At 41.3% G+C, this 142,626-nt stretch overlaps 16 protein-coding genes, 1 long non-coding RNA gene and 1 other non-coding gene across 20 annotated transcripts; 6 read left to right on the forward strand and 12 right to left on the reverse strand.

Annotated features, from left to right (window-relative positions):
- Positions 1 to 5,828: 5,828 nt before the first annotated feature.
- Positions 5,829 to 8,008, reverse strand: LOC100083894 (olfactory receptor 502-like). The gene has a single exon (XM_001514400.4). The coding sequence runs from the start codon at positions 6,762 to 6,764 to the stop codon at positions 5,829 to 5,831; it is 936 nt and encodes a 311-aa protein (XP_001514450.3). The 5' UTR covers positions 6,765 to 8,008.
- A 5,314-nt stretch (positions 8,009 to 13,322) lies between these two features.
- On the reverse strand, positions 13,323 to 25,337 carry LOC100083850 (olfactory receptor 502-like). Of its 2 annotated transcripts, XM_029059165.1 has the most exons (4): positions 25,152 to 25,337; positions 22,954 to 23,073; positions 16,161 to 16,337; positions 13,323 to 15,143 (listed from the first exon to the last, which is right to left on the reverse strand). In XM_029059165.1, the coding sequence occupies exon 4, from the start codon at positions 15,059 to 15,061 to the stop codon at positions 14,126 to 14,128; it is 936 nt and encodes a 311-aa protein (XP_028914998.1). In that variant the 5' UTR covers positions 15,062 to 15,143; positions 16,161 to 16,337; positions 22,954 to 23,073; positions 25,152 to 25,337; the 3' UTR covers positions 13,323 to 14,125. The 2 variants fall into 2 exon arrangements, with proteins under 2 accessions (XP_028914998.1, XP_039767343.1); XM_039911409.1 differs by lacking the exons at positions 22,954 to 23,073; positions 25,152 to 25,337 and adding an exon at positions 21,104 to 21,198.
- Positions 22,598 to 23,139, forward strand: LOC114809994. Its single transcript, XR_003757749.2, has 2 exons — positions 22,598 to 22,699; positions 22,939 to 23,139. It is a non-coding gene; the product is annotated as an uncharacterized LOC114809994 (long non-coding RNA).
- A 2,875-nt stretch (positions 25,338 to 28,212) lies between the features above and the next one.
- On the reverse strand, positions 28,213 to 48,357 carry LOC114805404 (olfactory receptor 494-like). Its single transcript, XM_029059126.1, has 3 exons — positions 48,278 to 48,357; positions 29,967 to 30,895; positions 28,213 to 28,254 (listed from the first exon to the last, which is right to left on the reverse strand). The coding sequence occupies exons 2-3, from the start codon at positions 30,876 to 30,878 to the stop codon at positions 28,213 to 28,215; spliced, it is 954 nt and encodes a 317-aa protein (XP_028914959.1). The 5' UTR covers positions 30,879 to 30,895; positions 48,278 to 48,357.
- LOC100083813 (olfactory receptor 502-like) lies at positions 37,088 to 38,020 on the reverse strand. The gene has a single exon (XM_007666602.1). The coding sequence runs from the start codon at positions 38,018 to 38,020 to the stop codon at positions 37,088 to 37,090; it is 933 nt and encodes a 310-aa protein (XP_007664792.1).
- Positions 44,236 to 44,973, reverse strand: LOC100680941 (olfactory receptor 502-like). Its single transcript, XM_007666601.2, has one exon. The coding sequence runs from the start codon at positions 44,971 to 44,973 to the stop codon at positions 44,236 to 44,238; it is 738 nt and encodes a 245-aa protein (XP_007664791.2).
- On the reverse strand, positions 47,474 to 56,117 carry LOC103170097 (olfactory receptor 477-like). Its single transcript, XM_029059163.2, has 2 exons — positions 55,999 to 56,117; positions 47,474 to 48,448 (listed from the first exon to the last, which is right to left on the reverse strand). The coding sequence occupies exons 1-2, from the start codon at positions 56,059 to 56,061 to the stop codon at positions 47,474 to 47,476; spliced, it is 1,038 nt and encodes a 345-aa protein (XP_028914996.1). The 5' UTR covers positions 56,062 to 56,117.
- Positions 51,561 to 51,698, reverse strand: LOC114810616. The gene has a single exon (XR_003758312.1). It is a non-coding gene; the product is annotated as a small nucleolar RNA SNORA7 (small nucleolar RNA).
- Positions 56,118 to 60,467: 4,350 nt separating the features above from the next.
- LOC100083762 (olfactory receptor 491-like) lies at positions 60,468 to 61,403 on the reverse strand. Its single transcript, XM_001514275.2, has one exon. The coding sequence runs from the start codon at positions 61,401 to 61,403 to the stop codon at positions 60,468 to 60,470; it is 936 nt and encodes a 311-aa protein (XP_001514325.2).
- Positions 61,404 to 66,606: 5,203 nt separating this feature from the next.
- Positions 66,607 to 67,827, reverse strand: LOC100083737 (olfactory receptor 491-like). Its single transcript, XM_001514252.4, has one exon. It carries the CDS (start codon positions 67,814 to 67,816, stop codon positions 66,881 to 66,883), a length of 936 nt encoding a protein of 311 aa, XP_001514302.3. The 5' UTR covers positions 67,817 to 67,827; the 3' UTR covers positions 66,607 to 66,880.
- Positions 67,828 to 75,403: 7,576 nt separating this feature from the next.
- Positions 75,404 to 86,966, reverse strand: LOC100084286 (olfactory receptor 478-like). 2 transcript variants are annotated; one of them, XM_029059302.2, is made up of 3 exons: positions 86,894 to 86,966; positions 79,206 to 79,327; positions 75,404 to 76,469 (listed from the first exon to the last, which is right to left on the reverse strand). In XM_029059302.2, exon 3 carries the CDS (start codon positions 76,448 to 76,450, stop codon positions 75,521 to 75,523), a length of 930 nt encoding a protein of 309 aa, XP_028915135.1. In that variant the 5' UTR covers positions 76,451 to 76,469; positions 79,206 to 79,327; positions 86,894 to 86,966; the 3' UTR covers positions 75,404 to 75,520. The 2 variants fall into 2 exon arrangements, with proteins under 2 accessions (XP_028915135.1, XP_039767344.1); XM_039911410.1 differs by lacking the exon at positions 86,894 to 86,966 and adding an exon at positions 82,213 to 82,287.
- A 2,249-nt stretch (positions 86,967 to 89,215) lies between these two features.
- On the reverse strand, positions 89,216 to 90,154 carry LOC120638004 (olfactory receptor 478-like). Its single transcript, XM_039911301.1, has one exon. The coding sequence runs from the start codon at positions 90,152 to 90,154 to the stop codon at positions 89,216 to 89,218; it is 939 nt and encodes a 312-aa protein (XP_039767235.1).
- A 13,473-nt stretch (positions 90,155 to 103,627) lies between these two features.
- Positions 103,628 to 104,569, reverse strand: LOC100680868 (olfactory receptor 478-like). Its single transcript, XM_007666568.2, has one exon. It carries the CDS (start codon positions 104,564 to 104,566, stop codon positions 103,628 to 103,630), a length of 939 nt encoding a protein of 312 aa, XP_007664758.1. The 5' UTR covers positions 104,567 to 104,569.
- A 1,387-nt stretch (positions 104,570 to 105,956) lies between these two features.
- Positions 105,957 to 110,112, forward strand: LOC100082262 (putative olfactory receptor 8G2). Its single transcript, XM_016227213.2, has 3 exons — positions 105,957 to 105,986; positions 107,354 to 108,191; positions 110,051 to 110,112. Exons 1-3 carry the CDS (start codon positions 105,957 to 105,959, stop codon positions 110,110 to 110,112), a joined length of 930 nt encoding a protein of 309 aa, XP_016082699.2.
- Positions 110,113 to 114,815: 4,703 nt separating this feature from the next.
- On the forward strand, positions 114,816 to 119,202 carry LOC100083681 (olfactory receptor 1009-like). The gene is made up of 3 exons (XM_001514195.4): positions 114,816 to 115,739; positions 117,186 to 117,226; positions 119,184 to 119,202. Exons 1-3 carry the CDS (start codon positions 114,816 to 114,818, stop codon positions 119,200 to 119,202), a joined length of 984 nt encoding a protein of 327 aa, XP_001514245.4.
- Positions 119,203 to 122,481: 3,279 nt separating this feature from the next.
- Positions 122,482 to 123,420, forward strand: LOC100083660 (olfactory receptor 1020-like). The gene has a single exon (XM_029059156.1). It carries the CDS (start codon positions 122,482 to 122,484, stop codon positions 123,418 to 123,420), a length of 939 nt encoding a protein of 312 aa, XP_028914989.1.
- Positions 123,421 to 130,462: 7,042 nt separating this feature from the next.
- LOC103170096 (putative olfactory receptor 8G2) lies at positions 130,463 to 131,176 on the forward strand. The gene has a single exon (XM_016227212.2). It carries the CDS (start codon positions 130,463 to 130,465, stop codon positions 131,174 to 131,176), a length of 714 nt encoding a protein of 237 aa, XP_016082698.1.
- An 8,275-nt stretch (positions 131,177 to 139,451) lies between these two features.
- LOC100083641 (olfactory receptor 1030-like) lies at positions 139,452 to 140,391 on the forward strand. Its single transcript, XM_001514154.4, is given in 2 exon segments — positions 139,452 to 139,715; positions 139,717 to 140,391. Coding segments are annotated over 2 exon segments (939 nt in total).
- The last annotated feature ends 2,235 nt before the right edge of the window (positions 140,392 to 142,626 follow it).

Raw genomic sequence — 142,626 nt, forward strand, 5'->3', positions numbered from 1 at the left:
TTCTGGACTCCCAGGAGATAGGGTAGTTTTTGCCAAAAGGAGTTTCTGTCTTATTCAACACAGAAATCTAAATCTCATACACCATGGAGTTGAGTAACCAAGGTTTCTTAATCAAGGGCTACACCTCAGCCATCTCATGATGACATATGCCTGAACGAAGCAGCGTAGCCTAGTGGATTGAGCCTAGGACTGGGAGTCAGAAGGACCTAGGTTCTAATCCCAACTCTAACCATTTATCTGCTGCATGACCTTGGGCAAGTCACTTCACTTCTTTGGGCCTTAGTTACCTCATTTGTAAAATAGGGATTAAGACTGTGAACCCCATGTGGGACTTGGACTGTGCCAACTTGATTAGCTTTTATCTACCCCAGAACATGGTATATTGCCTGGCAAATAGTAAGCACTTAAATTCCCCCCAAAAAACACCATAACAAAAAACACAGCATATTTTTAGGGTCTAATTTTTCCCAGTCCAAAGCCGCTCCTAGGATAATATTACAAACCTAGGGAAGCACCAAAGTTAAAGCTAAACAGCCATTGTCATTAATGAGTAGGAAGCAAGGGATTCTGGAGTCAATTGTTCAGAGCACTGAACTAAGAACTTGGGAGAATACAATACAGCGGAGTTAATAGACACGGTCCCTGCCTCAAGGAGCTTAAGTCTGATCGCTTCTTCACAGCAGAAAGGGTGTTCTGACCTCTGTCACCCAAGAGGAGGAAAGGATAATGCCTCATCAATCTATCAATATTTTCATCGAGCTATCTATCAATATTTTTAATGAGCCGCAACTGTGAGCGACCAATGTAATAAATGCTTGAGAGAGTACAATTAAAGTAACTAGACCTGAAAGAGCATACAATCATGGGAAAGAGACAGACACTAAAATAATTTACAGATAGGAGGAAACAGGAAGGTGGATTTGTACATGAACTCTTAAGAGTTGGGTATGTATGCAAATACTCCAGTTGGTTTAGAGAACATGTCTTCTAACTCTGTTCTATTGATCTCCCCCAAGTGCTTAGTAAAGTGTTCTGCATATAGTAAATGTTCAGTAAAAACCATTAAGCGATTGACTGACTTAGAGTATATAAACATAATGTTGGTAATAATAGTAATAATGTTGGTATTTGTTAAGCACTTACTATGTGCCCAGCACTCTTCTAAGTGCTGGGGTACATACAGGGTAAATAGGTTGTCCCATGTGAGGCTCCCAATCTTCATCCCCATTTTACAGATGAGGGAACTGAGGCTCGGAGAAGTGAAGTGACTTGCCCAAAGTCACACAGCTGACAAGTGGTGGAGCCTAGATGAGAACCCATGACCTCTGACTCCTAAACCCAGGCTCTTTCCACTGAGCCACTACAAAGCCTGAGATAGTTGTGGGCGTAAAACCGGTGGGGTGGGAGGTAAATTAATTAGGGAAGTCTTCCTGGAGGAGCTGAGAGAGAGGAGAGTTCCAGGAAGAAGGAAGGACATAAGCAACATGTCAGAAGAGAGAGGGATAAGAACAATACGTAGTTTATAGGTCAGCTTGAGAATTATCCTCCTGGCAGTGATTCTGTGATTGGCAGGAATTGTGTTTGTAATGATATGTAAGAGAAATCTACATCGAAACCTATTTATTTCACCTGACATGAGGTCTACCTAAGATCCATGCATTCTGCACATTTAGGGAAAGGAATTCAGTCCCTCAGGATTGTTTTGATCTAGTTTCTTAGGCCACTAAACAAATGGATTGGAGAACCGAATCAGTTACCAGGTAACTCAATACCCTTCTCCCTCCCCTCTCAACACACAAGATACTGGCTAAATCTATGTAAGATGAAATGAAAAACAACTTGGAAATATCAAACACCGCTGTTATTAATAATTACAATTATGGTACTTGTTAAGCACTTCCTATAATTATAATAATAATGATAATAATAAAGTTGGTATTTGCTAAGCACTTACTAAGTGCTGAGCACTGTTCTAAGCGCTGACATATATAGAGGGTAATCAGGTTGTCCCACGTTAGGCTCACAGTTTGAATTCCCATTTTACAGATGAGGTAGCTGAGGCCTCGAGAAGTTAAGCGACTTGCCCAAAGTCATACAGTTGACAGGTGGCGGAGCCGGGATTAGAACCCATGACCTCTGACTCCTACACCTGTGCTCTTTCCACTGAGCCACATGTACTAAGCATTGGGGAAGATATGAGATAATCAGGTTGGACCCAATCCCTAGCCCACGTGGAAATCACATGCCAAGTAGGAGCAAGTAAGGTTTAATCCCCATTTTACAGATTAGTTAAGTGAGGCACAGAGAAATTAAGTGACTTACCCAAGGTAATTCAGCAGACAAGCAGCAGAGCTAGGATTAGTATCCACATCATCTGACTCCCAGGCTCATGGTCTTTCCTCTAGGTCATTCTGCTTTGCACTATGGTGTGCCAAGCACTATCCTAAGCACTAGGGAGAGTGTAATCGTTATAAGGAGTTTATAGAATCTTCTTGATTTTGGCTATACTTTACAAAATTCATCTCATTATCCAGCCAGCCATTGAAAAGTCTGTTTTGTTGCCATCCAAGTGCTGAAAAGCTTTAGGTTGTAATCACACTGGTAGTGTCTTTCCATAAGATCACCTTTTCATGCTTGGTAGAGGAGCCTGCCTGACAGATAGTCACTGCCTAAGGGTCCAGATGTCCTCTGTGTTGCTTTTGCCCCTCAATTGCCCTCTTGTCTGGAGGTTAGGAACGGACCCCAGGGATCCATCAAGAGGCAGGGTCTGAGGTAAGGCCTGGAGGCTGCAAAAACCTTTAACAGCATCTGTCAGTCAAGTGAAGATGCCAATGTAAAAGCTCCTCAGTTACACTCTATGCTGGGACTTGTGGCTGGAGTAATATTTGCTAATTGGAATTGGCAAATTCATCTCAGATAGGTCTGGCATTCTCTCAGATAGGTTTGGCATTAAAGTGAAGTACAGATTACCACCAGAATATTCCTTTAAAAAATTGAATTGGCCCATGAATTTCACCAATTAGTGAATATGTTTTTAAGTAGACTTGCTTTTATCACTTTCATCTAAAGGTTTTTTGATGTCTTCTGTGTCTGTTTTCCTTGGGTCTTTTACACAGAAATTTGAAGGAATTATAGGAGGCAAACTGCCATTCATTTATTCATTTAATTGTACTTATTAAGCTTTTACTCTATGCAGAGCACTGCACCAAACACTTGGGAGAGTACAATACAACAATTATCAGACATATTCCCTGACCATAACGAGCTCACAGTTTAGAGGGGGAGACAGAGATTCATAAAAAAAAAAATTACAGATATGGACATAAATGCTGTGGGGCTGGTGGGGGGGAATGAATAAAGGGACCATATCAGGGGGATGCACAAAGGAGTGGGAGAAGAGGAAAGGAGGGCTTAGTCAGGGAAGGCCTCCTGGAAGAGATGTGCCTTTACTAAAAATGCTTTGAAAAGGGGAGAGAATAATTGGCTGTTGCATTTGAAGACGGTGGACATTCCAGGCCGGAGGAAGTGCGTGGGTGAGAGATCTGTGGCAAGATAGATGAGATGAGATAAAGTGAGAAGGTTAGCATTAGAGGGTTTGTGTTGTTGTAAGAGAGTAGAGAGGTGCGTTTCTACCTCAAAAGGGCAAGCTGATTGAATGTTTTGAAACCAGTGGGGAGAAGTTTTGCTTTGATATGGAGGTGGTTGGGAAAATACTGAAGTTTCTTGAGGAGTGGAGAAACACATCCCAAATCTTTTTGTAGAAAAATGATTGAGACAGCAGATTGTAGTACGGACTGCAGTGGGGAGAGACAGGAGGCTGCTAGGTCAGCAAGGAGGGTGATACGGTAATCAAGTAGGGATAAGATAGAGAAGCAGCATGGCTCAGTGGAAAGAGCCCAGGCTTAGGAGTCAGAGGTCATGGGTTTGAATCCCAGCTCTGCCACTTGGCAGCTGTGTGACTGTGGGCAAGTCACTTCACTTCTCTGTGCCTCAGTTACCTCATCTGTAAAATGGGGATTAAGACTGTGAGCCTCATGTGGGACAACTTGATTACCCTGTATCTCCCCCAGCACTTAGAACAGTGCTCTGCACATAGTAAGCACTTAACAAATACCAACATTATTATTATTACTATTATAAGTAACTGGATTAACATGGTAGCAGTTTGGATGGAGAGGAAAGGGCGGATTTTAACAATGCTGTGAAGGTGGAACCGACAAGATTTAGTGATGGATTGAATATGGATTAAATGTGAGAGTGGGATTGATTGACTACGGATTGAATATCAGAGAGGGTGTGGCCTATTACCACAAGTAGAGAAGCAGCATGTCTTAGTGGATGGAATGTAGAACTGGGATTCAGAAGATTCTGTGTTCTTATCCCAGCTTTGCCACCTGTGGGCTGTGTGACCTTGGGCAAGTTACTTAACTTCTCTTTGATTCAGTTACTTCATCTGTATAATGGGAATTAAGGCTTTGAGCCCCATGTGGCACATGGACTGGGTCCAACTTTATAGCTTCCTCAGCCCTTTGTACAGTGCCTGGTACAAAGTAAGTGCTTAAAAAATGTAAAAAAATATCAGTACCAACAAATTATACTCTTGTGAAAACAAAATAAAGATGTCAGACATTTGTTTTCCTAAACTGTTAGCTCACTGTGAGCAGAGAATGTGCCATCAACTCTATTTTACTGTACTTTCCCCAGCACTTAATACAGTGCTTGGTACATAGTGAAGGCTCAATAAATAGCACTGATTGATTCCGTTTATATTAATTTCGCACTAACCTCAGCACACTTCAGATCAATATCAGACCCATTTCCCTCTCATTAGATACATAAATTAAAAAGAGGACTTTTGAACAGTTCCATGACCCCAGTTCCTGTGACAGTTTGTCATAGACATTATTCAGTCAGTCAATCAATCATTTTATTGAGCACTTACTCTGTGCAGAGCACTCTTGAGATTGTACAATAATAATGATAATAATGTTGGTATTTGTTAAGTGCTTACTATGTGCAGAGCACTGTCCTAAGTGCTGGGGTAGATACAGGTTAATCAGGTTGTCCCATGTGAGGCTCACAGCTAATCCCCATTTTACAGATGAGGTAACTGAGGCACAGAGAAGTTAAGTGTCCTACCCAGAGTCACACAGCTGGCACGTGGTGGAGCCGGGATTGAAACCCATTACCTTTGACTCCCAAGCCCAGGCTCTTTCCACTGAGCCACACTGCTTCTCTAATACAACACAACAGTAGATATAGTCCCTGTCCACAATGAGCTTACAGTCTAAAGGGGGAGACAGACATTCATATAAAAAAATTACAGATATGTACATAAGTGTTGTGGGGCTGGGAGGGGGGATGAATAAGGGGACCAAGTCAAGGCAAGCAGAACTATCCTTGGAAACATAGGCCCGGCTGGAAACAGCTTGATGTATAAGAAAAAACTGGCTGAGAGCTTACCTGCCAAATGAGTCAGTCAGTCAGTCATGTTGATTGAGCACTTACTATATGCAGAGCACTCTACTCAGTGCTTGGGAGTGTACAATATAACAGACACATTCCCTGCCCACAACGAGTTTATAGTGTAGCACAGCACATGCTAGAGCAAGAGTTCGCCTCAACAAAGGGTTTTGCAAGAGAATCAGAAGAGGATAGATTTAAAATGCAAAAATCCTGTTTACTGTTAAAAACTGACCAGCATGAATAAATCACATTCTAGTATGTGATTCTTGACATTTAAAATAAATCAATCAGTGGTATATATTGAACACATTCTTTGTGCAGAGCACTGAACTAAGCACTTGGGAGAGCACAATATGGCAGAATTAACCGATACGTTCCCTGACCAGAACCTTCCACAGGGCATCTTTCACCTCTTTGTTCCTCAGACTATAGATCATTGGGTTCAGCATGGGAATCAATATCATATAGCACACGGACACCAGCTTTTTCTGATCCATTGAGAAGCTAGAACTGGGCAGCAGATAAATAAACATTGTCGTACCGTAGAATAAAGTGACTGTCATTAGGTGAGAGGAGCAGGTGAAGAAGGCTTTTTGCCTTCCTCCAGAGGACTGTATTTTAAGAATAGCCGGCAGGATGTACACATAAGATATCAGTGTCGTCAGCACCGTAACCAGCATAATGACGGCCATGGTTGCAGCAGGAAGGACTTGGGCAAGCCCGGGGTCCGAACAGGACAGCTTCAACAAAGGGGGGACGTCACAGTAGAAGTGATTAATTTCAGGAGGTCCGCAGAACGTCAAACTAAATACATTAGCTGTGTAGACCACAGTATTCAGGCAGCTGGCCAGGTAGGAAGCAGTAACCAGTGAAGCACACAGCCTCTGAGGCATGCAGACTATGTATAAGAGGGGTTTACAGATGGCTACGTATCGATCATAAGCCATCACTGCCAGAAGGCAATACTCCACTACTCCAAATGTAGCCGCAACACAGAACTGCGCCACACATTCTGGGTAAGAAATGGTTTTCTTGTCCAATAAGAAATTTGCCAGCATCTTAGGGGTGACGGACGATGAATAACACGAGTCAGAGAAAGACAGGTGGCTAAGGAAAAAGTACATGGGCGTGTGAAGTTGCGAACTGACTCTAATGATTAAAACGATGAGCAGATTCCCCAGAAGAGTGACCATATAGATGAGGAGGAACAGCATGAAGAGGGGGATCCGTAACTGTGGATCACTTGTTAATCCAGACAGAATGAATTCACTCAGAACGGTGCGATTTCCGTTGGCCATTTACTGTCCTCCTGTTATGTGGGAAGAAAATGAACTACACCATCAACACTGTAGCGTTGGGAGGCCCGTAGGAGTAGAATTCCTGTAGAAACCAAAGATTGGAAAGACTGGAGAACATGAAGAGCTTTTGAAGACCCCTTTTGTCTGGAAATCCCTTCCCCATCAAATTGGCCAGATCACGTTGCCCTCTATCTTTAGAGCCCTTCTGAAATCACATCTTGTCCATAAGGACTCAGTCAGAAGATCTTTCTCTCGTCAGTTTGTCATCTACCCATATAATGATGATGATAATTATAATAATAATAATAACAATGAGAATAATAACGTTAAGCACTTACTATGTTCCCAGCAATGTGCCATCCTCCTGGCTAGATAAAGATAAGAAGAGGGAACCTAGTTCCTGGCCCACATGGGGCTCATAATTCAATAGTATTTATTGAATGCTTACTATGTGCAGAGCAGTGTACTAAAAGCTTGGAATGTACAATATAAGACTGCTCCAACTACCACTTCAATCAATTGCAGCAATCAATTACTCTTCATACCTGTTACATAGCTTGCATACACAATTATGTAAGAACTAATTTTAGATAAGCACTAACCCCTATTCACTTTTTCTACATCCTATTCATCTATCTTCCCTGCTACATTATTAGCTCCTATTGGACAGAGATCACGACTCCTAATTCTATTATACTTTCCTCAATGCTTGGTATGATGTGTTGCACATAACAGGTCCTCAGAAAAATCATTTGATTGACTGACTTTCAACCACTGCCTGAAGATGATAGAAACCAAATCACTGGTCTGGGCTTCAGGCCCTCAGCTCTTCGATTAAGCTAGGACTTACTTAATGTCCAGTCTCACAGTAATTCTTAGTTCATTTAAAGAACATTTCTGGCAAAGCACCAATACACACTACTAATTTCCTGCAGAGCTCACTCATCCTCATTGCTGGCTCTCTCCACATGACTTCATCTCCTTTATCCTTACGATTTCATTTCTCTCCATTACCCATATTACTTGTAGCAGCTCCTCCAACAAATTCTTAAATACACCTCAATGGGGAATTTCTTTGTCATACTAACTAAATTATTTCAATTTTTTCTCCATCTCCTATTTTTCTTCATCGTAAATCTCCATTTAAAATTCAGAATCTCCTCTTCTCTGTCTTCTACACATTCCATTTCGTTGAAAGCTTTCTTCTTTGTTTGAAAACCTTAGGAGGTAATGAAGGTAGTCTATTTCCAAATATTAAGGATGACGTGAGGTCTAGAAATAAACTGGAAAAAGAAAATTAACCTGAAAATCTTCTCCTTCCATGTTAGCAAACTCAGAAACTGCTTCCATAAAGTAAAAAACAAGCAGCTGTCTATTCTTTTCAACAGCTACGTCTTTGAATATTTCCCCCAGATGACTTTCTAAATGGCTATAATGATCAATCCATTAAAAAATATCTTGATTCACCATCGCTCCCGAAATTAAAACAAAGAGAAAATTATTTCCCCCCAAATTGAGCTCAGGACATTTATGAGCTATTTCAGAGACAGGAAGCATGGGAAGACCATGATTTTGTAGGAAAATATTTACTGTAAGTTAGTAGCAGAGTAGAATATCATCTCAAAAGGGCTCTGCCTTACAATTTAGTCCCTCTCTTCACTTAAACTATAGACTTTTCTGATAGAAATTAAAAATCCTAACAATGATGAATGCAGTCAGAGAAGACTGTAGCCAATGCGCACAGAGGAAACAACATCTAACTGATTTCTAAAGGAATATAGAAGATAAAATCAACAGTAATCTTCTGCAAACTCAGTTCCCCTTTTCTTTGATGAAAAGGTTTTTGGGACAACAGCTATACCTGTGGAAGTGACTGGTAAAAGCTAACATTTCTTAAACATTAATGGGAATGGACACCGTAAGCTGCTTTTAGCTTCTTGGCTGGGACCAACTCTATTGTATTGCAATGTCCCAAGACTTTAGTTCACTGCCCTGCACATAGTAAGCACACCACAGATGCCAATGATTGATTGAATGAGGAGGTGGAGGGACAAGCAATTGCTTAATACAGTGCTCTGCACACAGTAAGCACTCAATAAATACGATTGAATGAAGTCAATGAATTTTTCCAGATGATGAGGGGAAAGGGATCTTTATCCTCTTCAAGGCAAAGTAGCCCTGGGCCTAAGAATTGGCCTACATTTTCATCCCTATTCCTGTACTCTGACAGCATAAATTCAAAAAGACCTGATCTCTGTGGAGTTAAACAGTGTCATACTAACCTCCAACTAGGGAGATGGAGGAAGAGAAGTCTGAAGGAGAGTCAACTTCACAAAATTCAACATTTTTCAAGAATAAAATTCCAAGAGTTCGATGACAAGATGTTGGATATGAAAAGAGTTATCACTTAAGGCTGAAAAACTATTGCACTGGGTAACAGAAGAATGTTTATATTGGGATTAGGGGTGTTGGGGGATTCAGTTCCTCAATTCCTCTGTCACCTGTGATAATGTAAAAAGTAAAAAACATTATTTAATTGCTCTTTAGATCACCCAGGGGCTGAGAATAATTACCTGCAGGACCTCGCAATTTCTCTGGAATCCCAAGTGATAGGGGCATTTTTGCTAAACAGGAGTTTCTTTATTATTCAGCAAAGAAATATGAATTACCCCTCAGAGGAATCTCACACAGTGTGGAGTGGAGCTACCAAGATTTCTTAATCAAAGGCTCCACCTCAACCACCTCATAATGATGTGAGCCTAAATTAGGACAGGGACTGTCTCCACCTTGATTTGCTTTTATGCATCCGAGTGCTTAGAACAGTTCCTGGCACATAGTGTTTAACAAATGCCATAATAATTATTAATTATTGTCTATCTAAACAAAGTAGCATGGTATAGTGGATAGAGAACAGCCTTGAGAGTCAGAAGGATTTGGGTTCTAATCCCAACCTCACTACTTAATCAGTTGTGTGGTCTTGGGCAAGTCACTCAATATGATGATGATGTTGGTATTTGTTAAGCGCTTACTATGTGCCGAGCACTGTTCTAAGCGCTGGGGTAGACATAGGGGAATCAGGTTGTCCCACGTGGGGCTCACAGTCTTAATCCCCATTTTACAGATGAGGGAACTGAGGCACAGAGAAGTTAAGTGACTTGCCCACAGTCACACAGCCGACAAGTGGCAGAGCTGGGATTCGAACTCATGAGCCCTGACTCCAAAGTCCGTGCTCTTTCCACTGAGCCAAATATCTCTGTTCCTCAGTTGCCTAATCTGTAAAATGGGGATTAAGATTGTGAGCATCATATGAGACAATGGGTTGTGTTCAACTTGATTAGCTTTTATCAAACCCAGCAGTTAGTATAGTACCTGGCACATAATAGGCACTTAACAGATACCATTAAAAAAACAGTTAAAAAAAAAAGGCAAATTTCTAGGCTCTCAATTTTCCCACTTAAAAACCCCTCCTGGTAATTGGTTACAGACTTTGGGAAACACCTTCACTCTTTTAAGCTAAGCAACCATTTAGAACAATGTCAGTAATGATTAGGATTCAAGGGATTCTGGGAGTCAGTGGTATTTATTGAGTGCTTTTTGTGTTCAGAGCATTAAATACTTGGGAGAGAGCAAAAGAGTTGAGTTTGTGAACGTGGTCCCTGCCTCACAGAGCTTAAATCTGATTACTTCTTCACAGCAGAAAGAGTTTGCTGACTTCTGTAACCCAAAAGGAGGAAAAGAGATTGTGTTCCCTTCTCAATCTAACAGTTTGAATGAACACCAAATGTGAGCAGAATATTGTATGTCTTTTTAATAAAGAGTTACTATACGCCATCTCTGACCTGAAAGGACAAACAGTCTAAGGAAAGAGGCAACTGCTAAGATAATTTTCAGGTAGGAGGAAAGATGAAAATGGATCTGAACGTGAGTTCTTAAGAGTTGGGTGTGTATGCAAGTACTCTGGGTGGTTTAATAATGATATGATTATAACAATGTTGGTATTTGTTAAGTGCTTACTATGTGCCAAGCACTGTTCTATGAGCTGGGGTAGATACAGGGTAATCAGGTTGTCCCACATAGGGCTCACAGTCTTCACCCCCATTTTACAGAGAAGGTCACTGAGACAAGAGAAGTTAAGTGACTTGTCCAAGGTCACACAGCTGACAAGCAGCAGAGCCAGGATTAGAACCCATGACCTCTGACTCCCAAGCCCGGACTCCCAAACCACGCTGCTTCTCTAAGTTTAGAGAACATGTCTACTAACTCTGTTGTATTGATCTCTCCCAGGGACTTAGTACAGAGCTCTGCACACAGTAAGTGCTCAGTAAAAACCATTAAGCGATTGACTGATTGGTTCAGAAGCAGCGTGGCTCTGAACCTCAGTTACCTTATCTGTAAAACTGGGATTAAGACTGTGATCTCTCCGTGGGACAACCTGATGACCTTGTATCTACCCCAGCAATTGAAACAGTGCTTGGCACACAGTAAGCGCTTAACAAATGCCCAATACCATCATTATTTAGAGTATATAACTGCAAGGGTGGTACAAAGGGCTGAGATGGCAGTTGTAGGAATAGCACCGATGGTGTGGGAGGTAAATTAATCAGGGAAGCCTTCCTGGAAGAGTTGAGGGAGAAGGGAGGTCCAGGAAGAAGGAAGGACATAAGCAAATGTCAGATGAGGGAGGGGTGGGAACAATACATAGTGTGTAGGTTAGCTTGAGAATTATCCTTTTGGTAATCAATGATTTTATGATTGACAGGAATTGTGTATATTCTGAAACATAGGAGAAATCTGCCATGAAATCTATGTATTTCACATGAAATGAGGTCTCCCTAAGATCCATCTATACTGGGCATTTAGGGAAAGGAGTTCAGTCACTCAGGATCATTTCAAACTAGTTTCTCAAGCCACTAAGTAAAGGGATTGGAAAATTGAATCTACACCATACCTCCTCCGCCTTCAACAGACAATATACTGGGAAAATCTACCTGAGACAAAATGAAAAACAAATAGTCATTATCAGTCAAACAATGCTTTTACTGATCATTAAAACTGTGGAATTGGTTAGGCACTTATGGTGTGTCAAACACTGTACTAAGTCCCCAGGGGAGATACAAGATAATCGCTTTGGAACCATTCTCTGCCCCACATGGAAGTCACAGTGGTCTCAGCAAAAACGGTCCCACTGCTCTTGTGACTATGGGTAGAAAGATAGGAGGGAGAAGCAGGCTTCTGTAAACCAACATAAATTATGCCATCTTCAGATGTGTACAAAGGGATATGGGGAGGTTATACAAGTGTTTCCTCCTCTCCCCTCCTTACTCTCTCTCTCTCTCTCTCTCTCTCTCTCTCTCACACACACACACACACACACACTTTGGTAAGTGCCTTAATAGGAAGGATCGTGTCTATTGATTTTATTGAAATCCCTGAAGTGTTTAGTGCTGGGCTCGGGACCAATAAGTGCTTAATATATAGCCCGTCAAACGGCAGGGACTGTCTCTATCTGTTGCCGACTTGTTCATTCCAAGCGCTTAGTACAGTGCTCTGCACATAGTAAGCGCTCAATAAATACTATTGAATGAATGAATGAATGAATGAACAATTGATTCTTTACTCAGCTGCAATACATGTGCGTGAACCCAGTCTCCAAAGCTGGAGGTGGGGAAGGGGGAGGAGCTCAGACTTGGCCCATCTGGAATTGACATTTCAGAGGACTAGCAGTGTTATCGTTTTCTTTTAATATTTGTTAAGCGCTTAATTGTTCCAGGCGCTGAAATAGATAAAAGATAATTGGGTTGGACATAGTCCCTATCCTACATGAGGCTCAGGGTCTTAATCCCCATTTTACAAATGAGGGAACTGAGGTACAGAGAAGTCTAAGAGTCTTGCCCAAGGTCATAGAGGAGACACATCCCAGAGCAGGAATTAGAATCCAGGTCCTCTGACTCACAGGCTGGTGCTCTTTCCACTAGGCCCTGCTGCTTCTCTAAAATAATAATATAATAAACAATATAACATCAATATCTTAATGAATACTCAAGGTGATAATATTTCCTCACATTTGAGATTCGTACAGGTTTAAAATGAAGAAGTGTATGATGGCAATTTCAATCATGCTTTAAGCTCCAAGATGTATCTGAATTGAACAGCACTCTGATTTGGAATATCCACGCTGTGGGTGCCCCAGCTAGAAATGCTGTCTCAGAAGGCACAGAGACTGAGAAGCTCTGCCCAGTGGCTTAGGGCAAATCTCCCAACTTGCTCTCCAAAGTTTGCCCTACCCTATTGAAAGGTTAGCAAGAGAAAGAAAACCAGTTCAAAGATACCTAAGGAATGGAGAGGTCATGGGATTTGTCAATGGCACTAAGTAGGGCAATTGGATGAAAGATGAAGACTAGAAATGTAACAGAGATTACCTCAGGACTTGGAAACAATGACTTTCTTGACTACTGCCACTGGAGAGACAATTGACAAAGGAAATGAGAATATGCCGTGACTGGACTTTCACTAGACATGTCTTTAAGAAATGAAAAAAAACCCAAGTTGGAAACAAAGTTTCATTACAGATAATTCAAACCAGTTTATTGAAGCAAAATTCAAATGAATCAATAAATCAATTGATGGTTTTCATCCAACATACTGAGTGTTTATCACTAAACTGTCTGGGAAGGTACAACAGAAGGAAAGCAGACATTACCTGCCATCCAGGAGTTTCCTATTTCAAAGGAGAAACAGTTTGTAATTGTTTACAATGAGAGCAGGAGGAAAAAGAATGATATAAATGGTGGATGAATGATTATGTTGAGATGAAATAACGTAATATACAATGAAATGCACCACTGAATATGTCAAAGCACCTATTTCCATTAGAGCACATGATTTTTTTACATTTTTTAGCTAGAGCATTATCGGGCAATTAAGAAACAATCTCTGTAAACATGGGCCTGACTGGCAACAGCTTGATGTGGTGTCAGAAGAAATGGGCTGTGAGCATAGCCGCAGAATGAATCAGTCAATCAATCGTATTTATTGAGCATTTACTGTGTGCAGAGCACTCTACTCAGCATTTGTGGATGTACAATACAACAGACATTCCCTGCTCCCTATGAACTACCAGTATAGCACAGCATGAGTTCTCCTCAACACAGGTTTTTACAAGAATGCAACCCTCGCATTAGAAGAAGATGGATGTAAAATGCAAAAATCCCCTTTATTGCTATGAATTTACCAGCGTAAATAATTCACACTCTACTGTGTAATTCTTGACATTTGACATCAATCAATCAATGGTATCTATTAAGCACTTACTATGTGCGGAGCACTGTACTAAGCATTAGGGAGAGTACAATATGGCAGAATTAGCCGATCCATTCCCTGGCCATGACCTTCCATAGGGCATCTTTCACCTCTTTGTTCCTCAGACTATAGATTACTGGGTTCAGCATGGGGATCAGTATCATATAGCAAATGGACACCAGCTTTTTCTGATCCATTGAGAAGCTGGAACTGGGCAGCAGATAAATAAACATTGTAGTACCATAGAATAAAGTGACCGTCATTAGGTGAGAAGTGCATGTGAAGAAAGCTTTTTGTCTTCCTCCAGAAGATTGTATTTTTAAAATAGCCAGCAGGATGTACACATATGATATCAGTGTCGTCAGAACGGTAACAAGCATAATAATGGCCGTGGATGCAGCAGGAAAGACTTGGGCAAGCCCGGGGTCCGAACAGGACAGCTTCAACAACGGAGGGACGTCACAGTAGAAGTGATTAATTTCAAGAGGTCCACAGAAGGTCAAACTAAATACATTAACTGTGTAGACCACAGTATTCAGGCAGCTGGCCAGGTAGGAAGCAGTAACCAGTGAAGCACACAGCCTCTGAGGCATGCAGACTATGTATAAGAGGGGTTTACAGATGGCTACGTATCGATCATAAGCCATCACTGCCAGAAGGCAATACTCCACTACTCCAAATGTAGCCGCAACACAGAACTGCGCCACACATTCTGGGTAAGAAATGGTTTTCTTGTCCAATAAGAAATTTGCCAGCATCTTAGGGGTGACGGACGATGAATAACACGAGTCAGAGAAAGACAGATGGCTAAGGAAAAAGTACATGGGCGTGTGAAGTTGCGAACTGACTCTAATGATTAAAACAATAAGCAGATTCCCCAGAAGAGTGACCATATAGATGAGGAGAAACAGGATGAAGAGGGGGATCTGTAACTGTGGATCACTCGTTAATCCAGACAGAATGAACTCACTCAGAGCGGTACGATTTCCGTTGGCCATTTACTGTCCTCCTGTTATGTGGGAAGAAAATGAATTACACCATCAACATTGTAGCGTTGGGAGGCCCGTAGGAGTAGAATTCCTGTAGAAACCAAAGATTGGAAAGACTGGAGAACATGAAGAGCTTTTGAAGACCGCTTTTGTCTGGAAATCCCTTCCCCATCAAATTGGCCAGATCACGTTGCCCTCTATCTTTAGAGCCCTTCTGAAATCACATCTCGTCCATAAGGACTCAGTCAGAAGATCTTTCTCTTGTCAGTTTGTCATCTACCCATATAATGATGATGATAATAATGATAATAAGAACAATGGGAATAATAATGTTAAGCACTTAGTATGTTCCCAGCAATGTGCCATCCTCCTGGATAGATAAAGATAAGAAGAGGGAACCTAGTTCCTGGCCCACATGGGGCTCATAATTCAATAGTATTTATTGAATGCTTACTATGTGCAGAGCAGTGTACTAAAAGCTTGGAATGTACAATATAAGACTGCTCCAACTACCACTTCAATCAATCAATTGCAGCAATCAATTACTCTTCATACCTGTTACATAGCTTGCATACACAATTATGTAAGAACGAATTCTAGAGAAGCACTAACCCCTATCCACTTTTTCTACATCCTATTCATCTATCTTCCCTGTTACATTATTAGCTCCTATTGGACAGTGGCCATAACTACTGATTCCATTATACTCTCCTCAATGCTTGGTATAGTGTGTTGCACATAACAAGTCCTCAATAAACTCAGTTGATTGACTGACTTCCAACCACTGCCTGAAGATGATAGCCACTAAGTCACTGGTCTGAGCTTAAGGCCCTCAGCTCTCCCTTGAAGCCAGGACTTACTTAATGTCCAGTCTCACAGTAATTCTTAGTTCACTAAAAGAACATTTCTTGCAAAGCACCAATACACACTACTCCAACTCTCTACTTTGCTGCAGAGCTCACTCATCCTCATTGCTGGCCCTCTCCACATGACTTCATTTTGTTTATCCTTACGATTTCATTTCTCCCCATTACATATATTACCTATAGCAGCTCCTCTAGCAAATTCTTAAATACGCCTCAGTGGGGAATTTCTTTGTCATACTCACAAAATTATTTCAATTTTTTCTCCATCGCCCAATTTTCTTCTTCATAAGCCTCCATTTAAAATTCAGAATCTATTCTTTGTCTTCTAGACATTCCACTTCTTTGAAAGCTTTCTTCTTTGAATTGTTTAGTAGGTATTGAAGATAGTCTATTTCCACATACTAAGGATGATGTTAGGTCTAGAAATAAAATGGAAACCGAAAATTCATCTGAAACTCTTCTCCTGAAGAATTAACATTGTACCCATGTTAGCCAACTCAGAAACTGCTTCCTTAAAATATAAAAGCAAGCAGCTGTCTATTCTTTTCAACAGCTATGTCTTTGAATATTTTCCCCAGACTATTTTCTAAATAACTATAATGATCAATTCAATTAAGAAAATTCTTGATGCACCATCCCTACCACAATTAAAACAAAAAGAAAATTATTTCCCCCCAAATTGAGCTTGGCACATTTATGAGCTATTTTGAAGAAAGGAAGTTGGGGAAGACTGTGATTTTGTAGGAAAATAATTACGACGATATGTTACACAGTAGCAGAATAGAGTATCATCTCAAAAGGGCTCTGCCTTACAATTTAGTGCCTCTCTTCACTTAAACTATATACTTCTCTGATTGAAATTAAAATTCCTAAAAATGATGAGTGCAGTCAGAAAAGACTGTAGCCAATGTGCACAGAGGAAACAACGTCTGATTTCTAAATGAATCTAGAAGATAAGATCAACAGTAATCTTCCACAAACTCAGTTCCCCTTTTCTTTGATGAAAAGGTTTTTGGGACAACAGCTATACCTGTGGAAGTATCTGGAAAAAGCTAACATTTCTTAACCATTAACGGGAATGGACACCGTAAGCTGCTTTTAGCTTCTTGGCTGGGTCCCACTCTATTGTACTGCACTGTCCCAAGACTTTAGTTCACTGCTTATCACATAGTAAGCACGCCAGAAATACCAGTGACTGATTGAATGAGGAAGTGGAGGGACAAGCAATTGCTTAGTACAGTCCTCTGCACACAGTAAATGCTCAATAAATACGATTGAAGTCATTAAGTTTTTCCCGATGACAAGGGTAAAGGGACCATTATCCTCTTCAAGTCAAAGAAGCCCTGGGCCTAAGAATTAGCCTTTATTTTCATCTCTTATCCTGCACTCTGACAGCATAAATTCAAGAATAGCTGATCTCTGTGGAGTTACATAATGTCATACTAACCTCCAACCAGGAAGGCGGAGGAAGAGAAGGCTGAAGGAGAGTCGACGTCACAAAATTCAACATTTTTCAAGAATAAAATTCCAGGAGTCCAATGGCAAGATGTTGGATATGAAAAGAGTTATCACTTAAGGCTAAAAAACTATCACACTGGGTAACAGAAGAATGTTTATATTGGGATTAGGGGTGTTTGGGGATTAAGTTCCTCAATTCCTCTGTCCCCTGTGATACTGTAAAAAGTGAAAAACATTATTTAATTGCTCTTTAGATCACCCAGGGGCTGAGACTAATCACCTGCAGGACCTCACAATTTCTCTGGAATCCCAAGTGATAGGGGCATTTTTGCTAAACAGGAGTTTCTGTATTATTCAACAAAGAAATCTGAATTACCCCTCAGAGGAATCTCACACAGCATGGAGTGGAGCTACCAAGGTTTCTTAATCAAGGGCTTCACCTCAACCACCTCAAATGATGTGAGCCTAAATTAGGACAGGGACTGTGTCCACCTTAATTTGTTTCTTAGAACAGTTCCTGGTACATAGTAAGTGCTTAACAAATACCATAATAATGATTAATTATTGTCTATCTAAACAAAGTCACATGGCCTAGTGAATAGAGAACAGGCCTAAGAGTCAGAAAGATTTGGGTTCTAATCCCAACTGCTCTACTTATCATTTGGGTGACCTTGGCCAAGTCACTCAATTTCTCTGTGCCTCAGTTACCTAATCTGTAAAATGGGGATCAAGATTGTGAGCACCATATGAGACAATGCGCTGGGTTCAACTTGATTAGCTGTTATCAAACCGCAGAGGTTGGTACAGTATCTGGCACATAACAGGCACTTCACAGATACCATAAAAAACCAGCAAAGAAAAAAAAGCAAATTTCTAGGCTCCAAATTTTCCCACTTAAAAGCCCCTCCTGGTAATTGGTTACAGACTTTTGGAAACACCTTCACTCTTTTAAGCAAAACAACCATTTAAAGCAGTGCCAGTAATGATTAGGAAGGAAGGGATTCTGGGAGTCAGTGGTATTTATTGAGTGCTTTGTGTGTTTAGGGCATTAAGAGCTTGGGAGAGAGCAATAGAGTTGAGTTTGTAGACACTGTTCCTGCCTCACGGAGCTTAAATCTGATCACTTCCTCACAACAGAAAGAGTTTGCTGACTTCTGTAACCTAAAAGGAGGAAAGGAGACTGTGTTCCCTTCTCAGTCTATCAATAGTTTGAATGAACACCAACTGTGAGCAGGAAATTGTAATAAGTGTTTGAAAAAAGAGTTGCTAGACACCATCTCTTACCTGAAAGAGCATACAATCTATGGAAAGAGGCAGGTGCTAAGATAATTTGCAGGTAGGAGGAAAGAGGAAAGTGGATCCGTACATGAGTTCTAAAGAGTTGGGTATGTATGCAAGTACTCCAGGTAGTTTAATAATATTAATAATGATAATAATAATGATGTTGGTATTTGTTAAGTGCTTACTATGTGCCAAGCACTGTTCTACACGCTGGAGTAGATACATGGTAATCAGGTTGTCTCCCATAGGACTTACAGTCTTCATCCCCATTTTACAGAGGAGGTCACTGAGGCACAGAGAAGTTGTGACTTGCCCAAGGTCACACAGCTGACAGGCAGCAGAGCCAGGATTAGAACCCATAACCTCTGACTCCTGAGCCCGGGCTCTTTCCACTGAGCCATGCTGCTTCTCTAAATTTAGAGAACATGTCTACTAACTCTGTTGTACTGATCTCTCCCAGGGACTTAGTACAGAGCTCTGCACACAGTAAGTGCTCAGTAAAAACCATTAAGCGATTGACTGATTGGTTCAGAAGCAGCGTGGCTCTGAACCTCAGTTACCTTATCTGTAAAACTGGGATTAAGACTGTGATCTCTCCGTAGGACGACCTGATGACCTTGTATCTACCCCAGCAATTGAAACAGTGCTTGGCACATAGTAAGCGCTTAACAAATGCCCAATACCATCATTATTTAGAGTATATAACTGCAAGGGTGGTACAAAGGGCTGAGATGGCAGTTGTAGGAATAGCACTGATGGTGTGGGAGGTAAATTAATCAGGGAAGCCTTCCTGGAAGAGTTGAGGGAGAAGGGAGGTCCAGGAAGAAGGAAGGACATAAGCAAATGTCAGACGAGGGAGGGGTGGGAACAATACATAGTGTGTAGGTTAGCTTGAGAATTATCCTCTTGGTAATTAATGATTTTATGATTGACAGGAATTGTGTATATTCTGAAACATAGGAGAAATCTGCCATGAAATCTACGTATTTCACATGAAATGAAGTCTCCCTAAGATCCATCTATACTGGGCATTTAGGGAAAGGAGTTCAGTCACTCAGGATCATTTCAAACTAGTTTCTCAAGCCACTAAGTAAAGGGATTGGAAAATTACATCAAGACTATACCTCCTCTGCCTTCAACAGACAATTTACTGGGAAAATCTACCTGAGACAAAATGAAAAACAAATAGTCATTATCAGTCAAACAATGCTTTTACTGATCATTAAAACTGTGGAATTGGTTAGGCACTTACGGTGTGTCAAACACTGTACTAAGTCCCCAAGGGAGATACAAGATAATCGCTTTGGAACCATTCTCTGCCCCACATGGAAGTCACAGTGGTCTCAGCAAAAACGGTCCCACTGCTCTTGTGACTATGGGTAGAAAGATAGGAGGGAGAAGCAGGCTTCTGTAAACCAACATAAATTATGCCATCTTCAGATGTGTACAAAGGGATCTGGGGAGGTTATACAAGTGTTTCCTCCTCTCCCCTCCTTACACACACACACACACTTTGATAAGTGCCTTAATAGGAAGGATCGTGTCTATTGATTTTATTGAAATCCCTGAAGGGTTTAGTTCAGGGCTCGGGATCAATATATATTTAATATATATTAGCAATTGATCCTTTGCTCAGCTGCAATATATGTGAGTGAACCCAATCTCCAAATCTGGAGGCGGGGAAGGGGGAGGAGCTCAGACTTGGCCATCTGGAATTGACATTTCAGAGGACTAGCAGTGTTAGTCATTTTCTTTTAATATTTATTAAGCGCTTAATTGTTCCAGGCGCTGAAATAGATAAAAGATAATTGGGTTGGACATAGTCCCTATCCTACATGAGGCTCACGGTCTTAATCCCCATTTTACAGATGAGGGAACTGAGGTACAGAGAAATCTAAGAGACTTGCCCAAGGTCACAGAGGAGACACATCCCAGAGCAGGAATTAGAATCCAGGTCCTCTGACTCACAGGCCAGTGCTCTTTCCACTAAGCCCTGCTGCTTCTCTAAAATAATAATAATATAATAAATGATATAACATCAATATCTTAATGCATACTCAAGGTGATAATACTTCCTCACATTTGAGATTCGTACAGGTTTAAAATGAAGAAGTGTGTGATAGATTAAACAATTTCCATCATGCTTTAATCTCCAAGATGTATCTGAATTGAACAGCACTCTGATTTGGAATATCCACGCTGTGGGTGCCCCAGCTAGAAATGCTTTCTCAGAAGGCACAGAGACTGAGAAGCTCTGTCCAGTGGCTTAGGGCAAATCTTCCAACTTGCTCTCCAAAGTTTGCCCTACCCTATTGAAAGGGTAGCAAGACAAGGAAAACCAGTTTGAAGATACCTAAGGAATGGAGGGGTTGTGGGATTTGTCAGTGGCACTAAGTAGGGCAATTGGATGATACATGATACATACTAGAAATGTAACAGAGATTACCTCAGGACTTGGAAGCAATGACTTTCTTGACTACTGCCAATGGAGAGACAATTGACAAGGGAAATGAGAATATGCCGTGACCGGACTTTCATTAGACATGTCTTTAAGAAATGAAAAAAACCCAAGTTGGAAACAAAGTTTCATTACAGATAATTCAAACCAGTTTATTGAAGCAAAATTCAAATGAATCAATAAATCAATTGATGGTTTTCATCCAGACATACTGAGTTTTTATCACTAAACTGTCTGGGAAGGTACAACAGAAGCAAAGCAGACATTACCTGCCATCCAGGAGTTTCCTATTTCATAGGAGAAACAGCCTGTAATTGTTTGCAATGAGGACAGGAGGAAAAAGAATGATATAATTGGTGGATGAATAATTATGTTGAGATAAAATAACGTAATATGCAATGAAATGCACCACTGAATACGTAAAAGCACCCATTTCCATTAGAGCACATGATTTTTTCACATTTTTTAGCTAGAGCATTATTGGGCAATTAAGAAACAATCTCTGTAAACATGGGCCTGACTGGCAACAGCTTGATGTGGTGTCAGAAGAAACGGGCTGTGAACATAGCCGCAGAATGAATCAGTCAATCAATCGTATTTATTGAGCGTTTACTGTGTGCAGAGCACTCTACTCAGCATATGTGGATGTACAATACAACAGACATTCCCTGCTCCCTATGAGCTACCAGTATAGCTCAGCACAAGTTCTCCTCAACACAGGGTTTTACAAGAATTCAACCCTCGCATTAGAAGAGGATGGATGTAAAATGCAGACATCCCCTTTATTGTTATGAATTTACCAGCATAAATAATTCACACTCTACTGTGTGATTCTTGACATTTAAAATCAATCAATCAATGGTATCTATTAAGCACTTACTATGTGCGGAGCACTGTACTAAGCCCTGGGGAGAGTACAATATGGCAGAATTAGCTGATCCATTTCCTGGCCATGACCTTCAACACGGCATCTTTCACCTCTTTGTTCCTCAGACTGTAGATCATTGGGTTCAGCATGGGAATCAATATCATATAGCACACGGACACCATTTTTTTCTGATCCATTGAGAAGCTGGAACTGGGCAGCAGATAAATAAACATTGTAGTACCATAGAATAAAGTGACTGTCATTAGGTGAGAAGCGCACGTGAAGAAAGCTTTTTGCCTTCCTCCAGAGGATTGTATTTTTAAAATAGCCAGCAAGATGTATACGTATGATATCAGTGTGGTCAGAACGGTAACAAGCATAATGATGGCCATGGAAGCAGCAGGAAGAATTTGGGCAAGCCTGGGTTCCGTACAGGACAGCTTCAACAATGGGGGGACATCACAATAGAAGTGATTAATTTCAAGAGATCCACAGAAGGTCAAACTAAATACATTAGCTGTGTAGACTACAGTATTCAGGCAGCTGGTCAGGTAGGAAGCAATGACCAGTAAAGCACACAGCCTCTGAGGCATGCAGACTACATATAGAAGGGGTTTACAGATTGCTACATATCGATCATACGCCATCGCTGCCAGAAGGCAATACTCCACTACCCCAAATGTAGCCGCAGCGCAGAGCTGGGCCACACATCCTGGGTAAGAAATGGTTTTCTTGTCTGCTAAGAAATTTGCCAGCATCATAGGGGTGACGGATGATGAATAACACGAGTCGGAGAAAGACAGATGGCTCAGGAAAAAGTACATGGGTGTGTGAAGTTGCGAACTGACTCTAATGATTAAAACGATGAGCAGGTTTCCGAGGAGAGTGACTGCATAGATGAGGAGGAACAGCATGAAAAGGGGGATCTGTAACTGAGGATCACTCGTTAATCCAGACAGAATGAACTCACTCAGAGCGGTGTGATTTCTATTGGCCATTCGGTGTCCTTCTGCTGCGTGGGAAGAAAATGAACTCCTCTATCAACGTTGCAGTGGTCTGAGACTCAGGGATGTAGCTTTCCTATTCAAAGCTTAAGATAGGAAAATGGAAGAGAATAAGATTTTTGATGAAATTACAAATATTCATGTTCCATTCAGTCATTCAACGGTATTTATTTCTAAGCTCCATTTCAAAAGAGAATGTAACTACCATACTCTGTTATAATGTATTCACCCAAGTGCTTAGTTCAATGCTCTGCACACAGTAAGTGGTTAATAAATACCACTGATTGATTGATTGATTATTCAATTCAATAGTATTTACTGAGCACTTACTATGTGCAGAGTACTGTACTAAGCGCTTGGAATATACAAATCAGCAGTCATTGCAGAGCACTCAGTACAATACAAAAGAGTCAGTAGATACATTCCCTGCCAACAATTAAGTAGAAATGCATGCTGCTCATTGTGGGCAGGGATCATGTCTCCTCCAGATATTGTACACTCATTAGTATTTAGCACATTTTTCTGCACACAGTAGGTGCCCAGTAAATACCTTTTTAAAAATGTCCTATTTCCTACTGCCTTCGCAGCATTTCTAGTAGATATCCTGCTTAATATGTGCAAAACTGATTTCCTCCTTGATCCTCTCTCCTCCATCCCATTTTTCCTTCACATTTGACAACGCTACCAACCTCCTTGTGTCAGATGCCCAAGTCCTTAGCATTATCCTCAACTTTTCCCTCACTTTCAACCCCTCTGCCTGGAACTCCCACCCACCTCAATTCTGGCAAATCACAGCTCACCCCATCTCCAGAACCCTTCTGAAGCCAATTCTCATCCAGGAGACCTTTTCTGATTAATTTATCTTTACAAATTTAATAGTAACAATTATTATTGTTGTGTTATGTATTTAGCACTTACTCTAGGCCAAGAACTAGGCTAAGTGCTGCATTAAACAGAGGATAATCAAAACAGACACAATCCCTGTTCTACTTGGGACTAACTGTCTAAGAGGAGATCAACCACAACCTCAGGCCTTAATAATAATAATAATAATGATGGTATTTGTCAAGCACTTACTATGTGCCAGGCACTGTACTAAGCGCTGGGGTCGATACAAGCAAATCGAGTTGGACACAGTCCCTGTCCCATGTGGGGCTCACAGTCTCAATTCACATTTTATAGATGAGCGATCTGAAGTCCAGAAAAGAGAAGTGACTTGCCCAAGGTCACACAGCAGAGGAGTGGTGGAGCCGGGGTTAGCACCCATGACCTTCAGACTCCCAGGCCCTGCTCTATCTACTACGTCAGCTATACTTCCACCCATAACACTTCTATATATAGCATACATATCCTGTTAATTAAACAATAATTCATAGCTCCACCCATATTTTCTTTCTCCTATCTGTAATTTATTTTACTGTCTATCTGCCCTGCTATAATGTAAGCTCCTCGAAGGTAGGAATGATACCTACTAACTCCATTTTACTCTCCCAAGTGCTTGGTACAGTGTTCTGCACAAACAGATTCTCAATAAATTCAGTTGACTGATTAATCTTCACCACTGGATCACTGTTTGGACTGCAGGCCCTCAGGTCTCCCATTAAAACCACAAATTACTGAAGGGTGTCCTACAGGAAAGAGAACAAGCTGGGAGTCAAAAGTCCTGGGTCTAATCCCAGATCTGCCACTTGTCTGCTTTGTGACTTTGGGCAACTCACTTGACTTTTCTGAGCCTCAGTTCCCTCATCTGAAAAATGGAGGTTTAATCTTACGTAGACTGTGAGTCCTGTGTGGAAGGGGACTTTGTCCAATCTGATTATCTTGTATCTACTCCAACAATAGCAATAATAGCAATCATTAGATCGTAATAGTAATAATAATGATGATGATTATGATTATGATAAAAATAATGGCTTCTCATGGTAATTCTTAGTTTACTCAAGGAAGATTTCTTCCCAGGGACCAATGCGTATTACTCCAAACTTCTACTTTCCCACAGAGCCCAGTCATTCTTGCTTCTGGTCCTAAGCTTTTTGACTCCATTTCCTTCATCCTCAAGAGTACATTACCCCATTATTCATATTAATTATAACAATTCTTCCACCACATCCCTTAATGTACCTAAATAGGGAATTGCATTAGATTGTCATACTCACAAAATTACCTTAGTTCACTTTCTGAAAGCCTGCCATTTTTTTTTCACTTGAACTTCCAGTCACCTAACATTCACAGTCTTCTTTCATTTTCTTCCAAGGCACTCCATCTCTCAGAAAGATTTCTTCCTTTTAAGAACATTTAGTAGTCAGTGAGGATACAGTAAGTCGGATCATGAAGGATGATTCTAGATCTGGAAATCAAGCAGAACAAAGAATGACCTGAAAGTCTTCACCCAAAGGAGATATTTTAGCAATGAACCCACGTAAGCAGAGAAGCTGCATCTTTAAATTATAAATACAAGCAGCATTCTATACTTGAGAACCTTTCGATTCAAGTGCTTCATTTAAAACGGAGTCACTACAAAATTGTTTCACACTGTTCTGGGGTATCCCATTTCAACAAAGTGTAAAATGACAGTTTCCTGTAGGAAAGTATATACTATGAAATAAATCACTTTTCTTATCATTTACAAAATCAAGTGGAGGGTCTCTTCAACAGGGCTCTGCCTCACAACTTGGTGCCTCTCCACACTTAACTTGGTCAAGTTTCTGCTCTAAAATTAAAATTTTAATGAATGTGCCTTGCAGTCAGAAGAACCTGCAGCCAATGCATACACAGAAACAATGTCTGATAGGACAGTGTCTGATAGATTTTTAAAGGCATGCAAAAAATGAGGCCTACTGGAATGTCCAGTCAACAGGACACCTTTTTTTTTTGATCAAAAGAATATTGGAAAAACATCTATACTGTTGGAATGTTTAGAAAGCCTAACCTTCAGAAGGTACAAACAATCTTATCTATTGATAGGTAATTTCCTGGGATAACGAGGAAGGACAAAAATTGAGCTTTTTTTCCCTGTTGAAGAGAGGAAAGGAATTTCTAGCCTCAACTGAATGCAATCCTGAGCCTAAGAATGGGCCTATTCTTTCTTCCCTATGCCTGCACCCGTCGGCATGAAGGACCGATATCTGTGGATTTATTTAATCATATTCTAATTTCCAGGAAGCATAAGAGGTAGAAATGGCAGAAGAAGATTCAGTCACAAAATTCCATTTTCATTGATCCAATCCAAGATCTCGCTAACAAGTATGTTGCTGGGGAGGAAAAATGATCTGTTACTTGAGGCTCAAAAAGAAATGCCCTGGGTAACAATGTCATGTTTATATTGGGCTTAGTGGTGTTTGGGGACTGAGCTCCTGAAGCCCTCTGAGACCCTCATGATACTGCAAGCAGTGAAAGGCATCAATTAATTGTTCTTTAGATCACCTAGGTGCAGAGAATAATCACCTGCAGGACTTCAAAATTTCTCCAGACTCCCAAGAGATGGAGTCTTTTTTGTGTGACTCATATTGAATCAGAAATGAATTTCTCTCAACTCCAGAAGTCTGAATCATACTTCAGAAAAATCCCATGGGACGTTAAGGAATGGAATAGCCAAGTTTTCTTTTTCACAGAGCTACACCTCATCCTCTTGATGCAGACATCTACCTTAACAAAGCATTTTGTGGACAGGGAATGTGTCTGCTTATTGTACTCTCCCAAGTGCTTAGTACAGTTTTTCCCACACAGTAGGCATTCAATAAATACGACTGAATTAGTGTACTAAGTGCTGGGCAGATAGAAGATAATCAGGAGTCTCACAACTAAAGTAGGAGGGAGAAGAGCTATTGAATTCCCATTTTATAGCTGAGGTAACTGAGGCACAGAACAGTTAAGTGATTAGCCCAAGATCTCACAGAATGTAAGTGGCAGAACTGGGGTTGGAATCCAGGTCCTCTGGCTCTGTCCACTAGGCCAAGCTTCTTCTCTAATAATAATAATGAAGTTGAGCTCTATTTTGGGGGGCCAAACCCCCCCGATAATGTTACAGGGTTACAAAGGTACCTTACACCCTTTTAGACCATTCTGGAACCATTTAGGACATTGTCCAGTAATGATTAGTTAGCAAGGGATTCTGGGAGTCTGACCACTTTGTTTCAGGAGAGAGTTGTCAGACTTTTGGCCATCAAAGAGAATGCAGGGTGAATGTGTCTCTTAACCAATCTATCAACAGAATTTAATGAACAGAAATGTACTCTGAACTCTGTTGTAAGTACGAGTGACAGTATAATCTGCGAACCAATCGTAAGTGTTCATGACAGTACAATAGAGTGATGAGACATCCTCTCTGCCCTCATAACCTTCTCATCTAGGAAGAGACACAGGCCCTGAAATGATTTACAGATAGTTGGATGATAAAGCAGTGAATATTTAAGTCACACGATATAAGGCTGTGAGTTCTTAACTATATGGTTGGTGCAGAATACTTGGGTGGTATATGGGGGGTAAACCCGGAGGGGAGAGGAGAAATTAAACCAGGGTGGCCTCCTGAAAGAGGTGAGATTTCAAAATGGCTTTGAAGGTGGCTTAGCAGTTTGAGCAAGGATCTGGGTTCTAATCCTGGCTCCACCACTTGTTTGCTGGGTGACCTTGGGGAAGTCACTGAACTTCTCTGTGCTTCAGTTACCTCATCTGCAAAATGGAGATTAAAACTCTGAGCCCCATGTGAGACACAGACTGTGTCCAACCTGATTAGCTTATATCTGACCCAGGACTTAGTACAGGGCCTGGCACATAATAAGTGCTTAACAAGTACCATTAAAAAAAAAAAGCTCTATCATCTGCTGCTGCTTCTAAAGATTAGAAGCAGAGAGTCATGAACAAAGCACAATGAGTAGGTCAGCTAAAACTCTAAATTCCTGTGAAGGACTCTATGATTAACAGGAATTATGAGCACCTAGAAAAATAGATTTCTGAAATGAAATCTATGTATTTCACAGGAAACGAAATCTCCTTGAGATGAAAATTTTACTGCATGGAAAGAGGAGCACTCGCTCAGGATCACTTTGATTTAATTTCCAAGGCCACATTTGCACTAATTAAAGACAAAATAACTCAAGAAAATACCCTTCTCTTTCCCCAATAAATTCAAAATTTTGGCTCATTCTACACAAGACAGAATGAAAAAAGAATATGGAACTATTTACTGAATCTTCCTCTTTCTGAATATCCCTTAAAAATTTGCCTCATTATCCAGACAACCAAAGACAAGTCACCTTCATCCCCACTCTGTATCTAAGTTTTAGGCTATGATCACACATACAAGGTCTTTCAGGAAGATTGCCTCTTCATACTTTTTGGAGGAACCTGCTGGACAGACTGTCACTGTCTAGGAGTCCTGGGTCCTGCTCCTCTGTGCTCCTTTTGCCCTCAACTGTCTTCCCCAACAACAGCTTAGAGGCTAGGAAAAGCCCCAGGCCCTCATGAAGAGGCAGGGTCTGGAAGAGGTTTGGAGTCTGCAAACACCTTGAAAATTATCCATCAATCAAGAGAAGATGCTGAAGTCAAAATTCTTGTGCTAGACACTGTGTTAGGACTCGTGGCCTATGACTGGAGTAATTCTCAGGTACGTTTGGCATTAAAGTGAGGTACAGATTATCAATAAATCAATAATATTTATTAAGTGCTCAGTATTATACTAAATCTTTGGGAGAGTATAATATAACAAAATTGTTAGGTACATTCCTTGCCCACAAAGACCTCACACTCTAGGGGGGAGGCAGAAATTTAAATAAATTATAGATCTATACATAAGTGCTGAGGGGCTGAGGATGGGTTGAGTAAAGGGTACAAATTCAAGTGCAAGATTGACACAGAGAAGGAGTAGGTAAAATGAGGGCTTAGTCAGGAAACATTTCTTGGAGAAGATGTGTCTTCAAGAAGGCTTTGAAGGAAGGAAGAGTGATAATCTGTCAGATATGAAGGGGGAGGAAGTTTCAGGACAGAGGCAGAATGCGTCAAGGAGTTGGCAACAGGGTCTAAGACTTTAAAAACAATGAACAAAAGGTTTTTAATAATAATAATGATAGAATGGTATTTGTTAAGCACTTACTATGTGCCAAGAACTGTTCTAAGCACTGAGGGAGATACAAGGCAATCAGGTTGTCCCACGTGGGGCTTACAGTATTAATCCCCATTTTACAGATGAGGTAACTGAGGCACAGAAAAGTTTAGTGACTTGCTTAAAGTCACACAGCTGAAAAGTAGCGAAGTCAGGATTAGAACCCATGACCTCTGACTCCCAAGTCGATGCTATTTCCATTAAGCCACGCAACTTTTTTTCAATTCCCTGTAATTGACATTCTATGTATTCCATGTCTATATTGGTTGGGTCTTTTACAAATAAATTTAAATAAAATATTAGTTAAAGCAAACTATCAGAGAGGCTATAGTTGATTAAAGTCAATAACAACCACTTTCACTCTTGTGAAAGTAAATAAAGATGTGGGGGTTTTTTATTTATTAAACTAACAATAGGCTCCATCCTTTACTAATCAAAATCACTTCCTTTACACATTTCACTTCACTTTTCTGTACTCTTCCATTTCCTTACATGAAGATCATAGATTAAAGAAAATACATTACTTGACAATGGGTAAGGATCTTTCTGAAGAGTCCCCTAATTCAAAGCATAGCATGTGTAAATTCACATGTGTAGTTTAATTCATTCATTCAATAGTATTTATTGAGTGCTTACTGTGTGCAGAGCACTGTATTAAGTGTTTGGAGAGTACAATTCAGTCACAAGAGACAACCCCTGCCCATAACGGGCTCACAGCCTAGATGATATTATACACGATCACTAGTTCTTCCCACAGAATGCTCACACAGCTATATTCAGTATTCAATAAAATGAATTCTTACATGTTTTCCTTCATCCCATTAATTCCTACTATTGACCTGACTCTCCTTTAACATTAGGAAGCCCTTTGATCAGAACCATTCTTTTTAGGGCCTCTATCACGTCTTTGTTCCTTAAGCAATAGATCACAGGATTCAGCATGGGGATCATGACCATGTAGAATACAGACACCATTTTGTTCAAATCCACTGAGTTGTCAGAGTTGGGCATCACGTAGATAAATGTGACCGTCCCATAGAAGAGAGTAACAACTAGTAGGTGAGACGCACAGGTGGAAAAAGCTTTACGTCTTCCGCCTTTGGTAGGCATTCTCAAGATGGAAATGAGAATATATACATAAGAAGTGATGATGGTCCCAGATGTAATTATGACAGTGATCCCAGCTGAAGACGACTGAAAGATCTTTGCCAGTTGGATGTCAGAACAGGATAGTTTCAACAGAGCCGGGGTGTCACAATAGAAGTGGTTAATTTGATCAGGTCCACAGAAGAATAAGCTAAACACACCATATGTACATAACAGAGAATTCATAAAACTTGCAACGTAAGACGCAGCAACCAGTGAGGCACAAGTCTTTTCAGACATAATAAGCGTATAGATGAGAGGACTGCAAATTGCAACATATCGATCATATGCCATGACCGCCAGGAGAAAGCATTCTGAGAATCCAAAGGTCGCTGCCAACCAGAACTGAGTGGCACAGGCAGGGTAGGAAATTGTCTTCTTCTCTGCTAGGAAGTTTACCAGCATCTTGGGTGTGACAGATGAGGAAAAACATGTATCTGAGAAGGACAGGTGACTAAGAAAAAAATACATTGGAGTATGAAGTTGAGAACTGATTCTGATTAATATAATGATGACTAAATTTCCAAGCAGAGTAACAGAATACATAACTAGGAACAATAAAAAGAAGATCACTTGAAGATTAGGGTCACCTGTTAATCCTAAAAGAATGAATTCTGTCACTGCAGTATTGTTTCCATTTGCCATCATTGCTTGTTGGAAGTCCTCTAAAATAAAAACAGAGACTCAATCAACTGATTGTATTTATTGAACCTTACCTTATTGTTTGTGAGTGTGCAATAGAATTAGGAAAGGGGCTCCTGCTTCTTAAGGACTTTACAATCTAGCAAATAAAGTCAGTGAACTTCCCTGGCATCACTGTTCTTTATGAAAAAGACTAAGAAAGAATAATAATAATAATGTTAGTATTTGTTAAGCGCTTACTATGTGCAGAGCACTATTCTAAGCACTGGGGTAGATACAAGGTAATCAGGTTGTCCCAAGTGAGGCTCACAGTCTTTGTCCCCATTTTACATATGAGTGAACTGAGGCACAGAGAAGTTAAATGACTTGCCCACAGTCACACAGCTGACAAGTGGCAGAGCCGGGATTCAAATCCATGACCTCTGACTCCCAAGCCCAAGCTCTTTCCCCTGAGCCACGCTGCTTGAGTGAGTGGAAAAATAACCGAGTACCACATAATAATACAATAGAAATAGAGCGTTAGCCAAAGATTACTTGCAAGAAGAAAATGGAATGACCTGTGTAGAAATTCATATTCCCACAGATTATAGTTTTTCTTTGTATTTTGCAAAGATGTATTTTATCATCTTCATTCGGAATGGTTTAGTGAGTAGATAACAGGCTTGGGAGTCAGAAGGTCAGGGGTCCTAATCCTGGCTCCACCACTTGTCTGCTGTGTGACCTTAGACAAATCATTTCAATTCTCCGGTCCTCAATTACCTCATCTGTAAAATGGGTCTTGAGACTGTGAGCCCCATGTAGCACAGGGACTGTGTCCAACCCAATTTGCTTGTATCCATCCCTGCTCTTAGTACAGTGCCTGGCACATAGTAAGCATTTTACGAATACCATTATTATTATTATTATTATTATTATTATTATCCTGGTCACTAATCAGGAATTAGAAGGTGGAATTGTATTTGCAAAATTTCTTTACAGAGAAAAATCATAGCTTTCGCTACAGGAAATTTCAACAGAACATTTCCAAGTCTCTTCTTAAAGATCCCTCCTTCCAATGTCTACTGGCCTCTTTTTTCTTGACTCTCAAAGTGTCTCCATCTTCATTTCTATTAAACAGTCTAACAAAATGATTAGGAATTAATTTATAATCCTAGGCAGAGATCCAGTGCATACATCTGAAGGGTATTATTTTTTAGATCATAATACAGTAATATTTTAAATTTTTTTTGATTAACTGGAATCACCCAACTTACCTTGTGCAGAAACAAAGTATTGCTCTTTTAGCTTACCAAAGGAGGTAATCTTTGAGTGACAGAGGGAAGTATATATATATATATTGAGCTGTGTTATGGGACTAAATCCCTGAGGCCTACTGAAAATTTCAAAATGCTGATGGGAATGCATAATCATTAAAAGGTCTTTCATGCCTGCAGAGTATTGGAGAAAAAAACCACACATAAACTCCTAAAATTCTCAAAGGAGTCAGTATGTTTGCTGTTGTTATAGCTGCACAAAGCAAGGGAAACATTATTTGGCCAAGCAATTGGCTTCTTCTTAGTTTGGACTGTCTATAACGAGCAGAGACTGGAATAATACAGTCTGGATTTCAGGTTCTTTGGATGTAATAATAATAATGATAACTGTGGTATTTCTTAGGCACTTAATATGCGCCAGGGACTGTACTAAGCTCTAGGGTAAGTACCAGCAAATTGGGTTGGATATAGTCGCTGTCCGACCTGGGCCTCACAGTCTTCATCCCCATTTTATGGATGAAGAAACAGGCATAGAAAAGTAAAGTGATCTGCCCAAAGTCATACAGCAGACAAGTGACAGAGCTGGGATTAGAATCCAGATCCTTCTGACTCTCAGGTCTGTGCTTTATCCACTAAGCTATGCTGCTTCTCAAGGAGACCAAACACTCATTATTACATTCCTAGGTTTGAGCAATGAATCAATCTACTGTATGTAGAGCAAAATAGTAAGGACTTGGGAGATAACAATAGAGTTAGTAGAAATAACCACCCCCTGCCCTTGAGGAGCTTACTATTTTCATCTGCCACACCAGACTGGAAGGGTAGATTGTTGAGACTGGAGGGAGGAGGAGAAATGAAGAACAATAAATGTGAAATAGGAATTGTGGCAGAGCCTCCCCAAACCTACTGGGCTTGAGGGAATTGACAGAAGGAATTTGAATTTAGAATTTAGTGCCTACTGAGGAACCAAGAATGCTTGAAAATCTGTGACATTATCATACCTTTCAGAAAAAATAATAATAGAAGTCTTGCAAAGAGGAGAAATCGACAAGGTCAGTCGAGTAACAGTAAGGTTTTGAAGAGAGGGAGAGTAATTGTCTGTCAGATTTGAGGAGGGAGGGCATTCCAGGCCAGATGCAGGACATGGGCCAGGGATCAGTGGCAAAACAGGCGAGACTGAGGCACATTGAGAAGGTTAGCACTAGAGGAGCGGAGTGTGCGGGCAGGTTGTAGAAGGAGAGAAGCGAGGTGTGTGTGTGTGGAGGGGGGCAAAGTGATGGAGGGTGAAGCACACCTGTCCACTCTGTGGCCTTGGGCCAGCCACTTAACCTCACCCATGCCAGTTTCCCCACCTGTAAAATGGGGATAATAAGATCTGAACCTTACCTCACAGTGATGTTATGGGTAGTAAATTAAAAGAACTAATGTAAGATGCTTTAGCAATAAAAGCACCCAATAGAATTTTTATTTTAACATCTCTGCACCTCTAGACTGTAAGCTCATTATGGGTAGGGAAGATGTCTGCTAATTCTGTTGTATTGTACTCTCCCAAGCATTTAAAACAGTGTTTCTCACATAGTAAGCTCTCAATAAATACCATCGGTTGAATGATTGACTGCAGAAGCCTTTCCCTGTACACAGTTGCAGTGTATAGCTTATATACCCAAGGTAAGAAATTATTTTCCTCTCCTGCAATGAGATCTTTGCCATGACAATAAATAAGTCGTGATAGAAAGATGAATGGGTATGGCTGTGTAATATAAGGAGCTGATCTGAATTAATAGAATAAGATCAAGAAACTAATGCTAACAAGGTCACTTGGAGCTTGGACTCTTTTGAGAATAATGTCAGTCACATACGTCCTGCTTTCATTAGCCATCGATTTAATTTTTCTCGAAGATGAGGAAAATAGAAACACTCCCTCTATTGAATAATTATGACTACGGTCAGTAAAGTCAGTTCCAGAAATGAACGACACACAAGATGAAAGCAATGTGAGATTAAGCAACACAAAAACTGAGAAGGCTGAATAAAATACAAAAAATAAATAGAAGCTAAAGGATTCTATGTTGTAGTGGTATGTGAGGGTTAAATGGACATCGCTTTGTCATGTTTTTGTTCTGTACCACTTAGTTTCAGATTCTCTTCTACTTAGAATAGATTCCTTTGATATTTTCACTCAGTTACTGCCTTTACACTTTTAAAATCTCCATTCAGTGTGGTGTTTCAAGGATATTCAGTTGTCTTTCCAAAGAAAGAAAAGATCCATTGCTTTCAGATTTTGGTCCCTTCACATCAAATCATTTCTAAACTAAGAAATATTTCATTTTGATGTGGCAGACTTAAAAAAAGATGTATTGAAAATAAATTTTGGTTCACATAGTAAGCACCTCATACAATAGTGAATAATGAAATGCAACTATGGAATAAATGAGAAAAACATGAAATTGTTCATTACTATGCTATGGCTCTTAAATAGGAGGCAAAGTCCCAGAAATTGATGAAAAATTATAAATCCTGAAGGTGTCAGGAATTGTTTCAACAATCTATAGCATTGATTCAGCACAGTGGAATTAGTAGGCATGATTCCTGCCTTCCGAAAGTCTACACTCTAACAGTGGAGATGGACAACAAATGATAGCTTGGAGGAGGTAATAATGTATTAAAGTATGTGCAAAAATGCTCTGGTGGGTGAAGGTGGGGGTGAGCGTGAGTACCCAACTGCTTAGATGGCATAGACATGCAAATATGGAAGTTGGTTTGTTTGTTGTGGCATTTGTTAAGCATGTACTATGTACCAGGCACTGGGTAGATAACCAGATTGCACAAAGTACATGTCCCACAGGAGGCTCACAGTCTTAATGCGAAACAATGTGGCTCAGTGGCTCAGTGGAAGGAGCATGGGCTTGGGAGTCGGATGTCACGTGTTCAAATCCCGGCTCTGCCACTTGTCAGCTGTGTGACTGTGGGCAAGTCACCTAACTTCTCTGTGCCTGTTACCTCATCTGTAAAATGGGGATGAAGACTGTGAGCTTCACGTGGGACAACCTGATTACCCTGTATCTACCCCAGCACTTAGAACAGTGCTCTGCACATAATAAGTGCTTAACAAATGCCAACATCATCATTTATTATTATTAATCTTCATTTTACAAATGAGGTAACTGAGGCACAGAGAAGTAAAATGACTAGCCCAAGGTCACATGGTACCAGAAATAGACTCCTAGTCCCCTGTCTCCCAGGCTCATGCTTTTTTCATTAGGGCATACAGATTCTTAAATTAGGGTCATATAGAGTAAGGAAGATGAGAAATGAGAAAAGATTTGATGGTGGGGCATAACCAATTGTTTTATGGATACAATTTATTATATCCCTTTTTAATGATATTTTTTAAGTGCTTTCTATGTGTCCAATAGTATTCTAAGTGCTAGGGTAGATCCAAGTTTATCAGGTTGGACACAATCCTTCTCCCACGTGGGGTTGGAGGGAGGACCATTTAATCCAAATTTTACATAGGGAGTAACTGAGGCACAGAGAAGTAAAGTGGCTTGCCCAAGATCACAGCAAGCAATTGTCAGAGCCATGATTAGGTTCCAAAGCTCATGGCTGACTCCCAGGCCCATGCTCCTTCCACTAGGCTATGCTGCTTTTCTCTCCCACTCCTGCTCCACCTCTCCTTTTCCTGCCCTTCTCTCTTTTCCTTCCTCCCCATCTTTCTTTTTTTTTCCTTGAGAGCCCTTTTGAAGTTCTTATTCTCTCAGCTCAGTGTCAAATCATTTACCATCTAAGAAAGATTCCTTCGATACATGAAAAATTGGCCCACCAACCCCCTTAGTGCCTCTTCTATTTGTCCATTTCTTGATTCTGAACATTCATTCATTCAATTGTATTTGTTGAGCGCTTACTGCATGCAAAGCACTATACTAAGCACTTGGGTGAGTACAATACAACAATAAACAGACACAGTCCCTGTCCACAATGAGCTTAGACCCGAATACAAATAAATAAAATTATAAATATGTACATAATTGCTTTGGGGTTGGGAAGGGGAAAGAGCAAAGGAAATTAGGGTAACGCAGAAGGGAGTAGGAGTTGAGGAAAGGTGGGGCTTAGTCTGGGAAGGCCTCTTGGAGGATTTGTGTCTTCAGTATAGCTTTGAAGGTGGGGAGAGTGTCTGTCAGATTTGAGGAGGGAGGACATTCCAGGCTAGAGGCAGGACTTGGGCTAAGGGTGGGCCATGAGATGGGCTTGATCGAGTCACATTGAGAAGGTTAGCACTAGAGGAGCAAAGTCTGTGGGCTGGGTTGTAGAAGGAGAGAAGCAAGGTGAGGTAGGAGAGGGCAAGGAGGTGGACTGCTTTAAAGCCAGTGGTGAGGAGTCTTTGTCTGATGTGGAGGTGGATGGGCAACCACTGGAGTGTTTTGAGGAGGGGGATGATGTGTCCTGAACGTTTTTGATGGAAAATGTTACACGCGGCAGAATAGATATTGGACTGGAGCGGGGCGAGACAGGAGGCTGGGAGGTCAGCAAGGAGACTGATGCAGGAATCCAGGCTGGGATAGGATGAGTGTATTAAGGTTTTATATTCAGAGTATTTCTAGAAAGACTATATGACAAAGACTGTTTGGAAGAGTTTAGGCAACCATGAGCAAATGATAATTTCACTAGAATTTCAAAGTGGAAATTTGATGCTTAATATAAGAAATAATAGGTTTTCATGTACATTCACCAGTCATAATAATCAAATTCTCATTCTGAAGACATAGAAGGTACTCCTAGAATTAAAGGTTTTGTGATTTTTAAAGGAGCCAAACAGTATTTTAAAGGGAAATTGGAATTTACCACTTTTACATACACACACACACACACACACATTTCATAGTGTTGCTAAAGCATCTGAGCTAATGATTTGCATCCCATGAGGAAAATAATTTCCTTCACACTATACTTTATCTCATAATATCAGGAAAGACTTCTCTTGCTAACCATTCTTCTGAGGGTACCCATAATTTTCTTGTTTCTCAAGCTATAAATCAGAGGGTTCAACATGGGGATCACCACCAGGTAGAACACCGAGACCACTTTATTCTGATCCATCGAGTAGTTGGAACTGTGCCTGACGTAGATAAATGTGACGGTCCCATAGTACAGCGTGACGGTCATGAGATGAGAAGCGCAGGTCAAAAAGGCTTTGTGTCTTCCCTCAGTGGTGTGGATTCTCAGAATGGCAGTGACAATGTAGAGATAAGAGATGACTATAATCACAATTGTGATGGTCACCACGGTTCCTGAGGAGATCGATGGGAAGATCTTAGCCAGATGGGTATCAGAACAAGAAAGCTTCAAGAGGGCAGGAGAATCGCAAAAGAAATGATTGATTTCATTTGGGCCACAGAACCATAGGCTAAAAACCCAGTTGGTACACATCAGAGCGTTTATGACACTTGCTAGATAGGAAAGAGCTACCAAACCCAAGCATTTCTTTTCAGACATGAGGGCCAGGTAGATCAGTGGTTTACAGATCGCGGCATACCGATCGTATGCCATTGCTGCCAACAGGAAACACTCTGTACCTCCAAAGAGAGCCCCAATGAAGAGTTGTGCTGCACAGGCTGGGAAAGATATGGTTTTCCTCTCAGCCAAGAGATTTACCAGCATCTTGGGTGTCACTGATGAGGAAAAGCCTATGTCGGAGAGAGATAAATGACTAAGCAATAAGTACATTGGTGTGTGGAGGTGAGAGTTGATCTTGATTACCAGCGTGATGGCTAAATTCCCTAACAGAGTGAAAGAGTAGATCATAAGGAATACCACAAAGAGGACAGTCTGAACCTCGGGATCATCTGTTAGTCCAAGAAGAATGAATTCAGTCACCCTCGACTGATTTCCTTTCATAATCTACTTCCTGTCCAATTTCTGTGGAGAAAAAACAAAGAGGCCCAAGGTATCACTGTTAGAATTGCCCCATCCAAAAGACTGGCTTTCCAGAATTTGGAAGAATACATAGTCCAAAAAAAAAAAAAAACAAACCGAGAGAAAGTTTTGGGGTTCTCTTGTTAAATAAAAATCAAATATATGGGTTCTAGTCCCAGCTCTGCCACTTGTTTGCTGTGTGACCTGTGTAAGTCATATCTCTTCTCTGTGCCTCAATTCCCTCATCTGTAAACTGGGGTTTGAGACTATGAGCCCCACATGGGACAGGGGCTGTGTCCAACTCGATTTGTTTGTATCCACCCCTGCGTTTGATACAGTGCCTAGCACATAGTACTTAACATAATTATTATTATCATTATTAATAAATATAGTCTATGTCCATGGAACAGGGAGAAATCCCTTCTGGGTGTTTAGCACCCATGGAAAGAAATAGCTGGTTTTGATGGTTCCATTTCTATAAAGGCTACTAAGGGAGAGATGAGTTACTAGGCCTTCAGCAAACCCTGGTTCTGACTGCAAGTTTTGCATCTAAGCTAATCAGGGATCCTGACTTCCTTATCCTTGTCCCTGTGGAACCTCCTTTGGTTTTTCCTATCACTTATCCACTGATTCTCTCTCTCCCGTAGAAAATGAGCCCTGGGTGGACAGGCACCTTGTCCGATCTGATTGCTCAGCCTCTGCCCCAGTGCATAGCAAAGTGCCTAGAACATAGTAAGCACAGAGTATGGGCTTGGAAGTCAGGGGCCGTGGGTCCTAATTCCAGCTCTGTAACTTGTCAGCTGTGTGACTTTGGGCAAGTCACTTAACTTCTCTATGCCTCCGTTACCTCATCTGTAAAATGGGGATTAAGACTGTGAGCCCCAAGTGGGAACGACCTGATTACCTTGTATCTCCTTCAGTGCTTAGGACGGTGCTTGGCACATAGTAAGTGCTTAGCAAATACCATCATCATCATCACAGAGAGTGGCATGGTTTAGTGGAGAGAGCTCGGGCCTGGGAGTCAGAGGTCATGGGTTCTAATCCCTGCTCCACCACTTGTCTGCTGTGTGACCTTAGGAACTTCTCTCACTTCTCTGGGCCTCAGTTCCCTCATTTGTAAAATGGAGATTGAGACTGTGAGCCCCATGTGGGACAGGGACTGTGTCCAACCCAATTATCTTGATTCCACCCCAGCACTTAGTACAGTGCCTGGCACATAGTAAGCACTTAACAAATTCCATGAATCTCTCTAAGCACTTAATACATTTGACAATTATTATTTTTAATATAATCAATCAATCGATGGTCTTTATCGAGTGTTTACCATGTGAAGAGAACTGTACTAAGACACTTGGAAGAGTACAAGACAAGGGAGTCAGTAGACACGTTCCCTGCGCACAGAGAAGCAATGTGGTTTAGTAGAAAGAGCACGGGCTTGGGAGTCGGAGGACTTTGCCACTTGTCTGCTGGGAGTCGGAGGACTTTGCCACTTGTCTGCTGTGTGACCTTGGGCAAGCCTCTTACCTTCTCTGAGGTGCCTTAGTTACCTCATCTGTAAAATGAGCCCTAAGTGGGACAACCTGATTACCTTGTATCTACCCCAGTGCTTAGAACAGTGCTCGGCACATAGTAAACACTTAACAAATCCAATCATCATCATTATTATTAACTAAATCCCACTTAGACTGTGAGTCCCATGTGGGCAGGGACTGTATCCAACATAATTAACTTGTATCTAATCCAGAGCTTATAACAGTGTTAAAACTCATAGTAAGAGTTTACCAAAGGTCCATAAAACAGAGCTTACAGTCTAAAGAAATGCAATCTATCATCCAGCACAGAAATTCAAATCTCATCCTGAATGAGGCTGTCAGTTGGAGTATTCCCAGAATGAATTGAGCATCAGATTTCTGAAGAAAGTGTGAATTAGCTCCAACATCCTAACCATAACAAGTTCATGCATCGATGCTACCCTCTACCCAATATTCCCCACAACAGCTGGAGAACTCTATGTACATCCTCAGGCTTAATGTAATGCAAAGTCTCTATCTTTCTAGCTGATAGCCAGAGTGCTCTATTACAAAGTCCTGAATTATTTTAATTTGGTCTATGGTAGGATATTTCATTTAAATGTAGCAAAACGCAGCTGAGTCTAGCCGATCAACATTACCTGATGAAACAGAAGTACTTGTTCTGGTCAGCAGAAAGAGGTACAGCTCTACGACATTGTTCTGTTTATATCGGTTGAAACACGGTCAGGTACTTGATCCCTAGTGTATAGGCAATTCCCAATCCCGGGTAGAAATAAATTGAGTACATGGCCCATTATGATGCCTAGCTTCAGGGATTTATCCCTCCCTTTAGTCTAAAGAATCTACAGGTTCTCCAGAGTCCTGGGTGTTATGATAGAATTTGTCTAGATACCAGATGCTCTCTAGGTTGCATCTATGGCATAGTGGAGAATGGGCCTGGGAGCCAGAAGGTCATGGGTTTTAATCCCGGTTCTGCCCACATGTCTGTTATGTGACCTTGGGCAAGTCACTTCTCTGTGCCTTGTGAGTCCCATGTGGGTTGGGGACTGTGCCCAACCCTATTTGCTTGTAACCACCTCCAACACTTAGAAAGGTGTCTGGTAAGGGCTTAACAATACAATGATCATCATTCATTCATTTATTCATTCATTCTGTGGTATATATTGAGTGCTTACTGTATGAAGAGCACTGACTAAGCACTTGAAAGAGTTGGTAGACACGATCCCCGCCTTTGAGGAGCTTACTAGAGGGAAACGGTCTCAGAAAGAGGTCTACAAGAAGTGTAATAGAACAGGAGTAGCCAAACGGCGATTTATGAGCTACGTGGTTGCTGTCTTGCACGTTCACTTATGCTTTATTATTTATTTTGCTGACAACTTTGGAACATGAGCTCAGGCCCAGGTAAGGGACAGTGCTTGGCGCCACCCACAGCCCTTTCCCTGGATGTCTCTCATTTGCCACTTTTTGCAACCCCCAGCTGCTCCTGAATGACACCTGGCAGTTCTGGTTAAAGGACATTTTTTAAAATGTGCATCTCTAGGGAATATATATAGAGAAAAGCAGTGTGATTTAGTGGCTAGAACATGGTCCTGGTAGTCTGAAGGTCTTGGGTTCTAATCCTGGCTCCGCCACGTCTGCTGTGACCTTGGGCAAGTCACTTCACTTCGCTGGGCCTCAGTTACCTCATCTGTAAAATGGGGATTAAGCTTGTGAGCTCTATGTGGGACAGGGACTGTGTCCAACCTGCCTACCTTGCATCCACCCCAATACTTTGATTGATTGATTGATTGATTGACTGAAGAGAATTCTGATGTTTTTCTCCATGCCCCTAGAGGACCCAACAAGAAAACATGAGATTAAATTACACTTAAAGATAACTTGATTAAAATGTGATTAAACATTATTTTTAAATTCCTCAAACAAGTAGGATCAGATCTTCTATTTCTATTGTAGGTTCTCAAACTCCAAATTCAGCATACTGCACACTGTACGTGGAGTCTCCTAGAGAGAATAATGGATAAGCCTCACATAGGAAGTGCTCAGTAAATGGAACTGGTGTTGATATGGATGATGATAAAAAACATTTTAATAAACACCTGAGTATGGTCATGTTGGGGATCTTTAATAAGGGAAAATAGAGGCCACTCTGGCTTCTATGATTCAGAGATACTTTCCTGCTTGGTCCCACCTCTCCATCTCCCATAAATCAATCAACGTCTCCACTGCCGACATCTCCTTCCAGTGTAACCTGGTTTGGAATTGGAACTCTTTGCCATATGTTGTGCTCCATTCTTTAGCCTTCAGTTTTTCCAGTTGAACAGGTCTTTTGCAGAAAGTGGAGATTTCAGTACTTCTCACGCATTCACTGAGGAATGGCTCTATCTTCTCCTCATCATCTTCTCCTTGTCTTTTCTTATGTTGTCGAGTCGTCTCCGACCCATTGTGACACCATGGACACATCTCTCCCAGAATACCCCACCTCCATCTGCAATCATTCCCATAGTGTATCCATAGAATTTTCTTGGTAAAATTAAGGAAGTGATTTACCACTGCCTCCTTCTGCACAGTAAACTTGAGTCTCCACCCTCGACTCTCTCCCGTGTCGCTGCTGCCCAGCCCAGGGGAGTTTCGACTCATAGCAGATTGCCTTCCACTTACTAGCCACTGCCCAAGCTCGGGATGGAATGGGTAGGCCTCTGCTTGACTCTTCCTCCCATAGTTGAGACTGGTAGAGTACTGGAAACACTCCAGGTGTGATCCTGAGAGGGGCATCTTCCCATAACTCACTCAAAAGTCTTAGTTGGTCACCATGTTGTTTTGCAATCCAACTGCTGCCTTATTAGTGAAGTTACCATGCTGATGACATAGAGAATACATATTTCTCCTTCACCAGCAAAGAGCTGTACCTTTAGAGTAAAACTTCACCATGTCATCTTCTCCCTAGGCTCCTGGAGCCCAGACAGTTCAGGGTCTTGAACATTCATTCATTCAGTTACATTTATTGAGCGCTTACTGTGTGCAGAACACTGAACTAAGTGCTTGGAAGAGTATAACAATAAACAGACACATTCCCTGGCCACAGTGAGTTCACAGAGAAGAGGAGCATTAAAGCTAATCAATGTTTCCCTACCCAAAGTTATTTAGTTATTTTCCTTCATTCCAAGGATACAGAAAAGATCATAAAATGGAGGAAAAAGGGCAGTTCAAATGAGACAAGTGAAAAGATTTCTAATTTACTGTGCAAGTTAAAAAAATGATTTTAGTATATTTCAAAGAAAATGATGCAATGGCATGTTAACTAGCAGAATGAAAATTTTTCTTAACTCAAAAATTATACGTTTGTTCTATATGATTACGTCAGCTGAAACATCCCAAGTTCTTTCTTTCCAGTGGTTAAATAATTATTTTTCCATTTTTGTTCATGCAGCACCTCTTTTAAATGAATATTTTATGGGAATACACATGAATTTACTGACTCCACCCAACCTAGAAAGCCTAAAAAGAGTTTACCATACCAGATAAAGAAATAGTCCCTTTTGATTTGTACCACACATTTAAAGCAGTTGAAAGTATTTTTGTCATCAACATCATCTGTCCTACAAATCTTATCTGACAACACATCAAGAATTGTCTAAGTAACGCAGAGAGGTCTTCATTTTGCAAGTTGGTTTCTCTCCTGGTTCTGTCTGTTGCTTGCTGGGTGACCTTGGGCAAGTCACTTAACTTCTCTATGCCTTAGCTTTCCCATCTTTAATATTGGGATTCAGTACCTGTTCTTCCTCCTACTTTGAGTACAAGCCCCAAGTGGGACAAGACCTTTTTTTAAAAAATGCATTTGTTAAGTGCTTACTATATGCCAGACACGTTACTAAAAGCAGGAGTAGATACAAGAAAATTAGGTTGGAGACAGTCAGTGTCCCACATGGGGCTCACTGTTCTTAATTCCCATTTTACAGATGAGGTAACTGAGGCACAGAGAAGTTAAATGATTTGCCCAAGGCCACACAGCAGACAAATGGTGGAGCTAGAATTAGAACCCAAGTACTTCTAATTTGCAGGCTTGTGCTCTATGCACTAGGCCACAGAACTGTGTCTGACCTATCTTGTATCTACCCAAGTGCTTAGAACAACCAATCAATGAATCAGTGGTATTTATTGAGCACTTAATGAGTGCAGAGCACTGTATTAAGTACTTGGAGAGTATTAATCAATCAATCATTTCTGTCAGTTGAATGCGTACCTAACCCAGTGCTTCGAACAGTGCTTGACACATAATGAACACTTAACAAATACCATAAAAAATCAATAGCATCTATTGAGTACTTACTGACTGTAGAGAACTGTACCAAGCTGTACTGAGTGCTGTACTCAACACTTTGCTAAGTACTAAGAGTACATTACATCAGAGTTGGCAGACGCATTTCCTGCACTAAAAGTACAATACATCAGAGTTGGTAGACACATTCCCTGCACTAAGAGTACAATACAACAGAGTTGGTTAGACACATTCTCTGCCCACAGCGAGCTTACAATCTAGAGAACAATGCTTGGCACATCATAAATGCTAAATGATGACCATTACTATTATTATTATCATTATCATCATTAATTAACTACTCTTAAATTTGTAGACATTAAGAACGTTGTTTGCATCAGGCTTTCTTACTAGAATTGCCCATAATAAATCCCTTTGATACCAAGTGTCCTTTTCAAAGCTTCCTTCACTTCTTTGTTCCTCAGGGTGTAGATCAGTGGATTCAACATGGGGATCACAACCATGTAGAACATGGACACAACTTTCTTCTGATCCATTGAGTATTTGGATTTGGGCAGCATATAAATGAATGCTGAAGACCCATAAAATAGACTGACTGCGGTCAAATGGGAAGCACAAGTGGAGAAGGCTTTTCCTCGACCCGCGGATGATTTTATTCTGAGAATGGCCAACATAATATATAGGTAAGAAACAACTATGATCGCCAGTGTGGACAGAATTAGAAGGGTGGCAAAAGATGAAGGAATTATTTTAGCAAGTGTCGTGTCAGAACAGGAAAGCTTCAGTAGGGGAGGGAAATCACAGAAGAAATGATTGATAACATTGGGCCCACAGAAGGATAATCTGAATAAATTACTTGTAAATACGAAAGCAGTTAACAAACTTCCCAGGTATGAGTCCACTACCATAAGAAGACAGAACCTCTTAGACATAATTGCTGGGTAAGCCAGTGGTTTGCAGATGGCCACGTATCGATCATATGCCATCGCGGCCAAAAGGAGGCACTCAGCAGGTCCAAAAATACTAGCGATAAAGAACTGCACAGCACACTCCATATAGGAAATACTTGTCTTCCCCATTAGTGAGTTCTCCAGTAATTTTGGAGTGGCAGTTGAGGAGATACACATGTCTGTGAAGGATAAGTGACTAAGTAAAAAATACATGGGAGTGTGGAGGTGGGAATGAATCCTGATTAACAAGATGATGCTACAATTCCCCAACAAGGTGACAGTATAGGTTACTAGAAATAGCCCAAAGAGGATAACCTGAGCCACTGGATCACTTGTTAGTCCAAGAAGAATGAATTCCACCACAGCGGTCTGATTTCCACCAGCCATTTATCAGTCACGTCTCCTTTGAGGAGAGAATCCTGCAGACTGAATTAGTATGCAGCAGCACGGAAGGAATCCGGAGCTCATAAGGAGGCTTCCAGAATGAATAAAAACAAAAAAATGGAGACGATTCAGCAGCGAGGAAGAGAATCCAAAGCTCATAGGAATGCTTTCAGAAAAAATAAAAACAAATAGTTGGAGACAATTTGGTAGCAAGAGCAGCATTAAAAAGAAAATAAGTAGAAAAATATCAGTAAACATGATAAAATTCTAATTGATCAATCAGTGCTATGAACTGAGTTCTCACTGTGTGCAGATGATGTAATAATAATCATGGTATTCATTAAGCACTTATATATGTCAAGCACTGTTTTAAGCGCTGGGGTAGATATAAAGTAATGAGCTTGTCCTATTTGGGATTTACAGTTTTAATCCCCATTTTACAAATGAGGTAACTGAGGCACAGAGAAATTGAGTGACTCGCCCAAGGTCAATGAACTAAACATCTGGGAAAGCACAAAAGAGACACACTCCCTGCAGTTATCCACTTTGCGGAGAGTATTAGGCATTTTAAGGAGGTGTGGAATTGTGGAATTTAATTAACGATGTGTTTGTGGTTTCGGTGTGGCCCTGCCTGAAGGCAGAGAAACTAATTAAGTGAAATATTGGCTTCCTGATTTGATGAATATATTTCATTCCATAAAATCACATTAAATTATATGAAATAAATTCAATTTTTCAAAAAAAAGGTCCTAGGCTAATAATTATGGAAGCTAGCCCTAGTTTTACATCCCTGCATGCTAGTGTCCATGTCTCTCATTTTCTATACCTACTTCCCTTTTTCCTTCCAATTTCTTTGACTCCTCAAACCCCATAGCAAATTTGACTTCAGAACTGTGCCTGCAGTTGAATAGGATAATCTCAGAACTTCAATTTTCATCTCACTACAATTGGGGATGCTTTCTTTAGTGAAACAAAGAAGAAACCCCCATGAACCACCTAGGGTCCATGCTCAGGCCAAAAAGTTCAAGACAACTTGCTGAAAACACAATGGAGCATTGGCCATTGAGTAAATTTTTCATCAGATTTACCAAAAGATTCCCAACCCATCTGGAACAGAGTCAGCATTTCTGTACATCGGACCTTTTCCTGGATTAGTAATGGAGAAACTCCATCCAATGGATCAATTAGGCATCTTAAGTAATTAAAATAAGTCTAATAAATCAATTTCTGGGAAGCCTCAGAATTACTGACCCTACCTGATTTATTGAAAGGGAACCGTCATCACGAGCTCCGAGAAGATTGAAAAGGAACCACCCAGACGTGGGTATATTAAGTTCTGGGTTGCACTGGGACTGAATCCCAAAAGCATTATGGTATCCCCAATGTTATTCTCAGCATAAACAATACTATGAATACCCTTCAGGTCACAAAAGTGATGGGAATAAAGAATCCCCCAAACCCTATGATATTTTTAACTGGTAACCAAGAAGATTTTTTACAAAGGATGTGAGAGAGGAAAGGATATTTCTATTTTGGATAGAAAGTAGCACATATTGAATCACCATTAGCTCCTGGGCAGGCTGCTAGCTGTTCATATTTATGTTCGGCATGTGCCTTATTTGTTCTTATTGGGTTATTTCAGGGGGTTGCTGGGTTATTTTGCTGGCTGTTGTGAGTTGGACCTTTCTATGTGCAGGGCTTCTCCCAACCTAGATTGCAACCTCCATAGTGTTGCTTCCATTTCTGGCAATTTTCATTATATTTATCCCCAGCATTACACTGTGGGGTGGAAGGAGCACAAAAGGAGACACAGATATAAAAGATCCTGGAGAAGTTGAGGGAAGGTTGATGCAAGTAATTTATTAGGTTCATTGGCTAATTTCATTTTCCAGCCAGAACTTGGGCAGAGAATGTGGCTCTTCTTCAACTGTACTTTCCCAAGCTCTTTGTACAGAGTTCTTCATGTCTTGGACACTCAATTAAACACCTTTTACTGATTGATTTCAGAAGCAGCGTGGCTCAGTGGAAAGAGCATGGGCTTTGGAGTCATGGCTCATGAGTTCGAATCCCAGCTCTGCCACTTGTCGGCTGTGTGACTGTGGGCAAGTCACTTAACTTCTCTGGGCCTCAGTTCCCTCATCTGTAAAATGGGGATTAAGATTGTGAGCCCCACGTGGGACAACCTGATTCCCCTATGTCTAATGATTACGAATGATGAAAAAGCGCATCGGCAAAAGTCAATAAAGCAACCCTGGAAACTTGCCTGCTTACTGAATCCCTCATTATAACAGTGTCAGTGCATCATTATAGTTAAGGAAATCCTTTTCCTATCAATCATCTTTTTAAGGGCCTCCTGAACATCCTTGTTCCTCAGGCTATAGATCAGAGGATTCAACATAGGGATCACAATGGGGTAGAACACGGACACCACTTTGTCCTGCTCTATGGAGTAACTGGATTTGGGCATCACATGAATGAAAGTGATGGTCCCATAGTACAGAGTGACAGCAGTGAGATGGGAGGAGCATGTGGAGAAAGCTCTGTACCTCCCTTCCTTTGAGTTCATCCTCAGGATTTCCAAGACAATATATATGTAAGAAATGACTATGACGAGCATGGTGAACCCTATTATTGAGCCTGAGGAGACAGAAGGAATGATTGTAATCACTGAAATGTCCGAACAAGAAAGTTTCAGTAAAGGAGACAGATCACAGAAAAAATGGTTTATCTGATTAGGCCCACAGAAATTTATATTTAATAAGCAACTGGTAAAGGTCCAAGCATTCACAAAACCACCTATGTAGGAAGCAACGACCAGAAGGACGCAGAATTTGTCAGACATTTTGCTAGAGTAGAGCAGGGGGCTACACACAGCTATGTATCGGTCATAAGCCATAGCAGCCAACAGAAAGCACTCGGTCGTTCCAAAAGTCACTAAGTAAAATACCTGAACGACACAGCCAGCCAAAGTCATGGTGTAGAGATCAGTCAAGAAGCTTCCAAGCATTACCGGTGTCACACAGGAGGAATACCCAATATCGACAGCAGCCAAATGGCTGAGGAAGAAGTACATTGGGGTATAAAGTTTGGAACTGACCCTGATTAAGATGATGATGCTGAGATTCCCCATTAAGGTCACCGTATAGATCCCGAGGAATGTCACAAAGAGGACGGCCTGCAGGGTGGCATCACCGGTTAACCCCAAAAGAATGAATTCCGTAGTGGTGCTGTGGTTTCCGCCAGCCATGGAGTATTCTAGAAAAAGTTTCTGTTGAGACAAAAGGGGATTTTTTCATTAAATGAGAGATCAATGTGGTAGGTATTTGACTAATTACCTGAAAAATGTCTCTCTACTGAAAGGTGCGTTAATTAGATTCAGGGAGATTGATCCTAAGCCCCCCTTTCCTCATCTCCCGCTTCCTTCTACATCACCCTGACTTGCTCCATTTGTTCTTCCCCTCTTCCAGCCCCACATAACTTATGTACTTATCTGTAATTTATATAAATATCCGTCTCTCCACCTCTAGACTGTAAGCTCATTGTGGAAAGGAAATGTGTCTGTTTATTGTTGTATAGTACTCTCCCGAGAGCTTAATAATGTGCTCTGCACATGGTAAGCACTAAATAAATACGAATGAATGAATGCATCATATTAACTGTAGAGCAGAGTGGCGAAGTGGTTACCGCATGAGCCTGGGAGTCAGTAGGCCATGGGTTCTAATCCCGGCTCCGCCAGTTGTCTGCTGTGTGACCTTGGGCTAGTCACTTCACTTCTCTGTGCCTCAGTTGCCTCATCCATAAAGTGTTGATTAAAACTCTGAGCCCTTTGTCGGTCAGGGACTGTGACCAATCTGACTTTTTTGCATCGACCCCAGTGTTTAGAAGAGTGCCTGGCACATATTAAGCACTTAATAAATACAATAAATATTATTACTATTCTCAGTATTACTGATGCTTGAACACTAACTGTATGCAGGGTATTGAACTAAGTGCTTGGGAGAGTACAATACAACAGACACATTTCCTACTCACCACAAGCTCATACACTACAGAGAAATATGGAAAGAACCTAAGTCAGTTCCAAAATGGTCACGCATGTACTATGAAAGATGTTTGAAAACAGGATAGACTAGATTTTATAATGAGGGATGGAACCTAAAACAGACATTTATGTGCCCAGGGCCCTTTCTGGTAGCTGAAGACCCATAAGATGGAGTGACTGTGTTCAAACGAGAGGCACAGGAGTTGACAGATTTTCAACTACCACAGATGATTTTGTTCTGACTCTGGCCAAAAAGATCTATAAGAAAAAGCAATTGGGTTCCCAGTGTGGGTAGAATGATAAGGGCCTCTATAGCTGAAGGAATTATTTTAGTCAATAATGTGAGGAAGTCACAGAAATAAATGATAGCATTGGGTCTGCTGAAGATTAATATAAATGAATAAAGCCCCCAAATATGGTGTTCTGTGCATAGTAAGCACTTAATAAATATGACTGATCGATTGATTGACAAATTTCCTAAATAGGAGCCTACTAGCCTAAGGACATGTAATCTCTTAGACATAGTAACTGGATAAGCCAATGGTGGGCAGACAACTATGTACTGATTACATGCAGTCACGGTCAAAAGGGGGCACTTAGCTGGTCCAGAGATATTAATGATAAAGAATTAGACAGCACACTCCATATATGAAATGCTTTTCTTCTCCAAAAATTTATTCTCAAGTAACTTAGAAGTGGTGGTTGGGTCTTACACACATCTGTGAAGGACAAGTGGCTAAGAGAAAAATAACGTTCCCCTACAGAGTGACCATGCAGGTGACTAGAACAACCCAAAGAGGGTGATCTGGGCCAGTGGATCATTTGTCAATCCAAAAAGTATGAATTCCAAGACCGCAGTTTGATTTTCACCAACCACTTATCAGCCACTTCTTTTTTGGGAGATGAAATAGGAGACTAAATTAGAACACAGCAGTACAGAAGCGTATCCACAATTCATAGGAAAGCTTCCAGAAAGAATATAGTTTTTTAAAATAGTAGAAATTGTAGTAGAAAAGAATCATTAAAGACAAGATAAAAAATGACTTTAGAAAGTAAGATAAAGTTATAATCAATCGATTAATAAATGGTATTTATTGAGTGCAGTCCCTCTATAAGACCTGCCAGTTTCACCTTTACAATATCGCCAAGATCTGCCCTTTCCTCTCCACCCAAACGGCTACCTTACCGCTACAGGCTCTTGTTATATCCCGGCTAGACTACTTTGTCAGCCTTCTCTCTGATCTCCCTTCCTCCTCTCTTGCCCCTCTCCAGTCTATTCTTCACTCTGCTGCCCGGCTCATCTTCCTGCAGAAACGATCTGGGCATGTCACTCCCCTTCTTAAACACCTCCAGTGGTTGTCTATCAACCTCCGCTCCAAACAAAAACGCCTCACTCTAGGCTTCAAGGCTCTACATCACCTTGCCCCTTCCTACCTCTCCTCCGTTCTCTCTTTCTACTGCCCACCCCGCAGGCTCCGCTCCTCTGCCACCCGCCTCCTCACCGTCCCTCGGTCTCGCCTATCCCGCCGTCGATCCCTGGGCCACATCCTCCCGTGGTCCCAGAATGCCCTCCCTCCTCATCTCCACCAAACTAATTCTCTTCCCCTCTTCAAAACCCTACTTAAAACTCACCTCCTCCAAGAGGCCTTTCCAGACTGAGCTCCCCTTCTCCCTCTACTCCCTCTGCCGCCCCCCCTTCAGCTCTCCACAGCTTAACCCTCTTTTCCCCCAATTTCCCTCTGCTCCTCCCCCTCTACCTTCCCATCCCCTCAGCACTGCACTCGTCTGCTCAACTGTATATATTTTCATTACCCTATTTACTTTGTTAATGAAATGTACATCGCCTTGATTCTATTTAGTTGCCATTGTTTTTATGAGATGTTCTTCCCCTCGACTCTATTTATTGCCATTTTTCTCGTCTGTCCGTCTCCCCCGATTAGACCGTAAGCCCGTCAAACGGCAGGGACTGTCTCTATTTGGTGCCGACTTGTTCATTCCAAGTGCTTAGTACAGTGCTCGGCACATAGTAAGCGCTCAATAAATACTACTGAATAAATGAATGAATGCTTTGGAGAGTATAATAGAATAGGCAGACATGATCCCAAACCTCATCACTTGTCTTATGCCGTCGAGTCTTTTCCGACCCATAGCGACACCACGACTCAGCTCTCCCAGAACACCCCTCTCTCCATCTGCAATCATTCCAGTAATGTATCCATACAGTTTTCTTGGTAAAAATCTGAAAATGGTTTACCACTGCCACCTTCCATGCAGTAGACTTGCGTCTCTGCCCTTGACTCTCTCCCATGCCGCCACTGCCCAGCAAGGGTGAGTTTTGACTTGTAGCAGATTGCCTTCCACTCGCTAGCCACTGGCCAAGCTAGGAATGGAATGGGTAGGCCTCTGCTTGACTGTCCCTCCCATAGCTGAGACTGGTAGAGTTTGGAAAACTCTCCAGGTGCTCCCCTGAGAGGGGAACCTTCATCACTGGCCCCATGAAAATACCCTTCATGATTACTAGTTTCAATTTTCTGAGGGTAATAATAATAATAATGGTATTTGTTAAGCACTTACTATGTGCCAAGCACTGTTCTAAGCGCTGGTGTAGATACAAGGCAATGAGGTTGTCCCACATGGGGGTCACAGTTTTAAGCCCCATTTTACAGATGAGGGTATTTATGCATTATTTTCTGCCAGAGATAGTTTTAAGTGAGGCCCTGCCTAAAGCTAGATGAACAAATTAATATGTTCAGCTTCCTGATTCCATAAACAAATTTCTCCCATTTCAGTAACAATAAATGACATGAAATAAATTCCAGTTTTTTAAAGTGAAGTCTTAGAGGAGTAATATGACTTTGAATGTTTAAGATTCCTGCATCCCTGCATTCTAATGTCCATATCTCTTACTTCCTGTACTTTCTCCTCTTTTTCATTCCCATTTCTTTGGTTCCCAGAGGCCCTTAGCTAATGTGATTCTCACTGTGGACTTTATCAGCTTTGTCTCCTGGTTCAGTGGAATTGAATTACCTCAGCATTGCGTAATTCAACTCTATTAAATTGTAGATATTTTGTTGAAATAAATGAGAAACCCATGGACAATCATGTATACTCCCTGCTTTGGTAAACAAGATTAAGGCAACTTGCAATCAACACGATGGAAGCACTGACCTTTGAATTCATCCCCCTGACTACCCTATTTATCAATAGATTCCCAAACCTATCTGGCACCCAGTCAGCATTTCTATTCACTTGATTTATGCCAGCATTAGTTATTGGAGAAACTTCACCCAGTAGATCAATTACGCATCTTAAACAATAAAAATAAGCCTAATAGATCAATTTCTGGGAAGCCTCAGGAATACTGACTCTGACTGACTCTTTGCAAGGCAGCGTGGCATAGTGGACAGAACACAGGCCTGGAAGTCAAAAGGTCATGGGTTCTAATTCCAGCTCTGCCACTTGTCAGCTGTGTGACCTTGGGCAAGTCACTTCACTTCTCTGTGCCTTAGTTCTTTCATGTTTAAAATAGGGATTGAAACTGTGAGCCCTATATGGGACAGGGACTGTGTCCATCCCGATTTGCTTGTATCCACCCAGCGCTTAGTAAAATGCCTGGCACATATAAATGCTAAACAAAGATTCATTCATTCATTCAATCATATTTATTGAACGCTTACTGGGTGCAGAGCATTACACTAAGCACTTGGAAAATACAATTCAGGAACAAATAGAGACAATCCCTAGCCAACAATGGGCTCACAGTCAAGAAAAGGGGAGACTGAAAACACAACAAAACAAGTAGACAGGCAATATCGTAATTATTCTTAATATTATTCCAATCCGAGCTCCATCACTGATCTGTTGTGTGACCTTGGGAAGCAGCGTGGCTCAGTGGAAAGAGCCCAGACTTGGGAGTCAGAGGTCACGGGTTCTAATCCTGGCTCTGTCACTTGTCAGCTGTGTGACTACGGGCAAGTCGCTTAACCTCCCTGGGCTTCAGTTACCTTACCTGTAAAATGGGGATTAAAACTATGAGCACCATGTGGGACAACCTGATTACCTTTTATGCCCCCATGGTGCTTAGAACAGTGCTTGGCACATAATAAGCACCTAACAAATACTATCATTATTATTATTATTATTATTATTGGGTAAGTCACTTCACTTCACTTGGCTCAGTTACCTCATCTGTAAAATGGGGATTAAGACTGTGAGCCTTACATGGGACATGGACTGTGTCCAACCTGATTTTCTTGTATCCACCCCAGCACTTAGTACAGAACCTGACACATAGTAAGAGCTTAATATCATTATTATCATTAATATTTTTATTTCACCTCAAACTCTAAGAGGATTGAAAGAGAACCACCCAGACATGGGTATATTAGGTTCTGTGTTACACTGGGACTAAGTCCCAAAAGCGTAATGCTATTCCCAATGTTATTCCCAAAATTAACAATAAAATGAATACCCTTAAGGTCACAGAAGGAATGGGAATAAGCATCCTCAAAACGTTATGATATTTTTAACTGGTAACCAACAAGATTATTTGCAGAGATATGAGAGGAAAATACACCTCAATTTTGGTTAGAATGCTGGCATGTACTGAATCATTATAGCTCCTGGGCAGGCTGTCAGTTGCTTGTGCTTGTGTTTGGATCAATAAATCAATCATATTTATTGAGAGCTTTGCACCTCATTTGTTGTTATTGGTTTATTTGGTGTTATTAGGCACTTTGCTGGCTTTTGAGAGCTGGACTTTTCCATGCCGTCGACCCCTGGTTCAAGTCCTTCTGCTGTCCTGGAATGCCCTCCCTCCTCACCTCTGCCAAACTAATTCTCTTCCCCTCTTCAAAGCCCTACTTACAGCTCACCTCCTCCAAGAGACCTTTCCAGACTGAGCTTCTCCTTTTCCCTCTGCTCCCTCTGCTGCCTCTCTACCCTCCCCCTTCACCTCCCCTCAGCTAAGCCCCTTTTCCCCCCACTTCCCTCTGCTCCTCCCCTTCTCCCTTCCCCTCCCCTCAGCACTGTGCTCCTCCATTCATTTGTATATATTTTTATTACCCTATTCATTTTGTTAATGAGAGGTACATCCCCTTGATTCTATTTACTGCTATTGTTTTTGTCTGTCTGTCTCCCCCGATTAGACTGTAAGCCTTTCAATGGTCAGGGACTGTCTCTATCTGTTGCCAATTTGTATATTTCAAGCGCTTAGTACAGTGCTCTGCACATAGTAAGCACTCAATAAATACTATTGAATTAATGAATTAATGAATGTCAGTGTATTCTCCCAACCTAGATTGCAACCTCCTTTAGAAAAGCAACTGTGTCTGCTGATTTTCAGTGTCTATCCCTGGCATTTTCACTTCGAGGTGGAAGGTGGTCAGAGCAGGTACAGCTATGAGAGATATTAGAGCAGTTTTATGAAGAATATTACAAATAGTTTATTAGGTTCGATTTGAGAAATCCAATTACAAACAGCGCTCTGCATGTGGTAGCCACTCAATTAAACATCATCAATCGATTGATTGATTTCCCTTTTAAATCTTAGCTAGTCCTAAAAACCCGGGCTCTCAGACCAAGAGCAAAATGGAAATTTCTCATTATAATCAGCCAATCTACTAATAAAACCTTTCAATTTTTCTTCAAAAATATCTCATGGATCTGTCTTTTCATCTCTGCTCGTACAAAACTTTCCAAGTTATTGTCAGAGACTCTACAAAGATATAATAAACAATATTAAGGCAACAATTATATCATCCATTTTTCTGAGGACAAACCAATATATCTTTGTTGCTCAAGCTGTGAATCAAGGGGTTTAACAATGGGATCACAGCCACACAGAACAGAGACAGCATCTTGCTTTGAACTATTCAATTATCAGAATTATCAGGAAGGAGGGGGCAAGGTGATTGAGTGCTTTAAAGCCTATGGAATGGAGTTTCTGTTTGTTGCGGAAGTGGATGGACAGTCACTGGAGGTTCTTGAGAAATGGGGAAACATGGACTGAACGTTTATGTAGAAAAATGGTTTGGGGGCAGAGTGAAGGATGGACTGGAGTGAGGAGGGACAGGCAGCAGGGAGGTCAGCAAGGAGGCCGATGCAGTAATCAAGGCAGGATAGGATAAGTGCTTGGATTAACATGAAAGGAAAGGATGGATATTAGTGATGTTGTGAAGGTAGAACTGGTAGGATTTGGGGACAGATTGAATATGTGGGTTGAATGAAAGAGATGAGGTTACAGGCTTGTGAGACAGGGCAGATGGTGGTGCTAGCTACAGGGATGGGAAGGTCATGGGAAGCATAGGGATTGGTGAGAAAATAAGGATTTCTGTTGTGGACCTGTTAAGTTTGAGGAATTGGTGGAACATCCAAGTAAAGAAGTCCTGAGTGCAGGAGGACATATGAGACTGCAGAGAAGGAGAGAAATCAGGGTTTAAAAAGTAACATAATTATTACTCTGGGTAGCTCTCCCCCCTGTGAGTGTTGATTGAATAACTCTGCTCATGAGGCCAATGAAATGGAATCAATGCCATAAATCAGCAACACCTCCAATTCTAACATGGAGATTTCTTGCCATGAAAAATAAAACCACATCTTTCCTAATGGTATTTCTTATAGATTGAGAGTTGAGACATCAAGAAACTAAGAGGTTGTTCTGCAAATTCACTTTAATTTGTTTGAATCTGCTTGAGATAGGACTCCCCTATTTATCCCATTATTAGACCTCATCTATTATTTCTGACAATCAAAATCTCAATCAAACCCATACTTACCTCTGGAAAGAAGAGGAAAGAACTCCAGATGGGTTGCAACCGGCTGCAACCAGTGTGTTTCATTTGCTACATTTAGGGGTGGAATATTTGAAGCTCAGCTGTATTCCCAGGGCTGCCCAAGTCACAAGCATACAAAGTCCCTTTAGACTTTAGAAGAGCTGGGAATAATGTAATTTAAATTTTGTGTTTATTTGGCTTGCCAATATTTGATTGCACTTTGAATTAGGCCTGAAATCAAAAGTGAAGAAAATGTGAACTATTCTGAGCTTGCAAAATGTTTGGTCATCTAGAGAATTTAGTGCTGCGGTTTTTATCACATGAACATATTTATTTATTTTGAAGGTTAGATAAGGAATCAACACCTGAGTGAGCTGCCCAGGTGGATTTTGGAGAATAATATCGTTATTAATAGCTACAGCCGGCTACTGCCTTTCCAGATTACCTTATTTTCCTGTATGGAGGAGGGAGGTTAGGGAAGTACACATTTAAGTGGATAAAGGAGGCCTCCCCTTCTAATCCCCATTAACTATCAGAGTGTGGCTGCAATTAGAGTCTGGGGTAATTCCTTGCCCTGTTGGGCAACCCAGCCTTGATGGGAGAACAGAAGGAGAGAGAAGGAAACTTCTTTTCTCCTCATACCCTAGAGTTACTTTACAAACATTTCCTCTTAACTCAGGGAAGCAAAATAAACTCCACTGGATGAGGCAAATATAGAGGCCTGCTTCAGGTATAATGACAGAGTGAGTGAAAGGGGGTGGGGGGGAAGGGAAGACTATAAAACGAACTCGGTTGTGGAATGAGTATATTTTGGATATGTTCATTCATTCATTCAATCACATTTATTGAACACCAGCTGTGTCCACAGCATCGTACTAAGCTCCTGGAAAGTACAAGACAACAATAAAAAGAGGCAATCCTTGTAACGGGCTTACAGTCTAGAGGGGGAGAGACAGACATCAAAACAAGTAAACAGGCATAAATATAAATAGAATTATAGATATATACATGTATACATAATTTCTGTGGGGCGGTAAGGAGGGAAGAGCAAAGAGAGTGAATCTAGGTGATGTGGAAGGGAGGGGGAGCTGAGGAAAAGGGGGTTTAGTCTGGGAAGGCCTCTTGGAGAAGGTGAGCTTTCAGTAGAGCTTTGAAGGAGGGAAGAGTGATTGGCGGATTTGAGGAGGGAGGGTGTTTCAGGCCAGAGATAGGACTTGAACCAGGGTTCAGCAGCGAAAACAGGTGAGAAGGAGGCACAGAGAGAAGATTAGCACCAGAGGAGCAGAGTGTGTGGGCTGAGATGTAGAAGAAGAGAAAGGAGGTGAGGTAAAACGGAGGAAGGTGACGGAGAGCTTTAAAGCCAATAGTGAGCAGTTTTAGTTTGATACGGAAGTGGATAGGCAACCATTGGATATTCCTGAGGACGGGGAGTGACATGCCCTGAACCTTTCTGTAGAAAGATAATCCGGAAAGGGAAGTGAAGTATGGATTGACTTGGGGAGAGGCAGGAGGTTGGGAGGTCAGAAAGGAGGCTGATACAGTAATCCATTTGGGATAGGATGAGAGATTGTACTAACATGGTAGCAGTTTGGATGGAGAGGACAGGGCAGATCTAGGTGATATTATGAAGGTGAGACTGACAGGATTTGGTGATGGATTGGATATGTGGGGTGAATGAGAGAGTGAAGTCAAGGATGACGCCAAGGTAACAGGCTCTTGAGATGGGAAGGGTGGTTGTGTCAATCTACAGTGTAGGGAAAGTTCGGGAGAGGACTGGGTTTGGGAGGTAAAATAAGGAGCTCTGTCTTGGACAAGTTGAGTTTGAGGTGGCAGGAGGCCAACCAAGTAGAGATGTCCTGAAGGCAGGAGGAGATGTGAGCTTAGCGGGAGAGAGAGAGAAGAGGGGAAGAGATGTAGATTTGGGTGTCATCCACATAGAGATGATAGTTGAAGCCGTGGGAGTGAATGAGTTCTCCAAAGGAGTGAGTATAGATGGAGAATATGAAAGGACCAAGAACTGAAACTTGAGGGACCCCTACAGTTAGGGGACGGGAGGGGGAGGAGAAGCCCACAAAGGAGACTGAGAATGAAGGGCCAGAGAGATAAGAGGAGAACCATGAGAGGTCGGAGTCAGTGAAGCCAAGGTTGGATAACGTATTGAGGAGAAGGGGATGGTCCACAGAGTCGAAGGCAGCTGAGAGGTCAAGGAGGATTAGGATGGTATAGGAGCTAATGGATTTGTCAAGAAGGAGGTCATTGGTGAGCTTTGAGAGGGAGGTTTCAATGGAGTGAAGGGGATGGAAGTCAGATCGGCGGGGGGATCCAAGAGAGAGTTGGAAGAAAAGAATTCGAGGTAGCAAGTGTCGATGGCTTGCTTAAGGAGTTTTCAGAGGGAGGGTAGGAGGGAGATGGTGTTAGAAGGTTTCGTTTAGGTCAGGTCATTTGAGAGCTCCCCAAGCAAACCGGTGCAAAAAGACTGCTAAAATCTAAACAAAAGGCCGAGCAAGAAGAGTGGTCCCAAATTGTCACAGTCTCTCAATAAAGTGGACAGTGGAGCTAACTAAGGGAGGACTTGAGAAGGAACTGGGATCACAAGGTTCTCAGGGCCACTTCCATAAATATCGATTGGATACCATAGATTATTAATGTTGCCTCCCACAGATTCTGACTGGAAAGGCAATACTTAACGCACTTTCCTTTGGACTACGGTATCAATTTCTTATAAAAACACTTTTTTTTTAAAGGCATTGTAAATCACTACAATTGAAGAAGGAAATTAAAAAAAAATTGATACATTATAACTTTGACCATTTGCATGGTCACACCTGGAGAATTTCCAGTACTCAACCAGCCATGACTATGGTAGGGAGAGTCAAGCAGAGGCCTACCCATTCCATTCCTAGCTTGGGTGGTGGCTAACAAGTAGAAAGCAATCTGCTATAAGTAAACACTCAACAGCTGGGCCAAGCAGCAGTGGCACGGGAAAGGGTGGTGGGCGGATACTCACGTTTACTGTGTTGAAGGAGGTAGATGGTAAACCACTTCCTTATTTTTATCGAGAAAATTCTGGGGATGCACTACCAGAACAATTGCAGATGGAGGTAGAATATTCTGGGAGCGATGCATCCATTGCGCTGCTACCGGTCAGAAGTGACTCGACAGCACAAGACAAGAAATATGTGCATAAGCAAAATAACTAGAGAGATTTGACAGTCAGCTGGCAATGTAATAGCTGTATTCTCTGTGAAACACTGAAAAGATATATCTTCCCAATCAATTTTAATTATCGGTTTACACTTGGTAATCAGTCCCTTGGCAATCTTGTGGCATGCCAAGGCAAGTGAGTGCTCCTAGAGAAGCAGCGTGGCTTAGTGGAAAGAGCACTGGCTTGGGAGTCAGAGGTTATAATAATAATAATGTTGGTATTTGTTAAGCGCTTACTATGTGCAGAGCACTGTTCTAAGTGCTGGGGTAAACACAGGGGAATCAGGTTGTCCCACGCGGGGCTCACAGTCTTAATCCCCATTTTACAGATGAGGGAACTGAGGCACAGAGAAGTTAAGTGACTTGCCCACAGTCACACAGCTGACAAGTAGCAGAGCTGGGATTCGAACTCATGAGCCCTGACTCCAAAGCCCATGCTCTTTCCACTGCGCCACGCTGCTTCTCTGTCTCATCCCAGCTTTGCCACTTGTCAGCTGTGAGACTTTGGGCAAGTCACTTAACTTCTCCGTGCTACTGTTACCTCGTCTGTAAAATGGGATTAAGACATTGAGTCCCATGTGGGACAACCTGATTACCTTGTATCTACCCCAGTGCTTAGAACAGTGGTTGGCACATAGTAAGCTCTTAACAAATACCATCATCATTATTATTATTTGTGACTTAGTCCCATATGGAAACATAATCAACAGTGGTATTTATTGAGCACTTACTGTGTTCAGAGTGTTGTACTAAGTGCTTATGTGACTATAATATAACAGAATTGAAAGACACCTTCCCTGCCCAAATCAAACACAATTGTCATAGGCTCTTGTATTTCATCAATGAGCTGATCATCATAATTCTCTAGACATAAAGATACATTTGTATGGATGGTTGAAAAAAGGGTTCAATACATAGCCCAATTCTTCATCACTGATCGTTTCATCTCAAATTCAAATTGTCATGAAAACCTTTACAGTTCACTAAAATCTGTAATTAAAGCATGTTTTGTGCTCCCAGGCTACTACAAGTTATGCCATTACTCCTTCTTATTCTTCTCAGTATCGTAGCAGTGACAGTGGTGGTGAGAAAGGATTGAAGATCCATTATTTTATATAATTTTAATGTAATCAAAATATTACTTTTTCTAAAAAATGAATTCTTTCAAGATCTTGATGTTGAATAAAATTCTACACCAGGGTAATGGGAGGTTGACAAGGGATATCTGAAGGGACATTTGCATTTGTATGACTTGATTAACATCATGATTAAGAAAGCCTGTTCCTGTTAATCACCTTTCTCAGGGCCTCCTTAACGTCCTTGTTCCTCAGGCTGTAGATCAGAGGGTTCAACATGGGGATCATAATGGTGTAGAACAAAGACGCCACTTTGTTCTGATTGATCGAGTAAATGGATTTGGGCATCACATATATGAAAGTGATGGTCCCATAGAAGAGAGTGACAGCAGTGAGGTGGGAGGTACAAGTGGAGAAAGCTTTGTGTTTCCCGTCCCTTGAGTTCATCCTCATGATTTTCACGACGATGGATACGTAAGAAATTACAATGACAAGCAAGGTGACCACTATTATTGACCCCGAGGAGATAGAAGGGATGACTTTAAGAACTGAAATGTCTGAACAAGAAAGTTTCAACAGTGGAGAAAAATCACAGAAAAAGTGGTTTATCCGATTGGGCCCACAGAAATCTACATTTAATAAGCAACTGGTAAATATCCAACTATTCATACAACCCCCTATGTAGGAAATAACTACTAGCAGGATGCAGACCTTGTTGGACATTTTGACAGAGTACAGTAGTGGGCTACAGATGGCCACGTATCGGTCATAAGCCATAGCAGCCAATAAGAAGCATTCAGTCGTCCCAAAGGTCACCACGGAACACAGCTGAGCAATACAACTGACTAAAGGCACAGTGTAGAGATCAGCCAAGAAGCCTCCAAGCATTACTGGTGTTACACAGGAGGAATACCCAATATCGACAGCAGCCAAATGGCTGAGAAAAAAGTACATTGGGGTATAAAGCTTGGAACTGACCCTAATTAGCAAGATGATGCTGAGGTTTCCCATTAAAGTCACAATATAGATCCCAAGGAATGTCACAAAGAGGACGGCCCGAAAGGTGGCATCCCCAGTTAACCCCAAAAGAATGAATTCCGTTACAGTGCTCTGGTTTCTTCCAGTCATGAAGTATTCTAGAAATAGTTTCTGTTGAAACAAAAGGGGACCTTTCATTAAATGAGAGATCAAAGTGGTAATTATTGGACAAATTCCCATAAAAATATCTCTCTACTGAAAGGTGTGTTCGTTAGATTCAGATAAATCAATTAATCCATCAATCAATAGTATTGATTTAGCTCTTACTTTGTGCAGGGTATTGTACTAAGTAATTGGGAGAATAAAATAACACCAATGTAACACATATATTCCTGGTTCACAACGAGCTTACACTCTAGAGGGAAATAGGGGAAGAACCTGAATCCGTTCCAAAGGAGTGATGCATGTACTACGAAAGATGTACAGACTAGATTTCAAATGAAGGGATTGAGGCTAAAAGAGTCATTTACAAGCCCATGGCCCTTCCTAGTAGCTGAAGACCCATAGAATAGAGTGACCATGTTCAAATGAGAGGCACAGGTATTGAAGAATTTTCTTTATCCCTCATGTGATTTTATTTTGAGACTGGTCAACCAAATCTATAAGAAAAAGGAACTGGGTTCACCAGAGTGGGTTTAATTATCAGGACCCCTAAGATTGAAGGAATTATTTTAGTAAATGACTTGGGAGAGCCGGGAAGCTGCAATAAAGTGGGAAAATCACAGAAATGAATGATGATTACATTGGGTCCACTGAAGGATAATATAAATAAATCAAAATTCCCAAATATGGTATTCCATGTACAGTAAGTGCTTAATAAATATGATTGATTAATTGATTAAAGTATTTCCTAAATAGGAGCCTACTACCATTAGGGTCTCTTAGACATAGTCACTGGATAAGGGAGCAGCGACAGATGGCTAGGTATCGATTACATGCCATCACAGTTGAAAAGGGAGCACTTAGCCTGTCCAGAGATCTTAGTGATAAAGAATTAGACAGCACAGTCCATCTGTGAAATGCTTTTCTTCTCCAAAAGCTTTGTTCTCAAGTAACTTAGAAGTGGTGGTTGAGAACTTTCATATGCTTGTTGAGGGAAAAATAAAGTTTCCCAACATGATGACCATATAGGTCACTAGAAACAGCCCAAAGAGGATGATCTGGACCACTGGATCAATTGTTAATCCAAGAAGAATAAATTCCATGGCCGCAGTTTGATTTCCACCAGCCATTTATCAGCCACCTCTTTTTTTGGGAGATGAAATTGGAGACTAAATTAGAACACAGCATTAAAGAAGAGTATCCACAACTCACAGGAAAGCTTCCAGAAAGAATAAAATTTAAAAAAATATGGAGACATCATAGTAGGAAAAAAAGTCTCATTAAAGATTACATGGGAAAAAATGACGTTAGAAAGCTAAAGTTATAATCAATTAATCAATAATAATTATTGAGTGCAGTCCCTCTATTGAGTGCTTGGGAGAGTACAGTAAAATAGTAGACATGATTAAATTATGGTATTTGTTAAACACTTAACTATGTGCTAGGAACTGTACTAATCACTGGGGTGGATACAAGCAGCTCAGGCTAGACAAAGTCCCTGTCCCACATGGGGCTCACAGTTTCAATCCCCATTTTACAGATGAGGTAACTGAGACCCAGAGAAGTGAAGTGACTTTCCCAAGATTACACAGCAGACAGGTGACAGAGCAGGAATTAGAATCCATGACTTCTGACTCCCAGGCCCGTGCTCTATCCATTATGCCATGCTGCTTCCCAACCCTCACACCACTCCCTTCAAAATGCCCTTTAAAATTCCTGGTTTCAATTTTCTGAGGGTATTTGTGTATTACAGAAGTAGTCAAATTGTCCCTACTGGAAGTATTTAACAATACCTTCAATTATTTGCTGTCAGGGGTCGTTCAAGTGAAGCCCTGACTGAAGTCAGGGGAACAAATTAAGTGATACATCAGCTTTCTGATTCCATAAATAAATTTCACTCATTTCAGTAACAATAACATAAAATAAATTCCATTTTTCCAAAGTAAAGTCTTAGAGTAGTGGTATAACTTCAAATGTTAACTGTTTCTGCACCCCTGCATTCTAATATCCATATCCCTTATTTCTGGCACCTTCTCCTCTTTTTCTTTCCCATTTCTTTTATTCCCTGAGGCCCTTAGCTAATCTCACTGTGGATTTTATCAACTTTGCCTCCAGGTTCAGTGAAATTGGATTACCTTAGTATTGCATAATTCAGCTTACTAAAATTGTGGATACTCTGTTGAAATAAATGAGAAACCCATGGACAACCACATATAGTCCCTGCGCCGGTGAACAAGATTAAGGGAATTTGCAATAAACACAATGGGAGCATTGACCTTTGAATTTATCCCCCCGACTTCTCTATTTATCAATAGATTCCCAAATCTATCTGGCAGTCAGCATTTCTATTCCCTTGATTTACTCCTACATTAGTTATCAGAGAAACGTCACTCAATGGATCGATTAAGCATCTTAAACAATAAAAATAGGACTAATAAGTCAATTTCTGGGAAGCCTGAGAAATACTTATCTTACCTGACTTATTGCGAGCAGCAAGACATAGTGAACAGAGCATGAACCTGGAAGTCAGAAGGTCATGGGACCTAATAACAGCTCACCACTTGTCAGCTGTGTGGCCTTGAGTAAATCACTTCACTAATCTGTGCCTCAATTACCTCACCTGTAAAATGGGGATTGAGACTGTGAGTCCTCCATGAGACAGGGACTGTGTCCAACCTGATTTGATTGTATCCACCCCAGCACCTAGTTCAGTGCCTGAAATGTGGTAGGTGTTTAACAAACACCATATTATTGTTTCACCGAAAGCTCCAAGACGATTGAAAGAGAACCACCAAGACATGAGTATATAAGGTTCTGTGTTGTACAGAGAAATAGCGTGACTCAGTGGAAAGAGCACGGGCTGGGGAGTCAGAGATCATGGGTTCAAATCCCGGGTCTGCCGCTTGTCAGCTGTGTGACTTTGGGCAAGTCACTTAACTTCTCTGGGCCTCAGTTACCTCATCTGTAAAATGGGGATTAAGACTGTGAGCCCCACGTGGGACAACCTGATCACCTTGTATTCTCCCCAGCACTTAGAACAGTGCTTTGCACATAGTAACTGCTTAACAAATACTAACATCATTATCATTATTATTATTATTATTACAGGGACTGTATCACAAAAGCATAATGATATCCTCAATGTTGTTTTCAGAATAAACAATAAAATGAACATCCTTTTTATTCCTAACAAAGTGTCCAAGCCAACCCATACTTACCTTCTGGAAAGAAGAGGAAGGTACTCCAGATAGATTGTAACTGGACTAGAAACCCAGTTGTATTTCATTTGCTATATTTGGGGGTTGGAATATTTGAAGCTCAGCTGTATCCCCAGTGCCTCCTGAGTTACAAGCATATGAAATCCCTTTAGATTTTAGAAGAGCTGGGAATGATGTAATTGAAATTTTGTGTTTATTTGATTGCACTTTTAATGAGACCTGAAAACAAAAGTCATCTGGAGAATTTAACATCGTGGTCTTTATCAGATGAATTTATATTAATTTATTATTAGGGTTTGGTAAGGAAGCGATATATGTTAGAGTGGACTGCCCAGGTGGATTTTGGTGGATAATATCCTTGGGGCTACAGCTGGCTAGTGCCTTTCCAAACTATCTTATATTCCTGCATGGAAGAGAGATGAGGGAAGTACATTTTTAAGTGGACTAAGGATGCCTCCCCATTTAATCCCCTTTAACTATCAAACCAGAGTGTTGCTGCAAGTAGAGTTTGGGGTAATTTCTTGCCCCATTGAGCAACCCAGACTGGATAGGAGAACATGGAAGGAGGGAGAAGGAAGCCACTTCTCCCTTCACATTCTGAAGTTACCTTACAAACATTTCCCGTAACTCGGGGAAGCAAAATAAGCTCCACAGGGTGTGGCCAATTTAGAAGCCTGTTTCAGGTATAATGTCAGAGTGGGCGAAGGGGAAGGTGGAGAGGGAAAAATATTAAAGGAACTCTTTTGTGGAATAAATATATTTTGTCATGTGGGTTTCATTTAGGTCAGTTCAATTATGAGCTCAAGAAAAACAGAGTGCCTAAAGACTGCTAAAATCCAAACAAAAGACAGAGTAAGAAGAGTTGTCCCAAATTGTCATAGTCTCTCAATGAAGTGGGAAGCATCAGGGCTAAAGGGGAGGACTTAGAAGGTATTTGGGTCACAAAGTTCTCTGGGCCACTTTCATAAATATCAATTTGGTGCCATAGATTGGCAGAGAAGCAGCGTGGCTCAGTGGAAAGAGCCCGGGCTTTGGAGTCAGAGGTCATGGGTTCAAATTCCGGCTCCGCCCCTTGTCAGCTGTGTGACTGTGGGCAAGTCACTTCACTTCTCTGTGCCTCAGTTACCTCATCTGTAAAATGGGGATGAAGACTGTGAGCCCCACGTGGGACAACCTGACTCCCTTGTGTCTACCCCAGCACTTAGAACAGTGTTCTGCACATAGTAAGCGCTTAACAAATACCAACATTATTATTATTATTAGTGTTTCCTCCTGCAGATTCTGATTAGAAAGGCAATATTTAACACACTTTTCTCTGGGCTACAGCATCAAATCCTATTTAAAAAAATTTGATTATAAAGGTAAATCACTGCAATTAACTAAGGAAATTATAAAATAGATATCTTGGAAATATGTGCTTAAGCAGGATAGAGATATTTGGCATCAGCAGGCAACGTAATATCTGTATGCTCTGTGAGATACTGAAAAAATATCTCTTCCCAATCAATTTTAATTGTTGGTTTTTACTTGGTAATTAGCCCCTCAGCAACTCTGTGGCACTCCCAGGCATGGGAACACTCCTTTTGTGACAGTCCCATCTCGAAACATCATCAACAATGGTATTCATTGAGGGTGTATTTTGTGCAGACTGTTGTATTAAGCGCTTTAGAGAGTACAATACAACAAAGTTGGTAGACGCCTCCCTTGACCACATCAAACACAATTGTCATAGGCTCTTGTAATTTCAATTTTTAATGAGCCAATCATTGTAATTCTCTCGTCGTGAAGATATATTTGTATGGTTGACATGAGGTTCAATAGATAGCACAATTCTTCGTCACTGTTTCATCTCAAACTCAAACTTAGGGCATGAAAACATTTACAGTTCACTAAATTCTGTAATTTAAGCATGGTTTGTGCTCCGAGACTACTACAAGCTAAGTTGTTATTCCTTCTCATTCTTCTCAGTATTGTAGAAATGACAATGGTGATTGAAAAAGGAAAGAAGATCCATTATTCTGAATAATTTTCAATGTCATTAAAATATGGCTTTTTCTAAAACTTGATTTCTTACAAGCTATGCTTGATTTTGAATAAAATTCTAGATCAGAATGGTGGGTGGGTGACCAGGGAGGTCTGACAGGACATTGTTGTTTCTAAGAATGATTCGAAAATGTCTTCAGCAAACTTCAGTAAATGGAACCTGGGCATATCCCACATTGTAACACTGCCAAACCGTCATTATGATTAAGAAAACCTTTCCCTGTCAATTGCCTTTCGCAGGGCCTCCTTAACGTCCTTGTTCCTCAGGCTGTAGATCAGAGGGTTCAACATGGGGATTAAAATGGTGTAGATCACAGACACCACTTTGTTCTGATTGATCGAGTAACTGGATTTGGGAAACACATATATGAAAGTGATGGTCCCGTAGTACAGAGTGACAGCAGTGAGGTGGGAAGTACAAGTGGAGAAAGCTCTGTGCCTCCCTTCCCTTGAGTTCATCCTCAGGATCGTCAAGACGATGCATATGTAAGAAATGACTATGACAAGCACGGTGACCGCTATTATTGACCCCGAGGAGACAGACGGGATGATTTTAATGACCAAAATGTCTGAACAAGAAAGCTTCAACAGTGGAGCAAAATCACAGAAAAAGTGGTTTATCTGATTAGGCCCACAGAAATTTATATTTAATAAGCAACTGGTAAATGTCCAAGCATTCACACAGCCACCTATGTAGGAAGCAACTACCAGCAGGGTACAGACTTTGTTGGACATTTTGCCAGAGTAGAGCAGTGGGCAACAGACAGCCATGTATCGGTCATAAGCCATAGCAGCCAGCAAGAAGCACTCGGTCGTCCCAAAGGTCACCACAGAACACAGCTGAGCAATACAACCAGCCAAAGGTATGGCTTGGAGATCAGCCAAAAGGTTTCCAAGCATTACTGGTGTCACACAGGAGGAATACCCAATATCGACAGCAGCTAAATGGCTGAGGAAGAAGTACATTGGGGTGTAAAGTTTGGAACTGACCCTAATTAACACAATGATGCTGAGGTTTCCCATTAAAGTGACAACATAGATCCCCAAAAATGTCACAGAGAGAACGCCCTGAAGGATGGCATCACCGGTTAACCCCAAAAGAATGAATTCTGTTACGGCACTTTGGTTTCTGCCAGCCATGAGGTATTCTAGAAATTGTTTCTGTTGAGACAAAAGGGGACCTCTTAATTCAGGGAGACATCAACAAGACAAATATGGAACTATTTCCCTTGACAAAGCCTACTGATTTAAAGTTGTACTTGTCAGACTCAGGGAGACATATGTGGGATATTTTTTTCTGAATCCATTCCACAGAGATCGTGCAGGTACTATGAAGAGGTCTGAAAACAGAAAAGACAGATTAAATTTAATACTGCGAGATTGAAACTGAAACACTCATTAGCTTTTTTCTGTCCACAAATTTTAAATTGTTTGCTTTTCCCCTTGGATAAATCAATCAAGTAATCAATAGTATTTATTGAGCACTGTGTGGATAGTAATGTAATAAACACTTCGGAAAATACCAAACAATGCAGTCTATGGGGGAAGACAGCCATTAAAATAAGTTACAGACGGGGAAAATAATCAATTTAAGGGTATGCACATAGGTGCTTTAGGGCTAAAATATCAGTATGATTAATTTAATTTAATTATAGGTATGGCTCCAAATACATATTAAAGAGAGTAAATAGACATAATTTACTTTCCACCCCTTTCATTCATTCATCCATTCGATCATTTATTGAGCCCCTACTACATGCAAAGCACTGTACTGAGAACTGGGAGAGTAAAATACAACAATAAGCAGACACATTCCCTGATCACAGGGAGCTCACAGTCTAGGGGGGGAGACAGACATTAATATAAATGAATAAATTATAACTATGCACATTAGCTCTGTGGGGCTGCAGGCCGGGGAGTTGAATAAAGGGAGCAAGTCAGGGTAGCAGAAGGGAGTGGGAGAAGAGGAAAGGAGAGGAAGGCCTCTTGAAGGAGATGTGCTGTCAGTAAGGCTTTAAAGGAAGGGGGAGAGTAATTGTCGGTAGATATGAGGAGGGAGGGCATTCCAGGGCAGAGGCAGGAAATGGGCGAGGGATAGATAGATAAGATCGAGGTACAGTGAGAAGGTTAGCATTAGAGGAGTGAAGGCTTGGGTTTAGCATTAGAGGAGTGAAGGCTTGGGTTGCAGTAGGAGAGTAGCTAGGTGAAGTAGGAAGGGGTAAGATGATTGAGTGCTTTAGAGCCAGTGTTGAGGAGTTTTTGTTTGATGCGGAGGTGGAGGGGCAACACTGAGTTTCCTGAGGAGTGGGTAAATATGGTCTGAATGATTGTGTAAGAAGATGATCCAGATGGGAGAATGAAGTCGGACTGGAGTTGAGAGAGACTGGAGGCTGGGAGGTCAGTAAGGAGGATGATACAATAAACAGGGTGGGATAGGATAACTTCTTAAAATTAAAATGGTAATGGATTAAATGGGTTAAATGGCAAATGGATTAAAATGGTAGTGGTTTGGATAGAGAGGAAAGTCTCCACTTCTCAAAAGGAAGAGGACCGAAGACTGAAACCCTTCTGCAGAAGGCCGCGTGAATACGGTAAGGATAGTTGGATGGAGGGTTGAGGGAATCAGAAGCAGACAATAACCCCCTTCAGATGAGAATTGAATATGGATGGGCTAGTCATTTACATGCACAAGTCAGGCTTGGTTTCAAGTCACCTGTTGCTTAGTGTCTATTATCCCTTGGCCAATTCTCAAGGTATAACCATCTTAATAATTTTTCTTTACACACTTCCAGCATACTCACTTGTCCTGCAAATCATTAATTTTCACATTTTATAAGATGAATGCAGTATGTAAGACCTTCCCTGAGAGAAATATTTTGTCCACATTTTGGCAGTTCTGCCCTTTACCGGTAATACATGAATCAACCGAGAGGGTTTGACATTTCTGTATTCTTCTTGATTTTGCCCTTTCCCTCACTAGGAATGCGTATGGGATTCACATACTGTGAAGATGGAGGTTTCCTCCTAGGCGCACCACATGAAAGGGACTGTATCCAACCTGATTAACCCCAGGGCTCTGTACAGTGTTTCACACCTAGTACACACTTAATAAATACCACCGTTGTCATTTTTATTAGGTTTTAGACCTTGTCAACTGGCTGGCTTTTGACTGCTTCCCATTCTGACTAGTGACCCACCAGATTAACTCTCCAAGTCTACAAGCTATTGGACTGAATATTTTCGGTGAGTTTCCAACTTATTCAAAGTAACCAGTTGGACTGAGAAATGTTAATGCTCTATCTCTGTTCCCAGTCTTCTGTTTTAAGGGAGGAACTGAAATGTGAGGAAGATGATATCACTTGTGAGTACAAGCCTTAGTTCTTATAAGTGTCTGGAGGCTGATGACTGCAGATAAAACTGGAAAAGAAAAAATGATAGCAGCTGACATTCATTGGAGCCTGGGGGGCAAAGAAAAAATGATCTATTCCCCCTCGTCATTCCCTCCCAGTCAATAGGGGAAACTGCATTTCCCCCCTGCATTTTGGAAGTGAAACTTGGAAAGATCATGGCCTAATGGATAGAGCAGAGGCCTGGGAGTCTGAAGGAGCTGGGTTCTAATCCCAGCTCTGCCACTTGTCTGCAGTGTGACCTTGGACAAGTCCTTTAATTTCTCTGTGCCTCATTTACCTCATCTGTAAAACGGGGATTAAGAATGTGAGCCCTACGTGGGACAACCCGATTGCCTTGTTTCTACCCCAGAGTTTAGGAGAGTGCTTGGCACATAGTAAGTGCTTAACAAATAGCATAATCAGTATCATCATCATCATGCGAAGAATACTATGATAAGCATTTGGGAAAGCACATTACAGCAGAGTTGGTAGATATGTACCCTGTTCACAAGAAGCTTTCAGTCTAGAGGGGAAGACAATAATTTAAATAAATAAATTACCAAAGTATATCAGTGGTTTGGAGTTGAGGGTGGGGTGCTTATCAAGTTCTTACAGGGTACAGATGTAAGTGCATAGGTGATTCAGAAAGGAGAGGGAGTGATGAGAAAAGGGGACTTGGAGAAGATAGGATTTTTACAAGGTTTTGAAGGTGGGGAGGATGGTGGAGGCAGCATGGTTCAATGGAAAAAGCATGCGCTGGGGAGTCAGAGGTCATGGGTTCAAATCCAGGCTCTGCCACTTATCAGCTGTGTGACTTTGGGCAAGTCACTTCACTTCTCTGTGCCTCAGTTCCCTCATCAGTAAAAGGACCATTAAGATTGTGAGCCCCCCGTGGGACAACCTGATTACCATGTATCCTCCCCAGCACTTAGAACAGTTCTTTGAACATAGTAAGTGCTTAACAAATGCCATCATTATTATATATGGAGAGCAATGGAGGAAGGAGGAAATGGGTTAGGAGTGAGATAGAAGAGACTGAAACACAGGGAGCAAGCTGTCTCTACGGGAGAAAAGTGTACGGGCTGGGCTATAGTAGGAAATCAGTGAGGTAGAGTAGGAGGAGGCAAGTTGTTTGAATACCTTAAAGGAAATGGTAAGAGTTTCTGTTTGATATGGAGGTGGATGAGCAACCATTAGAGTTTCTGAAGAATATGGGGAGGCAAGGACTAATATTTTTTTCCCAAAAAATTGTCCTGGTAGCAGAGGAAAATATGGACTCTAGTGGGGAGACACAGGAGGCAGGGAGGTCAATGAGGAGGTTGATGCAGTAGTCAATTCAGAGTATGATAAATGCTTGGACCAATCTAGTAGCAGGTTGGATGGGAGAGGGAAAGGTTGATTATAGAGATTTCATAAAGGTAGAACTGATGGGATTTGGTGATGGGCTGAATATATGGATTGAATGATAGAGATGAGTTGAGGATAATGCCAAGGTTACAGGAGTGTGAGATAAGGAGGATAGTGGCGTCATCTACAATAATGAGAAAGACAAGGGAAACACAGGGTTTGAGTGGGAAGATGAAATCTGTTCTGGACAGGTTTAGTTTGAGGTGCTGGCATGACATCCATGTAGAGATGTCCTGAAGGCAGGAGGAAATGTGAGACTGCAGAGAAGCCAGAGCCTAAGAGAGGTCAATTTGGGAATCATCCTCATAAAGATGGTAGTTGAAGCCATGGGAGCGATTGAGTTCTCCAAGGGTGGGGTGTAGGTGGAGAATTCTACCTACACCCCACTGACTTGAGACTGTAAAGGTGGACCTGAAACTGAGCCTCGAGGCCCCCCACTGTCGGGGGTGGGAGGCAGAGAAGGAGCCTGCAAAAGAGTCTGAGAAGAACTGGTCAGATGAAATAATCCCAATTTCTTTTGGCCTATTCTCCCAGGCCCAAATTTCCAAACTTTTATTCAGGGTCATACTAGACATTCCCCAGTATTCAGACCGGAGACACGAAAACATTTAGTTTAATGTTCAGGAAGAGATGGAGGGGAAAACTGAACCAAATCTGAATGATCACACAACCCTCGAAACCCACACTTCCATAAACTCGCGAATTCCTTTGTTCTTTCAGAACAGGTAGGCAAAGTTAGAGGGTATACTCACAACTCACAGAGGTCAGGCTCTTCCTCAAGACTCCCAGCATGGCTCAGTAGCAAGATGGGCAGTGGGAAGAAAGCCAACCTGAACCAGGAACATTCTGTCCTCAATATAAATGCCTCCACCCATCCTGATTGGCTCTCACTCCCAGATGATTCTGGCATGTATAAGCCTTTGTCTTTGGGAAACATAATTACCAGGTTAACATCCTACTTCCCTTCATACTTCGATCTTAACAATTTCTCCAAAGGGACTACCTAGTTAAAAGAGTGCTCTGGGAGGGTTAGCCTAGAGGTATTTGGGGATCAAATCCCTGAGGGCTTCAACTCTGCTGCACGATTCCTAGTAGACCTTTGGGCACTTGCTATTTACCCCCTTTCAGCTCTCCCAAGTGTTTATCACCAGCATCAGCTTCCTTTCTGACCTCCCAACCTCCTGCATCTCCCCACTCCAGTCCCTACTTCACTCTGCTGCCCAGATTATCTTTCTACAGAAACATTTAGGGCATGTCACCCCCCTTCTCAAAAATCTCCAGTGGTTGCCTATCCTCCTTGATATTAAACCAAAAGTCCTCACTATTGGCTTTAAAGCTCTCCATCCTCTTGCCCCCTCCTTCCTCACTTCCCTTCTCTCCTTCTACATCCCAGCCTAAACAGTCTGCTTCTCTGGTGCTAACCTTCTCACCTCCATCTCGCCTGGCTGGCTACTTACCCCTGGCTCAAGTCCTTCTTCTGGCCTGGAATTCCCTCCCTTCTCAAATGCACCAGACAATCACTCTACCCCTGTTCAAAGCCCTCCTGAAGGAGAAACTCCTCCAGGAGGCCTTTCCAGACTAAACCCCACTTTTCCTCAGCTCCACTCCCTTCAGCGTCACCCTGACTCACTCCCTTTGCTCTTCCCCCTCTCCCCCTGCCCCACAGCGCTTATGTATATAGCCATAATTCTATGTATTTATATCAGTGCCTGTTTACTTGTATTGATGCCTGTCTCCCCCCTCTATTCATTCCATCATAATTATTGAGTGCTTACTATGTGCAAAGCACTGTACTAAGCGCTTGGAATGTACAATTCGGCAACAGAGACAATCCCTGTCCAACAACGGGCTCACAGTCTAAACTGAAGCATCATGGCATAGTGGATAAAGTTTGGGCCTGGGAAACAGAAGGTCATGGGTTCTAATCCCGGCACGGCCACTTGTCTGCTGTGTGACCTTGAGCAAGTCACTTGACTTCTCTGCGCCTCAGTTACCTCATCTGTAAAATGGGGATAGAGACTGTGAGCCACAAGTGGGACACTTACTGCATCCAACCTAATTTGCTTGTATCCACCCCAGCGCTTAGTACAGTAGCTGGCACTTAGTAAACACTTAACAAATAGCACAATTATTATCATTATTATTATTACCGTGGACAGGGATTGTCTCTCCCTTTGCTTAATTGTTCTAAGTGATTAGTACAGTGTTCTGCACACAGTAAGTGCTCAAATAAATACAGCTGAATGAATGAAAGTGTTTAGTACAGTGTTCTGCACACAGTAAGTGCTCAATAAATACAGCTGAATGAAAGTGTTTAGTACAGTGTTCTGCACACGGTAATCACTTAATAAATACCATTGATTGACTAAGTGATTAATGAGTCTCACAGAGTAAGAAGGAGGATTTTATAGAACAGGAAACTGAAGCACAGGAAAGTGAGGGGCCTTGTCCAAGATCACACAGGAGACAAGGAAAAAGCCAGGACCAGAACCCAGGTTTTCTGACTCCCAGACTAGTGCTCTGTCCTCCTGGACAAGCTTGAACAGAGACTTAGCTTTAGTTTACCACTTGAACATTTAGACTAATCAGCGGTTTGAAGGGACATTTTTATACAAGCTCCAAATAATAATAATAATATTGGCAATTATAAAGTGGTGGTTATATGATAAAGTAGTGGTGGTTATATAGTGGTGGTTATATGCTAAGCACTGTATTAAATGGTGGGGTTGATACAAGAGAATCAGATTGTACCCTGTCCCTGTTCCACATCGTGCCGGCAATCTATGTAAGAGAGAACAGGTATTAAATCCCCATTTTCCCGATGATGAAACTGAGGGGCTGGGAAGTTAAGTGACTTGTCTGAGATCCCAAAGCAGGAAGTAGCAGAGCCAGGATTAGAACTCATGCTCTCTGGCTCCCAGGCCCGTGCTCTAACCAGTAAGCAACACTACCTCTCCCCTTTCCTGCATTCGGCCCAGACCAGGAGTCTGGGATTCCAAGACCCTCAGTTGTCTTTACAAGAGTGGAACTTAATTAATGTGATTTCCCAACTGCAGACTGCCCAAAACAGTGGATCAAAAATTAATAAGAAGATCTGAATATGTTCTTTATTCAGAAAGAGTAAATATTTTTAAATAGTCACAAAGCTAATTCCAAAGTTTATCAAAATTTCAACAGAAATTCTGGTATATACAATAGCTTTTTTTTCATCTTCAAGAAAGCTAACCCGACTGTGCTGGGCAGCAGCGGTACGGGAGAGGGTGGAGGACTGAGACTCAAATTGACTGCATGGAATGAGACAATGGTAAACCGTTTCCGTATTATTACCAAGAAAACTCACTGAACTCACTAGCAGAATGATTACAGATGGAGCTGGAGCATTCTGGGAGAGATATGTCCACAGCACTGCTAAGGGTCAGAGATGACTTGACAACATAAGACCTCCTTGTTCCTCACAGTCTCAAGGGGGAAGAAATGATTTGACCTGTTCTGAATTCAGATTAAAGTTCATTTCACTGTGTTTTATTTTTTATATATTTTTATTTTTTTATGTCATTTGTTGGAAGCTATTGTATTAAGTGCTGGGGTAAATAAAAAATAACATAGTGCCTGTCCTACAAGAGGTCATAGTCTTTGCTCCAATTTTGTAGATGAGGTAACTGAGGCACAGAAAAATTAAGTTACTTACCCAAGGACTCATAGCAGACAAGTAGTTGAGGGTGGGATTAGAACCCAAGTCTAATGACTCCCAGGCCTGTATTTTTTCCGTTAGGCCACCCTGCTTCCCAACATGGTCTAAAGCCAGTGCTAATCCAATAAAAATGAATTTTGTGACATAATTTTAGTACAAAACACATCCCCGGGATATAGATGTGAATTATGACTGTTTTCTTAACTAAAATGATACTTTTCCATGAGTTGTGCCCAATTTTTTATTTCTTTCAAACTCACAATTACAATCTGTCAACAAAACAACAGACAAGCATGTACTTTTTCCTGATCATCCTTGAATTATCAAAGGATCATCCCACATTTTATTTAAAAATTATTATTCATACTTGTCTATTATCCTCAACGCTGCCCCTTTCACATCCTTGTTCCTCAGAGTATAGATTAGGGGGTTCAACATGGGGATCACCACTGTGTAGAACAGAGACACAACTTTATTCTGCTCCAAAGAGTGGCTGGAGCTGGGCTGAACGTAAGTGAACGCGATGGTTCCATAATATAGAATAACGGCCGTCAGGTGAGAGGTGCACGTAGAGAAAGCTTTCTGTCTCCCACCGGTTGCCTGGATCCTCACAATGGCACAGAGGATGTGTACGTAAGAGATGACTATGGTTAGGACGGTGCTCAAAATGATGATGGCAGCAGAGATGGAAGAAATTATTTGAACCAGATAAACATCAGAACAGGCAAGTTCCACTAATGGAGGGAAATCACAGAAAAAATGGTTGATTTCATTGGATCTACAGAAGGCTAAACCAAGCACACAGATGGTAAACAACATGCTATTTAAACAGCCCCCGACATAGGAGGTAGCTGTGAGCTGGGCACAGACTTTATTGGACATGGAGATGGTATAGAGCAGGGGATTACAGATGGCCACAAATCGGTCGTAAGCCATCACAGCCAGTAAGATGCCCTCGGAGGTCCCAAAGACAAAGACAGAACAGAGCTGGGCAACACAGCCAGAAAAGGATATTGTGTCTCTCTCCACTAAGAAGCCCTTAAGCATCTTTGGGGTGACAGTTGACGAATACCAAAAATCGATGAAAGCCAAATGGCTCAGAAAATGGTACATTGGCATGTGAAGTTGGGAACTGGCCCTGATTAAGATGATAATGCTGAGATTACCCACAACTGTGACCACATAAACCACGAGAAACAATGTGAAGAGGAAGATTCGGAGGACAGGATCATCTGTTAATCCCAAAATAATGAACTCCTTCATAGAAGTGTCGTTTCCATCAGCCATTTTGTTCAAGAAGAAGACTCTGGGTGAAAAAGAGAGATTTTAGAAGGATTCCAGTTCGGCCAGCTCTCACCTTCGTACTTACCTTCCCCCTTGAGCCGCTAATTGCCAGCCTTAGTCCTACCTGCCAAATATTGTAACCATCCCTAACTCTCAATCAATGAGTGGGATTTATTGAGCACTTACTGTGTGCAGAACATTGCACTAAACACCATAAACTTAATGATTATAATAATAATAATAATAATCCAGTTGGTAGAAATGATTGCTGCTCTCAAGGAGTTTACAATCTATTGGATAAAATGGGCACTAAAAAAATTACAACCAGGGAAGGCAACAGAGTATAAGGATCTGTGCATAAGTGCTGAGTGGATCCCTAACAAAACACTTTGGAGGAAAGTACCAAGTTGTAAAGGTGAGGCAGAGGGGAAGGAGAATGTGTAGGGAAGTGGAGCAGTGTGATTTAGAGGGTAGAATATGAGCCTGGGAGTCAGAAGCCCCTGGGTTCTAATCCCTGACCTGCCACATGTCTGCTGTGTGACCTTAGGCAAGTTACTTAACTTCTCTGGGCCTCAGTTACCTCATCTGTAAAATGGGGATTAAGAGTGTGAGCCCTAAATGGGGGGGGGGAACTGATTAATTTGTATCTCCCCCAGTGCTTAGAATAATGTTTGACACATAGTCTAGCGCTTAACAAGCACCATTATTATAATTATTACTATTAGGTCATGGAAGGACTCCAGGAAGAGAAGTGATTTTAAAGGTGTAGTGGATAGAGCACAGACCTAGAAGTCAGAAGGTCATATGTTCTAATCCCAGCTCCGTCGCTTGTCTGCTGTGTGGCTTGGGGAAGTCACTTTGCTTCTCTTTGCCTCAGTTTCCTCATCTGTAAAAGGGGGATTAAAACTGTGAGCTCCATGTGGTACAGGGTCTGTGTCCAACCTGATTTGCTTGTATCCACACCAGCGCTTAGTACAGTACCTGGCACATAATAAGCACTTGACAAACACCACAGTTAATAGGGCTTTGGAGGCCTGTTGAAAATGAGCTGGGGAGGGAGTTCAGGCAGGAAGAAGGATGGGAGCAAAGGGCTGATGGCCAGAAAGACCAGATTGGGGCACAGTAAGTAGGTTGTTGTTAGAAGAGCGAAGTGTGTGGGTTGAGTTGTAGTGGGAGAGGAGCAAGGATAGGTAGGAAGGAGAGAACAGTAGTGGACACTTTCTCCAGCCCCCCACCTTTTGTTCATGCCCTCACCTCTGCCTGAAGCTACATTCTCTTTCAAATCTATCAGGCCACAGCTCTCCTCAGCCTCAAAATCCTCCTGATGACCCTTTTCCTCCAGCAGGAATTCCTCCATTAATTTTCTTCTCCCCAGGTTTTCTCTTCCCAACTAATCAGTTGATCAATCGGATTTATTGAGTGCTTACTGTGTGCAGAGCACTGTACTAAATATTTGGGAGAGGACAATGTAACAGAGTTGGTAGACACGCTCCCTGCCCCCAAGGAGTATCCAGTCTAGAGGGGGAGACAGACTTTAAAATAAATTACGGATATGTACTTGAGAGCTGTGGGGCTGAGGGTGGGGTGAATAAGGCTTAAAAATCCAAGCGCAAGGACAATTCAGAAGGGAGAGGAAGTAGGGGAAATAAGGGGGTTCAGTCAAAGAATAGATCTCAGCCTTTGGAAGCTCACCTACCCATAGCATTTGTTTATATCAATTTACATCATTTAAGGACTTATGTATTCCATTATTCATCTTTTCATTCTTTTTCCCTTCCTCACTTTAAATAATTTCACATTCATCTCTCCCTCTATACTGTGACCTACTAGAGCGTGGGGATTGCATCTTTTACATCCAACGTTCTCTTTCACATCCTTAGTATAGTGTTCTATACACTGTAGGTGCTCAGTAAACATCATTGATAGACTGATATAAATACATTCTTCACCCATTTTTGAGATAAAATATCTCAGAAAAATGGAGTTTAGAATTACTAATAACTGAAAAAATGTATTAGCAGACAACAAACTAAATGTATTATTTAGAAATACCAGTTTTGTATTTCCTCTCTAGTAAAACTGACTGGCATAATTTGGGTAAATACAGAGAGTGCGTTCATGAAATGTTAATTCTTCATATAGCATATAAAGACCAGGAATACTATCTCCTGAAATCATATCGAAACTCAGTTGCCAGGCTAGCAGATAGAAAGTCGGAGAATGTAAGACGCCACTGAAGAAAAGCAGAGACCTTCAAAGCTTGGTCAAATTCTGCTGCAATATTAACTACGGAATGTCATTCACTACATAATCCACACAAGCTCTTTCAAACTAGGATTGACTTCAGGTGGTAACAAAGAGAGGCAGCTCAAAGAGTCAACTGTCACCAAGATGCAGCAAATGGTGTGAGCATGGCAGGATTTTGTTGTGAAGTTGTAAAGTGCAAGGATTTTCACTTCACAACTTTGAAGAATTGCAATTTTGGTATTTGAGAATTGGGCGATTAAAATTACTAGTAGATTACATGCCATTTTTTACTGCTATCATACATATGTTCTTGAGATACAATCAATTACAGTGTTGCAAAGATGTTTCACGTGACACCACTGAGTAGCACAGTTTTCCCCTGCACCAAACCCAGAGTGCTGTAGGCTTTGGTAATGAAGGCCCAAAGAGGTTATAGCCAATTCCTTCCCATGTGATGACAGGAAATGGCCATCCTCCATAGAATGGCATCCTTGATTGTGGTGTTACTTACGTTCAGTTACCTACTCAATCCCCGCAACTCAGCAAAGGTCTCCTGATGGCTGGGAGTCTTTCTTCTCATAAAGGTTCCTTCCTCATTCACTTCTCTCTGCTCAATCTTCTACCTGATCAAAACTAAAAGTAACAAAGACCGGTGTTATCAAGATTGCCTATCTCTCCTCTGTTCTCTGACTCCCATTGCTAGACCCCCTCCTAAAAGGGCTGTTGAGAAGCCGGGGGGTGACAGCAGACGGAAACTGGAGTCAAAAGTCGGACAAGAAAGTTATGCTTCTTTCTCGGCTACAGGGAGGGGTAATTCTGCCCTGAATGCCCTGTGAAGGAGTGAGGTGTGGACAATGTGTTGCCACAGCGTGGCTCAGTGTGGCATGGGCTTGGCAGTCAGAGGACATGGGTTCAAATCCCAGCTCCGCCACTTGTCTGCTGCATGACCTTGGGCAAGCCACTTCACTTCTCTGTGCCTCAGTTATCTCATCTGTAAAAATGGGGATTAAGACTGTGAGCCCCACGTGGGACAACCTGATTACCTTGTAGCTACCCCAGGGCTTAGAACAGTGCTTGGCACATAGTCAGTGCTTAACAAATACCATAATGATTATCATTATTATTATTAGACTGTCCATGAAACAGTGAGTCTAATGGTTTCCTGGAATATGTATTTTAGACTTAGTTGAAATTCACCCACAAAAAAAATCCTTTACAAAAGATGGAAAATGTTGGTATATTTACAGAAGGTTATTTAGGTCAAATATTTGTGAATTCTGCCCATTGTGCTTCTTGAGTGGGAGAAATGAGGTGGCAAAGAGGCTCCCAATATTAGGCAGGTGACAATACTTTTCTCGCTACTTTCCACTACTGTTTCAGGGCTGAGCCCTCTGGTTTATTTCAGGGTCTACCTGAGTCAAGTTTGTTAAGGCAAATGATTCCTTACACAGTTCGACAACCAAGAGTTTGACAGAAAGGATAAATGCCATTAAGGCCCCTTCTATTTAATGAAGTCTAACGTGGCAGATAGTAGGACAAAAACTGGGTCTATTCTCCTTATCTTCTATAGTTCCCAAAGCTTAGTACAATGTTTGCCATATCATTAGTGTTTAACAAATACCACAATTATATCATTATCATTATTATTACTTTCTAGACCAGAGTATAAGGACAGGGATACTGTAATGTCAGTCTCAGCAATTGGCCTCACTTTTCATTCATTCATTCATTCATTCATTCATTCATTCAGTCGTATTTATTGAGGGCTGACTGTGTGCAGAACACTGTACTAAGTGCTTGGAATGGACAATTCCGCAACAGGTAGAGACACTCCCTGCTCAACAACGGGCTCACTGTTTAAAAGGGGGAGAGAGACAACAAAACAAAACAAGAAGTCAGGCATCAATACCATCAAAATAAATAGAATTATAGATATATACACATCTTTAATAAAATAAATAATATATACAAATATACACAAGTGTTGTGGGGAGGGGAACAGGGTAGAGCGGGGGGAGTAGGGGGAATGGGGAGGAAGGGCAGAGGTAAAGGGGGGCTCCTTATCTTCCCTCCCAAACCCTGTCCTCTCCCTGACTTTCCCATCACTACCATCCTTCCTGTCTCATAAGCCCGCAACCTTGGTGTCATCCTTGACTCTGCTCTCTCATTCACCCCACACATCCTATCCATATTAATTAATATTATAATACTACTGCCTCCTGAGAGAAATGGGTATTTACTGGAGCCAGCAATTGCAATGGTAGCCTGAAATCCAAAAAAACCTTTTTATAGTAGTTATCATAGTAATGGGGCTTACTGAGTTCCTATAATCTCCTGAACATTTACTTCAGTAAAAGTTACTGAGACATAAGGGGATATAGGGAAGTAAACTACAAGGAAAGGTAGGAAACTAAATGTAAAAGGAAAGGTACAAGAGTATAAACTAGGATACTAAGTGTCAAAAACTGGAACTATTTGTTATATTTGTGGTGCTGAAGACCACTGGGACTCCAGAAGGTATTTTGCATTTAGTGACATGAACAATAAAAGTCAAACAAAACTATAATGATAGTATAGTGCTCTGCATACAGTAAGTGTTCAATAAATATGATTGATTCATTGATAGATATTGCTACGGAAGAAGATCATAAACTCTAATTCATCTCAGATGTGCAGAAAATACTAATGAAGTGGATTTTTCTAAAGCATTACTCACTTGGTGAAATTAACTGCCTTGGAGCTGTACAAGATCCATTATCTCTAGTATTTTTGCCACCATAAATGAGAATTCAATTTTGGAAATTAAGTCTCTACTCTGACAATACTCTACTCTGAAATATAAGTTGAGAAATTCTTTAGAATTTTCAGATGCTTATCCTTTTGTATCCACTTCATTAAAATTTGGAAAGACCGTGAGGGGCTGGGTCCAACCTGATCATAATGTATTTACACCCAGTATTCAGTACAGTGCACGGCACAAAGTAAAAAATAACAAGTGCCACAGTAATAATGATAATAAAATCTACTGCATTGTTATGGCTTTAAAATCTAAAATCAGCACTATTGCAAGCAATTATTTAAACTCCCTTTTAGGTATGACACTCACCTTTGGAGCAGGAAAGAAACATCTCCAGATTACAGAGGGATTATTGGGGTATAAATAGTGTTTAATCTTGGCTGCCATGGTTTAGGCCATTTGGGAACTGTGTCCCTTGGAGCTTTCAAGCCAGGGTTACGTGTCTCATTAGGACATTAAGTATGTCCTTTCCCATTTGTAGTAAATTTAAATTGAATGAAACTTAACACTGATGAGAGGTGTGGCTAATCTATATAATCCCGCCACCACCTCTTGTCTGCTGTGTGACCTTGGGCAAGCCACTTAACTTCTCTGTACCTCAGTTACCTCCTGTAAAAATGGGGATAAAGACTGTGAGTCCCACGTGGGACAATCCGATCACCTAGTATCAACCCCAGTGCTTAGTACAATACTTGGCACATAGTAAACACTTAAGAAATACCGGAATTATTATTATTATTATTTTGTTGATCATTCATGGATCTTGCAAGAAGATGAATTCAGGTCTTAGTTAAGATGGTTTGGAGCCATTTCTGTTGAAGAAGGAAAAGAGCAGGTAAAAATTAACAGCAAAATTAACTGTGAAAGCTCAACTCTACCTCCAGAAACTCCATTGCGTTTTTAAAGTTGTTGTTTTCATTCGATTTTCCCAAAAGAAGCAATAATTTCTTCAGTGGAAAGATTTGGGGGCTAGAAGTCAAGTTCTAGTCCCAGCCCTGCCACTGACCAGCTTTGTAACCTTGAGAAAGAAAGCACTTAATCTCTGTGGGCCTTAATTTCCTTAACTCTAAAATGGGAATAAAATATCTGCTTTCCCTCCTTCTTAGTTTTTGACTTCTGGAGGGGACAATGACTGTGACTCCAACACTTTGTTCATAGTATCCATCAGTGGTATTTATTGAGCTCTTACTCTGTGCAAAACACTGTAATAAGCACCAGGAAGTTACTAGCAATGTAACAGTTGATAGCTATGTTCCCTGCCCACAAGGAGATTAGAGTCTAGAGAGGTGCTTATAGGAACTTAATAAATACAATAATTATTTACTCTTGCAAAAATTGAAATAAGAACTACCCATCTAGGCATAGGGTACTAAATTAATATTTTTTCCCATTATTCAAGTCTATCTATTAACCTGTTCCCATGTCAGGAATTCTCTCCCACCCAATGTAAAGTCATCAAGATATCTCCTTCCAGATAAATCCCTTTATATCTAAGTGGGTTCCCATGGTGTTGGATAACATTTATTCCTAGTCTTTCTTTTACTGAACTTTTGAAAATTTGAAGACTTTTTTTAACAGTATTTTTTAATTACGTACAATGCATCAAACACTGAGGTAAACACAAGGTCATCAAATTAGATGCAGTCCCTGCCTGACATAGGGTTCAAGGTCTAAGTAGGCATTGAATCCCCATTTTACAGATGAGAAAACTGAGGCATAAAGAAGCTGTGTGACTTTTTCAAGGTCACACTGCAGGAAAGTGACAAAGCAGGGATTAGAACTCAGGTCTGTTCTCCATTTACACTCACTCCCTCGGTGAACTCATTCGCTCTCACGGCTTTGACTACCATCTCTACGCAGATGACATGCAGATCTACATCTCCGCCCCTGTCCTCTCCCCCTCCCTTCGGGCTCGCATCTCCTCCTGCCTCCGGGACGTCTCCACCTGGATGTCGGTCCGCCACCTAAAACTCAACATGAGCAAGACTGAGCTCCTCATCTTCCCTCCCAAACCCGGTCCTCTCCCAGACTTCTCTATCACCGTAGATGGCACGACCATCCTTCCCGTCTCTCCGGCCCGCGATCTCGTTGTCATCCTTGACTCGTCTCTCTCGTTCACCCCACACATCCTATCCATTACCGAGACCTGCCGGTTTCACCTTTACAATATTGCCAAGATCTGCCCTTTCCTCTCCACCCAAATGGCTACCTTACTGCTACAGGCTCTCGTTATATCCCGGCTAGACTACTGTCAGCCTTCTCTCTGACCTCCCTTCCTCCTCTCTCGCCCCGCTCCAGTCTATTCTTCACTCCGCTGCCCGGCTCATCTTCCTGCAGAAACGATCTGGGCATGTCACTCCCCTTCTTAAACAACTCCAGTGGTTGCCTATCAACCTCCGCTCCAAACGAAAACTCCTCACTCTAGGCTTCAAGGCTCTCCATCACCTTGCCCCTTCCTACCTCTCCTCCCTTCTCTCTTTCTACCACCCACCCCGCACGCTCCGCTCCTCCGCCGCCCGCCTCCTCACCGTCCCTCGGTCTCGCCTATCCCGCCGTCGACCCCTGGGCCACGTCCTTCCACGGTCCTGGAACGCCCTCCCTCCTCACCTCCGCCAAACTGATTCTCTTCCCCTCTTCAAAACCCTACTTAAAACTCACCTCCTCCAAGAGGCCTTACCAGACTGAGCTCCTCTTCTCCCTCTACTCCCTCTACCACCCCCCCTTCACCTCTCCGCAGCTAAACCCTCTTTTCTCCCTTTCCCTCTGCTCCTCCCCCTCTCCCTTCCCATCCCTTCAGGACTGTACTCGTCCGCTCAACTGTATATATTTCCATTACCCTATTTATTTTGTTAATGAAATGTACATCACCTTGATTCTATTTAGTTGCCATTGTTTTTACAAGATGTTCTTCCCCTCGACTCTATTTATTGCCATTGTTCTTGTCTGTCCATCTCCCCCGATTAGACTGTAAGCCCGTCAAACGGCAGGGACTGTCTCTATCTGTTGCCGACTTGTTCATTCCAAGCGCTTAGTACAGTGCTCTGCACATAGTAAGTGCTCAATAAATACTATTGAAGGCCTTCTTAACTCCTAGGCCCAAATTTTTTACATTAGGCCAGGTTGCTTTTCAAGACCCTTGTTAATTCATCTTCAATTTTACCACCATCAATTTTTAACAACACTTCCTCATATGTTCCATTTTGTAAGCGAGCGCAGCAGCACGGACAGCCTGCATGTTCTTGGCAATCTGGGTCGCTGTGGGAATGTGAGGGGCAGGGGCAGGGGCAGGGGCAGGGGCTGTGGGAATGTGAGGGGCAGTCCAAGAGTTGCTGTACAGACCATTAGAGCTGTGATCAGTTTCTTTTCCACAGGTTCTCTCTCCTGCCTGACGTCTATATTTTTATCCTGGAGAGACACACTTTTCCTTCCCTTTCTTTTCCCCTCGCCTGGGACAAGGATTGACACCACCAGTTAAAGTCTATGGCTAGGTTTGATGATTTCAGCCTGGAAAGGTCAGAAATGGCAAAATGGGCTGCCGGCCAAAGTGTGTTGCCTTCAATCCAGGTCTCATGAGCCTCCGTATGAATAGCTCTCTGCTGGGGACTCTGTACACATTTTCCATAATTTCCCAAGATAATTCTTTAGTCTGGGGCAAAGGATTCCTGTAGAGCAAGAAATATCTAAGACACAGAATCCTGCCCACCCATGGAACCTAATTAAAAGCAGAACACACCCGTAGCTATTGACTGCTTGATGATCAAACTATTTGCTAACATTGTCCTTGAAATTGCTTTTCCAAGGCTTCAGACGTGACCTGGACAAGGAAGAGGAACACCCTCTCTCCTTGCAGTAATTTCAGGTCTTGTATCCTCCCCTGCTCTTAACACACTGCTTGACACAAAAGAACACTTAACAAATAGCAGTTTATCATTATCATTATTGTTATTAATAATAAGAGCCATCAAATAGATGTGGTGGAATTTTTGTCCTATGATTTCAGTTCTATGGTGAGCTACGGTACCAGTTACTACCAAAACAGCCTTGTGTGCTCAGTGGTCATTGAGTGCTGGGTCTGTAGGATAGTAATTATAATTATGGTATTTGGAAGGGGCATACTATGTGCCAAGCACTGTACTAAGAACTGGGGTGTTGGACAGGATGGACTCAGTCCCTGTCCCACATGGGGCTCACACTCTTTATCCCCATTTTACAGACGAGGTCACTGAGGCCCAGAGAAGTGAAGTGATTTGTCCAGAGTTACACAGTGGACAATGGTCAGAGCTGGGATTAGTTCCCGGGTCCTTTTGGCTGTCAGGCCTGTGCTGTACCCATTAAGCTACACTGCTTCTCTCTGGACTCTTTGCCCTGGAGTCCAAGGACCCAGGAACACTCATTCAATCAACCAATCAATCAAGGGTATTTATTGAGCACTTACCAAATGGAGAGCACTGTTCATTATGCTTGGGAAGTATAATTTAATACAACAGAGTTGGTAGATTCAATCCACAAGAAGCTTAGAGTATACAGGGGGAGACAGACATTAAAATGGATTAGGGAAAGGGAAATGGTAGCATGATAGGGGAAGTAGTTTATCCAACATTGACAGAAGCAGTGTGGCCTAGTGGCCTGGGAGTCAGAAGGACCTGGGTTCTAATTCTGACTCTGCTGCTCGTGATCTTGTGCGTCACTTTGCTTCTCTCTGCCTTGGTTACCTTATCTGTAAAATGGGTTTTGAGACTGTGAGTTCCATGTGGGACATGGATTAGGTCCAACCTGAACAGCTTGCCCTTAGTACAGAGCCTGGCACATAGTAAGCTCTTAATAAATATCATTAAAAAAAGTGGGACGACAAACAGCGATGTCCTGACATGAAGCCTGTTTCCAAGATTTGTTCCATCTTAACACAACTTTATCAGGAGGAACATGTGTGAAGAATGGATAGAAGTAAGATACCCAGTTGTTGTATGCTGAGCAGTATTAGACAACGGAAAGCAATTGGATCAAATGAAATAATTTACAAATGTATGAAAGGCATCCAAGACATTGTGGTGTCACCAATGAAAGCAGGAGAGTTGAAATCTGTTAGACAAGGCTGGTACATTGGATTTCTAAATTGCTCTTTTTGATAATTTTGGGGCAGCCAACCACAGTTTTGACAGCCTGAAAAAGGGCTGTGTGTTTGAGTGTGTAAGGGATAGCCAAGTCTATCAGTGAGTATCAGCCTTTTTCACACCTGTTAGATTGTGTAGTAAATTCAGCCTTTGGTGCTAGCCGTGCTTTCAAAACATTCAACGCACAGTCCTGTTGAAAGTGGGCAAGGGATTCGTTGAGGTGGAAAAGAGAAATCACATTTCCCAGGAAGCAAAGGACCTGATCAATTACCTTTTTGTAATACCCCATACCTTTTACCACAGTAAGGAGTGGTCCTGGCTGGAACCCAGCCTCCAGAGTTCTCTTGGAGGAGTGGAGGAGAGAAAAAGACACCATTCTCTCTTCTCTCCTGGCTCTGATTAGGGGAAGCTGGGTTGCTATACCTGTGAGAACCGGCTCCATGTGATCAGCCTCTGTTACCTAATTGAACACAGAGATGTAGGCTGGAAAACTGAGGATCAGTGAACTGATTTATATGGATTGAAGAAAAGCAACCATCTCCATCAGTGTCATTGGTTCATTTCAACAGGGGCAGGGCTTTTGAGGGTAGGAGACTGGAGAGTAGCAATAATAATAATAATAATGATGTGTTTGTTCAGTATTTACTCCATGCCAAGCACTGTTCCAAGCACTGGGATAGATACAAGGTTATCAGGTTGTCCACTTGGGGCTCACAGTCTTAATCCCCATTTTACAGCTGAGGTAACTGAGGCACAGAGAAGTTAAGTGACTTGCCCAAGGTCATGCAGCTGACAAATGGTAGAGGAGCCAGGGTTAGAACTCACGACCTCGGTCTCCAAACTACGTGCTCTTGTCACTAAGCCACGCTGCTTCTCAGGCTGGAGAGTGTTATAGGGGCAGATAGACCCAATGTGGGGACAGGGGCCACCTATACCATGGAGAAGCAGCATGGCTTAGTAGAAAGAGTACAGGCTTGGGAGTTATGGATTCTAATCCTGCCTCTGCCACTTGTCAGCTGTGTGACTTTGGGTAAGTCTCTTCACTTCTCTGTGCCTCGGTTACCTCATCTGTAAAACGGGGAGGAAGCCTGTGAGCCACCGCGTGGGATGACCTGATTACCTTGTATCTACCCTAGCACTTAGAACAGTGTTTGGCACATAGTACATGCTTAACAAATACCATCATCATTATTATTATCACCATTATTACCAACCTTCATATTATTCTTTCTCAAGCATATAGTACAACGCTTGGGCACAGTAAATGCTCAAGAAATACCACTATCTGATTGATTTGTCTGCTTGAGAATAAATGGAAAATAATAGACTCTTCTTTCTAGAACAAATATGATTCAAGTTTACTGAAACATGCAGGATTTGGGCAGGAAAAACACAAATGTGTTGTTCATCAAATTCCACGATAATAATAATAATAGCATTTGTTAAGCGCTTATTATGTGCAACACACTGTTCTAAGCACTGAGCACTGTTCTAAGTGCTGACATTAAATTTGAAAGTGGGACATTCACAGGGAACAAAAGGAAAACCTCATCGTACCTGGGATAGTGAACCTAAGAAATCAATTATGATAGCAATTTATATATGCCAAAAATATCAGCGTGCTCGAGAAGGGATTGGATAATGCATGAGAAAGCATAGCAAAATGGGTTTTAGCGATGAAAATTATGAATACTGGCTGGTATACTCCAAGGATCTCTAGTTAAGGAGGGCCACTTTCAAATGAATCCTCCAAGAATCCTGGTGTCCCTGTGGGGAACAGAACACTGAGCTGAGTGAAACACTACCCTAACGCAGATCAGCATATCAATATTTGTTTTATGGTATTTGTTAAGTTCTCACCAGGTGCCAGACATTGAACTAAGCACTGGGGTAGAACCTCCACTGATTGCCCATCCACCTCTGCATCAGACAGAAACTCCTTACAGTCGGCTTTAAACACTCAGTCACGCTGCCCCTTCTACCTCATCTCTCTGCTCTCCTACGTAGACCAGCCTGCACACTTTACTCCTCTAATGGCCACCTACTCAGTGCACCTCCATCTCTTCTATCTCACTGCCAACCCTTAGCCCATGCCCTGTCTCCAGCCTGGAATATCCTCCCTTTTCATATCCAAAGGACAAATACTCTCCCCTCACTTCAAAACCTTATTGAAGGCACATCTCCTCCAAGAGATCTTCCCTGACTTGTTTCCCACTTCTGTCTGCATCACCCTGACTTGTTTCATTTATTCACCCCCTGCCCCTCAGCACTTATGAACATATCCTTAATTTGTTTATTTTAATGCCTGACTCCCTCTTTAGACTGTAAGCTTGTTATGAGCAGGGAATTTGTCTGTTATAATGTTGTGTTATACTCTCCCAAGCCCTGTACACATTAAATGCTCAATAAATACTAGTGCTTGGCACATAGTAAGTGCTTAACAAATGCCAACATTATTATTACTATTGATGGATTGACTGAACATAATTGGTAGACCCTTTCCCTACACATGACTCATAAAAGCGATTTATGGTTGAAAACAGATGGAAAATTCCAAAATGTCACACAATGCATATTCACCCAGTTTCATTATCAAAAAGTTATTATCCAGTATTACAAAGAACAAACATTTTTACCCATTATCTTAATTACGACCCCCTTCACATCCTTGTTCCTCAAAGTGTAGATTAGAGGATTCAGCATGGGGATCACTACTGTGTAGAATAGAGACACAACTTTATTCCGCTCCAGAGAGTGGCTGGAACTAGGCTGCATGTAAGTGAATGCGAGGGTTCCGTAATATAGAATAACGGCCGTCAGGTGGGAGGTGCAGGTAGAGAAAGCTTTCTGTCTCCCGTCGCTTGCCTGGATCCTCATGATGGTAATTAAGATGTATACATAGGAGATGAGTACGGTTAGGACGGTGCTCAGTATAATGATGGCAGCAGAGATGGAAGAAATAATTTGTATCAGATGAATGTCAGAGCAGGAAAGTTCCATTAAGACGGGGACATCGCAAAAGAAATGATTGATCTCATTGGGTCCACAGAAGGCTAAACTAAATACAAAAGAGGTAAACAGCACACCATTTAAACAGCCCCCCAAATAGGAAGCAGCTATAAGCTGGATGCAGACCTTATTGGACATAGAGATGGCATAGAGCAGGGGATTACAGATGGCCACGTAACGGTCATATGCCATCATAGCCAGCAAGATGCCCTCTGAGGTCCCAAAGACAAAGACAGAACAGAGCTGGGCAGCACAGCCAGAGAAGGATATTGTGTTTCTCTCCACCAAGAAGCCCTGGAGCATCTTTGGCGTGACAGTTGAGGAATACCAAAAATCAATGAAAGCCAAATGGCTCAGAAAATGGTACATTGATGTATGAAGTTGGGAACTTACCCCGATTAATGTGATAATGCTGAAATTGCCCAGTACAGTGACAACATAAACCACTAGAAAGAATATGAAGAGAAAGATACGGAGGATGAAATTGTCCGTTAATCCCAAAATAATGAACTCTGATACTGCAGTGTCATTTCCATCGGCCATTATCTCCCGATGATGTATCTGTTATTAAAAAAGATGGATTTTAGAAAAATGAACAAAATGGAAAAGGATACATTCGCCCATTTTTAGTACAGTCCACTGTGAATTATTGATTGAGGGTGAATTAAGTCTATTATTCACAGGTACTAGTTTCCGCCCCATTCCTACTGGCCAGCATGATTTGCATTAATATGGATATTGACTTTGAGACCATAATTGCATGTATATTATATTAAGACTAGTAGTCATGTCTCATGCAATTATATCCAACCTTAATTTTCATCTAGGCAGGGATGAACACGTTTCACAGAAAGACACTGAATCAATCGATTGTATTCATTGAGCACTTACTGTGTGCACAGCACGGTACTAAGTGCTTGGGAGAATACAATAAAACAGAGTTGGAAGTCACATTTCCTGCCCACAAGGGGCTTACAGTTTAGAGGGCATGATAGACATTAATGCAAATAAATAAATTCTAGATATGTACACAAGTGCTGTGGGTCTGGAGGGAAGTGAATAAAGGGAGCAAATCAGAGTAATACAGAAGGGAGTGGGAAAAGAGGAAATGAAGGCTTAGTCAGGGAAGGCCTCTTGGAGAAGATGTGCCTTCTCCAAGAAGGCTTTGAAGGTTTGGAGAGTAATCTTTATTTTTTTTTATGGTTCTCGTTAAGCAATTACTATGTGTCAAACTCTGTTCTAAGTGCTGGAGTAGGTTCAGGTCAATTAGGTTGCACACAGTCTCTGTCCCGCCTGGGGCTCACAGTCTTAAGTGGGAGGGAGGACTGGTATTGAACCCCCATTTTACAGTTGAGGAAACTGAGGCACAGTGAAGTTAAGTGACTTGCCCAAGGTCACTCAGCTAGCAAACTAAAAGAGCGATTAGCAGAGCAGGGATTAGAATCCAAGTCTTCTGACGCCCAGGCTTGTTCTTTTTCCCCTAGGCTATGTTGCTTCGCTGTTGGATATGAAGAGGGAGGGTATTTCGGGCGTGAGGCAGGACATGGGCAAGAGGTCGGGGGTTACATAGACAAGATCAAGGTACAGAGAGTAGGTTGGCAAGAGAAGATTGAGATGTGCGGGCTGGGTTGGAAAGCAGTGAGATGAGGTGTGGGGCCAAAGTGATTGAGTGCTTTAAAGTTGATCGTATGGAGTTTCCGATTGTTTGATGGACTGGGGATAATAATGTTGACATTGTTAAGTGCTTACTACAGGCAGAGCACTGTTCTAAGCTCTGGGGGAGGTACAGGGTCATCAGGTTGTCCCACATGAGGCTCACGGTCTTAATCCCCATTTTACAGATGAGGGAACTGAGGCACAGAGAAGCTAAGTGACTTGCCCACAGTTACACATCTGACAAGCAGCAGAACTGGGATTCAAAACGGTGACCTCTGACTCCCAAGCCCGTGCTCTTTCCACTGAGCCACGCTGCTTCTCAACCACTGAAGTTCTTAAGGAGTGGAAACATGAGCTGAGTGTTTTTGTAGAAAAATGATCTGCACAGCAGAGTGAAGTATGGACTGGATTGGGGAGAAAGAGCGGGAAGGGAGATCAACAAGGAGACTGTTAGAGTAATCAAGACAGGATAAGATAATTGCTTGGATTAACATGGTAGTAGTTTAGATGGAAAGGAAAGGGTAAAATTTTGCGATGTTTGTGAAGGTTGAATCGACAGAATTTAGTAACAGATTGAATATGTGGGTTGAATGAGAGAGATGAGTCAAAGATACGTCAAAGTTACAGGCTCGGGATAGAAAGGATGGTGAGGCTGTCTACAGTGATGGGAAAATCGGGGTCGGGTGGCAGGGTTTTAGGTTTCTTTGATTGAAAGAAACTAATGGGGAATAGCTAAGATATCCATAAATAATAGTCATGGTATTTGTTAAGAGCTTACTATGTGCCAGGCACTGTACTAAGTGCTGGGGTGGATACAGGTAAATCGGGTTGGACACAGTCCCTGTCCCACGTGGGATTCAGCATTTTAATCCCCATTTTACAAATGAGGTAACTGAGGCATAGAGAAGTGAAGTGACTTGTCTAAGGTCACATAGACAAGGAGCAGAGTCGGAATTAGAACCCACGCCTCCTGACTCCCAGGCCTGTGCTCTCTATCCACTATACCTTGCTGCTTCTCAGGCAGCCATTGACTTTATTCTTTCATTTACCAACAAAATTTCAGCAGTACAGAATGTCAGTTGCCAACCTTCACTCATATCTAATCACTCACAAACTTTTACTTATTCATGGTCTCATTGTGTACAACCCTTCAACACTTTCCTGGATGCTGAGCGTCTTACCTCTCCTTGAGTTTTCTTCTTTCCTTGACTCCTCGCTGTGCCTCTTTTGCTTCCTAGTGCTCTGATGCTCAGTGCTGGAATTTAAGCCAAAGTGGCTGTGCAGAAATGAGAGAATTCCCCGAGGAGCAGAGGGAACAAAGAGCTATTTCCTTTCCGGCTACAGAGAGCAGTAGCTCCAACCTGAGTTCCCTGTAAAGAAGCTAGACAAAGAGAATGGGTTTCATTTTTTCTTTTAAATAGTATTTGTTTAGTACTTATTATGTGCCAGCCACTATGCAAAGTGGGGGTATATACAAACCAATCAGGTTGGACACAGTCCATGTACCAAAATACCCATTTTACAGATAAGGTAACTTGAAGCAGAGAAGCAGCGTGGCTCAGTGGAAAGAGCCCGGGCTTTGGAGTCAGAGATCATGGGTTCGAATCCCGGCTCTGCCACTAGGCAGCTGTGTGACTTTGGGCCAGTCACTTCACTTCTCGGTGCCTCAGTTACCTCATCTGTAAAATGGGGATTAAGACTGTGAGCCCCACTTGGGACAACCAGATTCCCTTGTGTCTACCCCAGCGCTTAGAACAGTGCTCTGCACATAGTAAGTGCTTAACAAATACTAACATTATTATTATTATTAAGCAAAGAGAAGTTAAGTGACTTGATTAAAGTCACACAGCAGGTAAGTGGAAGAGGTGAGATTAGAACCCAGGTCCATCTGACTTGCAGCCTTGTGCTCTATCCATTAGGCCATTTTCCTTCTTTATATGAGGAGAACCCAGTCAGAAGTTTCTCCACTAGGCACTGAGCTTGTGGGCCCATGAGACAGGTACATTAAGCCAAATCGATTTGTACATTCCAAGAGCTTAGTAATAATAATAATAATGATAATGGTGGCATTTGTTAAGCGCTTACTATGTGCAAAGCACTGTTCTAAGCACTGGGAGATACAAGGTGATCAGGTTGTCCCACGTGGGGCTCACAGTTTTCATCCCCATTTTCCAGATGAGGGAACTGAGGCCCAGAGAAGTGAAGTGACTTGCCAAAGTCACACAACTGGCAAGCGGCGGAGCTGGGAATAGAACCCATGACCTCTGACTCCCAAGCCCGTGCTCTTTCCACTGAGCCACACTGCTTCTCTAATCTGAGTACAGTGCAGTCTAATCTAGTACACTGCTCTGCACATAGTAAGTGCTCAATAAATACTATTGAATGAAATCTGACAATCATTTTCAACAAATCTCTACACAGGCCCATCCCTGTTTACAACTAATTCACCACCCCTAGGGTCCAGCCTATATTTTTTGATGCCTTACCCATGAAGATGGTTGATAATAATAATAATAATGATAATGATGGCATTTGTTAAGTCCTTACCATGTGCAAAGCACTGTTCTAAACGTTGGGGTAGATACAAGGTAATCAGGGTGTCCCACGTAGGGCTCACAGACTTCATCCCCATTTTACAAATGAGTGAACTGAGGCCCAGAGACGTTAAGTGACTCTCCCAAATTCACACAGCTGACAGGTGGCAGAAGAGGGGTTAGAACCCACGACCTCTGACTCGCAAGCCCGGGCTCTTTCCACTAAACCATGCTGATCCTCACTGGGCTGAGATTAAGGACTTTGCGATCAACAGTTATTGGACAAAGCTTTGCCTACACATGGTGTCAGGTTTTTGTGGCCTTGAAGAGATGAAGTTAAGGCTTCCCTATCTTCCACAAAAACTTCAGATTAAAACATTTTGCAGCAATTTTCAAGATAGAAGACAAATCGATAAATATGACTGAAAATAAGACTCTAATAAAGCACGGAATCCCCTGTGGCGCAGATGTGTGGTCATAAAGTGTTAGCTTTCTACAAACTAGTTTAAAAACCAAAGAAGTTGAAAAAGTTGAAAAACCATTGATACAGCAGAATAAGCCTCTAATTCCGCACTCTTCTTCAAAAATTCATTAAAATTTCATGAAGAATGAGCAATATATAGCACAAACGGGAATGTCATATAACCTTTCCAGCAGTCCTGGAATGGACTCCAATTTATAACAAATTAATCTATGGAAAAACCTCTGCTACAATGCCACCGTCAATAATAATGATAATAATAATTATGATGTTTGTTAAGCGCTTACTATATGCCAAGCACTGTTCTAAGTACTGGAGTAGATATAAGGTAAGTAGATTGTCCCACGTGGGGCTCACAGTCTTAATTCCCATTTTACAGATGAAGCAACTGAGGCACAGAAAAGTTAAATGGCTTGCCCAAGGTCACACAATGAACAAGTGGCAGAGCCGGGATGGATTTGTACTTTCCAACCGCTTAGTTCAGTGCTCTGCACACAGTAAGCACTCAATAAATACGATTGAATGAATGAATTAGAACTCACTCACGTCCTCTGACTCCCAAGCCCGTGCTCCTTCCACGAAGTCAGGCTGTTTCTCAGTCAGTTCTCTTCACAGTTCTGTTCTGTTCACAGTACAACCGTGTTTTAAAGGAACGTAAGCATTCTGTAGCCTGAAACAAGCCGGTACAAATAATGAAACAATTTGTGGGAAATGAATTAGATTAAAGATTATTGGAACAAATCATAATTCTGTAGGTTGTAGTCCTGGATTGGGAGAAATAAGCACTGCGAACAGTTTCTCAATATTTGGTGCAGTTATTCTCTGATAGTTTTCTTGGGCTGTTTCTTGCTGCTCTTTCAAAGCTTTGTATTCTGGATTTGCTTTTGGGTTCTAGCTGAGTCTGGTATGTTAAACTGAATGATTCATCCTGGAGTTGGACAAGCATCTCAGATGGACAGGGAGAATAAATGGTACAATCCCCTCTAAATTAAGTTTCCTGAGGGCAGGGGTTGTGTCTACCAGTTCTCTTGTGCTCTCCCAAATGTACAGTGCTCTGCACAGAGTAAGCACTCACAAAATGCCACTGACTGATTGGTTGATTGATGTAATTAGGGCTATCATCTGCCAATTGATAAAGACCCAAAGATCAGGGTCAAAGGGCAGGGATACCCTATCTCATTCCCTAAGTAATAAAATCTGATGATGTTCACCAGAACCAAAATTCATTCACAAGCTCATCCTGAAATTTGAGTCCTTCAATAAAAATCCCAGCAGAATAAGTGCAGGGAGGGAAAAAAGTGAGATTTGTCTAATAAATCAAAAATAAGGGTAAGAAAAAAAGGAAAATACAGAAACATAAATCTTAAACATAAAAAATCTATACCAATGAAAACTGTAATGATAGCAAATTGAATCTAGTCATAGTAATGATAATGGTATCTTTCAAATGTTTGTTCTGTGCTAAACAGTGTGCTAAGCCCTGGTGCAGATACATGATAATCGGATTGGACACAGTCCCTGTCACACACTGGGCTCACAATCTAAGAAGGAGAATGGGGATTTTATCTTCATTTTGCAGATGCACAGAAAAGCTAAGTGACTCATCTAAAATCACACAGGATTCAAATTGCACAGCAAGGATTTGGAATACACTGTTCTTTCTTCTAGGCCATAGAAACGCAAAGCTGTAAAATATCCCCTGAACAGTGATTAAAGCAACCTTTTAAAGACATCAGTAAAACATGAGACTTTAAGAAAGAGCTTCATGCAGGCTATAAATTCATCCCAGCCCTGCCAATAAACAATAGATTTTTCTAATGTGCCACGGTAACAGGTGGAATTACCTTTGTGTTGAACAATACGCACCACTATATGCGCTCAAATGGCATAAACAAGGCCTTTACTATCAAGTTCATATTCATTCAATCATTCATTCAATCTTATTTATTGAGCGCTTACTGTGCAAAGCACTGTACTAAGCACTTTACTCCCCCACCATTCTGGTGAATTTTCAGGTTCTGGTCAGGGCAGAGATTGTGTCTTCCAAGTGCTTAGCATAGTGCTTTTCACACACTAAGCAATCAGTAAGTACTATTGATTGGCCCTTTTTTGAGTATCACCTTAGTAAAATTTTGGTTGTGTCCTGTGTTCCTTTTACGGTTTAAAATATAAACCACCATAATTTCAAGCAATTCTTTCCTTGAAAGCACAGCACTCACCTTTGAATAAGGAAAATAGTAGCTCAAGGCCACAAAGGGATTACTGGAGTATAAATAGAGATGTACCAGAGATGATGGTACTTGGGGCTGGGGACATCAGGGACCGAATCCCTTGGAGCTCTAAGTCAGATAAAAAAACCATTTGGTAAGACAACAAAAGTTTTTTTTCCAGATGTACTTAAACAGTTAATCCTAGAAGGTTGCTAAAAGCACTTTTCAAGAAAATGAACTGACGTCTTCCTGTACCTAAATAACCTACTTTTTCAAGAAATATTGCCGACTAGAATAGTCTCGATGCAATTGAGCACTTTCTATATAATTATGTTATCCATAGAGTTGTTTCCTGTCTTGCTTTTACTAAATTTTTGCCAATTTGAAGATCTTTACGAATTTATCCTTAACTTTCTTTCAGTTAATCATCTTTTTTTAAAGAAATCATCTTTTTTTTAAAAAAAGTTTCCAATTTTCTAATTCTGGAGTCATCTAATTCCCCTAGGATTTTCTCTCGTATCTCCTCACATACGCAAAGACCCTAATTGGATTAAGTAGATTTCTGATGGTCAAACTCTGTTAGGAGTGTTTTTTCTTCTATTTTCATGTGGCACATTGAACTCAGGGCAGTAGAAAGATTAGGGTTTAGGAGTCACATGGAGACTCTGCAGCACATCACCCACAAGAGAAGTTTGGGAAGCAGCGCCGAGACCTCTAGAGTATTAAAGATGGCAAAATCTCCTCTCTCAAATAACAGAATTATTTCAGTCCAGTCATAAAGTGTGGGAGAAGCAGCTTGGCTCAGTGGAAAGAGCATGGGCTTGGGAGTCAGAGGTCATGGGTTTAAATCCCAGCTCTGCCACGTGTCAGTTGTGTGACTTTGTGCAAGTCACTTAATTTCTCTTTGCCTCAGTGATCTCATCTGTAAAATGGGGATTAACACTGTGAGCCTCACGTAGGACAACCTGATGACCCTGTACCACCCCCAGAGCTTAGAACAGTGCTCTGCACATAGAAAGCACTTAACAAATATCAACATTATCATTATTATTGTTATTATTATTGTTATTAAAGCATGGGTTTGGGAAACAGAGAATTTGGATTCTAATCCCAGGTCCACCATTTACCTGCTCTGTGATTTTGGCCCCAATTACTTAAGTTCTCCATGACTTAATTTTTTTATTTGTAAAATGGGGAACTAAATTCATAGTCTTCACACTCTATTAATAATAATAATGATAATAATAATGATATTTGTTAAGTGTTTCCTATATGCCAAGCACTATTCTAAGCACTGGGAAAGATACAAGGTTATCAGGTTGTCCCATTTGGGGCTCACAGTCTTGATCTCCATTTTACAGATGAGGTAACTGAGGCACAGAGAAGTGAAGTGATTTGCCCAAAGTCACCCAGCTGACAAGTGGCAGAGCCGGAATTAGAACCCACAACCCCTGACTCTCAAGCCAGGGCTCTTTCCACTAAGCCACACTGCTTCTAGACTCTGAGATCTTTGTGGGAGAGGAAATGTAAACGATCTGAAAATGGTATTTATTGTGCACTTACTGTGTGCAAAGAGCTGCGCGAAACATTTAGCAGAGTACAATAAAGTGAATATTATGATTATTTAGGGATTGTCAATAAGTCAATCATATTTATTGAATGCTTACTGAGTGCAGAGCACTGTACTGAGCACTGTCAAGCTCCCTTTCCCTCTGCTCCTCCCCCTCTCCCTTCCCCTCCCCTCAGCACTGTGCTCATTTGTATATATTTTTATTACCCTATTTATTTTGTTAATGAGGTGTACATCCCCTTGATTCTATTTATCATGATTATGTTGTCTTGTTTTTGTCTGTCTGTCTCCCCCGTTTAGACTGTGAGCTCATCACTGTGCAGAGATTGTCTCTATCTGTTGCTGAATTGTACATTCCAAGTGCTTAGTAAGTGCTTTGCACATAGTAAGAGCTCAATAAATATTATTGAATGAATGAATGAATAAATTCTATTACTACTAATAATAATCAATTAAATGTCTAGTGTGAATAGAGCCCTTGTACCAATCACTTGCCAGAGTACAACAGGGTAAAAGACACCATCTCTGTCATTAGGGACTTTTTACTACAAGGAGGAAATGATTCAGATGTATTTACCATTATGAGAAAAGGAGAATGGAAACATAGACAAGTGGATAAAATGGAAAAGTAGGCATAATGATAAATACTTAAATGGCAGAGAGTAAATAAGAGAGTACAGAAAAGCAGTGTGGCTTAGTGGCAAGAGCCCAGGCTTGGACGTCAGAGACTGTGGGTCCTAATCCCAGCACTTTCCTGCTGTATGACCTTGGGCAAGTCACTTAACTTCTCTGTGCCTCAGTTCCCTCACCTTTAAAATGGGCATTAAGACTGTGAGCCTCCACTAGGACAACCTGATTACCTTGTAACTACCCCAGCACTTAGAAGAGTCCTTGGCACATAGTAAGCTCTTAACAAATGCCATCATTAAAATTATTATTACTATCACTGCCGAGGCAATTGTTGGGAGGATGTGATCTGGGCAGAAGAAAAGTAATTGAGGAAATCTTCCTGGAAGAGGTGGCTTTTCAAATGTGCATTAAAGCTATGGGAGACCTGGGGACCGGCAGCTTTAAAGAAGGAGGTTTTGATATTACCAGTAAATAAAGATCTTGGTGTTTGCTCTGTAACTGTGGCTGCCCTGATCGATATTTAGAGGCTACTGTACAGTGATCTGGCTGATCATAGTAGAACTGGTGTTGCCCTGTTTATCCTGTTCCCCATTAAGGATGAGGTTAAGGAGGGGTACATCATGGGTACATTCCCATTTTATTTATGATAATTAGAAGGATGCCAAGGAATTGCTAGGAAACTCTTTTCATTCAGTAGGCTTTGGATGTCATCGAAAGTCCTAGAGGAAGTTGTTTAACAGATGCTACATGCAGATATCTTCGGCACATAGACTGTATTTGATTCTTCCTGGAACCAAACATGAATCTCCAGATTCACCTTAGTATGAAATGTAAATCAAAATTTATTAAATATACCTCACATGTAATTCAGAATAGCATGATTGTTATTTCTAAAATGATTAAACATGACCATATAATGCAATCCAGCCTAATGTATATAGGAATATAAATCGACCTTCACACTGAGCTTATTGGAATATATGAGGAGCTGCAGAGAACAGTGAAAAATGATAAATGAAAGCAAAATATAGGCATGATCCAATAAAGTAGGAGGTTTAAATTTCAGGTTCTTTAGGGATTGTTTGAAAAAGTTAACCTTTTACCAATGGTGACTATATACTAAACCTAGTCCAAGAGCTATTTGACAAATTTCACAATAAAGACAAAGTTTTGCAGCAAATTCAGAATTCACCTTTAGAAAAATAGTTGACAATCAAGTTGGAAAAATTGCTGACCACACTGACAAACATCAAGTATGGATTTTTTTTGCTCATGAGCTCCCCCCAAAATTTAATTTCATTTAACTCATATGAACAAAATGATTGCCAACCCCTGCTATAGTGAGATCTAACATAGAGGACACACATATGATTATGACCTGTTTTGCAGGCAGTTCAATTCTTTGGAAGAACGTTGTCAGCCAGATAACATACAACTTGCAACGATAAAACCCTGCACGTAACCAAAGACAGTGTGATCATTGGCATAACCACTGACAACATGAAACTAAAGGATGTAACTGAATTCTATTTCCTGGCAGCACAACATCCAGTGATGCAGTGATAGTCAGTGATGCAGAAAACTACTGAGAGAGCCATTATATCCCTTAAAGACTATCGGTATGTGAAACAAAGTGTCAGTTTTTAGACCAAACCAGGGAACTGTAGAACTGTAGTAATGTCCAACCTTCTCTTTGGTTGTGACCATCCCCAATGAATGTCATAGCCAATGCCTAAAGCAGACACAACAGTATGATTTATAGGACATAATCAACATCGAGTGGCAATATCATAAAAGTCCTAAATAATAATAATAATAATGATGGTATTTGTTAAGCGCTTACTATGTGCAAAGCACCGTTCTAGGCACTAGGGGTGTTACAAGGTGATAAGGTGATAACTAATTCTCTTCCTCTCTTGAAAACCCTACTTAAAACTCACCTCCTCCAAGAGGCCTTCCCAGACTGAGCTCCCCTTCTCCCTCTACTCCCTCTACCGCCCCCCCTTCAGCTCTCCACAGCTTAACCCTCTTTTCTCCCCATTCCCCTCTGCTCCTCCCCCTCAACCTTCCCATCCCCTCAGCACTGTACTCATCTGCTCAACTGTATATATTTTCATTACCCTATTTATTTTGTTAATGAACTGTACATCGCCTTGATTCTATTTAGTTGCCATTGTTTTTACGAGATGTTCTTCCCCTCGACTCTATTTATTGCCATTGTTCTTATCTGTCCGTCTTCCCCGATTAGACTGTAAGCCTGTCAAACGGCAGGGACTGTCTCTATCTGTTGCTGACTTGTTCATTCCAAGCGCTTAGTACAGTGCTCTGAACATAGTAAGCGCTCAATAAATACTATTGAATGAATGAATAAGGTTGTCCCACGTGTGGCTCTCAGTCTTAATCCTCTTTTTACAGATGAGTTAACTGAGGCCCAAAGAAGTGAAGTGATTTGCCCAAAGTCACACAGCTGACAAGTGGCAGAGCTGAGATTAGAACCCATGACCTCTGACTCCCAAGCTTGGGCTCTTTCCACTGAGCCATGCTGCTTCTCTAGTCTCTCTACAAGATTTGAATCTTGTCTCTGCCTCAGGCGTAGTCCATTGCTTGGCACACTAAGAGCTAAACATACCACAAATGTTTGAAACTTTCCTTACCTCAACATAGCTTTTCTGGGTGGGACATAGGAGGAGAATGGATGGCAATAAGTATCGTTAACAATTGTAGTATTGTGAAGTACCCCATTTTACAGATGAGATAACCGGGGCACAGAGAAGTGAACGATGCAACTAAAGCAAGGGAGACAAGTGAAATGTTTTAGGGAAACAGTAAAAATGGTGGGAAACCACGTGGCATCACAGTTACAAGCTGGAAGTCAAGAAAAATAGTGGCTCTTTCAGAGCAAAGGTTTTAAGACAATTGTGACAGATATTTTCAAGAGAAAACAATGCCAGCTGGGGCTAACAATAAATGCAACAGCACAAGAAAGGATGGTCTATCCATTTATAAGAGGTGATCTGGACTAGTTGTCCCATATTGACTCTTCATCCTAATTATGCCCATAGATAAACTTACCACCAATACTGTCATCTTTGAATGAGGAAAATCACTCATATTAAATCACCAATTCAACATGAAAAATTTGCCAAGGGGGCAAATCTAATCCTGGGCATCAGGGAGGAGATACAGGCTAAAATGAAATGATTAGTTTAATCACTATATAAAACTATGATATGTCCATGCTGGAATATGGTCACCATCAGTCAATCAATCGACACGTGGCATCTATTGAGCACTTACTGTGTGCAGAGCACTGTACTAAGTGCTTGGGAGAATACAGTTCAACAGAGGTGCAGACATGTTGATATCTAAAAAAGAACATGAAAAGTCTGGAAAAAAAATCAGTCATATTTTTTGAGTGCTTGTTGTGGGCAGAGTCTTTTACTTTATTTTAATTTATTTTATTCATTCATTCAGTAGTATTTATTGAGTGCTTACTTTGTGCAGAACACTGTACTAAGCGCTTGGAATGTACAATCTGGCAACAGAGACCATCCCTGCCCAATGATGGGCTCACAGTCTAATCAGGGGAGACAGCAAACCAAAACAGAACAAAACAAAACCAAAACATCATCAAGATAAATAGAATCAAGGGGATGTACACCTCTTTAATAAAATGAATAGGGTAATAAATATAAATGAGCACATTGCTGAGGGGAGGGGAAGGGGGAGAGGCAGGGGGAGGAGAGGGGAAGGGAGGAGAGGGAAAGGGGGCTCAGTCTGGGAAGGCCACTTGGAGGAGGTGACCTCTCAGTAGGGCTTTGAAGAGGGGAAAAGAGTTAGTTTGGTGGAGGTGAGGAAGGAGGGCGTCCCAGGGCAGTGGTAGGACTTGGGCCAGGGGTCGACTGCGGGGTAGGCATGAATGGGGGACAGTGAGGAGGTGAGCGGCAGAGGAGCGGAGTGTACGGGGTGGGCTGGAGAAAGAGAGAAGGGAGCTGAGGTAGGAGGGGGCATGGTGTTGGAGAGTGATTAGTGATGCGATTAGGAAGATGGTAAAGCATCTCCTTGAGAACAGGCTGAAAGGAATAGGACTCTGTCAGGAAAAATGAAGGCATAGAAGGAATTTCATTTAAGTCTATATATTTCTGTGGACTGTGGGCAAGGGAATATGAAACTGCTCACCGGATCTTATAGCATCAAGATGAGGGGATAACCTTCAAACTTGAATGTGGGTAGTTCAAAACAAAGACAATAAACATTTCCTCACCAACATGATGGTGAGTATAAGGAAATGCTTATAATAGGAAGTTGACTTAGACCCACAATATCAGCTGGTTATTGAGAAATTTGTGAAAAATTAGAGATGAGTGACGCATAACAGGGGAAAAATTTAGGGATGTTTAATGGTTCATTTCTAAAAGTAATGGTGATGGTCAAAGTAGGTAATCTTCACATGTAAGCTAGTTATGGGCAGGGAATACATCCATTATTTCTCTTGTGTTGAACTCTCCTAAACACTTAGTACAGAGCACATACTAAGCATATAATAAGCGCTCAGTAAATACTATTGATCGATTGTTTAATGGACCCTCCATTAAGGATACACATGGAGACAGGGCACAAAGCTGGATGGAGCAGTAACCTAACACAAACCAGCATTCTTTAAAGTTTTTTCATTGCTGCCTCTTGAATGAGTCTTTGCGTGTATGGTTATTATTATGATCATTATTTATATGCTTCTATTTTCTCCTCAGCACATTTGTTTGACATATTAAAATGACATCTAACATACACCTATATATAAATTAAAATTGGAATTTGCCATGATCTAACTCAGTTCCCATAAAGGGAATTCAGAGTTGATAAGAGACATAAAATATGGCATGTCACACAGTCCATACTAACCCATTTCTGTCAGCAGAGCATCCTTATCCAGTTTTACCAAGAACTAGCATTCTTGCCCATTATCTTCATCAGGGCCCTCTTCACATCCTTGTTCCTCAGTGTATAGATTAGGGGGTTCAGCATGGGGATCACCACTGTGTAGAACAGAGAAACAATTTTATTCTGCTCCAAGGAGCGGCTGGAGCTGGGCTGCACATAAGTGAAGGTGATGGTTCCGTAGTATAGAATAACGGCAGTCAGGTGGGAGGCGCAGGTAGAGAAAGCTTTCTGTCTCCCGTCGCTTGCCTGGATCCTCATGATGGCACAGAGGATGTATACATAAGAGATGATTATGGTGGGGACAGTGCTTAATATTATGATGGCAGCAGAGATGGAAGAAAGAGTTTGAATGAGGTGAATATCAGAACAGGAAATTTCCATTAATGGTGGGAAATCACAGAAAAAATGATCAATTTCATCAGGTCCACAGAAGACTAAATTGAAAACAAAAGTGGTAAATACCAGAGCATTTAAGCAACCCCCTACATAGGAAACAGTTATGAGCTGGACACAGACCCTATTGGACATAGAGATCGCATAGAACAGGGGATTGCAGATGGCCACATATCGGTCATATGCCATCATGGCCAGTAAGATGCCCTCTGAAGTCCCAAAAGCAAAAGCAGAGCACAGTTGAGCAGCACAGCCAGCATAGGATATTGTATCTCTCCCCACTAGGAAGCCCTTGAGCATCTCTGGTGTGACACTAGTCGAGTACCAAATGTCAATGAAAGCCAAGTGGCTCAGAAAAAGATACATTGGAGTGTGAAGTTGGGAACTGACTCTGATTAACATGATAATACAGAGATTGCCCATTATAGTGACAGAATAAACCAGGAGAAAGATCAAAAAGAAGATGAGACGAAGAATGGGATCATCAGTTAATCCCAAAATAAGGAACTCTGACACAGAAGTGAAGTTTCCTTCAGCCATTTTCTCAAGTTGATGTACCTGTGTTTGAAAAAAAAAGAGGATTTCGAAGCAAGAACTAAAGAAGACTCTGAGCTAAGTTTGAGCAAATTCTTTTTATGAAGGACACACAATTTTTTTCTCACTATCTTCAGGGTCTTGCTCATCTGTCTGTTCAGCATAAATTTGCACATAACTTCCAGAAATCTTAATTCCAAATATCCAAATAATAATTTATTATAAACTGCTAGTGAATTTTATAATTTGCTAGAATTCTGATAAATTGTTATTAACTCAGTAATAAATCTTTCTCCTTTCTCTTCCTTAGGCTTCCATTTTCCCTGGATGAGCAGCTCTTGTGGGATTGATTTTCATTCTCTCAATGAAATATTGAAATACTTACATGATTTCAGATGAATTGATGGAAGTACCTCCGCTTTTTGATCATTTAGTCTCAAATATCTTACAGTGACAAAAAAAGTCTGCAAATTAAAGCTCTATCAAATACTTTCAGTATAGAACATTTTCAAAATGTTCTCTTGGAATCGTGATGTGTGAGCAGAAAAGATCCATAGTTTCTCCTGAACTGATTTGCTAAAAACATCCTAAACAAGGCTTTCATATTTGGACACCAATTTGCAATTCACTAGATAGATAAGGATATGGGAATTTGGGCTATTTTTGTTCAAATGAGTGTAAGCCCTTGGGGTTTGATTACCCAGGCTTTCCTTTAGTCTCCTCCCTGTAACTCTCAAGAGCATCGCAATGATGCTCAGAGGATAAACACAACCTCTCTCCGTTATCTTCTTTATTCCCCTTCCAATGGGATGAGTGTATATATTTGGGGTGGGGTGGAGGCAGTGATTGGGATTTATAGATCTGCTTATAGAACTATAAAAGTACCTGAACACAAGAAACTTGAGCTGAGACTGTAAAAAGATCCTCCGATCTCATTTGCTCAGTGATCACCTCCAAAACAAGATAAAAGTGAGTTTCTATGAAATATCATTCAGGTGAGTTTAGGGACATCCTTTCACGTTTTAAAGAAGCAGCATGGCACGGTGGATAGAGCACGGGCCTGGGAGTCAAGAGTTGTAATCCCAGTTTCACCACTTGTCTGCTGTGTAACCTTGAGCAAGTCACTTTACTTCTCTGTGCCTCAGTTACTTCATCTGTAAAATGGGGATTGAGATTGTGAACTCCACATGGGATGGGGACTGTGTCCAACCCAAATTGCTTGTATCCACCTCAGTGCTTCGTACAGTGCCTGGCAAATAGTAAGTGCTTAACACCACTTATAGCAATTATAATTATAGTAATTATAGTAATACCATAATTATCATTTTAAAATGTCAGAGCTGTTATGGTTATAGATTAGCATATCAATCAGCTCAATTACCTCAAATGTTGAAGCATGTGTAAATTCAATTCTCCAGGATTGCAGGTGAGTAAAGTGGTTCTAAACATATAGATCATCCCCTTTCTCATGCAAGTACCATGGACCTTAATTAACAGTCTCTTCAGAATGGGGGGAGGGGCAAATCAAACTCTGGCTGGTTTCAGCTAGACAAATCAAATTATGTGAATGAAAAGTCAGTGTGACTCTGTCAGTTCAGCAAGTGTAAGGTCAGCCTAAAACAGGAGGGGAAAGGAGGAAGAATAAGGTGTCATGTTGGGAAACATAGCTGCTTCCCTCCTTAAACTCATTTCTTCTCAGTCCATCTCATAACTGTGATTCAGCTGTGCACTGGAAGGATTGTCAAGAGGAGAGTGAAGTGGCTCAATATTTTCTTGGGGTTCCAGCAGTCAATACCAAATGGGATGCGATATAGACAGGACCCATCACCTAAAACCTGAACAGAGGTTGTTTACTACTTGGATGATGACTTTTCAGAACCTTTTCTGCCTAATAATAATGCTGATTAAGGTATTTAATAAGTGCTCAGTGTGTGCCAAGCCCTGACACTAAAGCCCTGGGGTAGATACAGAATAATCAGATCATGCTCTGTCCCCATCCCACATGGGGTTCACAGTCTAAGAGGGAAGGTGAAAAATTAATTTTTAAATGGATATTTTATACCCATTTTACAGATGAGAAAACTGAGGTACAAATAGTGCCTTCCCTCCAAAAAAAGTGTTTGGGAGTTAAATCTAATGTCCTAATGAAGGAGTTTTTATTTAATCTTATCCAAACTTGGGTGTTTCCCTTATATGAGAATACTGCATGAATGGGCATGAAAAAGCTCTTTTGGTGCTTTATAATAATAATGATGGTATTTGTTAAGCACTTACTATGTGCCAAGCACTGTTCTAAGTGCTTGATTTGATTTTGGTTCACCCATTAGGATATTATTTTTTTTTTCCTGTGGGCTAACCTTCCTACATACACTTAACTCCAAGAAACAATATCAGGTGAACTTCAATGATCTCTTCATTAGTAAGATCAAATCTATGATCTCCTTTTGCACCACAGTATTATTTGAAGAAAGGCATTAGGAAAGTATAAACTATCACTGATTTACTATTGAGATCATTAAAATTCCAAACATTTTTGAATTTTTTTGTCATATATTGGGTACTTACTGTGTGCAGAACACTGTTCTAAGCACTTTGGAAAGTGCAGTACAATAAAAATAATCACATGCCTGCTATATCATTTAAATAATGGTATTTATCATACACTGTACTAAGTACTTCCATATATACTGTAATTGTTCCCATGCCATGAAAGTAGGAAGACAGCAATTATGATATTGAATCAGTTGAGCTTTAACTTCTTTTCTAACTCCAGCATATTTTTACATTCCCCAGATATCCGAGCCTTCAAAGATGGATCTCTGGAAAAACCACACTTCAGCGACAGAATTCATCCTTTCTGGATTCTCAAGTTACTCAGATGTACAGGGCACTCTCTTCATGGCATTTCTTGTTGTCTATGTTTTTACTCTGCTTGGGAACCTTGGGATGATCATACTAATCAGGAAAGATTCCCAACTTCACCTCCCTATGTATTTTTTCATCAGCAACTTGTCCTTCATTGACCTTTGCTGCTCTTCTAACATTACACCCAACATGCTGGTTAACTGCCTTGCAGAAAGAAAGGTCATCTCTTACTCTGGTTGTGTTACACAATTGTGTCTCTTTGCTGCCTTTGTAACCATAGAATGTTATCTTTTGGCTATAATGGCATATGATCGTTACTTAGCAGTCTGCAATCCCCTTCTTTATCCCACAATCATGTCCCAGCATCTGTGTTTAGAGTTAATCATTGGGTCCTATGTAGCCGGAATATTAAATTCCACTCTACAGACATTTTCTGTCTTTCGACTGTCTTTCTGTAGTTCAAATGTCATCCACCACTTTTTCTGTGATATTCCAAAGCTGTTGAAGCTCTCCTGTTCTAGTACTTTCCTTTCAGAAATTCTGTCATCTTTCTTCAGTGTGGTGGTAACGATGAGTACAATTGTACCAATTCTTGCTTCCTATATTTTGATCCTCTCCTCCATCCTGAAAATTCAGTCTCTTGATGGGCGATTCAAAGCCTTTTCTACTTGTGCTTCCCACCTTACAGCTGTCTCTTTATTTTATGGGACTGGAATATTCGTCTATGTCCAACCCATGTTGAATTCAGCAGTGGATACAGACCAAGGTATATCTATTTTTTATACTGTGGTGATCCCAATGCTGAACCCGATGATATACAGTCTAAGAAATAAGGTGGTAAGAAGTGCCTGGCAGAAGATGTTTGTCACAGAAAAACAGTACAGAGAAAGGCAACTGTGATCAATTCTATAGAGTTGCCATGTAATACCGTTACTCAAATCATCATTAGAATGGTGATCATCCAACTTATCTTGTCCCTAATTGAGAATATGATTCTAGATCTGTATACGGTCACTGAGATGGTCTACCAAGGCAAAGCAAAATGGCAAAAGGTGAATAATCATCCATATAATAATAATAATAACAGTAATAGTATCTGTTAATCACTGTTCTAAGCCCTGAGGTAGATACAAGAAAATCAGGTTAGACACAGCCCCTCTACCACATAGGGCTCACAATTTTAATCCCCATTTTCCAGATGAGGGAATTGAGGCACAGAGACATTAACTGACTTGCCAAAGGTCACACAATAGACAATGAATGCAGGGAGCTGATCTTGTAAACTCCTTGATGGCAGGGATCGTGTCTAACAAGTCTATTCTGTTGCACTTTCCCAAGTGCTTAGTACAATGTTCTGCACAAGGTAAACACTCAAATGCTATTGGTTGACTGATTAATTGATTAAATCAACTTAATTCCAAAATATCAGGTTCACCAGCTGGACATTTGCTTGGGATATATAGCTAACTGGCTCAGTTGTTCACTTCATTTTTCTAGATAGTTTTGACACAGTCCTGCACTAATGACAAACAGAATGAAACATTTTAATGAGTCATTGCAACCGTCCTTTAAGGTGACTCTCTAAAGTCAAATAAACTCTAAGCAAATACTATTATTACTATTATTGTTAATAATAATCATAATTCTCTGCCCAGTTTTCCTAAGGTATGGCAGATTTACAAAATCCCATCTTGTTTCTAGTGCCTGGAGAAATTTCTATCCATCGCAAACAGGAGAGTAACTCTACAAGATGCAGAATTCTGTTGCCTACTCCAACTAATCAATAAAAAAATAAAACTTACTCTGAGCAGAACACCATTTTAAAGGTGTGAGGGAATACAACAGAGCATTCCCACAGTCCCTACCCTCAAGGATTGTACAATATACCCCAATTCACAGAACCCTGAAACAAGGTACAGTCCAGAAGTAGAAAAGTTCTCAAACACAGTAGGGGTTCAACCCCCAGTTCATTTGGGTTTAAAGTTAGTCACTGAGCCCTGGGTAGCTCAGATGATAGATTCAACAATACAACACATTTTCTATATTTTAATTGCGTTTCTGTATTTCCAATGTCATCCACCTCTCTTTCCGTGATATTCCAATGATGTTAAAACTCCCCTGCTTTGGCACTTTCTTTTCAGAAAATCTGTCATATGGGAAAGTCACTTTATTTTCCTGGGCCCCAGTTTCCTTATCTTTAAATGGGGATTAAATACCTGTTCTCCCTTCCCCTTAGCCTTTGAGCCCCACTTGGGTAGGAACTGTGCCTGACCTGAATATCTTGTCGCTACCCCAGCACTTAGAATAGTGCTCAGCTCATAGCCGGTGTTTAATGAATATCACAATTTTGATTATCCAGTGATTTTCCTTATGTCCCTTTGGAACATGAGGAACAGTCTCCCTTTGTTTATTTCCAGTGCAGGAAAAGAAATCCCAAGTGTCTAGGTACTAGCACTCGGCACACTGTAAGCATTCAATAAATTATGACTGATAATGAAGTAGGAAGGCTGAGGAGGAAAACTCTTTGAACTTCCATCTTTTTGGAAAGTGCATTGCAAATACTGTTCTGAATATTGAAGGGAGAGTAGACCATTCACCAGTAATCATTTCTGACCTTTTTCTCAGGTTCATCTAATGGCCACGTCTACCACCAGGAGACCATTTCTATGATCTACATTCCACCGTAAAGCAAAACCTAGAAAGGCTAACATTCTGCAACAGATAAACAAATAATACATTTGCTTGAAATCAAAGTAAATCACTTCAACTGAACATGAAGCAAATGAGGTTACTTGCTTCCTCAACACACAGCCAGCCAACCCTAGTCACAGCTAAGTGTGACTAGTGGATAAAGCATGGGTCCGGGAGTCAGAAGGACCTGGGTTCCAATCCTGACTCTGCCACTTATCGGCTGTGTGACCTTGAGCAAATTACTTAATTTCTCTGTGCCTCAGTTCCATCATCTGCAAAATGGGGATTAAGATTGGTAGACCTCTATGGGACATTGCCTGGGCCCAACCTGATTAAGCTACACCAGTTTTTATTACAGTGTCTAGTACATAAGAAGTGCTTAACAAATAACCATTCAAAAAAGAGCCAGAACACACTCATACAGAGAGAATAATATTGTACATGTTTGCCCATTTCCTTCATTAAAATGCATGGATTTAAACTGCAGGTTCTTTGTCTTTGACTTGTTTTCTTGCTCTGAGTCTATTACTTTGCAAACACTCCACCCAAAATGAATAGAGGCGATAAACCCATTTGTAAATGAGATTTGCTTTTCCTGTGCTAATGAAAAGGGTGTACTGAAGTTATCTATATATAAACAAAGGGAAATTAACCCTGGTTGACCCTCAGGTTTCTTTACACAACGGGATTAGGACCAGATCGGGTTGAATTGGAGATCATTTCTTCTTGCAACGGGTAAGGAGCTCGCCTATTTAAAGTGTCAACTTCAGGATGTACTCAAAGGAAAGGTGTTAGCCTATCCAGAATGCCTTGCAACACGGCAGTAACAGAATAGCTAATTCATAAACTAAATTTTTCCAAATGTTTAGCAAATTTCCCTGATCATAAAATAGGAGGAAAAGATGGGGAATCAATACTTCCTGACCACTAAGGGTTATTTAGTACTCAGAATATTGCCAAGTGTATTGAAGCTCTTTCAACAATCCTAGCATTTAAAATGATAGGTAAGAACTGAACTGAAACAATTATCCTGGGCATTCAGGTCAAAAATTCTACTACTGAACTAGTTACCTGAGTTAAAAGGATCAGATACGAATGTTCACAAAGGCCAGTCATCTTAGGGAATTTATGCATGACAGAATCCTTAATGGAGTTGCCATATGTCCATTACTGATGGAACTGCAGAGTTCTGACCCCACAGAACAGGGAGTGTGGTGCCCTGTCCAAGCCCAAGTCCAAATTTTGAAGTAGCCCAGGTAAACCTGGGCAGCCTCAAGGAAATTTCTCAGGGGAACAAATCCTCAGAACTGCTGGATTGGACATGGCTCCAGATTTGGGAATACCCATAGTACTGAGGAAATTCACTCTCCCCCTTGGGATTCCAAGACGTTCCAATGAAAAGACCCAAGTTTCTAGCTCTACCTGGACTTCTCTAGGGCCCCATCGCCATCAAACCCCCAGTCTCCCAGCTCGTAGGAGTCCAGAGGGACCAAAATCCATCTCAGGTTCCCAGGAGGAGCCTGAAACGGAGAGTCACACTTAGTGTAGGGGATAATCCTCAGCACCAGGGATTACTGTGAAAAGAAGTCACCACTCTAAACTCTGAGACATTATAGGAAGAACAAATTTCTACAAGGTTGAGAAAGTCTCTGCAGTGCTGGTCAGCTGCTTAATTTGGGAAGTTAGCAATACAGTTCTTTATCCTGTCACTGGCCCAGTGGTATGCTCATACTAATAATAGTATGTGTTAGAAGCTTTCTGCATTCATTCATTCATTCATTCATTCAATAGTGCTTATTGAGCGCTTACTATGTGCAGAGCACTGTACTAAGAGCTTGAAATGTACAATTCGGCAACAGATAAAGGCAATCCCTGCCCAACAACGGGCTCCCAGTCTAAACGGGGGAGACAGACAACAAAATAGAACAAGGCAAGTAGTCTAGCATCAATATCATCAAGATAAATAGAATCATAGATATATATACATCATTAATAAAATCAATAGAGTAATAAATAATACATATGAAGCACTGGGGTAGATACCAAGTGGGTAGAGCACAGGCCTGGGCAGTCAGAAGGACCCGAGTTCTAATCCTAGCTCTACCATTTGTCTGTTGTGTGACCTTGGGTGAGTCACTTCATTTCTCTGTGCCTCAGTTATCTCATCTGTAAAATGGGGATTAAGACTGGGAGCCCCATGTAGAACAGGGACTGTGTTCAACCCGATTTGCTTGTATCCATCCCAGCACTTAGTACAGTGCCTGGCACATAGTAAGCACTTCTTAACAAATACTACAGTTGTTATTTTTATTATTAGGTCAAACACAGTTTCTGCTTCAAAAGGGATCACAGTCGAAGTAGGAAGGAGAACAGGTATTATGAGGAAACTGAGAAACAGAGAAGTAAAGTGACTCTCCCAGGGTCACACAGCAGGCAAGTGGTAGAGCCGAGATTAGAACCCAGCTCCTCTGACTCCCTGGCCTCTGCTTTTTACTCAGATCTCTCACCATCCAATCTAACATCCAGTACTCCCAACAAAAGGGACACCAAGAGCCTCCACCTATTCCCTCTGTCCTCTCCCCTTATTACCCATCCTGTCTGTATCCCTTTAACCCCTCCATTTCACCCTTCTTCCTTCTGTTCATTCCCTGTTTTGAATAACCCCATTTCATTCATCTCCCTTACTCCTCTATCTCTCATTCAACCTCTCCCTTTTCTCCGCCACCCCCCCCCCCAACCCATTGCTCCTCACGTAATTATACATAATTGATTTTCAAATAGTATTTGAAATAATCAAAGCATATACAGGGTATTTAATTATTGTGTTTTCAGCCTCTTTGATATTAAGTACTTGTAGACCCTGAGGATTTAATCCCAAAGGGTAAAACCTTTATATAAACATGGTTGTTGGGCTTAAACTAGAGAGGAATAATTTTGGTGTCACTGCAGTTCTACTTCATTCTATAGGTAGGACTGAATTTTGGATTGACACGCAAAATGAAAAAGAATGCAATTTATGACGGATACATCTTCTTTCTATTAAAGACAAAAAGAAGGGATTTTACATCAGTGAATATGATATTGGTAAATGTCAGATATCTAGCCTCTGAATACTCAAACTTTAGAACACTCATTTCTTGATTCCATTACAATGATGACAGAAATCTACAGATAATTCAAAATGCTTTATTTTGGCCAAAAGGTTAGTTCACCTACCACTCTCTCCAGAGCTGCTAACAAGTAGGAAAATGAAATGATGTCCTCTTTATTTCCTCTCTAGGCTCCTGCACAATAGCTGATATACTGGAGAAAATGGAGGGAAAAACAAGGAACAAATCTCTTAATCAAAGATTGGCTTTATCTGAAGTTGATAATCTCACCAAGGGATAGAGCCCTTCCCTTTCTTACCCTCTGCTTTTAATTTCCACAGGAAACTCCCATGTGTTTCATTTCAACACCCATGACAATGAATCTGAGAATGATTCTTGGCAAAGTGAACACTGCAGAATTTATCTAGCTGCTTGGAGGAAGAGAACAGGTAAGATGGCTCTTTATATCCAGCTGTTTAAAATCTTTCAACTCCATTTTATTTTATAATCTCGGAAGCTAATCTATGTTATTCTCTGTGGGCAGCCCCTGCAGATTTCCAGTAGACCTACTTTTAGAGGTAAAACCTTTAACAATTTTGACATCATCCTCCTCAGTGGTATTCACTGAGTGCTTACTATGTACAGAGTACTGCACTGAGTGCTTGAGAGAGTAAAATAAAACAGAATCGGCAGATACGTTCCCTGCCCAAAGTGAGTTTACAGTCTAGAGGGGGAGACAGACATTAATATAAAAAGTATTACATAATCAATAATGCCTTTGCCCCTAAAAGACACCTAAATGCTGGTGAATTTAAATAGCATAATTAGTCACTGTGTTTAAATAGTGCTATTATTCAAATACCTGATTAACCACACTTCCCCATATTCATCTTTCAGAAGAACTGTAGCAGTTAGAATTGAATGGTTGCAGTTGAATTGATGGCCGAATGTCTAATAACCCCAGTCACAGTCACTTTAAATCCTCTGGGCCCTAGAGCAAAGATGCAGTATATTCTCTTTTTGTTCTGGGGAATAGTCACTCCCTTCCATCCCACCCCAGCATAAATTTACTGAATCATCTCTCCACAGATTTCCAACTGCCCTTTCCTTCATTCAGGGAGAATATTTGTTCTCCTTCTGAGATCTTCCCTCTCTAGTCCATAAGGTGAATCCAGAATTTCTCTGTTCACGAGGCAGGATCTCAATATGGTTTGTTCGAGTGTGGTTCTTGGTCTCTGCCTAAACTCACTCCACTCTTCCAAGGGCCCCAACATCACCTTTGCTGAGGATATCTGATGAAGAAGATTTAAGACAGATAGATAAATGTCCTCTCTGCCCCCATATTAAATTGCCAATCATTACTAAATATCCTATCTCTGTGTGAATGCATGCATGGGAACCACTATATACATGTGTGCGTTTATGAGGAAGGATATTCTTTTCTCCTTTCTTTTAACTCCTTTCTTTTAGAAATATATTAATGGCTCCAAATCGGCCTGGTGGAAATTCCTAGTTTTACGTGCCTCCACGGGAAAGAGGTGTTGTGGGTCACATCGAAATCTCCCAGAGCAGTGCGATTGGCTATGTGGATTGGGTAATCGTATTCCTCGATGGACGGGAACAATGGCACCATGGTGACTGAATTCATCCTTGTGGGTTTCAGAGACCACCCGGAATTGCAGATCCCTCTCTTCCTGGTCTTTTTACTGATCTACGCGACTACCGTGTTGGGGAATCTTGGGATGATCGTGTTAATCCAAATGGACTCCCACCTGCACCTGACCATGTACTTTTTCCTCACTGGACTATCCTTCGTGGACATATGTTACTCCTCGTCTATCGCCCCCAGAGCCTTGGTGAACTTCTTTGAATGGGGGGAAACCATTTCTGTAGCTGGATGTGCTGGGCAGCTCTTCTTTTTCGCTGGCTTTGCCAGCACAGAATCTTTCCTCCTGGCGGCCATGGCATATGACCGTTACGTGGCCATCTGCAACCCTCTGCTTTACGAGACTGTCATCTCCCGGAGAGTCTGTGCAGGCCTGGTGGCTGGTTCCTACTTGGCTGGATTTGCGAATGCTACCCTGCTCACCAGCTGTACTTTCCAGTTGACTTTCTGCGGCCCCAACGTGATCCACCACTACTTCTGCAATGTCCTCCCCCTTCTGCAGCTTTCTTGCTCTGATACCCGTATCAATGAAATCCTGCTCTCTACTGGGGCGGGCTTGATCCAAATAAGCACGGTGATGACGCTCCTATCCTCTTACCTGCGCATTCTGATCGCCATCCTGAAGATCCGCTCTCCCGAGGGGAGACGCAAAGCCTTCTCCACCTGCAGTTCCCACCTAGTAGCTGTGGCAATATTTTATGGCACCACATTTTTCATCTATTTAAGGCCCGACTCAAGTTCGTCCCTGGACGAAGACCGCGTTCTGTCGATTTTTTACACCTTGGTGATCCCCATGCTGAACCCCCTAATCTACAGCCTGAGGAATCGGGAGGTGAAAGATGCCCTCAGAAATGCAATGGAAAGAAGAGTGGCCTGTAGGAGACCTTGTAATTCAGTGTAATTTTCAGCCAGCCACATGGAAAATGTAAAGTTTTAATTTTGCTTCATCATGTAAAATAGAGAAAAAAATAAATAATAATAATTGTGGTATTTGTTGAGTGTTTACTATGTGGTGAGAACTATACTAAGTACTGGGGTGGATATGAGCAAATCAGGTTGGACACAGTCCCTGTCCCACGTGGAGCTCCCAGTCTCAATTCTCATTTTATAGATGAGGTAACTGAGGCCCAGAGAGGGGAAGTGACTTGCTCTAGGTCACACAGCAAGCAAGAGGCAGAGCTGGGACTAGAACCCATGACCTTCTGACTCCCAAGCCCATGCCCTATCCACTATATCTGTGAATCAGAGGAGCTGAGTCCTAACCCCAGCTCCACCACTGCTGGGTGACACTGGGCAAGTCGCTTCACTCCTCTGTACCTGTTACCTCATCTTAAAAACGGGGATAAGACTGAGCTCTATGTGGGACATTGACTGTATCCAAACTGATTAGCTTGCATCTACTCCAGTGCTTAGAACATAAGAAGCACTTAACAAATATGATAAAAAAACCAAAGTGAGAGCTAGTATGATGATTAAAGAAATAATGAAATTAACTCTTTGAAGTATTTTGAACAGTGGAACTGAAATTGCTCACATATGCCTTGATTTCAACCTTTGAGGTCAATTGAATTTACTTGTATCTTCCCCAGCGCTTAGTATAGCACCTGGCACATAGTAAGCGCTTAACAAATACTAAAAAAAATACGTGTGTTTGTGTGTATTTTATGGTATTAGTGTAGTGCTTACTATGTGAGAAGCAGCATGACAGAGTAGATAGAGCACAGACCCAGGAGTCAGAAGGGCATGGGTTCTAATCCCAGCCCCGCCAATTGCTTGCTGTGTGACCTTGGGCTGGTCGCGTCACTTCTCTGTGCCTCCGTCACCTCATGTATAAAACGGGGATTGAGATTGTGAGCCCTAAATTGGACAGGGCCTGTGTCCAAATCAATGTCCTTTAATCCACCCCAGTGTTTAGAACAGGGCCTGGCACATAGTGAGTACTTAACAAATACCATAATCATCATCATAATGTGTCAATCACTGGAGTAAGAGCTGGGGTAGATACAAGCTAATCAGGTTGGACACAGTCCTTGTTCTACATGAGGCTCACAGTCCTTAATCCCCATTTTATAGAGGAGGTAACTGAGGTACAGAAAAAGACAATGATTTGCACGAGGTCACACAGCAGACAGGTGGTGGAGCTGGGATTCGACCCCAGTTTCTTCCAACTCCCAGGCTCAGGCTCGATCTGGTATAGAGGGAGTTCTAGGCCAGAGCCAGGACATGGGAGGGTGTTCAGCAGTGAGATAGATGAGATCAAGTTACAGTGAGTAGATTGGCGTTAGAGGAGACTTTCAGTCTAAAGGGGAGGGAGAACAGGTATTTAATCCCCATTTTACAGATGAAGAAACTGAGGTGTGACAGAGTTAAGTGATATGACTGGAGTCACACAGCACGTAAGTGACAGAATTGGATTCAGAACCCGGGTCTCTTGACTCGAGTTTTTTTTGTTTGTTTGTTTGGTATTTGTTAAGCGCTTACTATGTGCTAAGCATTGTTCTAAGCACTGGGGTAGATACAAGGTAATCAGGTTGTCCCAAGAAGGGCTCACAGTCTTCATCCCCATTTTATAGATGAGGTAACTGAGGCACAGAGAAGCTAAGTGACTGGCCCATGGTCACACACCTGACAAGCTGTGGAGCTGAGGATTAGAACCCATGATCTCTGAGTCCCCAGCCTGGGCTCTTTCCACTAAGCCATGCTGCTTCTCTAAGTTCTCTAAAGTTGTCTGTATTTTCCACTAGGACTTGCAGTTTTGCCATATCAATATAATGTGCTGTACTAATGTAGATGCAATTTAGATGCATTCATAAATAATAGGTAGTGCGTAGTCACCATAAGCCACTCTTTTGAAGAAAGTCACCTCCTTATCCAAGGTCAATTGATAAATCAATGATGATTAAGCACTTACTTTGTGGCGAGGAGTGTACTAAGCGCTCGGGAGTTTCTCACACAATAAAGTAGGTAGACATGATCCCTGCCCACAGGTAACTTACAGTCTATTCAGAGAGACAGACTTTAAAATGAATTGCAGATGGATATGTACATGAGCGCCGTGGGGCCTCGGAAAGGGTGACTCCGAAAGTGCTTAATGAGTACAGATCCGAGTGCATAGGTAAGGCAGAAGGGAGGGCTTAGACAGGGAATGAAAGGCCTCTGGGGGAAGATAGGAGTTTAGTAAGCCTTTAAAGGGGAAGAGAGTTATGGTCTGTCAGATGTGAGAGAGGAGGGAGCCCCAGGCCAGAGGGAAGATATGGCCAAGAGGTCAGCAGTGAGAAAGAACAAATCAAGATACAGTAAGTAGTCTGGCATTTGAGGAGGAAAGTGTGCCAACTGGGTTGTAATAGGAGATCGGGGAGGTAAGGGAAGGAGGAGGAGACCTGACAGGGTGCTTTAAGGTCGATGGTAAGGAGTTTCTTTTTGATGCAGAAGCGGATGGACAAACCGTTGAGAAGCAGCGTGGCTCACTGGATAGAGCACGGGCTTTGGAGTCAGAGGTCATGGGTTCGAACCCTGGCTCTGCCACTTGTCGGCTGTGTGACTGTGGGCAAGTCACTTAACTTCTCGGTGCCTCAGTTCCCTCATCTGAAAAATGGGGATGAAGACTGTGAGCCCCACGTGGGACAACCTGATTCCCCTGTGTCTACCCCAGCGCTTAGAACAGTGCTCGGCACATAGTAAGAGCTTAACAAATACCAACATTATTATTATTATTAGATTTATTGCATGATTACCGTGCTCAGAGCTCTGTACAAAACACTTGGGAAAATACAATATGACAGAGGTGGGATTATTTTTTGTCAGTTGTTCAAAATAGTTTAAGATGGCACATGCATTCTCTCCAACTATTTACTTAATTGTAAATAAAGGTTAACAAATGTTTTAGAGGAGAATATATAAAATTAGCTGACATTGCAAAGATATATATGTATATATACATATATATATATACACAGGATTTCATTTTGTATCCATGTATTTCCTCTTTGTAATATATTGTTGCCAAGGAGAAGGAAAGCATTAATATTTTAAAATGATATCAAACAACATTGGATATTGAATTTAAGAAAATTTGTTAGTTGTCTTTCCCACTGGATTCCAAAGCAAAGTAAATTACTAAAGGGCAAAATGATTAGATTGTTTTGAATTTTTTGCATACTTGGAGGCTTTTTTTAACCATAAATCTTTCTTCCAGAAATTAAAAGTGTAATAAAAGATGTCCAGAAGCTTTAGGAACATGGTGTTTTCTAGTAGGATTAACTTTCAAAGGTTCATTTATTTAACACGAATAACATTTTTTCTTGATATACAGGTGCCTTAAACAGGGCTAAAGATATGGGGAAATACACTTAGTGGAAATGAAAGCAAAATTTAAGATGCTAAATTTTGGCTTCTATTAAAAGAGGTCCCAGCATAAAAAAAACCATCATAAATTTAAATTTCTTAATTATGGAAGCTGGAAACCCTTTTTACATAATAGTTTTGCAGGAAAGCAGCATTTGACAGTTTTAGCATGTTTAAAAAAAACTGATGGAAATTGCTGTTTAAAAACACTAACTTTGGCTGTAATTGTGGAAAAAATACATTGACTTCAAAATTGGGGTTATGAAAGCAAGCAATAAGAAAGATCACATTAATAATCCTTACTGTTATTATTTCAGTTTTCAAGATTCCAATGTCTGTTGCCCAGATAACTTTCTAGTGGTGATTTTAGGGTGTAAAATGGAGGAATATAAAATGACAGATATAATATTCCAATGATTTAATAATAATCATCATCAGTGGTGTTTATTGAGCCCTTACTATCAATCAGTCGATGGTATTTATTGAGTGATTACTATGTGCAGAGCACTATACTAAGAGCTTGGAGGAGTAAAATACAACAGATTTGGCAGATATGTTCCCTACTCACAAGGAGCTAGTGAGATAATAATAATAATAGTAATGTTGGTATTTCTTAAGCACTTACTATGTGCCAAGCACTGTTCTAAGCTCTGGAGTAAATACAGGGTAATCAGGTTGTCCCAGTTGAGACTCTCAGTCTTAATCCCAATTTAACAAATGAGGAAACTGAGGGTCCGAGAAGTTAAGTGATTTGCCCGAAGTCACACAACTGACAAGTGGCGGATCCAGGATTAGAACCCATGACCCCTGAGTCCTAAGCCCGTGTCATTTCCACTGAGCCATGCTGGTAAATATCTTAAAACGCTTTCCAGTTGATGTTAGAAAAAAGTCAATTCGATTGAGTTTCCTCAACAGCAAAAAAAAAAATCACCCATGAGAAAAATAACTGAAAATCTCATTTTGCAGGTATTTCCCCACATTTCTTTGGGAAAGCACATCTACATTGGAAAACACTGAACCTTTGAGAAAATACTCCCAAATGTCTGTAACGTGCTCTAAAATGTATAGCAACATTTAGACTGTGAGCCCCTTATTGGGCAGGGATTGTCTCTATCTGTTGCCGAATTATACATTCCAAGTGCCTAGGACAGTGCTAGCTATGATTGAATGAATGAATGGCAGAGCCATAATGACAGCTATTTTTTGTCATGAGATCCTACCCGTGCATGAGAATGGGCTGAGAAGATTTTAGGGGCATCGTGGAGATTTGAAAATATTTTAAACTAAAAACACTTAAACCTGAGTTTAGGAGAAGTAATAGTAGAAATTTAGTAGGTGTAGAAATTGTAGCACTAATAGCAATAATAAAAATGATGGTATTTGTTAAGCATTATCCACTAGGCTGTGCTGCTTTGTGGTCATATTAGTATTATTAGTAGTAGTAGTAGCATTAAACCGGCAGATCCAATACGCTGAAGAATTAGGCGTTTGGGAGGTGCAGAATAAAGAAGCCGACTAGGTTAATGGCAAGAGAACGGGCTTGGGAGTCAGAGGACCCGGGTTCTAATCCTGGGTCCACCACTTCTCTGCTGGGTGACCTTGGGCAAAACCCTTAACTTCTCAGGGCCTCAGTCATCTCATCTGAAAATGGGGATTAAGACTGTGAGTCCCACGTGGGACAACCCCATTACCACGTATCTACCCTACCCTACCCCGCGAGAAGCAGCGTGGCTCTGTGGAAAGAGCCCGGTCTTGGGAGTCAGAGGTTGTGGGTTCTAATTCCGGCTCTGCTGCTTGCCAGCTGTGTGACTTTGGGAAAGTCACTTAACTTCTCTGTGCCTCAGTGACCTCGTCTGCAAAATGGGGATTAAGACTGTGAGCCTTACGTGGGGCAACCTGATTACCCTGTATCTACCTCAACGCTTAGAACAGTGCTCTGCACATAGTAAGCGCTTAACAAATACCATCATTATTATCATTACTGTTAGGCACATTCCCTGCCAACACAAGCATATGTTCTAACTGAGGAAGGCAGGTATAAAGATAGTTAGAACTACTGTGAACAGAATATGTAATTGAGCATATATACAAATATGCTGGGGTGGGTATAAATCCATTGAATGACAAATGCAGGCTGAGAAATATAACAAAATAGCTAAGAAAGAACCCTAACCCGATCCCTAGCATTTTGCGAGAAATGAGCTTGCTGAACCTGGGAACATAAATAGAGCTCAGCTAGTACAGCCCCATGAAAATACAGCTGGAATCATAACTCATGTCAGGAAGTTAGTCAGTCAATTGTATTTACTGAGCGCTGACTGTGTGCAGAGCACTTCACTAAGTGTTTGGGAAAGTACAATACAACAAAAAACAGATACATTCCCTGCCCACAATTACCTTACAGCCTAGAGGACACTGTCAGTGCTCTTTGTTTTCCAACATAAATCCTTCTGGGATGATCATTAAATAACAGGAACTACAGAAGAATGAGATTTAGAAATTCGGAGTTTTGCTGGCTTTCCAACACATGGCTAGTGAGCCGAGCCATTCATTCTATTCATTCATTCATTCATTCAATAGTATTTCCTGAGCGCTTACTATGTGCAGAGCACTGTACTAAGCGCTTGGAATGCACAATTCGGAAACAGATAGAGACGATCCCTGCCCAATGAGGGGCTCACAGTCTAATCGGGGGAGAAGTCTAATTCTAGACTTTAAGCTTGTTGAGGGCAGGGAAAGTCTCTGTTTATTGCTGTATTGTACTCTCCCAAGTGCTTAGTACAGCGCTCTGCACGCATTAAGCACTCAGCAAATACGATCAAATGAGTGAATGAATGAATGGTAGGGGAGCATTGGCAAAGCAGCGCGGTTCAGTGGAAAGAGCCCAGGCTTGGGAGTCGGAGGTCATGGGTTCGAATCCCAGCTCCGCCGCTTGTCAGCTGTGTGACTGTGGGCAAGTCACTTCACTTCTCGGTGCCTCAGTTACCTCAACTGTAAAATGGGGATTAAGACTGTGAGCCTCACCTGGGACAACCTGATTACCCTGTACATACCCCAGCGCTTAGAACAGTACTCTGCACATAGTAAGCGCTTAACAAATACCAACATTATTATTATTATGCCTTGGGCATTAAACACTACCAGTCTCAAATTATTGTTATATTGTACTCTCTCAGATGCTTAGTACAGTTTCCTGCACACACTGGATCTTGGCTCAATAGACCATATCAATCCTACAGAAAGAAGATTGAAGATTGAAGAGAAAAATGGCCAGAAGGAACCTAACCATGTTGACTGAGTTCATCCTTCTGGGATTTACAGATCAGCTGGACCTGCAGATTCTGCTCTTTGTGATATTTCTAGTAATTTATCTCATCACCCTGATAGGGAACCTTGGGATGATGGGGCTAATCAGGATCAGCTCTCGACTCCACACCCCCATGTACTTTTTCCTCAGTCACCTCTCTTTTGTTGATATCTGTTATGCCTCCTCTATCGCACCCAAGCTACTGGCAAACGTCTTCGTAAAGATAAAAACCATTTCCTTTTCTGGTTGCTTCACCCAGATGTATTTCTCCAGTGCCTTGGTGACTACGGAATGTTTCCTTTTGGCGGCCATGGCCTTTGATCGTTTTGTAGCCATCTGCAATCCACTGCTGTACGCAGTCATCATGTCTAACAGAGTCTGCAGTGAGCTGGCCTTGGCAGCGTATATTTATGGTTTCCTCAATTCACTGATACAGACCGCTATGACTTTGCAAGCCTCGTTCTGCAACTCCAATGCCATTAATCACTTCTACTGCGCTCATCCACCGCTACTATCTCTTTCCTGCTCTGACATTCATGTTAAAGAGAAACAGATCTTCTTTATTTCCACACTGAATCTTGTCAGCTCTCTGCTGGTGGTCCTTCTCTCCTACTGTTGCATCTTTGTTGTGGTCCTGAAATTCCCTTCAAGAGAGGAAAGGTGCAAAGCTTTTTCTACCTGTGTAACCCACCTGACCGTCATTGCTCTGTTTTATGGGACCCTCTTCTCCATGTACTTTCAAGAGCCATATACAAATCACGCCTTGCCTTATGACAAAGCAGCCTCCGTGTTTTATAGTCTCATCGTTCCCATGTTGAACCCCCTGATCTATAGCCTGCGTAACAGAGATGTGAAGGAGGCCTTGAGAAAAGTGATAGAGAGGAAAGTTTGGGGATGAATCAACGTGTCAGCAGCAATACTAGAAATCAATAAACTCATATTTCTCAATGTTCCCTGAAATTACTGGTTATTAAACTTGTAGCAGTGGAATTTTACATTTTAAAGTTGATTGCGGTGGGATGGCCTTCTTTGCAAACCTTTGGGTTAAGTAAAAATTGCACTGTGGTACTCACCCTGTGTCCAGCACCATACCTTTGAGGGTACAACTGTTTTTTCCAACACTGCACTGCACTGGTTTCTGTCAGACACATGTTGTCAGAAGAATGTTACCAATTTCTCCTGTCACATCCCTGCTAAAATGCAGAATGAAAAGGTGAGTCAGGGAAGAACATGCAAATTGTGTCATCTTTTATGTGAATGCCTGTTATGTTGTTTCATTTCCTAATGGTGACAAATTAAACTCTTCCAGTGATGAAACTTTTTAGTTGTATACGAAGCTTCCTGGATGAAGGTTAAGTCTCTGCAGAGTTACTGGATCTTAAACCTCACACCTAAGCTATATTCCAAGACTTTTCGATTAATCAATCACTTGTATTTATTATCCTAAGCACTTGGGAGAGTACTATATAACAGTATAACAGAGCTGGTAGACACGTTGATAGAGAAAAAACATGGCGTAGAGGGCGGAACACATGCCTGGGACTCAGAGGTTTGTGGGTTCTAATGTCTGTTTGGCCACTTGTCTGCTACGTGACCTTGGGCAAGTCACTTAACTTCTCTGTGCCTCAGTTACCTCATCTATAAAATGGGGATTGAGATTGTGAGCCCCAAGTGGGACAATCTGATTATTGTATTCATCCCAGTGCTTAGAACAGTGCTTGGCATATAGTTAGCGCTTAACAAATATGATAATCATCATCAAGTCACTTCTCTGTGCCTCTGCTACCGAGGCTATAAAATGAGGATTAAGACTGTGAGCCCCACCTGGGACAGGGACTGTGACAAACCCGATTTGCTTGTATCCAGCCCAGCACTTAGTAGAGGGCTTGGCACATAGTAAGTACTTAACAAGTACCAATATTATTATTATCAGATTCCCTGACTTCTAAGACCATGTATCCATGCCCAACTATATATGAAAGTTCTACCTTCCTGACTCTACCTGATGAAGCAAGGACCTGAACACATTAGGAGCTCACTAAGTTGGTTTGGTTCAAATTGCTTATGTGGAAGCTTGGAATTTTCACCACAAATCTTGCCCAAGTAATTACTTTCTACCTGAATATTTTATGTCGACTAAGCTAACCATAGGAGATATTGATTGACTCACTTTTTCTCCTCCCCCTTCTTCTCTTCCTAACCTCCCAACCTTTCCCTGAGTGAATGGACTTCTTTCCATTAGAATAAAAATCTTTCATTTCATAATGATAATAATAATAATAATGGTATTTGTTAAGTGCTTAACTATGTGCCAAGCACTGTTCTAAGCACTAGGGTAGAAGCAAGGAAATCAGGTTGTCCCACATAGAGCTCACAGTCTTCATCCCCATTTTACAGATGAGGCACAGAAAAGTTAAGTGACTTGCCCAAAGTCACATAGCGGACAAGCAGCGCTGCCAGAATTAGAACCCACGACCTCTGACTCCCGAGCCCGTGCTCTTTCCACTAAGCCACACTGCTAAGTGGTCTGGGAGCAGTAGCTGGTTAGAATTAGGTTGTGGAATTATGTTAGATATGATTAGATTATACCTATCCCAATCCTTGGTTCATGTAATAAATACCATCATTATCATTGTTATCATTATGATTACCTCACTAGACGAGAGAATATTTCTAAGTCTCTGGCACTGAAGAAAATTATTATCTGACCTGTGAGAAATTTTCTGAATAAAGGACACCTTGCAGAGTTCACTTCAGATTAACATTTTAATTTCCATTTTACCTCTCTTAATTGGTTGATTAATGATTTCCTTTTTACTTTCCATAATTGGTTGATAGTACTGATCACAATGAAAACAATGGTAATGAATGTATTTATTACATGAACCAAGCACTGGGGTAGATATAAAATAAAACATAGTTCCTGTCCCACAGGGGAGTCATTGCCTAAGAAGAAGGGACAGTAGGTATCATAACCCCCTTTAACTGATGAGTAAACTGAGGCACGGAGAAATGAAGTGATTTGCCCAAGGTGATAAAGCCAGCAAGTGGCAGCACTGAGATTTAAACCTGATTTTCCTAACTCCCTGTCCCATACTCTCTCCACTGACTCCTCTACTGGAGCCACCCTGCCTCACAATAGAAACTAGAGCTGGAGATGGGATCCCCTTGAATGAATGAACAGATTTTTGATTACTTCTGTTCTTCTGCATTTGTACATGCACTAGTAATAGCAACAGTATTCATTTCAATCAATCATATTTACTGAGCGCTAACTGTGTACAGAGTGCTGTAATAAGTGATTGGAAGAGTACAATAAAAAACTATAACAGACACATTCCCTGTCCACAATGAGCTTACAGTCTAAAGGGGTTGACAAACATTAATATAAATAAACAAATTACAGCAGGTACATAAGTGCTGTGGGGCTGGGAGGGGGGATGAATAAAGGGAGCAAGTCAGGGTGATGAAGAAGGGAGTGGAAGAAAAGGAAAAGGTCTAGTTGGTGAAGGCTTCCTGGAGGAGATGTGCCTTTAATAAGGCTTTGAAGTTGGGGAGAGTAATTGTCTGTCAGATATGAAGAGGGAGGGCATTCCAGACCAGGGGTAAGATGTGGATAAGAGGTCGGCATTGAGATAGATGAAATTGAGGAACAGTGAGTACATCAGTATTAGAGGAGAGAAATGTGTGGGCTGTTTTGTAGTAGGAGAGCAGAGAGGTGACACATGAGGAGGTAAAGTGACTGAGTGCTTTAAAGCCGATTAATTAAGCACTTACCGCGTACAGGCCACTCTCCTAAGCACTGGGAGAGAATACAAGGGTTATTTTAAATATGATTAACGTATAGTACAACAGAAAATGAATCAGTATTCAATTAGTGTTCACTGCGTACAGTCCTAATACTAGGCATGGTTTTCTTTAATCATGCTAGCAGATCTATTTGTAATAGCTTATCAATCAGTACTATTTATTGAGCACCCATTGTGTGCAGAGCCCTGTACTAAGCACTTGGAAGAGTACAACCCATCAAAGATCGTAGTCACATTTCCAGCCGACAAAGAGCTTTCAGCTTAGAGAAAGCATGTGACTGTGAGCCAGTTGTTGGATAGGGATTGTCTCTATTTGTCACCAAATTGTGCTTTCCAAGCGCTCAGTACAATGCTCTGCACACAGTAAGCACTCAATAAATGTGATTGAATGAATGAATGAATTTACCGTGAGTTCAGTTGCTAATATTTCTCTGTGAGATCTTGCCCGAGATCAATCTATTGACCTGTCCAGTGGTCAAAGAGATTACAACTTTATTTGCCTGATTGACTGGGTTAATCAGGGTTATTTTAAATATGAATAAAGTATAGTACAACAGAAAATGAATCAGTATTCAATTAGTGTTCACTGCGTACAGTCCTAATACTAGGCATGGTTTTCTTTAATCATGCTAGCGGATCTATTTGTAATAGCTTATCAATCAGTACTATTTATTGAGCACCCATTGTGTGCAGAGCCCTGTACTAAGCACTTGGAAGAGTACAACCCATCAAAGATCGTAGTCACATTTCCAGCCGACAAAGAGCTTTCAGCTTAGAGAAAGCATGTGACTGTGAGCCAGTTGTTGGATAGGGATTGTCTCTATTTGTCACCAAATTGTGCTTTCCAAGCGCTCAGTACAATGCTCTGCACACAGTAAGCACTCAATAAATGTGATTGAATGAATGAATGAATTTACCGTGAGTTCAGTTGCTAATATTTCTCTGTGAGATCTTGCCCGAGATCAATCTATTGACCTGTCCAGTGGTCAAAGAGATTACAACTTTATTTGCCTGATTGACTGGCTTTCAAGGTTTCCTTAGAGCTAATAATAATAGTAATCGTAATATTTGTTAAGCGCTTACTCTGTACCAAACATTGTACTAAGCACTAGAGTATACAAGATCAGCAGAATGGACACCTTCCCTGTCCTACTTGGAGCTCACAATCTGAGGGGGAGGGAGAACAGGTATTCAATCCCCATTTTACATTCGAGGAAACTGAAAACCCAGAGAAGTTAAGTGACTTGCCCAGAGTCACACTGCAGGCAAGTGGAGGTGCCAGGATTAGAAGCCAGGTTTCATGACCCCCAGACCTGTTTTGTCTTCTAGCTGTAAAAGCTAAGGGTAAAGTAATGATTCAAGCATTCCAGGCCAAAAACCATAATTTGGTGAAAAACTGTCATTTTGGGTCTGTGTTATCCAGATTGTCTGTCTAATGGCATTGATGAAAATCACCAGATATTGTTCAAGTCTCTGGCAACTTTACCAGTGTACGGGCAACTTGAGAGTCTCATAACTCCTCACTCATCTGCCATTTGTACCCTGTGACATTTTTGAAGAGATTCATTCCAATTTATGACAGAGAGTGCATCAGAAGAAGATGGCCAAAAAACATAAAACACCAAAGTTTGTTATTACTCTTGTTACCAGGTTCAGGAAAATAAAATCATGGATAGGCTTAGTTATCCTAAACTTTTTCATTCATTCAGTAGTATTAATTGAGTGCTTACTATGTGCAGAGCACTGAACTAAGCCCTTGGAATGTACAATTCGGCAAGAGAGAGAGAGACAATCCCCGCCCAATGACGGGCTCACAGTCTAAACTTATCCATACTCTAGAGTGAACCAAGAAGTTACAAATAACTGGAACTTCCAGTATTAAATTCTATCCATTAAATGTTTCCAGTTCAAATGAAATTTGTTTCCACGGAACAATATTTCAAGCATTAGATTGGAAAGGCTTAGGGTAAATTACCATAATGATTCCTAAGAGAATAAGGAAGTGTTTACTCATAATAAATATGTGTCTTTATGGGATTCTCTCAGTTATTCGAATGTGAACTTGTATCATTTTAACCTGCAGAGGAGACTGGATCCTCCAGATGCCCCAGTCCCAAGAGATTAAACCACACACAAATATGTTCCCTGCAAAGCCAACACTGATGTGTATGGAAGTAACTGAATACACCGTCTCCCCAGGCAGTGCATGTTAGAGACGCCTGACCTTACTAGAAATAACAAAGGATAACTCATCATTTGACAGTGTTATAAATACTCAGAAGTCCAATATCAAAAGAAGAAAAAAGTAGCTTTCCTCCTTCTGGGCCAGAGCTAACTGTTGCTTTTTTCTGAAATAAAGGAACTTGGCATATTAGATGTCATTTCTGAAATCTCTGCCACCTGATCTCTGGATGACTGGTGAGTAACCGACTGGATTTTTAAGGACAACTGAAAAAGGCAAAAAGTGAAAATGCCCAGAATGTACATTCTGATATTAAAGTCTGGGTGGAAATGATTTGATGGAAGCAGTCAAAAATCTGAATGTAAGCATGCTTTCATCTGATAGGGGACTAAAGGGTTCTGCAGGAAATGGGGGGCCTGGAGATTGGGAAGACATATTTAGGATCTGAACTTGAGACTTAAATAGTGAATTATAGCAAAAATGATAAAGTGACAAAAATATTGTATAACATCCTATCCTTTTAATAAAACTCCCTTTTCAAAACAACTTGTTGCAGCTTACAGTTTTAAAAGTAGACTTATATGGCCCCATTTCCACCCAAGTATTTAATCATTTTATAAACATGAGTCAAACAGTCTTCATACGATTCTAAAAAGAAAGCTTTTTACATCATTATTCCCATTTTACATATTTACAGAATAGTTTATCTTAGGGTATAATTTTTATTCAAAAACTTGAAACCGAACCAGCATTTAAGTGTTATTTCCCTCCCATCACTCCCTAATTAAGCAAGAATGATGTTTAAAATAAAATGTGGACTTCTTGTTTGGGGAGTAGGGTGTGAAGAATTAAACTAAGCTAAATGGAAGGAGAGAGAAAACATATACAAAAGACTTGCCGAAAGGGAAGAGAACATTTGGAATAAAAAGAGGTGCTCATATGAAAGGAGAGTATATCAATAGATATAGATTACATTCAAATACCTCTTCACTAAACTCCAATATATTTATAATTAATAAAAAAAATCAAAGTTGAGCTATAGTGAAAGTTTGAGTGCACGGATTGGAGATATCCACAGGTTAGGAGTAGGGCAGTTCCACAGATTGTCCAGAATCCTCTTATAATCACAGTACAAGAGAAGAAACTGTGTGATTTAAGGGAAAGGTGGAAGTATTGATGGCAGTGGATTTCTGCTTCTGGAGGAATGAAGTGAAAAACTGGGCATGTTAGTTATATTCTTATAGTATAATGAATAGATTCAATGACTAAAAAGAAGTATTTATTGAGAACTCACTGTGTGCAGAACACTACACTAAGCATTGGAAGAGTACAGCAGACTTGGTAGACACATTCCCTGCCCACAATAAAACATCCCACAACAAGATGTGTTCATGATGATCTCATTTTTATTCCTTCCATAATGAGATGTATATACTGATGAATAGGTATGATCTAAATTTTTTAACCCTCAAGGTTGTAAGTTTTATATTTAAACTAGCTTCCCCTTATTTGTAACTTATTTTATTGTCTCTCCTCCACTGGACTGCAAATTTCTTGAGGAAAGCGATCATATCTACTAAGTTTCTAGTAATCTCCCAAACATTTGGTACAATGCTCTGCCCCCAGTGCTCTGTAAATATTACTGGCTGATTGACAGATAATTTTCATGAAGTGCTTAGAGGAGAGTGTGATCAGGATGAAGAAATTAGCTGGCATTGGGTTGTTGAAGAACTAGATGGCTAAAATGCAAGAGAGGACATCTTCTGGTTGAAATGACCCAGAATCTAAAGCAAGAATAAGGACCTAAAGCAAAAGGCAAGGATGAAAAGACAAACCTGCAAGATCAGCATATAGATTCTCAGTGTTATTTTCTCCATCTTTACCTTTCTCCTTACTCCAGCAGATTTTAAAAGGCTGAAAGCAATAGGAGCCGAGGAATTCAAAACACAATGTGTGAGATCTGTCTCCAGCGATGCAAAGATCTCCCAGAACTACAAGAGTCCCTCCCCTGGCTCTTCCTCATCTTCTGCACCATCATTATTAGGGAAAACCTTGAGATGTTCATGTTCATTAAGCTAGATCGTCATCTTCATCCCATCACAAACTGCTTTCTTGGCTATCTGTTACCCCTTGATCTCTGTCATTCATCCTCCCTTACCCCCATGTTGCTGAAAATGTTGTTAATGAAGAAGATTAACACATCTCCAAGCATTTACTTTCCACAGCTTCATTGGCCATATGCTTTGGCAGTTTCTGAGTGTTACTTACTGGCCACAGTGGTCAGTGACCGTGGCCTGGCCATCTATACTCCCCTCGTACACTCAGCTACTGTGTTCAGGAGTCTGTGTCATGGGTTGATGGTTGGCATTTCTATCTGTGATTTCCTGACCTCAGTGGTACAGACATTTCAGTTTTTCATCTTTGATTTCAACACCAATCACATACAAATCATTGACCTTCAGGTGGATGCCCTCACTGGTCTAGTTGTTTACACCAATGAAGATAGGCTGCTGGTGATCCTCACTGCTCATTTCATCACCTCTGTTTTGACAGTCCTCATTCCATATGATTTAATTTTTGCCACTCTTCTGAAGATCCTTTCCTTAAAAGGAAGGCACAAATTCTGCTCTACCTTTTCTTTTCATCTATCTGTTGCCTTCTAATTCTGTGAAACATATTTCTTTGGGTATGTTAACGAGCATAATTCAAGTCATTCCCTGAATTATGACAAAAAGGCTTCTCTATTTTATAGGCTCATTATTCCTATTCTGAATCCCCTGTACACCCTGGACATAATAGACTCAATGAGGAGAAGCAGTGTGGCTCATTGGAAAGAGCACAGGCTTGGGAGTCACAGATCATGAATTTAAATCCCGATTCAGCCGCTTGTCAGCTGTATGACTTTGGGCAAGTCACTTCACTTCTCTGTGCCTCAGTCACCTCATCTGTAAAATGGGGATTAAGACTGTGAGCCCATGTGGGACAACCTGATCACATTGTATCCTTTCCAGGGCTTACAACAGTGCTTTGCACATAGTAAGTGCTTAACAAATACCATAATTATTATTGAGATCACAGCTGGAAAGGAGAATGGTACTGTGGGGACTTTAATCCCATAACAGAAATTTTGGGCATAGAATAAAGCAATATTCACCTCTTATTTTCAGGCATCATAATCAAAGAAATAAGAACCTAGCTTTGGAGATTTCTTTAATGTGAAAAATGTATTGTATTACTCACTGTTTTACATTGTACCTGATAAAATTAAATTATCAATCTGAAGGGACATTTTTTGAAAATAAGGTGAGTAAGGGAAAATAAAATAAACCATCTAAATAAGATCAAAATCGGTCTCAGTATTTTCATAATATTTTAAGGTTATTTCCCCAAATTGTATGAGCCCTGAAGATACGGAATGTGAAAATGCAGTCACAGGACTCCATCAGGGCTTTATAATAATGTTGGTATTTGTTAAGCACTTACTATGTGCAGAGCACTGTTCTAAGCGCTGGGGTAGACACAGGGGAATCAGGTCGTCCCACGTGGGGCTCACAGTCTTCATGCTCATTTTACAGATGAGGTAACTGAGGCACAGAGAAGTTAAGTGACTTGCCCACAGTCACACAGCTGACAGGAGGCAGAGCTGGGATTCGAACTCATGAGCTCTGACTCCAAAGCCCAGGCTCTTTCCACTGAGCCATGCTGCTTTATGTGCATGTATGAAGGATGACCATGTAAGCAATTGGATGCATTTGCTTGGGTACACTTAAGTGTACTAACCAAACCCAACTTGCATTTATTTTGTGGTATTTCTTGCTCCCAGAGTAACAAGAAGGCCTTCATCCCATTATTCAGTTGTTACCCTTCAAATCTTTCTTGGAAATAAGCCCTTGGTTTTATCTCAATACCAAAATGGACCTCATAAGTCACAGGATGTGATCTTTTCTGCTTTACCCTTGGAAACCAAAATAGCATGATTCAGAAACATACATCTTCATTCAGTCACAATATACAGAGCATTCACGGATGATGTATCTTCTCTTGCACGCTTAACATAACATGACTTCCCCAAATATGATATGAATTATGAAAAGAATAACAGCTTTCCCAATCATTTGTCACACTACAACAACATTTACATCCTTCTATAATAATAATGTTGGTATTTGTTAAGCGCTTACTATGTGCAGAGCACTGTTCTAAGCGCTGGGGTAAACACAGGGGAATCAGGTTGTTCCACGTGGGGCTCACAGTCTTAATCCCCATTTTACAGATGAGGGAACTGAGGCACAGAGAATTTAAGTGACTTGCCCACAGTCACACAGCTGACAAGTGGCAGAGCTGGGATTCGAACTCATGAGCCCTGACTCCAAAGCCCGTGCTCTTTCCACTGCGCCACGCTGCTTCTCAGTAAGCCTTCTTTATAATGAGGAAACATCCCATCAGAATGACAAATGAGGCTTAACCCTAAAATGTCAGGGTTGAGACCCTGTATGAGAAAAATGACTATAAAATATTGATATTCATGATAATAATAATAATAATGATAATAATAATGGTATTTGTTAAGTGCTTACTATGTGCCAGGCACTGTTCTAAGGGATGGGGTAGATACAGTGTAATTGAGTTAGACCCAGTCCCTATCCTATACAGTCTTAATCCCCACTTTACAGATGAAGGAACTGAGGCACAGAGCAGTTAAGTGAGTTGACCACAGTCACACAGCAAACAAATAGTAGTGTCAGGACTAGAACACATGACCTTCCGACTCCCTGGCCCATGCTCTATCCACTAGGCCCGGCCAGTCCTGTTCCCACTGAAACAACTGATGAATCAATCAATGGCATTTATTGAGCACTTACCATGTGCGAAGCACTGAGTAGCCTTAGCTGCTGTACAGTTCTAAGTTTGACTTGAGGTACTAACTCTAACGTTTCTAGTAAATATCAGTCTCTAAGGTACGATGAGTGAATCACTTATTTCATAAATGGCACCACACTCAGAAGATGTGAGTCAAATCCACGAATTCTCCTTCTAGGCTGTGAACTCCTTACGGACAGGGAACCTGCCTACCCACTCTGTTGTCTGCACACTGTGAATATTCAATAAATATGATTGATTGACTGCCTGAAAATTAGAGGTAGGCTGTATATTGGTAATCTCAATGACATCACATCTCCAAATTTTCACTAATGGTGATATCGATTCTCTTCTAGTACTCACCATCCCCTTTTGCATCGACCCTATCCTTCCATATTAAGGGGGATGGGCTGAATTTAGGAATCATTTAATGATGATTAAAACATAATTGTGCCACTTTTTCAGCACCTACTTTGTGCCTAGCACTATACTAAGCACTGGGGTAGAGACAAGACAATTGGGTTCAACACAGTCCCCGTCCTACATGGGGCTCGTAATCTAAGTAAGAGGGGGAATGGAAATTGAAATCCCATTTTACAGATGAGGCAACTGAGGCCCAGAGAAGTGAAGTGACTTGCCCAAGGTCACACAGCCAAGTGCTATTTATCGTGTTATGTTGTCTTGTTTTTGTCCATCTCTCTCCCCTGATTAGACTGTAAGCCCATCATTGGGCAGGGACTGTCTCTATCTGTTGCTGAATTGTACATTCCAAGGGCTTAGTACAGCGTTCTGCACATAGTAAGCACTCAATAAATACTACTGAATGAATGAATGAAAGTGCTAGAGTTGGGAACGCAGGTCCTCTGCCTACCAGTTCAGGTGTCCTTCCACTAGGCTTGCTGCTTCTCGATCATTTCTGAACCCATCCTGATACCTTTCATCGGCCAGGAATTTATTTTCACAAAACCACATTAGACGGTAAAACCTCCACGAGTACATACAAGTATGCAGTTCCCTCTTGCCAGCTGAAAGTGTAGATCGGTGTCGATGAATAATCTGACTCAAGCTCTCATCTTTGAGGGGCTTAATAAATTGGAAAAACAATATGTACTACATAAAAGCCCTTTGGTTTCTCCTGAAAAGAAGTTAGCAATAGACTGTGAAAGACAAATAATTGTGACATGAAATACTTTCTCCATAGGCTCATGTCAGGGAAGAAACTGTTTTCTCCTACCGGTTTATAAACAGTGTCTGTTTATAAAATCCCTTCACTAAGCAGAACCTTGACCTAAAGGTACAATTCCTGTCAGAAACTCAGAAGCTCTGCTGATTAAAACTTGTGCCCGAGGTAAAGAAACATTTGTTAAGAGCAACCTTAGTGAGTTCAGGAGCTTTGTCAATAAGTAACAGATGTTCCATAGTTCATTTTCAAAAACACCCTTTCAAATCTATAAGGATTATGGATTTTGCTCTAGGCCCAATAAGGGAATAAGGGAAGCAGCAGTGTTGCCTAGTGGGTAGAGCATAGACTGGAAGTCAGAATAACTTGAGTTCTACCCCAGCTTCTCCACTTGGCTGCGTGACCATGGGCTAGTCACTTCTCTGTGCCTCAGTTACCTCATCTTTAAAATGGGGATTAGGTCTGTGAGTCCATATGGGACATGGACTGTGTCCAACCTGAATAGCTTGTATCTATCTCAGCAAAAAGTACAGTGTCTGGCACACAGTAAGCACTTAACCAATACCATAAAAAGTTATTTGGGATATTTCCTTGGGACATTCCCAGATATTATTTATGACAAAAAGAAATATTTGCTTCTGGGGGTAATCTGAGTTCTGTGAGTTACATGCCATTTTTAGTCTTTGATTCGGGGATCCCAACAAATTATCCAGATCATTCAGATATTTGGAGGGTATTTTGGCCTCATTTATCTAGAGATTTCAAGTCAAATAAATAGCTTTTTCCTGAAATAGCCTCATATCTGAGACCAAAGGAAATTGGAGGACTTGAATTATTAGCTAATAAAGACTCAGCAATTTCCTAAAACACTTCCAGTTTAGAGTTGATGAATGAAATTTTTAAAAGTTTTTTATTAAAAAAATATAGAGAGAGAACTTAAAAGCATCAGGCCTGTGAGCTTAGGACAATGCTTAGAGAAAGAACCCTGAGAGAAAGAGAACCCTTTTAGAATGTTATATATTGAACTAAGGTCCAATCAGTGAAATAGAAGGACAGGTGGAATATTACAATCATGCATCCCAAATTATAACTTCTATGAAGAGTGAGTCATCTAAATATAGATTTCTCCCTCACCGCTGAAGCTGACAGCTATTTTCCATCCTTTATCTAGGGCTCTGAGCTGATTTTTTAAGTGATCCTATTCTTTTCTTATAGTTTAAATTGTTAAATGTGCAAGAGTGGGAGAAAGAGAATTTATATTGCTTTCACACTCTCATCTGGGGATTTTAACTTGAATAGCTGAGTCCTTCTTTTCCTGATTGTAAATGAGATCCATCACCATATAATTATGCCTCTGTTCCTATAAAGACTTGCTTTATTCCATCCGCATTCAGGGGAGCAACCAGATCTGACTAGAGGGGTGCAATAGTTGGTTTCACGCTTCCACGCCGGTGTAGGATCTCTTCACCTTCATTGCCTGATTTCATACAAGTACTTGCATGAAAAGATGAACCACGAATACTGATATCTGATAGTAAAAAGCATCATATCCTGATGTGGTATTATATGTAGTCATGGGTTCAAATCCCAGCTCTGCCACTTGTCAGCTGTGTGACTGTGGGCAAGTCACTTCACTTCTCTGTGCCTCAGTTACCTCATCTGTAAAATGGGGATTAACTATGAGCCTTATGTGGGACCACCTGATTACCCTGTATCTACCCCAGCGCTTAGAACAGTGCTCTGCACATAGTAAGTGCTTAACAAATACCAACATTATATACCGAGGTGTTTTCCAGGATGTTAATTCCCAAGGATATTCATTCATTCATTCAATAGTATTGATTGAGCACTTACTATGTGCAGAGCACTGTACTAAGCTCTTGGAATGTACAAATCGGTAACAGAGACAGTCCCTGCCCTTTGATGGGCTTAGAGTCTAATCGGGGGAGACAGACAGACAAAAACAATAGCAATAAATAGAATCAAGGGGATGGATGAACATCTCATTAAAACAATAGCAAATAAATAGAATCAAGGTAATGTACATCTCATTAACAAAATAAATAGGGTAATTAAAATATATAAAGTTGAGCAGACGAGTACAGTGCTGAGGGGAGGGGAAGGGAGAGGGGGAGGAGCAGAGGGAAAGGGGGGAAAAGAGGGCTTAGCTGAGGAGAGGTGAGGGGGGGATAAAGGGGGAGCAGAGGGAGCATAGGGAAAAGGGGAGTTTAGGCTGGGAAGGCATCTTGGAGGAGGTGAGATTTAAGTAGGGTTTTGAAGAGGGGAAGAGAATTAGTTTGGTGGAGGTGAGGAGGGAGGGCATTCCAGGACCACGGGAGGACGTGGCCCAGGGGTGGACAGCAGGATAGGGATATTTAAACTCAATGCAAAAGATCCTTACTAACTCTGAATATAGCACACCACCACCCCTGAATAAACCATTCCCTTGGTACAAGGTAAACTCCAAAATAACACAGGATAACAGGCTCATTATTTTTTTTTTGCATTATAAATACTCAAGGTTTTCTGGTGCCTAATAGTGAAATGTAGCTTTCCAACAAACAAAGGAGCTGTCCATTTCATTCACTGGAATTAAACTAAGGTGATGCATTATACCTAGTTTTGGAATACCATCTCTCCTTCTGTTGGATGATTGGTAAGTCACATACATAGATTTTAAAGGCTGTTACCGGTTGCCTGTAGAGCAAAGATGGGTCAGTTATCAGATTTGCTTTGGTTATAAGTGTGTTTACTTTAAAGGACATAGGGTTAACTAAATGAAATTGATTTAACATTAGCCAAAAGCAGTGAGGATTTGCTAAAATGTGGAGGGACCTTATAGAACGGAGCCCAGGCCTGAGAGGCAGAAGGTAGTGAGTTCTAATCCCGGCTCCGCCACTGTCTGATTTGTGACCTTGGGCAAAGTCACTCCAGTTCTCTGCGCTTCAGTTCCTTCATCTGTAAAATGGGGATTGAGACTGTGAGCACCATGTGGGACAGGGACTGTGTCCCACCTGATTTCCTTGGATCCACCCCAATGCTTAGTACAGTGCCTGGCACACATTAAGCGCTTAACAAATAGCACAATTATTAAATGAGTCAATTTGTCAATATTTATCGTCACCCTCCAAAATGAGACCAGATCTGTAATTTAAGTGCCTGTCTTCCCCAATATATTGTAAACTCCTTGAGGGTAGGGATGATGTCTATTAATTATGTTATACTCTCACGCACATTTTGCATCATACCCTGCATATTGTAGGTGCTCAATAAATGCTACAAATTAATTGATTGATTGATTGATTGATCTGTGAATCCCTTTAGACCGACTACCTACTGCAAAGAGAACTGATAACATCATTCTGACCTTCACAAACAGGAACAGTATTTTTGTTCTGCTAAAGTTCTGGATAAAAAGGGGAAACAATGAACATAGAGTAGAAAGAAAATAAGGACCCATTGCCAAAGCAGACTGTAGTGCGGTAATGGGTATTCTAGCAAACTCAAACTCTCCTCTTCTTTTCTAGGAGAAATCATGAGCTCCAAAAAAAAATGGGGTGATAAAAAGGTAGATTAAGTCCAATTTAAAAGTGTAGCTCTTTGGTACACATAACAAAACTGATCACCCTGTAATGATATAGTTGTAAAAAGTGTAAACAATTGAGTACACTTAGAAAAAAAATTCTCCTAATTTATATATGTAAATATATATATATATATATATATATTCTGGTCATAAAACTCTAAGGATATTGTCACTGATTTCTAATGATTATATTAAATGCTAAGATTATGTCAGGACCCCTTTCAATGTGTTTTCAGTCCATCCTGTTGTATGTGAGGATTGAAAATACACACAATTTATGTCTTCCTATCTCTCCCATTAGATTTCAGGTGTAGGGATGATGTCTTTTGCTTGTATGATTCTCATCCTGGCACCTAAAATAGTGGTCTCCATCCAGGAGGGATTCAGTAACTACTACTGAAAGAATGTCACCATTGTTGATCTGTAATCCTCAGGAGTTCAATTACAATCAACCAGGAATGGTATTTATTCAACTCTTATTTACTTGAGCTCTTGGGAAAGTACAATACAATAGCGTTAGTAGATACAGCCCCTGCCCTCTAGAAGGTTTTAGTCTAATGAGGGAAACAGACTTATAAAATATTACATGTTGTGGTAGCCACTGAGTACAAGGATATGTACATAAATGCTATGAGGGTGGGGACGTGGGGTGTGACTAGGCATACGGCAGAGGCAGTAGCAAGGAAAAATAGGGTGGTGGGATGAGAGTTTAGTTTAGGAAGGTTCCTGGAGATGTGATTTTAGTAGGGCATTAATGATGGCCAAAATGGTGGGCTGTCAGATATGGATGGGGAAGAAGCTCCAGGTAGGAGAGAGGGCATGAGTAAGTGATTGGTGGTGTGTTGAGATGAGAGTAAGGGAAAGTGAGTAAGTGAATAGTGAGTAGAGAAGCAGCATGGCCTAGTGGATAGAGCACAGGCCTGGGAGTCAGAAGGACCTGGGTTCAGCGTGGCTTAGCGGAAAGAGCACGGGCTTGGGAGTCAGAGGTCATGGGTTCTAAATCCGGCTCCTCCACTTTTCAGCTGTGTGACTTTGGGCAAGTCACTTAACTTCTCTGTGCCTCAGTTACCTGATCTGTAAAATGGGGATCAAGACTTTGAGCCTTATGTGGGACAGGGACTGTGTCCATTCAATTCCCTTGTATATACCCCAGTGCTTAGTATAATGCTTGTCACAGTAAAAGCTTAAGAAATGCCACCATTATTATTTTTAAGTTCTTGCTGAGACAGTGAGAAAGGAATGATTTCATCTTGATGATTATATTGCCACATGTTTTTCTTCTTATTACACTAAAGGAACATTTCAAACCAAAATGGCCAGAGGAAATTATTCCACCGTGACCGAATTTGTCCTCATGGGATTCTCAGATCATCCAGAGCTTCAGCTGCCGCTCTTCTTAGTGTTTTTAGTTATTTTTCTCGCCACTCTGCTAGGAAATCTGATGATGGTTCTTTTAATCCAGGTCAGCTCCCCACTTCACACTCCCATGTACTATTTCCTCAGCCACCTGTCGTTCATCGATCTCTGCTACTCTTCCTCCATAGCTCCCAAGATGCTGCAAGACTTTTTAAGGAAGAAAAAAAACCATTTCCTTTGCCGGATGTTTTGCCCAGATGTATTTCTCAAGTGCTTTCTCTACCACAGAGTGTTTCCTATTGGCCACCATGGCCTATGACCGCTACATGGCCATCTGCAAGCCCCTGATTTACACGACTATTATGACCAAGAGGGTTTGTAGAGAGCTGATGATTGGAGTTTACACATATGGGTTCCTGTACTCTGTGATCCAGACTGTCCTGACTTTCCAGCTCTCCTTCTGTGATTCCAACATCATTCATCACTTCTACTGCGCTGACCCACCGCTTCTGGCCCTCTCCTGTTCCGACATTCTTGCGAAGAGGAATCAGCTCTTGATTTTCTCTGCCCTAAATCTCTCCAGTTCTCTTCTGACCATCCTCGTCTCCTATGTTTGCATCCTGGTTTCCATCCTGAAGATTCCTTCTTCTGAAGGAAGGTGTAAAGCTTTCTCCACCTGTGCCTCTCACCTCACAGTAGTCACCATCTTCTATAGCACATTATTCTTCATGTACCTGCGGCAGCCTAGGATAGGGGATTCCTGGAACTACAACAAGGAGGTTTCTGTGTTTTACAGTCTTGTCATCCCTATGCTTAACCCCCTAATTTACAGCCTGAGGAACGCGGAAGTGAAGGCCACGCTGACTAAACTGCTGGATGGCAAAGCTTTACGATGAATGTATTTGGTTCATAAAATAGAGTCAACCTAGAAATACTTAATCTTAATATTTAGAAGCATAATGGCCCAGTGGAAAGAGCACGGGCTTGGGAGTCAGAGGATGTGGGTTCTTATCCCGGCTCTGCCACTTGTCTGCTGTGTGACCTTAGGCAAGTCACTTAACTTCTCTGTGCCTCAGTTACCTCATCTATGGGAATTAAGACTGTGAGCACCACGTGGGACAACCTGATCTACTCCAGAGCTTATAACAGTGCTTGGCACATAGAAAAAGTGCTTAACAAATACCAAAATCATTATTATCATTATTATTAATCTTAAAAGACATCAAGAGCTAGGAAACTACAGCAAGAAGTACCTGATTTCTGATTTTCCTAGCACATCCTCCATTCCTAGACCAGCACTTTACATGCCCCTTCCTACCTCTCCTCCCTTCTCTCTTTCTACCGCCCACCCCGCACGCTCCGCTCCTCTGCCGCCCACCTTTTCACCGTCCCTCAGCCTCGCCTATCCCGCCGTCAACCCCCGGGCCACGTCCTCCCGCGGTCCCGGAACGCCCTCCCTCCTCACCTCCGCCAAACTGATTCTCTTTCCCTCTTCAGAACCCTACTTAAAACTCACCTCCTCCAAGAGGCCTTACCAGACTGAGCTCCTCTTCTCCCTCTACTCGCTCTACCACCCCCCCTTCACCTCTCCACAGCTAAACCCTCTTTTCCCCCTTTCCCTCTGCTCCTCCCCCTCTCCCTTCCCATCCCCTCAGCACTGTACTCGTCTGCTCAACTGTATATATTTTCATTACCCTATTTATTTTGTTAATGAAATGTACATCGCCTTGATTCTATTTAGTTGCCACTGTTTTTACGAGATGTTCTTCCCCTCGACTCTATTTATTGCCATTGTTCTTGTCTGTCCGTCTCCCCCGATTAGACTATAAGCCCGTCAAACGGCAGGGACTGTATCTGTTGCCGACTTGTTCATTCCAAGCGCTTAGTACAGTGCTCTGCACATAGTAAGCGCTCAATAAATACTATTGAATGAATGAATGCCGTCTGACAATTAATAAACACTTAATAAGGCTCTCCCGATTAAGTCCTCTTTTCCCGGGCTCCTTCTCTCTTCTGCATCTTCTATGCATTTGGATCTGTGACCTTTGACATTTGATATTCGCTCCACACTCAACCGACAGCACTTACGAACATATCTTCAAATTATTTTTTTAATATATTAATGTCTGTTTCCCCCACTAGACTGTAAGCTCATCATGAGCAGGGCATGTCTGTCAATTCTATTGTACTGACCTCTCCCAAGTGCAGTGTTCTGCATCTAGAAGCACGCAATAATTACCACTGATGAATAAGGACCATAATTATTAAAAAACTTCAGGGATCCTATTGCAAAGGGAGAGGAAAGGGAAATATTAGCAAGTAGTGAGTCTGGTAATGCCTGATCAACAGTCACATACAATTGCAACTATGCCACAGACATGACTCCACAGAGATTGCAAATCAATGCATAATACAAATGTTTTAAAACATTGACAGGACAGAAAAAAATTCCTTTGAACCCCAAATCCTGAAACCAATGCTTTTAATAATAATAATAATAATAATAATGGTGGTATTTGTTAAGTGCTTACTGTGTGCAAAGCACTGTTCTAAGCACTGAGAGGATACAAGGTGATCAGGTTGTCCCATTCGGGGCTCACAGTTTTAATCTCCATTTTACAAATGAGGTAACTGAGGCACAGAAAAGTTAAGTGAGTTGCCCAAAGTCACACAGTTGACAAGCGGCGGAGCCGGGATTAGAACCCATGACCTCTGACTCCCAATGCCGGGCTCTTTCCATTTAAACAGTGGAAACATTTCCATCTCATTTTCAAAGAAACAAATGCAGTCTCTGAATGCATCTACAAAGTGTCCATTTTCTTGTAGTCTTTAAACTGACAGATTCATATTTTCCATTATATATTACTGTAAAAAACATTTTCATACTTTCAGGACATTATCATCTAATTAGCATTATGCTAAGAAAACGTACTTCCTTGTTCTATGGGACTCTGAATAACATTTTCAGGATCTCCTGTAGTACTTTATCTACTATAGGACTATCTCCAGTGAAGGCTATTATGGTAGTCCGCAACTCTTGTGTTATAATGTAGTTCGAACAATGAATGAGTGAAATGAGATCTTGTCTACATCTGAGTTTAATTCAATTATATCGCGGAGTCTCCAGTGGA

This window comes from Ornithorhynchus anatinus, chromosome 3 (assembly GCF_004115215.2).
Source record: "Ornithorhynchus anatinus isolate Pmale09 chromosome 3, mOrnAna1.pri.v4, whole genome shotgun sequence".
Taxonomy (NCBI): Eukaryota; Metazoa; Chordata; class Mammalia; order Monotremata; family Ornithorhynchidae; genus Ornithorhynchus; species Ornithorhynchus anatinus.

What these genes read in the sequence shown, in the direction of transcription:
- LOC120638004 (XM_039911301.1), bottom strand. Translation starts at nt 90,154, where the DNA reads ATGGCCGATGGAAATGACACTGCAGTATCAGAGTTCATTATTTTGGGA.
- LOC103170097 (XM_029059163.2), bottom strand. Translation starts at nt 56,061, where the DNA reads ATGAAACACACTGGTTGCAGCCGGTTGCAACCCATCTGGAGTTCTTTC. An exon ending in CTTTCCTCTTCTTTCCAGAG is followed by an intron (nt 48,449 to 55,998) that starts GTAAGTATGGGT and finishes TTGTCTCAACAG; the next exon opens with AAACTTTTTCTAGAATACTC.
- LOC100083681 (XM_001514195.4), top strand. Translation starts at nt 114,816, where the DNA reads ATGGACGGGAACAATGGCACCATGGTGACTGAATTCATCCTTGTGGGT. An exon ending in GAAATGCAATGGAAAGAAGA is followed by an intron (nt 115,740 to 117,185) that starts GTGGCCTGTAGG and finishes AAGGGGAGGGAG; the next exon opens with AACAGGTATTTAATCCCCAT.
- LOC100084286 (XM_029059302.2), bottom strand. Translation starts at nt 76,450, where the DNA reads ATGGCTGATGGAAACGACACTTCTATGAAGGAGTTCATTATTTTGGGA.
- LOC100083660 (XM_029059156.1), top strand. Translation starts at nt 122,482, where the DNA reads ATGGCCAGAAGGAACCTAACCATGTTGACTGAGTTCATCCTTCTGGGA.
- LOC100680941 (XM_007666601.2), bottom strand. Translation starts at nt 44,973, where the DNA reads ATGTGTATCTCCTCAACTGCCACTCCAAAATTACTGGAGAACTCACTA.
- LOC103170096 (XM_016227212.2), top strand. Translation starts at nt 130,463, where the DNA reads ATGTGTGAGATCTGTCTCCAGCGATGCAAAGATCTCCCAGAACTACAA.
- LOC100680868 (XM_007666568.2), bottom strand. Translation starts at nt 104,566, where the DNA reads ATGGCTGAAGGAAACTTCACTTCTGTGTCAGAGTTCCTTATTTTGGGA.
- LOC100082262 (XM_016227213.2), top strand. Translation starts at nt 105,957, where the DNA reads ATGTGTAAATTCAATTCTCCAGGATTGCAG. An exon ending in TCAATTCTCCAGGATTGCAG is followed by an intron (nt 105,987 to 107,353) that starts GTGAGTAAAGTG and finishes TACATTCCCCAG; the next exon opens with ATATCCGAGCCTTCAAAGAT. An exon ending in AGCAGTGGATACAGACCAAG is followed by an intron (nt 108,192 to 110,050) that starts GTATATCTATTT and finishes CCTTTTTCTCAG; the next exon opens with GTTCATCTAATGGCCACGTC.
- LOC100083850 (XM_029059165.1), bottom strand. Translation starts at nt 15,061, where the DNA reads ATGGCCAACGGAAATCGTACCGCTCTGAGTGAGTTCATTCTGTCTGGA.
- LOC100083894 (XM_001514400.4), bottom strand. Translation starts at nt 6,764, where the DNA reads ATGGCCAACGGAAATCGCACCGTTCTGAGTGAATTCATTCTGTCTGGA.
- LOC114805404 (XM_029059126.1), bottom strand. Translation starts at nt 30,878, where the DNA reads ATGATGGCAAATGGAAACAATACTGCAGTGACAGAATTCATTCTTTTA. An exon ending in TGATAGAGGCCCTAAAAAGA is followed by an intron (nt 28,255 to 29,966) that starts ATGGTTCTGATC and finishes AAACTTAGATAC; the next exon opens with AGAGTGGGGATGAAGGTGAC.
- LOC100083762 (XM_001514275.2), bottom strand. Translation starts at nt 61,403, where the DNA reads ATGACTGGAAGAAACCAGAGCACTGTAACGGAATTCATTCTTTTGGGG.
- LOC100083813 (XM_007666602.1), bottom strand. Translation starts at nt 38,020, where the DNA reads ATGAAAGGAAATCAGTCGAGGGTGACTGAATTCATTCTTCTTGGACTA.
- LOC100083737 (XM_001514252.4), bottom strand. Translation starts at nt 67,816, where the DNA reads ATGGCTGGCAGAAACCAAAGTGCCGTAACAGAATTCATTCTTTTGGGG.